Source organism: Taudactylus pleione, unplaced genomic scaffold (assembly GCF_031769625.1).
Source record: "Taudactylus pleione unplaced genomic scaffold, aTauple2 ptg000391l, whole genome shotgun sequence".
NCBI lineage: Eukaryota > Metazoa > Chordata > Amphibia > Anura > Myobatrachidae > Taudactylus > Taudactylus pleione.
The window spans coordinates 13,437,501-13,541,886 of NW_028284792.1; the positions used below are offsets into that span (position 1 = coordinate 13,437,501).

At 45.2% G+C, this 104,386-nt stretch overlaps 1 protein-coding gene and 1 non-coding gene across 4 annotated transcripts; both read right to left on the bottom strand.

Moving 5' to 3' along the window:
* Positions 1-1,111: 1,111 nt before the first annotated feature.
* LOC148507579 (18S ribosomal RNA) lies at positions 1,112-2,966 on the bottom strand. Its single transcript, XR_015869704.1, has one exon. It is a non-coding gene; the product is annotated as an 18S ribosomal RNA (ribosomal RNA).
* Positions 2,967-24,655: 21,689 nt separating this feature from the next.
* Positions 24,656-103,811, bottom strand: CCDC138 (coiled-coil domain containing 138). Of its 3 annotated transcripts, none has more exons than XM_088445967.1 (15): positions 103,730-103,811; positions 88,125-88,180; positions 85,472-85,607; positions 77,785-77,882; positions 77,510-77,697; positions 66,277-66,435; positions 58,764-58,883; positions 49,461-49,538; positions 49,278-49,379; positions 47,631-47,771; positions 33,829-33,945; positions 32,908-33,085; positions 32,085-32,261; positions 25,741-25,879; positions 24,656-25,129 (listed from the first exon to the last, which is right to left on the bottom strand). In XM_088445967.1, exons 3-15 carry the CDS (start codon positions 85,588-85,590, stop codon positions 24,958-24,960), a joined length of 1,788 nt encoding a protein of 595 aa, XP_088302093.1. In that variant the 5' UTR covers positions 85,591-85,607; positions 88,125-88,180; positions 103,730-103,811; the 3' UTR covers positions 24,656-24,957. The 3 variants fall into 3 exon arrangements, with proteins under 3 accessions (XP_088302093.1, XP_088302091.1, XP_088302092.1); XM_088445965.1 differs by lacking the exon at positions 103,730-103,811 and adding an exon at positions 103,445-103,585; XM_088445966.1 differs by lacking the exon at positions 103,730-103,811 and adding an exon at positions 103,332-103,432.
* Between the last annotated feature and the right edge of the window lie 575 nt (positions 103,812-104,386).

The following is a 104,386-nucleotide window of genomic DNA, read 5'->3' on the forward strand; positions in this document are numbered from 1 at the left end:
GGTCCAGGGGGCCAGCGCGTGGGTCGAGGGGATGGGCCGCAGAACCCGTCCCTCACCCACGTCCGGCCCCCACGGCTCCTGCCAGCGGGAAGCGTGACGTCTCGGGTCTTCTCAACCTACCACCTCCTCCCCCACTCCGGGGCGGGCGAGGAGGCGAGTGGTACCCGGATCGGCCTAGAGGGGACCTGTGCCTCTGTGAAATCGGCTCGCCCACTGGCGGGGCCGGCAGCAGGGCAGCCCCGGGCCTGGGAGGCCGGCGCGGAGGGGAGGATGGGCCCCGCGGCCATTCCCCCACCATCCGTCGTGGCCTCCATCCCGACGTCGCTGTTCCAGTGGGGGGGAAAAAAAACAACACCCTGGTGTCCGGGCACCCGGCTGCCACCTCCCTCCGGGGTCCGGGGGGCCGGCGCACGGGTTGATGGGATGGACCGCGGAACCCGTCCCTCGCCCGCGTCCGGCCCCCGCGGCTCCTGCCGGTGGGAAGCGCAACGTCTCGCATCTTCTCAACCTACCACCTCCTCCCCCCTCTCCGGGGCAAGTGGTACCCGGATCGGCCTGGAGGGGACCTGTGCTTCTGGGAAATCGGCTCGCCTGCTGGCGGGGCCGATGGCGGGGCGGCCCCCGGGCCTGGGAGGCCGGCACGGAGGGGAGGACGGGCCCCGCGGCCGTTCCCCCACCATCCACCGTGGCCTCTGTCCCGGCGCCGCTCCCGCCCGCCCGGCCCCTTGGGTCGCAGGGAGGGGCACGGAGGCCCCTGTCCATCAGGAGCGTCCAGGGAACGCGGGTGCCGGGCCTACTCCAGGGCGGCCGTCCTGGGTCCACGTCGCCCCCGGCCGCAGCTGTCCCCTCCGTGCAACGGAGGCCGTGGCGGGGGCGGCGGGCCCAGGACGGCGGCGCCCCTTCGGCCCGCTCCCGTCACTCCGCGCCACCTCGTTTTTCTGCGTCTCTGGGCCCGCCGCGGGACCGGGGTAGGGGGCGCCTGCCGGGACGCGGGCCGGAGCCCATCACCCGCCAACTGCTCCACCTCGCCCCGTCCTCGTGCCCTACCGGGCCCGTCTCTCTCTCGGTGCTGCTTCCAGCCGGTGGACCCCACGGTCCCGGGCCTGACCGTTAATGATCCTTCCGCAGGTTCACCTACGGAAACCTTGTTACGACTTTTAATTCCTCTAGATAGTCAAGTTTTATCGTCTTCTCGGCGCTCCACCAGGGCCGTTTCCGGGCCCCGGCGGGGCCCGATCCGAGGACCTCACTATACCATCCAATCGGTAGTAGCGACGGGCGGTGTGTACAAAGGGCAGGGACTTAATCAACGTGAGCTTATGACCCGCACTTACTGGGAATTCCTCGTTCATGGGGAATAATTGCAATCCCCAATCCCTATCACGAACGGTGTTCAGCGGGTTACCCGCACCTGTCGGCGAAGGGTAGACACACGCTGGTCCGTTCAGTGTAGCGCGCGTGCAGCCCCGGACATCGAATGGCATCACAGACCTGGTATTGCTCGATCTCGCATGGCTGAACGTCACTTGTCCCTCTAAGAAGCTGGACGCGGACCGCCGGGGGTCTAGTAGCTAGTTAGCGTGCGGGAGTCTCGTTCGTTATCGGAATTAACCAGACAAATCGCTCCACCAACTAAGAATGGCCATGCACCACCACCCACAGAATCGAGAAAAAGCTATCGATCTGTCAATCCTTTCCGTGTCCGGGCCGGGTGAGGTTTCCCGTGTTGAGTCAAATTAAGCCGCAGGCTCCACTCCTGGTGGTGCCCTTCCGTCAATTCCTTTAAGTTTCAGCTTTGCAACCATACTCCCCCCGGAACCCAAAGACTTTGGTTTCCCGGAAGCTGCTCGGCGGGTCATGGGTATAACGCCGCCGGATCGCCAGTCGGCATCATTTATGGTCGGAACTACGACGGTATCTGATCATCTTCGAGCCTCCGACTTTCATTCTTGATTAATGAAAACATTCTTGGCAAATGCTTTCGCTGTGGTTCGTCTTGCGCCGGTCCAAGATTTTCACCTCTAGCGGCACAATATGGATGCCCCCGGCCGTCCCTCTCAATCATGGCCCCAGTTCCGAAAACCAACAAAATAGGAAACCGGAGTCCTATTCCATTATTCCTAGCTGAAGTATCCAGGCAACCGGGCCTGCTTTGAACACTCTAATTTTTTCAAAGTAAACGCTTCAGGCCCCCGGGACACTCAGTCAAGAGCATCAGGGAGGTGCCGAGAGGCAGGGGCTGGGACAGGCGGTAGCTCACCTCGCGGCGGACCGCCAGCTCGATCTCGAGATCCAACTACGAGCTTTTTAACTGCAGCAACTTTAATATACGCTATTGGAGCTGGAATTACCGCGGCTGCTGGCACCAGACTTGCCCTCTAATGGGTCCTCGTTAAAGGATTTAAAGTGTACTCAATCCAATTACAGGGTCTCGAAAGAGTCCTGTATTGTTATTTTTTGTCACTACCTCCCCGAGTCGGGAGTGGGTAATTTGTGCGCTTGCTGCCTTCCTTGGATGTGGTAGCCATTTCTCAGGCTCCCTCTCCGGAATCGAACCCTGATTCCCCGTTACCCGTGGTCACCATGGTAGGCGCAGAAAGTACCATCGAAAGTTGATAGGGCAGACATCCGAATGCGTCGTCGCCGTCACGGGGACATGCGATCGGCCCGAGGTTATCTAGAGTCACCAGAGAGGCTGGGGCGGCGGGAGGCCGGGGCCGACCCGCCGGGAACCCCCGGATTGGTCTTGGACTGATAAATGCACGCATCCCTGGGGGTCAGCGCTCGTCGGCATGTATTAGCTCTAGAATTACCACAGTTATCCAAGTAACGGGGTCGAGCGATCAAAGGAACCATAACTGATTTAATGAGCCATTCGCAGTTTCACTGTACCGGCTGTGTGTACTTACACGTGCAAGGCTTAATCTTTGAGACAAGCATATGCTACTGGCAGGATCAACCAAGTAGCTCTCGGTCCACGCTCAGTCCTCCCACCGGGGATGGAAGGGGGGGACTGTCGGGATTGGAAAGCAGGGGCGCACAGCTCTTGGCCCGGGGAGGTGGAGGCGCTCACCGGGGCGGCCAATCTTACAAGCATCAGCAGGCAGCTGGGGCACCATGTAGCACGGTCAAGGGGAAGGCCGGATAGATGGAGGGACCTCAGAGTTAGTGACAGCCAGAGCCCGCTGAACCGACCGGGGTAACAGACAGCATCCACCACTTCTTCACCTCACCCAACAACCCATTTGCTGGGTAACCGGAATTGCAGGCCGTCACGGGAGGTGTCTTGTAAGATAGGCAGCAGTCAAAAAGTCTCCTCAGGCCTCCCGACACTGTTCCCCGCCACCAGGGCGAGGCCGGGCCGTCGGCCCCCAGGGGACCCCGCTGTCCCATCCCACCGCATCCAGTTCTACGCCTGACCGGTTTCAACTTAACCAAAAAAGATGTAGAGATGCAGAGCACAGTGACCATCCAACGTGGTGCCCGGGAAAGGGGAGACAGACGGCGCCCACCTCTTCTTCGCCTCACCCAACAACCCATTTGCTGGGTAACCGGAATTGCAGGCCGTCACGGGGGGTGTTTTGTAAGACAGGCAGCGGTCAAAAAGTCACCTCAGGCCTCCCGACACCGTTCCCAGGTGTCACCCGGGCCCACTTGGTGCGCAGCTTCCAACCGGCTCTCTCCGAAAAATGACTTCCTTCTGCTCCTGCCGTTTCCATCTCAGCCGCCCTGACTCGTCTCTGCGGCTTGGTATTGCTCGACCTCCAGCCACAGGGACTCGCCTCAGTCACTCACTCTCTGTTGCTTCAGGGGACGCCCCATCTCTCTGCCTTTCTCTCCACAGGCCAGGGCACGGCCCTCTGAATGTGGGCACCGTGCCGTCAGGGCGACGGACAGCGCACGGGCCCTTCTCTGGGAAAGGGTCTGGATCACGGGCTACGCTCAAGCGGCTCCAGGGAAATCGTGTGCTCCACCGGGGCCCAGGGGTGAGCACCTCACCCGGGAGCAAGGACACCTCCCCAGAATCCCCTGGCGGTGTCAGACACCTGAGGGTGGCTGACAGACGGAGCAGACCACAGCCGTCTAGAGTCAGAAAGTGCCCACCTGTCCCCCAGAGGGGACCAGAGCACGAGGCAGACTCCTGGTGGACCGGACACCCTCACCAAGGAGGGGTGCCGGGCGCGCCATGGGCAGAAGGAGGGTTGAATTCGCTCGTGAGATGGCTGGGGCCCCAGGGTTCCAGCTGAGCGATCTCCCCTCCCAGCCGGGACGCGGGGTGCATGATCGATCGGAAGGGTAACTCGGGTGAAACTTTGGGCCAACTGGCGCTGTGCCCCACGGATCTCTTCCTGGCTCTCTCTCGCGCGCCTCTTCGCCACCTGTGAATCCGCCCGAGGAATTCCCCCGGACGTCACAGCGTCGCTAGTGCGCGCCACCTTTTGCGGGGTGCCAGCAGATTTTACCCAGGCTCCTGGAACTGGATCCCGACATCGGGCCCTTTTTCCCAACCTCATCGGGACTTCCAGATGTTGCAGTTCCCCTGTCTGCCACCGGGTGGCAGTGCACCGCAGGGAAGGGAGAAGGGAAGGGTCGTCCTCATTCAGCCTCGCCGCGAGACCAACGGGGCTCCCGCACTGGTGGAGGGGGCTCTCACCCTCTGGTTCCCTGCTCGGTCCAGCTCAGTCACAGTAACTCCCTCACGCTCCTGGTAAAGGGAGGGAGAACATTCGCCCTGTTCAGCCCAGCCGGGAACCACACATGCAAAGGTGCTCTCTCCCCGGGCACCCTCTGGTTCCCTGCTCGGGCCAGCTCAGTCACAGTATCTCCCTATCGCTCCTGGTAACAGGGGGGAGAAGATTCACCCTGTTCAGCCCACGCGGGCTTCCATGATGGCAGAGGGGCCTCTCTGCCCTTTCCCTCCTGGAGCCCTGCCCAAGCCACCTCAGTCACAGAACCTCCCTCACACTCCTGGTTCCCTCTCCGGGCCACCTCGCTCGCAGAGTCCCCATGGGTGTCATGGAGCCCGGCCTGGGCCTCCTCGAGTGGGAAAAGACCCCGCACCGGCCTTCTCTCTTGCCCGCTCCTAACTACCTTCAGCGGCGACTTCTCCCTCTCTTCCCCGAGGCCTTAGAAGCGACTGCTGGACACGGGCACCCTGATCCGACCTCATTGGGGCCTCCGCAGAGGGCAGTCGGCCTCCTGGGACCGCCGCCCCGAGGCCTGAGGGGCCAACGGGTGGCTGGGGAGGGGGCACGGTCCCGACTGGCATGGTGGCGCCCCCCGGCGCCGGTGCAGCAGCACCCCGAGAAAATTTTTGGGAAAAAAATAAAAATAAAAAGCCCATGAAATAAAAACATGGGGAGACTGTAAGGTGGGGGAAAAAAAAACCCAGGCGCCCCCTCCCCCCCTGGTGGACACGTGGCGCCATTGCACCCCAAAATATTTTTTTGGGAAAAAAATAGACCCCCCATGAAATGAAAACATGGGGAGAGTGTAAGGTCGGGACACGCCCCGCCCAGGTGCCCCCCGGTGGACAAGTGGCACCATTGCACCCCAATTTTTATTTTTTTTTAAATAGCCACCCATGAAATGAAAACATGGGGAGAGCGTAAGGTCAGGACACGCCCCCGCCCAGGCGCCCCCCGGTTGACAAGTGGCACCATTGCACCCCAATTTTTTTTTTTTTAAATAGCCACCCATGAAATGGAAACATGGGGAGAGCGTAAGGTCAGGACACGCCCCTGTCCAAGCGCCCCCCTGTGGACAAGTGGTGCCATTGCACCCCAATTTTTTTTTATTTGTTTTTAAATAGCCACCCATGAAATGAAAACATGGGGAGAGCGTAAGGTGGGGACACGCGCCCCCCCCAGTGGACAAGTGGCGCCATTGCACCCCAATTTTTTTTTTTTTAAATAGCCACTCATGAAATTAAAACATGGGGGGAGAGCGTAAGGTGGGGACACGTGCCCCCCGATGGACAAGTGGCGCCATTGCACCCCAATTTTTTTTTTTTTTTTAAATAGCCACCCATGAAATTAAAACATGGGGAGAGCGTACGGTGGGGACACGCACCCCCCGGTGGACAAGTGACGCCATTGCACCCCAATTTTTTTTTTCTGTCAGAGATCTCTTAAACATACACCCTCAGGCACGGCATGCACACCGACACCCATAACACTCTTGGAAACGTGATTTTCAGGGACATGCTCAATTGCTATGTGGGGTAACAGGGACATGCCTCCTCTTTTGTCTCCAATGGTTTGATTCGCAGGGACTTCATTTTAGGTCCCCACTGTGCTAGATGTCCCACCAGTGTTGGTGTGCTGTCCACCCCAAGTCCCCAGAAAGATAGAATTGCAAGAGCACTAACCCTGTCAGCACTCTTACACACACACTGACACACACACACTAACACACACTAACCCTATCAGCACTCATATACACACACACTAACCCTGTCAGCACTCATACACACACACACTAACCCTGTCAGCACTCCTACACACACACACACACACTAACCCTGTCAGCACTCCTACACACACACTAACCCTGTCAGCACTCTTACACACACACACACACACACACACTAACCCTGTCAGCACTCTTACACAAACTGACACACACAGTAACCCTATCAGCACTCATACACACACACACTAACCCTGTCAGCACTCATACACACACACACTAACCCTGTCAGCACTCATACACACACACACTAACCCTGTCAGCACTATTTATATATACTCATACACACACACTAACCCCATCAGCACTCATACACACACACTAACCCTGTCAGCACTCATACACACACTCACTAACCCTGTCAGCACTCATACACACACACACACTAACCCTGTCAGCACTCATACACACACTCACAAACCCTGTCAGCACTTGTACACACACACTAACCTTGTCAGCACTCGTACACACACTAACCATGTCAGCACTCATACACACACACACACACTAACCCTATCAGCACACTCTTTTTTATTCATATAATTAATTTGACACTGTTCGAAGTTCAAGTACGCCATTCGCATGGAAAACTAATGCATTTTATTTTTAACAAGCTTGGACAAGGTCAAACAGACTCAGGCATAGGCATGCAGGAAAGTATAGCACCAAAGAAGCAGTTCCCTACCCCCAGTTCCTCCTCCCCTTTCCCAGAGGGCCTGGCCTCTGTGCAGGTAAACACTGGGTCCAGATGATACAGGTGAATTGGAAGAATCTTAAGAAAATGTTACAGTTACCAGCGTGAAAGACAAACTTGTAGAGGTGAAGTGAGTTCACTGTGTTTTTTGTGCTCCAGTGACAATAGCAGCTATGAGGATTTTAGCATCAAACCAGTGCTTCTGATGCAATTCTGAGGGAGGGTTGTTGATTCACATGGTGATGGAGAATCCAATAATAAAGTCAAGTAGAGAGAGGTGTTGACATTTATCAGAGATTAGTTAGGTCTGTCTGGACCTCTCTCACTGTCTCTGTATCTCCTTGATGTGGCCAAAATGTTGGGTCTGCGAAGTATCAATGATCACTATTTAGATTACTTTTGTTGTATTCTCAGAAAACAATATCACTTACATGAACGGATCCAAATCCCAGTATTTATCAAGATGAAAGAAAATAATAAATGATACATTAATTATTTTACAGGTTTACATTTATGATCATACAGATTACATTTATGATCCTAGCAATTTACCAAAAACCTGGCACCCTTGACTGGCAGTCCCAGATTATACAGTATAATGTGGCCTTATACTGTATATATATAACCTTTGCTGAAGTTGGCATAGGTATGAGTGTAAGCCAATGTATATGCTATAGTCACTGTGATCTAAGTTGAGAAACACAACACTTAATACACAAAGAGAGTGACACTGTTTAAAGTCACGCAATTTGAAATACATTTTTTAATTTGGAGATGTATTTTATTTTAAAGTCAATTATTTGGCAGAGAACAAAACAGTTTCCATTTCAGGTTCAATAGCAAATGTGTTTTGGTATAAAGAATGTTTTAAAATTAGACCAGATGTGTTCTTCCTATCAATAGACCAAGGAACTTCCCTGTTTTCTAATATGAGCGGCATTTCAGCAAAGAAGATAATGAAAGTAGGATATTATGCATACATCTGTTACATTTAAGTGATATTAAGTTTATATATATATATATATATATATATATATATATACATACAGCACTGGAATTTGTTTCTTTGTGATGTTTTTCTGTGGTTTTCTTTCATCTTCATGTTCAATCAGACCATCTCATGAATATAACATCAGTGAGCATAAATAAAACACTGACAGCAGTCTGAGGGTTTAGACTCATCAAGTCATGAAGAACACGTACAGGGAGCTAAAAGATCTACCATTAGGCAAGCAAAAGTCAAAGCAACAGAACATGTATTTAATGTTATAGAAGAGAAAAAGACAATAGGGGATCCATTCTATTATGTTTGTCTTTATACTATTATTGTTTTTGTATCACCTTATTTTATTGCAGGAAAAAGAATGTCTTCTTCAAGAGTTATTTGCATTTCAGATTGATCATTTTTCTCAGGTGAAGAGACAAGCATTCTCATGTGTCAGATACCTAGCTACCAGTTGCCAAGGGACCAATTTAGTGTTCATAGCACCCTATTCTCCAACTCAAACTCCCTATAAATCAAATCAAATAACTATTGCAGTGCAGAGAAGACATTCTCCATAATACAACACAAAGTTGTCTAAGTTGCCCTTCCCTTAAAAGAAAAAAATACATCAGACACAAAGGATACTTTATTGGTTTATGTGAAGTTATTTGAAGTATATAATGACATTATTGTGATATGTAGGGTGTGTATGGCTTTTGTGTTTCAGAATCAATAACACCTAGTACCAACTGGTAACTGAGAATAAAAAAGTCGTGCAGGTCTAGTTGAAGGTCATGCTTGTTTGCAAGATGCTCACTCAGGGTATGCATCTGTTATTATTAGGATGTATAAAACACTGGGAAAGGTATCCCTATGTCTAGTGACTAGTGATGTCATAGAGTAATAAATGCAGCACATTTCTATTATTATGGCAGAGTAATAAACATCTATAACAATTGTAAATGGCTGTTTCGTCTCCGTCATGTGCAGTGGATGGTGGAGTGGAAGGACATCGAGGCATAAATGGCGAGACGTGGACGGAGAACCTAGCATGACAGGAGATAGATATCATACAAGTAGGTTGCCGTGACAACAGAGAAGATGCCCAAGCATCCGGCCGGGTAAAGTGTCACACACAGGAGTGGATTACAATCCAGCCAGTGTCTATTTTGTAATTATAACTCTTTATCTAATTGTCGAAGTGCATGTGCATCACTATATTCTTTTTAATTTAGCTACTCCATCTTTGGACAGTTACACACAGCCACCACCAGACCGTCATAAGCCGATGTCAGAGATGTGTGAATAGTTCACATTACTCAGTTGAGAGCCGAATGACACAGGAGTGGGGGCCAAGCATAACCAAAGGGATGCATGCAGACAGAATTGAATTAGAGAATACATCTAACCCATGGGTAGATATATAAGATAGGGATATATTCTACCCTATGAGGGGAATTTAGCAAGTAGCATTTTGGGCAAATTGACGTTTTGTGGCACGTTTTTGGACAAATTGCAAGATTTATCAAAGGCCATGCCATATTCACACACTACTTGCTGCAAAATGCCATCTAGACTTTTTCCCTTTACTAAAGACTAAAGTCTGAATTATTAAGCTGCGCTTTCACGAGGCGCCAACAACGTACAGAAAAATAACATAAAAAAAGAGGTGGATGCAAGTATCAAGCTATTTGGCCTTTCATGACTGAATAATGAAGTAAAATACACATTATGTTGTCATTGATTATTTCTTAATTAAGGGGGCCAAAAGCAGAAAATTATTATGATTATCGGGATCAGTTATTTAGTGAATATAATATTATGGCAAAATCAATCTACTATTATATCAAGAGGACTATATTATATTCACATTATATAAAGGGGGAAATTCAACCATTTGTTGGTGGTTTTGGCTGGAACAGCGAGTTTGGAGTTTCAAGTTGAGTTCACACCCTCCAAATCACTGCATAATACATCCAGCGGTTTAGAGGGCACAATAGACAGAGATGTTTGGTTGTCTTGAAATAGCCAGAAAATCTGGCCTTTTTAAGCACCACCGTGTTTTGGTATATGATCAATGGCCATGAGGCAAGATAGCGAACAATTGAAATCGGAATACTAAATCAATGCCATGGAAAGGAAATCCCTGGTTATCGATATAATTGCATTTTGTGGACTTGGCCTTCTCCTTAAAACCAAGCAATGTAATATACAAGAATAACACTTATACATAGCTTTCATGTGATTTTTTAATTAGTGGGTTATATAATGCTAAATTTAACAATTTTCACGCTAGCATAGAAAGAAATCTGACTGCCAGAAAATTGTTAGGGGGAAATAAAAACTGGTATGAAAATGTAAATATAAAAGTATAATCACAGAAAAGGAAGAACACATTTTGTAAACAGTTTGCCCTTGAAAACCCTAAAGAACTAGAGACACGATGCAGGAAGAGCCATGACTCAAACAATAATTATGTTCTTAACTGAATGTTCATTATTAAATTAAAATGCTCTGAATAAATAAAGTTACTAAAAGGGTTAAATAAAGGCTGAATAAAGTAACTAAAATGATTAAAATGTAAATATGTAACAAGACCCCATCTATCAACCCCTGTGATGAAAGCATTTTTGTATCCTAATTTGTCCAAAGTGTTGCCCTGCCACAGTTGTTTAAAATGTGACAACCTCTTTTCAATCTGTATGCAGCAAGGAGTTAAAGACGTGTGCAAGCAAGAATATAACCCCACCATCTTATCCTTCGCATATATATGTCCCTAAATCACACTTGCCTACTCTACCGAGATCTGCGTGAGGCTCCTGATTTTTCAGGTAACCCCCTGCACCATTGGAAGAGTAGGCACTTCTCCCGCATCCTGCCCACTTTATAGTGAAGTGGGCAGGATGGGGAGAGTTTTATTGAGATTTTGCTGCCTGGCTACTAGATTTTGTGTAAAGGAGGAAGCAGATCCTCATCAGCTCTGGCGGAGATTTGTGCCTATAGTATTGCGTTGTTCATATCATGCACAGGAGTGCATGTGCTAAGTGTTGCCTGCGGTGACTGCTATTCCTGTGTCCGTCCCAGCCTGCGCTGATGACTCCTCTCCATGCTGGCTTGCTTTGATCCCTGCTGTCTGTCTCAGTCTATGCTGATCCTCCTGTACGTCCCGGCTGTCTACTGTCTCCTATCTCCGGCTGTATAGCGCTCTCCGGTAGTAGGGTCTATGCGTGGCCAGGGATTGCGGAGCAGCTTCAGAGGGATAGTGGTGTGACCACGAGGGGAGGGGGGTTTTGTTGTACTTTCTGGCACCATTATTTTATGTGAAATGTGATAATTTATTACCGGAGGGTGGGGGTGGAGCAGGGGAGCTGTGCAGCGCAGTGAGGGAGCCTCCATTTCACTGTATCCATTCAACTGTGACCATTTTGTGGACTAGTATAGTATGTATAACAGTTGCATAACACACAGAGCTGTGCTCCTCACTCACTCCTGTAAGTTTTTTGGGGGACGGTGGTCTGGCTACTACACTTTCATCCTGGCTCCTAGATTTTAGAAAAATTTGTCAAGCCCTGGATTAAATGGCCCCTACACACTAGACAATGGGCCTGATTCAGACCCACTCGCAAGCGGCTGTCCGCTCGCAAGTGGGTCGATGTTGTGCACTGCGCATGCGCACGACGGCGGAAGCTCCGTCGTGCGCATGCGCCAGACGCGACGAGCGAAGGACTTTCCTTCGCTCGTTGTGTCTGATCAAAGGGGGCGTGCTGTCGATGTTGATTGACAGCACGCCCCCTTTGGTGGGCGTGCCTCCCTGACGGGGGCGTTCCCAAGGGAACGCCTACCGTCAGAAGCCGGCCCACTGACATCACTAGTGATGTCAGTGGGAGTGATTTTGGCTCTGATAGAGCTAAAATCACTCCGGGCCTTGCGGTTGAAAAACTCAACCGCAGGCTCCGGCTCGCAGTGGCGATGGTCAAGACCATCGCTGCCATCAAACTGCACGCTTGTATAGGCCAGGAGGACGCTCCATAATTATGGAGGGCGGCCCTCATTCAGAGCGTGCGCTCTGCTCAGAGCGTACGGCTCTGAATGAGGGCCAATATCTTTAACGATTTGGCTGCATCAGAATGACAAATCGTCCAGTGTCTACACGCTATCACGATCCGGATGGCTTTGGTCGCATCTTCAGATCCATTGTATATTCAGGAAGATCTGTCAATCTCATAAACGATTCCCCTCTCATCGACAAATGACATGTCGTTCAGTCCTGCACAATGCTGCTGTCCTTTGACAGGCATTCCCATAGACACTTCCCTCCCAGACCTGCTTCAGACACAGATGCATGCGCAGATCAGGGGATCAGTGCATGCATCTGTGTAAAAAGCTTAAGTGTAAAAAAAAAAAAAAAAAAATGACATAGGGTCCCCCCCTAAAAGCAAAACCAGCCCCGAATTTTTCATAGCCAGTCCTGGTTGTCTAAATACGGGGACAAAAGACGTAGGTGTCCGCTGTATATAGCACAACCAGCACTGGGCTCAACGAGCCGGTCCTGGTTTTGGAAATACAGGGGACAAAATGAGTAGGGGTCCCCTGTATTTTCCATACCCAGCACCGGACTCTTTCTAGCGGGGCTGTTATGCCACAGCCAGGGAAACCCTTTCACCATGTCCCCGGCCAAAGCATTACACCTGATCGCAGGTCATCCTAGGCCGGGGATTAGTGGGGAGGTAGGGATCCCCCTCTCCAGGGCACCCCAGGCCTGGGCTGACAGCCCGATGCTATCCCCAGCACCCCTGGCCGGTGGGTGCCAGGTTGATTGTGAATAGTGTGGTGTAAAAAAATAGATTAACAAATATTGTCTTTTGCTGGGGAACTACAGGTCCCAACAAGCTTTCCCTGCATGCTGGTACATAGAGAACCACAAGTATCAGCATGCGGGCATTAAGGTAAGGGCCCGCTGGTACCTGTTGTTCACCCACAAAATAAATATTAAAATAACCACACCACACACACACCGTGAAAGTAGAACTTTATTAAAGCATACATGCACACTCACATATACTTCTACTCACCTAAAATCCCTGTAGCCAATCAAGTCCCCTTGTCCAATAGAATCCATGACACCTGTATAAAAAAAAAAAAAAAGAGTACATACTCCCCTATTCCTATTGTAGATCATGTCCTCTTCGGTACATGTAGCATGCCTTCTTCTACCATCTTCTACAAAAAGTCCCGACCCACGAACTTAGTACCGTCCTCTAAATATGGTACTTCCTGAATGACAGCTCAGCTGCGGCATTTCTATATAGAAATGCCTAGGCTGAGCGTTCATTGGCTGAGAGAGGTGAGCCTCCGCCTCTCTCAGCCAATGGACGGTTCCCACCATTGACTTCAATGGTGAGAACTGCTAGGTAACCTTTAGTAACCTAGCGGTTCTCACCATTGAAGTAAATTGTTGGAACCACCCATTGGCTGAGAGAGGCGGAGGCTCAACACAACCAAACAATATTGCACAGTGTGTATGCACTATATCATTAGTCCAGGAGTTCCGTGGAGTTCAGGGGAAATCGTTGACGACATTGCATTCGTTTGCAAGTTGTTTAATGTGTACCCAGCTTAAAGAGAAAGTAGGTAAGTATGCCCTAAATGCTTACATTTGGAACATGGCAAAAAAATAAAAAAATAAATTAAATAACACAATAATATTGTAATAGATTTTCTTTTTATATAGCTACGTCACAGTGATATAGAGCAAACTGTTATCTAAAAAGAATGCTAAATGCAACCATTTTGCTGAGTCTAACATGTGTAACACAAACTCATGCCAATAAGGCTGCATTCCTTTGTTTGAAGAGTCTGCAATTCACTAGTTTCATTAATCCTGAACTATTTCACATTTATTGTGCAACAACCTCATCAAACACTGATGGGGATGTAGCTCAGGAACAGTTCTCTCATTATATAAACCTTAACTGATAAAGATTGCATTCCATTTTACTAACTTGGTTTTGTCCTCCTCTAACATTTCAATTTAAGAAATATTTTCAATAAGCACAACAATCAAAGCTGTTATTCTGAATTTACTGACAGAAAACAAAACTATTCCCCTAACCTGAATCCAATCTTTAGTGCTTGCTATGACTATCAGATCCATTTAAAATGGATTTAAACCGGCAATAGAAGTAAATGCTAAATCAGACTTGCTAAGCCTAACCTTACCCTTTTGTTCTATTATACGGACTTAAAACTTATGTTTATTCTAAACTGCTACCATGAATATTTTGTATAGGGCCTGATTCAGAGATGGACGGTAATGCATACGCAGCAGCATACTCTCACGGATCGCAGTAGCTAAAATGTGCTAATGCAACAGGCGGCAGATTTTATATTGAGATGCCAAGCGGAGCCCTCGTAGCTGCCCGCAGCTGCATACACAAACGCAGCATTGTACGCAGATCTTAAAAACATCGACAGCTTGAGTACGTCTATGGTCACTCAGAATAGCTGTGGTAATTGAGATGCTGGAGGTTCTTTCTGTGCGTGATTGCAGACGCTGGCTAGTACACGTCCAGGAAACAGCCCCGGCACGCCTGCGTTTTGGCTGGAACTCCAAGTAACCACCCACATAACTGTCTCTTCCTGTCAATCAATTGCAAGCGAATTCTCACAGCGTGCGCTATCACAATTCATTCGCAGTGCGTGCACAATGCGATAATCGCTCAACTGCATGAATAGCCTTTAGCTCTGAATCAGGCCCATAGTGCCCTTAATCAGAGATGTACGCTAATGGCACCGCAGCTGCAAATTAGTACACAACTGCTGTGCAAAACTATGTAAATGTCGCAGCTGCCTGGATTTGCATTGAGATGCCTATTGGCAGCTTCACAAATCCAAGCGACTGCGTACAAAAAAGCAGCATCGGTCGCAGATTAGTCGAGACATGCCCCGAAAAAGGTTGCAACACTCCTGCGTTTGAGTCACCCCACCCACTGCTGCCCACAAATGGTCCCTGCCTGTCAATCACTTTGCGAATGAAACCCCACTGCAAGAGACAACGAAAATGAAATTTGATGCATGCGCAGTGCGAATCAGACGCATTCACAGATAATCGCTCAACTGCGTAAACATCGTCATTACGTCAATCACTGAATCAGGCCCATAGACATCAATTTCCCTATTGTGATACCTGCATATTGAAGTCACAAGGGCAACATTGAAGGTAAAAATTTAGTTCCATAGTTTTAAAAGTTTAGGGGTCTATTTACTAAGCAGTGTTAGGAGACAGAGTGAAAAGTGATAAGGTACCAGCCAATCAGCTCCTAACTGCCATCTCACAGGCTGTGTTTGAAAAATGACATTTGGGAGCTGATTGGCTGGCACCTTATCACTTTTCACTCTGTCTCCTAACACTGCTTAGTAAATAGACCTCTTAAGGTGGGTACACACTATACAGATATAGCTGCAGATGATGGTTGTTCGTACACACTGAACAACCATCATCTGTGCCTGCGCGCAGGTCCCGGCGACCAGGGGGCGTGTCCCAGTGGGCGGGGGGGCAGGTCCCGCCCCCCTCCCTGCAGCTGCCGCTGTGTGTGTATGGGAGGTCTGCAGACCGCTTGTACACACCTGCCTTTGGACACAGGCGTTCACCGACATATCGCGGGTACACACTGCCCGACGGGCAGCAGAAACATTTGCCGATCAATTGATCAGCCAGTGTATCTGTCAGTGTGTACTCAGCTTTAGTCTTTGCTAACAGATTTAAAAGTGGTTTTGAAATTAATGTACAAGTTGGAGAGATACCAACCAATCAGATATGGTCATTTTCCAAACACAGCCTGTAAGCCTTAACTTGCTCCACTCTATCTCTTCGTACATCTCTTCCTAATGTTATACTTATGTGTGAAAACAGTCAGTTGGATTCAAATATCTATAAAGCAGAACAGTGTCGTAACTAGGAGTGTGCGCCGCTCACACATGACCCCTGAATCACCTGGACGCAACAAGCAGGCATCCCGCAGCTCTAACAGCCCCCCAGGCATTCAGTCAGAGCCGTAATTACCGGGGCTGCTGGCACTGCCGCCTCCGCATGTCGTCATGCTCTTGGGGGAACGGGGCACAGGGCTCTGTTACGGCCCTGGAGCAGATGGTAGTGTATATGAGGCATACACAGGGATGGACTGGCCCAGCTGGTGCAATTCCTGTTGGGCTCCATTGACTCAGAGTACCACCTTCTAACATGGGGTGGGGATGCACTACTGTCCACAGTCTGTAATAATTACTAGAGTAACAGCAGGTGCTGTTACCATTCTTCGAATTGCCGCTGCACCGTCTTGGGTGAAAGGAGTTAGATTGTTCTATGACATCAAATAGATAAATGGGAGCATGGCAGAGGAGTCCTGTCAGACTACATCGAAGAGAAAGTCACAGTCGGACAATAAGCAATAGATGCCACTCGGGAGGAGAGAGAAGGTGGGTACACACCTAGCAGATATATCTGCAGATGATGATCGTTCATATACACTGGACAACCATCATCTTCCAGGCAGCCGCGGGTCCCGCTGGCCAGGGTGGCGAGATGTGGGCGGGTTCGCCCCCTCCCCGTGGCTGCCGCTGCATGTGTACAGATGGTCGGCAGACCACCCGTACACACTGGCCGATGGACAGGTATGTCTGCAGATATATCTGTCCATCGGCTGTGCAGCAAAGTCAATGCGATATGTCTGTGAACGACGTTGTTCACAGACATATCGCTGGTACACACTGGCAGACGGGCACCAGATATATTGGCCGATCAATTGATCGAGCAATGTATCTGTCAGTGTGCACCCAGCTAGAAAAAGGTTGAGTCTGAGGCAAGACAGGCATATCAAGGGGAATAATACAGAATGTAAGTGCAGCCAATTCACTGGCTACAGTGACTGTATACAGATTTACAGATTCACTAATACAGCACCACTGATGAAGGGATTGTGGGCCTGATTCAGTGCGGACGCTCTGAAAGAGCTCTCGATCAGAGTCAGGGTGTTTTTTGCTTTTTTTGGTGCAGCCTCTGGGCCGCTCGCATAGCTGTGGGTGACCAGGGGCAGTGGCCAAACATCGACCCGCTCGCGAGCGGGTCTGAATCAGGCCATGTCCACACTAATGGTAGGTACTCACCATAGCTGCAGTGCATTGTTCACACCAAGTTTTAATCTCTTAATTTGTGTTTAAAGCTGGGTACATACTACATGATATTGTTAATGATATGGCCGATTCCGACGCATCGGAATGACAAATGGTTAATATTGTGCAGTGTGTATGCACTACATCGAGTAGTGCGCCCTCCCGTGGGGTTGTCAGATGCATTGCCTGATCTTTTGTACATGCAGTCAAATCAGGTGATGCGGTTGACGATCCCATGCCACGCTATGCAGCGAGAGCTAGCATATCGACGGTCAGTGTATACGGACTGCCCGATATGTTGGCCTGTCGGTGGAGGGGAGGTAGTGTGTTGCATCGCTGGGTACACGTCATTTAGTTTGTACCCAGCTTCAGTATCACCACCGACTCTACTGACATTAGTTTTTCTCAGACTGGGGCCACCTGCATCTGCATCTGTCACACACCTCGTAGCTATAGAGAGTACTTCTACACAAAGGGACTCCGATTTATTCACCAAGTGTAACACATGCAGGTTATGGTTTTATAAGCCTCCTTAGGATATATGACGCAGTAAGACTTTGTTGCAATCTCATTTTTAACATGTAATCACATTAGTCCATTAACACTGCCTATTAACTTGAAACTGCCCAACGTAATCAAAATAATGATGTGAGTAGCAGAGACTACCAGAAACACAGGAAACACAAGCAGACGTGGATATGTATTAACAGACTAGGGCCCTCATTCAGAGCCACTCGCTATTTGCGGTCGTTCGTTCTAAAACAAGGGGTGGCTATTCAAATGAACCGTTCGCTGTTTGCGGTCTGTTCACGCCTCTAGGTCTGAACGAGCGAACAAAACTTGCGTTCGTTTTTTGGAAAACTACGCCCCCTGGCCGCTCGCATCCTACGTCATGTCCGCTATTTATTAGATTAATCGAGTACATCGACCAGGGTATGAGCTGCTCGCTATTCTTGTGGTTGGTTTTTGCTACCACAATTTTGCGAGCAGTTCTGGCTTTAAATTAACCCAGTGACGTGGTCAATGACGCTGCTGTTTTAAATATGCACACCCATAAAACGCCCGTTTTGACCTTTAAGCACGCCTGTGATCGGATTTCCACTCCCCGTTTTCAAGCACCTTCCCCTGTTACCACCCACATACGCCTCATTCTGTCACTCAAAATAGCAGGCATTCGCTATTTTGCGAGCACACGATTTTCGGCCGCACTGAGTGGTTCGCGCATGCGTATTTCGATCCGTACGCATGCGCAGTTGGGCAAACATCGCTCGGAGCGAACGAGCAGCCACTTGCGTCCGGCTCTGAATCAGGGCCTAGATCTCATTGTTAATAATACGGTCATAGACATTTTATAGTAATCTTTTGCAGATGTGTTTTAATTGAACCTTATTCTCTTAATAAATATTTTATAATATTGACCATCTACCCACTTTTCATATGTCTGTTGAATAACACTTTTCTATAATCACAAATTAGTGGGACGGTGACCACAATCACCTATTCAGCTGCCCCCCCACTTCCATCTGCTTGAGAGTGCAACCACAAACAGTAACTTAAGGCATACGCCAGTGACCAGACATCCACATCAAGAACCAGGTTAGCCTGAGTCTGCTATACACAAAGGGAATGCTCTCTGACCCTAGAAATGTTTCTGCATCCCACCAATACTTTTTTTTTTTGTTATTAATTCTCAATGCTTGTCCTGTACACTTCATTTAGTGTTAGAGTATACCTTAGCCGAACTTATTGTACTCCACATATTGCTTTGTTCCACGTAATCATCCTGCAACCTATGAATACATTTGATCATCGGATATGTATAGCCATACCCATTACTTCTATCACAATATTAAGGCAATTTGCCATATGCTTCATTTAAGTACCTATTGTGATTTTGTTACTTCTTGTTATTTCTCTACCACCCACTCAGCTCTGCTGCCCCTGCCATGCCACTTGGCATATCCACCCTCTTTCCCCTCATTCTTTATTTCCCACCTCATTCCGTTTCATCCATGCAATAGTCCATGCCATGCTGCCTCACATTGTGTTCCTTCACCCAGCTCATCAAACTGATACTCTGAACGCTTACATGCCACTACCTTTTTTTTTGTTCCCACTTTGACATGCATCACTATAAATATATATATATATGCCCCCCTCCTCTAAACTCACTGCCATCCTCCCAATCTCTCTTCCCTACTGCTCTATCCCTCTGTCCTCCCACCTTCCTCCCCCTACTTGTCTCTTCCCCTCTTACTCGCCTGCTACCACCCAGCTCATCCCAGTGTACCATCAACCCTTCCTACCTTATCCACATACCACCGTTCAATTCCTCCCTTTCTCTTGTGCCCTTTTAAATGCAGGGTGTGTGTGTCTGGCTGTAATTACCAGGCCCCCATCCCTGTCCACTTTATCTCCAACACCCTCAACCATCTTACTCTCACTGGCTTAACCCATTAGACACGAGATCTCTCGCTCGTCTCTCTTTCATAGGTCTCAGTTTCTCCCACATCTGCCAAGTTGGTGGTGTGGGAATCATTCACTCCTCTACGCCAATTCTAATGGCTCCTACCCCTGGGACCATTTCTCACTAACATTTTCTAATTCGAGAAACACTCTTCTGTAACTGAGCAAAAATGTTAAATTGTACCAACTGAAATGAATATAGATGTGTCCTCAGTATGCGATGCAGCGCGAGACACCTGGGGCATCTTTTTCGCCCAAAACCGCATTTTAGTTGTAATCTGATGCGACAAACCGCCTTATGAGACGGAGTCTGTATACAAAGCACAACAGAACTTCATATATAGATTCAGACTCAGTCGCCCACAGATATACAAGTGTTGCAAATCGAATTAATCAGTGCACAGAAAGAGAGAGCAAGAGAGAGAGAGAGAGTCTAGATAATCCTCTATGGCATTTGGCCAGGCCACCTCTGACTGGTCACGCCCCTTTGTGGGTCCCTTTAATTGCATTTCCCCTGTGGGCTCATCATGTCCCAGTCCAGAACTGGGTACACATCATTACTACCAATCTTATCTCTGTGTACCTCATATACGTTACCTTCTGCTGTATAGATATTTGAAGCCAACCTAGCGCTGTCCCAATTCCTCCTCTTCTATTCCCATATTGTTGGTTCAGAATTACACATGAATGCGCTAAACAGTGTAATGCTGGGTACACACTGACAGATATATTGGCCAATCAATTGATTGGCCAATATACCAGGTGCCGGCCAGTGTGTACCTGCGATATGTCTGTGAACGACATCGTTCACAGACATATCACGTTGGCTCTGCTACACAGCCAATGGCAGATATATCTGCAGACATATCTGTCCAACGGGCAGTGTGTACAGGCGGTCTACCCACTGCCCTTACACTTGCAGCAGAGGCCGCGGGGAGTAGGGGCGGGACATGCCCCCCCAGCCCTCCCGACCAGTGGGACCCACAGCCAAAGACAGATGATGGTTGTTCAATGTGTATGAACAACCATCATCTGCAGATATATCTACAGATCACTTGGTCTGCAGATATATCTGTGCAGTGTGCATCCAGCTTAAGAATCTAATAACCTATTGGAAGACGAACATGCAAATAAGGTGTATAAGGGCCCCAGGCAGGTGTAGGACAACATATGCGCAACAATTGTGATGCGTGTTTAAATACATATCTTGCTTAGTCACCCAATAAAGCTGGGTCCACACTGACAGATATATTGGCCGATCAATTGATCGGCCATTATATCTGCTGCCCGTTGGCCAGTCTGTACCAGCAATATGTCGGAACGACATCGTTCACAGACATATCGCATTGGCTGTGCTGCAGAGCCGATGGCAGATATACTGTATCTGGTCATCGACCCATGTGTACAGGCGGTTGGCATGCAGCAGAGGCCGCGGGGAGGGGGTTTTACACGCCCCCGGCCCGCCGCCCGGCCAGTCAGGACCCGTGGCCAGAAGCAGATGATGGCCATTCAGTGTGTATGAACGACCATCATCTGCAGATCACTCGATCTGCAGATACATCTTTGCAGTGTGAATCCAGCATAAGCTACTTGGAGAAAGGCATGCAACCTAATTCTAAGATACAGTTATCAATAACAATATAATTAGCAATGAGGAATCTTTTTCCTAGTAATTAAAAGAAAAAAAAATTACATTGTAATCTATAACCCAACTTCCTTAGTCCATCATGCATCTCCGTCCATCTAGAGGCTTACTACAAACTGCTAATAAAAGGGAGAACTGAAGACAGGGAAAACAACTTAAATCACTTAGGGCTTGAGTCAGCAAGGATCGCTATTCTGCTAATAGGCAAGCAACGCAGTTGCTAATATCAGCGGTGATATGTAAATGTTTGCATTCGCATTGCGATCGCAGCCTAACATAAGGACTCCCACTTCCCCTTACTCACATCCGTATACTTTAGCAACAAAGCGAAATAATCGGTAACATCAGCCCCATACGCATACTTGCACAAGCCCAGACTTTACTCAGAAATTGCTAACTTCCACGCACGCTATGAGACCTCAAACTGCGTATGGCATCGCATTGGCTAATTTGTGCACGCCCTGCAATGGCACTGGCATGCCTGCGTTTCCCCCGACCACCCCCCCCCCCCGCTACCACCCACAAACGTAACTTCCTGTCAATCACCCCTAGGGTCTGCTTAGCCGATGTGATCGCAGTCCCCATCGCAGTGGCCAGTTCACGCACGCGCACTGCGATGTGTACGCATGTGCAGTGCAAAACAAATTGCATGCGTATTCGCAGTTGCTTACGGTAGTGAATCAGGCCCTTAGTTAATAGTCGTCAATGTGACAGAGAGTTGGATATAATAGAGAGTGTTTGTTACCCCGTGTTGGGTGAATACAACATAATAGTTAATTAATTCCATTTAAGTAAAAAATAGAAAAAAAATTCATAGTGTAACCCGTTTAAATACAGTAAAGTGTAATGCTCCTGTCTTTATGCTCACCTCATGCAAAAAAAAAGAAAAGAAGAAGAATGGTGCAATGGACAGTATCTCACCGCTGTCCTCCAGTGGTTGCTTAGCAACTGGTGAAGATGCTCAGGTCGCTTGTAATTCTTTATCAGTCTACACAATATTATCCATGTTGAAATATGCAACAAAAAAGGAGGCAATAGCGTTCTCCGTATATAGGGAAAACATTTGGTTCGGCGGAAAACTCGTGGGACATTGTTTCACATGTTGAAACCACATTTGACATTTATTTCAAAAAGCAGAGATGCATAATTCCAAGTGGCAGATCAGTTGAGGCTAGCTGGTTTACTTCCCATTAGGAAGAATGAACAAATGACATATAAGCCAATGGGCTTTATTTACGGCGGTCCTGGCAAGTTGAAGGTGAAAATATAAAATGGCACTCTCAGTCAGTGTATAGCATGACGGGCTTTACACTGAATGAGAGTGCTATTTTAACACCTCCAACCTGCAAGTGGGGCTAGCTACATATTTGTTGATAGCTGCTGCCGCCAATCGCCATTGAGTCTGCTACATAGGACCGACTGATACAGCTTTCCTCACTTAGGAGCCTATTTATCATTAACATTTGTGACATATTCCACGAAAACACCCATTTAGTATCAACCCAATGTATGAAGTCTAATTTTTTCAGGCAATATATTTGTATTTATACTTTATTATACTATACCTTGTTCATTAATTGAACTACCATTGAGATAAATGTTTATACTCATAAGTTCATCTTACTTAATGGGTAGTAAATCATCTAGCTTCAACAAATCTGCCACCTGGAACTTAGCATCTCTGCCATCTGAAATACCTGATATAATAACCCTTAGGAGCTTATAGGTTGAGCTCCAATATCTTTGTGCATATCTACAGAGCCACCTTGTCTATTTCTGGTGCAGGTCAACATCTACAGTACATCCACTCTAGGAAATTGCACACAGAAGTATAGTCCACTGGTTCCAATCCAGACACACTCTGTGCCGATATAGGCAGTGCTCAGCCTTCAAGTTGGAAAGAGGAAAAGGTCTCTCAGTCCATTTTCTGCTCCACCGATGGTGGAGCTCTATGGGCTCATGCGGAGTTGGACTTTGTAGCTGCGTAAATTATACAAATTTGTAGTGTGCATACCCATTGAAAATGGGATACATCTACATGGGATATGTTCAGTATCCCGACACGGGATACCAGCACTTAGAATACGGGTGCCGGAATCCCGACACCGGCATACTGAAGGTAAGTAGCGGAGTTGGATGGAAAATTAGGGTTAGGCACTAGGAAGAAGATTAGGATACCTATCGACAGGTGTCGGTATCCTAACCCTGACAGGATGCCAGCGTCAGAATTTTGACCACCGGGATCCCAAGTGCCAGCATCCCATACCCAACCCAGTCTATATAAATATGCAGATTTGGTACTTGAGCTTCCGGATGTTTTCAGAGGATAAGAAACAAGCAATTATAGTATGTACTGTGCCAGGCAGTGGAATTTTTCCAAGTAAGCAGTCTAACATTAGATGTGAAGTATTATCCATTTTAAGCACTTTTCAATTAGTTAACATGTGTTTCAGAGATCTCTAACTTAGACTTTCAGCCTCTGCTTGGCCAGCCCCTCATGTACATTTTTAAGGTTAGTTTGACTAAGGTCTGAGCACTTTTGTTAATTTTCTTCGCTTCTGATTTATCAGACTAACCCCTGTTTTAAAGTGGGATGAATAAAACAACCTGAAGCCAATAAAACCATTAAATGGTTCACAGAGGTACTAAGTATTTCAAAATATGAAAGTACTGAACTTGTGCAAAGCAGTAACCTGTCCACTTGTGAATATGTTATGAAGACTGGGGATGCATGTGATGAGGGCATTGTCATATTAGAAGGGGAATAAGGGAGTTGTGACAGAGCTAGTTTAAGGAGCAGAGTACACAATCTGACCAGAGCAGTAACTGATACAAGAAGATCATGGTACCAAATGCAGCACTCTATAAAATGGTCATGCATCCCACTTGTTTATTTGTGTGTAGGACTTTAGGTGGACCATTTAGGTCAGAGGTTCCCAAACGCGGTCTTCAAGCCTCCCCAACAGTTCAGGTTTTAGAGATATCCTGGTTAAGCACAGGTGACTTAATTAGTACCTCAGTCAATTTGATTTAACCACCTGTGCTCAACCATGGATCTCTCTAAAACCTGAACTGTTGGGGTGTCATGAGGACCGCATTTGGGAACACTGTACATAATTATGAATGGTAATCAGTTTGACCCACTGTAAACAGTAGACCTAAAAAATATGTCTTGCAAAAGGTTTTCATTTTTAATTTATTGTTAAATATTGTTAAATAAAACATCAAATATAATTAATAACCACTTTACAATATACAGAAGAATTCAGACTGACAGGTACTGGCTATGGTCAACAATTTTCAGGTTTTGGTTCAATACAAAAATAAACATTAAAAAAAAACAAAACACACAATTCAAGCACGTACTACCAAAGTAAAAGAACTTTATAACAAATGTGACAAACTACTACAATAAAATAATTTGTAATTTAAAAAAAAATTAAATTGTAAACACTGTTACATTACTAATATGCACATCCTTACTAGAAACTGAACAAAACTAAACAGGAAAGGCTCATATAACAACATTAGTCAATGATTGATGCCGACACTGGGTGAAAGGGTTTTGGTCTTTGCAAAACCCAAATGGAAAAGAATAGAGTTCAAATTAATGACCAGAAATGCGTGATCTGGGTTTGTTGTTCTCTGCATTTCTTGGATCACTTGAGGAATGTTAAACATGTCAAAAAGCTTCTTATTGCTCCTGCAAAACATAAAACATGTAAGTTTTTTTCATATGTTCAACATGTAATTGGCAAAATTAAAAGATGGGTGCTAACTTTGGAGGCCACAGATTGATACATTAGGTCTCTGCAGATGCAGCCTTGTGGATTGTCTATCAAACATGTAATGGGTCAAGTAGTGGCCCAAATACATACCAAATGCTTGTTACACAAGATTCTCCAATAGCAACAGCAGCATTCAGAAAGAGGTAGAGGAGGGTTGAGAACAACACAGTAGTACTCTCACCTGTTACTGTAGTGCCAAGTTAGCTATAATGGCAGTTTTGATCTACATTGTAAGATGTCAATATGTGGAGAAAGTATAATTAATATGATGAAATGTGTAAAAAAAAAAAGGCGATTTAGAAAACGATTTAAAAATATTTAACATACATCATGCAGTGTCAAAGACATGTTATTCATACTCTGAGGGTGCACCTCTTTTCTAAAAACTGCAACATTATTTTAGTGGATTCTCCTGTGCTATTGTTTTCTTTCCCATTACCCACCTTTCCTCTCTTTCCCTTATATAACATACATCATGCAGTGCCAACAACTATATGTTATTAAGCATAGATTTTACAAATCTTACCGGACTTTGGAGAGCTTTTGCAGAACGATGCTTAGTTTTTCCAGTATTTGAACATCTACTTTAGGATCTTTAAGTAACGCAGCACAAGTCCTGAAAAATGATTCAGTGCTACAGTACTCCAGGAATGGCTGCAAGAATCCTGCAAAATACAAAAGTTGTGTAACAATGCAAATCCTACCAGCTTGTGTATTGCGGATAAAATTTCTCCACCAAAGGTCTCTATCAGGAGTGTATGTAAATTATCTGACTGGACTAAAAGATGCTACATTGTAAGAAGACTGTATTGCACAGTTTTCCAGTATACAGTATGAGGGATATATTTATATGTTTTCAGGGATTATTGCCAAGAGGTGTTGGGACACTGCTGCTATGTCTGTCACTGCATGCTCTTACAATATATATGTGTATATGTACAGGTAACACCTGAGCAAATGAAGGATACACAGTCTATTGTACAATACAGACCCCTCTCTGATTTCCAGCATAAGCCCATACCCTCCTTCAATCCTGATGCCCATGATAAAATCCAGGTATACGATTTTCCAATATATAAAACACGGACCTTTGTTTGATCCAGTTAAATTCCGAGTCCCCCTCTGATATCCACAATAAAATACAGCCATCCTAACTGAATTCCAATATAAAGTACAGCGCTCTCTGACGTCCAGTATACAATGCAGATATCCCTTATTTTATAAAAAGATCTAGAAATACACACACAAAAGTCTGAAACATATTTCACAGAGTTATGACCCTGGAAGTAGATAATTTTACATCCAGTCTATGGGGGAATTCAATTACACTCTGTGAATTACAGCAGGTAATAACAGGAGGTAGCCTCGGGTTTAACGCCCAGGACTATTCAATTAGCCTCCCGTATTCGCCCGACTGCCTTGTTAACATACATTAAACACATGCATTAACACGGGATCCGTGATAAGTTCACAGACCTGTGCGTTAACTGGCAGTTATAACCCGATAACTGCACAATTAACAGGCATTTAGTTTCGGGTCTCAGGAGACCTGAATAGAAATCCCCAATAAGTGGATAATTGAATACGAGTCGGCAATCAATTAGCACCTGTTCAGTTAACGGGGATAAATGAATATCGCCCTATATGTCTATTAAAAGAACCACAATGAAAGTCTGTGACTGGTAATAAATGTCAATAGGTAATACTCCCTAGCCAATAATCATTCCAATAACCATTCCAGAATTATCTATGGTATATAATAACAGCAGTGTCACAAGTACTATGTTTATAATCCAATGTGTGCCCTAATCACAGTAACCACAATGTTTCCAGTATGTGTTTAGAGAGCTAATAATCTGTTAAACTTTAGCACTACTACAGCTAATGAGAAATTATAATCATAACTAGCCTGATCTCTAAGAATATTAGTTGGGTGAACCACGGATGCAGAGATTAACCTTTGCGTTATAAACTTGATGCTGGGTATATCGCACCCTTCACATGCTGGACTTGTATGGTAGAAACGGATAGATACATCATGTATGAATGTGACATCATGTGATGACTAGTTATTAGACTCATACATTTTGGGACACATTTACAACAAAAACCTATTGATTGGAGAATATTAACCCTTTAAATAGAACACAGTATATAACACATGGATCAATACACCATGAGAAATGGGGCCAGATGTGAATTGGTTAAAGATTATCAATCCAAATAGATACATATTGTAGTGATATCCCAATATCAGTCCTATAGTAATGGGGAGAGTACACTGAAACTGTCGAGGATATCCTGAAGGATACAAGGATATCACCAAATTGGATGAATTTTGATTACATAGGAGAAGTGATAGTAATACATTCATTTGAATAACAGCATCCTGTCATAACAATTATTGGATATGAAAGTAACATTATAAAGATCCATGAGTTGGCCCAATATTTTAGATACATGTTGGTATTGTTTTATACAAATAGCACTTTAATACACTTTGCACTTTATATTTCGCTGGCTATAATATTTTAATTGATGAATTAAAAGTTAATTTTTATTGTATTTAAATTTTTTTTCTTGGATCACCACAATTGAAATTCTTTAAATAAAATGATGTGAATTAAGAATTATCCTTGAGTGCTCCGTCTTGGAACACTGCTTCTTTTTGTACATATGTATCAATCTGTTCCTGGGTGCACCCCCCTATAGTAACGATAATACTTCAAATTTAATTGGGGTAGGAAATGATACTATAAGGGGTAAATTTACTAAAGTGAGAGTTTTTAGAAGTGAGTTTTAAAAGTGATGTTGCCCAGAGCAACCAAACAGATTCTACTTAACATTTATCTAGCACCTTCTAGAAGATAATATCTGGAATCTGATTGGTTGCTATGGGCAACATCACTTTTAAAACTCACTTCTAAAAATTCTCACTTTAGTAAATTTACCCCTAAGTGTCTGTGCGGACGACTGTAAGTTCTATGTTTATAATGCGTCTTTTGAACATATTGTACATGGCACGGTTATTAGCCAGCTGAGTGAAGTACAAGCATTTGGCAGTGACTGTAGTATATATTAGCACAAACACAGATAGAGCAAACTAAAGCTGCTCAACCACTCAACAGGCCCATTTGATTGCTATGGAGTCCACCCACATAACTGGATCAGTCCACATTATGGGATCCAAATTTGAAATACACATCTTGTGTGGCAGTCGTACTAAACCACTGACATGCATAGTGTATGGGAGGCATTACTAAGATTTAATAATCTCCCTCTGCTGTAACAATGCAATACTTAGGAAAGCTAGGAAGAAGTCATAGCAGTGACCCGTATTTCAGTCATCTTTTCTTTATATCCAGAATAAGACACACAGTCACCATGAGGTAACCTTTTTATAAACTAGATTTTCTTAGTTTACATACGTTTTCTATCTATACACAATGTTGTTTAGTTTCCACTGGCAGCAGATCACACAAATGATAGGAATAATAAAGTGCAAGTTTTTGGAGAGTTTTCTCCAAAAACTAATGATCTGCAATTACAAAAGTCACACGGAGCTCTGTTTTCCTGTAATCTTCATATAACTATTCATCTCCAGATGCTGAAAGACAGCAATCAATAGAGGGAGTATGGAGCAGGATGGCAGAGTACTGTACCGGCTTATTGCCATACATATTTCAAGTGTTTCATTTTCTACCTAGTGACTATGTTTTAGACAACATTACAACTTATGAAACACAGTATTATTAGGTACATAATTTATGTCCATTCTATATTGGTATTTTAACATGCACGGGCATTGAAAGGGGATGGGTACGGGATGCTGGTGCTTGGGATCCCGGCGGTCAGAATCCCGACGCCGGCAACCCAACAGGATAAGGGTACAGACACCTGTCAGTAGGAATCCTAACCCTCCCTCCCCAGTGCCTGAACCTAACCCCCACCCTCCCCTAGTGCCTAACCCTAACGTTAACCCTCCCCCTAACCTCGCTACTTACCTTCGGGATTCTGGTGGTCGGGATGCCAGCGCCAGGATTCTGACGGGTGTCGGGATTCTGGAGCCAGCATTAATACCACCGGAATCCCTGCGGTCAGGATATTGACCACATCCCATTGAAAGTGGGCGTCTTAGGGCTTACACATTCCAATATCCGCTGCGGACCCCTGTAAGTACATCCAGGATGATACTTAAAATGTGTGTGTATCTCCCCCAAACACGGGTCATTTCGGGGGGATATCCCGCAAATGTTCCTTGATAAATAGGCCCCTCTGGGAGGAGGGAAAATTACAAGAGAGAAGAAAGTTTTGATGTCCCAAATCTACTTTAGGTAGATTTGGGACATCCATGCTGAATTAGCAGAGACAGTTGCTAGAAGACGCTATCTGTGCAATCAGGCTCCCACCCCAACATTCCACTAAGGGCCTAATTCAGACCCGCTCACTAGATGCAGCCGCTTGCTCCCAGCATATGGAAATTCAGCTAAGTGAAATCAAGGCATCCGCTCGCACAGCAAGACATAAGCATGCCCACTATGTCTTGGCGAGCGATCACTTTGTGTTTATAGACGCCCACCCGCCTGTCTTTAGTCATCTCCAGGAAGTATATACAACCATCGGAACATCGGAAACCATCGGATCTGACCGCAGCACTTGCGGAAAACTGTACTCTACCGCAAGCACTGTGAGCAGTTCAGTGTAAAAATCAACCAGGTGACGTGTACTATGATGCTGCCGGTTAATTATGCACGCCTCTGAAACGGCGTTGAAACACTCAGGCAGGCTTGCGTCCGCAACTCCACTCCCCCGTTACTACTGCCCTGCCCGTTACCACCCACAAACGGCCTCTCCTGTCACTCATTCCACTGGACAGTCATGGCAGAGTGAGCGAGCACATTCCGATCGCTTGTACTAGTTTGCGCACGCACACTGCGAACTACACGCATGTGCACATTAGCGAACATCGTCTGCAACAAGCGGCCGCTTGCCATGGCTGCCATCAGAAACTGTAGGGCCCAGGACTGACAAAATAGCCAGGGCCCCCCCGTTATTAAATCCAGTGCTCTGCCTAGCTTTTATTCCACGCTTCACTCCCCCACCCCTGATTATTAGATCCAGTGCTCTGCCATGCTCTGTTATTCCGCACTTCACTCCTCCCCCGGTTATTAAATCCAGTGCTCTGCCCAGTCTGCCCAGCTCGTTTTCCCCACTTCACTCCCCCCCCCCCCCTCCCCGGTTATTAAAACCAGTGCTCTGCCCAGCTCTTTTATTCCCCGCTTCGCTCCCCCACCCCTGATTATTAAATCCAGTGCTCTGCCCAGTCTGCCCAGCTCGTTTTCCCCACTTCACTCCCCCCCACCTCCCCGGTTATTAAAACCAGTGTTCTGCCCAGCTCTTTTTCAGTACTTTACTCCCCGCAACCCCAACCCTTATTAAATCCAGTGCTCTGCCCAACTCTTTTTCCCCACTTCACTCCGCCCCCCTTATTAGATTCAGTGCTCTGCGAGTCTGCCCAGCTTTTTTTCCTCCCTGCCCTGCCCGCTGTGCACCGCTTTTTACCACTTACCTTGTTTCCTTGAAGAAGGCGCCAAGTTGTTTCTTCTGGCATCCTCTCTCCTTCTTCCCCAGCAGACGCTGCTCCTCACGCGCCGGGGCTCCTCCGAACTCTGCCTATAGCAGTGCGGCATGACGTCACGCGCGCCAATCCCAGAACAAACTTTATTGAACATGGGGCCGGCGGCGGCGGGTGTCTTGTAGGCTGGACTGGAGGAGCAGCACAAGCGGGCCCTGGCTGCCTCCTCCAATGGGGAACTTGGTCAGAGGCGATGACGGGTGGTAGCAATGGTATCCCCTTTTCCACTGGTCAAAGGGCCAGTGCGGGCTGCAAGCTTTACTGTGGCAGATGGTAGGAGCGGGTGGGTGGCCCGGTGGGTGCCACCCCCCCTTCAGCCAGGGTCCGGGCCCGGGACTCCAGTCCTGGTAGTCCCCCATGATGGCAACACTGCCGCTAGCTAGCGAGCGGCTCTGAATCAGGCCCAGTGTCACTGACTGAGAGAAGATAAAGTGAGTCAGGCAACTAAAAGAAAAATATAATAAGAGGATGTGGACATTAGCTTGCCACGCATGGAGCCACTTTGTACCATGTGATTACAGAAGCTGACTACTAATGTAGGTGCATTCCCTATTTAACTTTTTGGTGAAAATATTACACTGGGGCTGACTGAGTCGGCCGCGTCGTGTTTATGCCGCTACAAAACCCTTCCCTGGTGCACATCTCTGCGTTCCGAATAAGCAAGGACTGAAACTCCCACCGTCAGCTCCTGTAGATGCTGAAATACAGATTGGTGTGCCTTTAGATGCCCCACTGGTCGCACCATCAAAACTTGCACCTGCCCTCACTGTTTGAGAATGGCCTCCAAAGTGAGCGGCTCAGAGTCTCTGTACGCAACCACTGTCAGCATCACACCTGCAACACTTTAATAAGATGCAGCATCTCTGTGCGTCTTCTGGCCACCCCCATTACTTCCCGGTCACCGTACAGGAATGACTCTTGCTTTTCCGACACCGTGGGGTATATTTACTAATGTTAAAGTTTCAGTTTTGTGTGATTTCACATTCGATTTGCATTTGGTTTTCATTAGATTTTGCCTTAGGAGATTTACTATTGGCAAAATCGAATGTCAAATCGAACATAAAACCGAATCCCAGTCAAAACCTCCTGGTTTTGGTCGGATTGTTCACAAAGCCGTGTAATGGATAGGCCCCTTTATGGTTCCATTATTTTGACAGATATTAGAATGTTAAAATGTATCAATTTTATAAATTTGAATTTTCGCTACAAGTATATGTTATCACTTGTGTACTTACTGGTCTCCATCGAAAGCTGCAGTAAAATGTCAAGGACACTGGAAATAAGCCCTCGGTTTGAGACATGTAAAAGATGTACAACAGTTGGCACAGCCTGATATTCCATGAAAAGGGATCTTCCTTCATCAGATTTCAGGTCCATGCAAAGGGAATCCAATGCCTGAGCAAGGTAATCCACTGAAAACACAAATCATAGAAGTGTGCCATGTTTCGATTTACATGTCAATATGGTACAGTATATGAAGTAAAAATAAATATTAGGGCCATACACACAAAAGTGTGTAAAGAACATGCACAAAGTGTTGAGCAAGCAAGTCTTAAGCTGGGTACACATTAGTACACAAAACGATATAGTGTATACACACTATATGCAATCTTCTAAACAAACGAATGATATATCTTGCATTGTTTGGTGGTTAAATCGTTAACTAAATAATGTTAGCATATTGCCTGGTCGTCCGGTAGTGCGGGAAATCGTTAACGAGATTGTCAGATTGAGATGCATGTAGGGGCGACCTGAAGATGCAATGGAGGACGCTGCGGGAGCGCGCATAGTGCGTACTCACTTGACAATTTGTCGTTCCGATCCGTCGGAATCGGCCAAGACGTTAAAAAAATAAATTGTCTAATGTGTACCCAGCTTTATACTGGTGCACAAAAGGTTTCGTTTCAGACTAGGGTGTACAATTGCAGCATTACTTCCAATCATGCATTTATTGTTTGAAAAAACTGTGGTGTCCGTTTTCATATTCTACTAATTTTTGATTCCTGAAACAATTAACAAAGTAGGTAATGTTATTTAGGCTAGAGTGATAAACCTCACCTTGCGTTACAGTTTTTAGTATGACTAAAGTTGATATGAATCTCAGTGGTAAGTTGTTGCTTTTGAAGAAGGCTACAGATCTTGGCTTATTTGATATGGCAGTTTCTTCTGTAGATTGATACACTACTCCTTTATAAGTTTCATCACCCAGACGCCGCAAGGTCGAGGTCATAGTAGCCTGTGGTTATGAAAAACATAAGGATATAAGAGAAGATGTCTTAAATAGGGAATCTGTATTATTTACCGCAAGACCCATGCCCGGCAGTTGGAATCCCAACAGCGGCATCCTGGCAGAGAAGGAAATCCTGATCGTCCAAGGTAAGTATTGTCTAACCTAATTTTACCCCCTAAACCCTAACCCTCCCTTAGGGGTGCCTAACCCTAACCTTCCCCCCCAGTGCCTAACTCTAATCCCCCCTCTAAGTGCCTAAACCTAACCCCTCCTCTGCCTAAACCTAAGTTCCCGGTGGGGCGCCTAACCCTAACCCCCCCGTCCCCTAGCCTAAACCTAACCTCCCGGGGGGTGCCTAACCCTAATTCCCAACCGGGAATCCTAAACCTAACCCTACCCTCCCATGGCTATGCGCGCTCGGTGTCCCTTCGATCGGGATGCCGGGCGCCGGTCTCCCGGCGTTGGTAAAATGACAGTTGTCTAGATTTAGACGCCTGTCATTTAACCCTCGCAGTGATAAATCAGTCGGGAAGCCGGCTGTCGGGATTAGGTCCGCCGGCTTCCCGACTGCATACCCTTAAATAATGTTGTTCCAGTATATAAAATGCTCATAACACAAAACTATTATGTGAACTTAGCAAAGCTGTTGTTGTCAGAACCTGTATTTTGTTTACTTATGGATATTTTTTCTTCAATCTCTGCTAACAATGGCTCAAAGCAATACAAATACAGAAGAGTAAAAATGTAACCTGTGTTCCACTTTCAAGTTGCCTCAATGTCCAATATGTGAACCTCATGAATGATAAATGCAGTTTACTGCTGACCAGTGACATCCATTCAAACTGCTCTACAATAATAGGCAGGACCTGGAAAGAGACAGCAAGAAATATTCAGACTTTAAAGCCAAACTCTAAGACCCAGATTAAATACGTTGTTTGGTAAAACAAAATACACTCCTATGCCCCAGCTTTTCCCAGAAATGTACAACAGTCAGAATTTCGGAAAGTTATTTTACAGATCAACAGCTCTACTTAGACAGCTAAGGGATTCTAGAAGAACTTTGTACCCCTGGCCATACTTATACATCTGATTATGTGGCCAAATGCTGAATGATAGTATCTAGTACCAATTAAACAATACATGCCTACATGGTCATGTTTCAGAAATCTATTTAAACAGGGACAAATGTTTATTGCCTCTTTATTTCCTAGTTGGCTGAGTACCCCACCTGCAGTTAAGAACATTAAAAAGTGGGAGGCACATATAGAAACCGTTGTAATTCCTACACCGTTCACCAGATTTGGATGTAATTACCCTCAAATTAAATCTGAAAGTCTGCAGTTAAAGCACATCTTGTTTGTTTCATTTCAAAGCCATTGTGGTGGTGATATATTAAAATCCTGTCAATGTCCCAATATTTATGCACCTGACTGTATACACACTAGGGTTAATTTTTGACAGAAACCAATTAATCTACTACTAGTATGTTTTTGGATTTTGGGAGGAAATCAAAGCAAGGAGAGAACATATAAACTTCACACAGTTAGGGCCTTGGTGGGAACCGAACCCAAGACCTCACTGCTGTGGGCAGGGACGGACTGGGGCTGCTGATCAGCCCGAGCAGTCCTCCTGGCATGCGCCTGCATAAGGGGTGTGGCATCGTCACAAAGGGGATGTAGTTACGTTTCATGGGGGTGTACTGCGAGTCACGGGGACCTGGACTCGTAGCACGCCCCCGTTTTTCAGTATACCTACTGAGCAGTGCGCCGGGAGGCAGAGCTGCTCGGCCAGGGTTTAACACCGGACTGGCCCATCTGGCCATCTCTACGATCTGAGGAGTCACAGAAAGGCCAAAAGGCAGAGCTTGAAATTGGTAATGTTGCTGTAGTATAGCAAACTGGAGATATTGTTGAGGAGAAGGAGCTATAGGTACATGTAGGTAAGCGTCTTGAATGTCCAGACACCTCAAAGTCCCCAGGCTTCATAGCCAGGACAATAGAGCGGAGGGTTTCCATACGAAACCTGGGTACCCTGATAAACCTGTTCAGAGACCTGAAATTGAGGCTAGGCCAATGAGAGCCATTGGGCTTCTGAACTAAGAAGAGAGTAGAATAACAGACCTTCCCTCGTTGTGAGGAGGGGACCGGAATTATTACTCCTGAGAGCAGTAAGGACTAAATGGCCTTTTGGAGCAGCAGGGCCTTGCTTATGTCCGATGGAGGTTCTGTGCAAAAGATCTACTGGGGGGCCTCAGGAAGGAGAGGGCGTATCCGTGGGAGACCACTTCTCTTACCCAGGCGTCTGATGTGGTCTGACGCCAGAACTGGGCGATTTGAAGAAGTCGGCTTCACAGGGAGAGGTCCGCCCAGTCAAGCTGAAGGCTTTTCCTCAGGTTTGGTAGGTGGACATCTAGTAGCCCAGGTCTGTTTGCTCCTAGGCTTTTCCTTGAAGACGAAAGGATGACATCTGAGGTTTCGCATTATATGCAGAGGGCAAGAACGCCATCTTGGAAGCTGCCAAGATAGTCACAATTTTGTCCAATTCTGGGCCAAACAGGATATCTCCAGAATAAGGTAGAGACTCCAGTGCCTTTTTAGCGTCCGAATCTGCCTTCCATGAGAGGAGCCACACAATACGGAGGGCTACTACGGAAGTGGCAGATGCTTTGGAAGCTAGAAGAGCAGTATCCAGAGCTGCTTCATCTAAATAGAAGTCTGCATCTTTAATGTGAGATATGTAGGACAGCTGTTCCCTCCAAGCATCAAAGGGAAATGTATCTTCTAGGGCCTCTGCCCAGCTCTAAATGGCTTTTGCCAGCCAGGCCATAGCTCTAGCAGGACGAGTAATGGCTCATGTAAGAGAGTATATAGATTTTAGACAAGCATCCATCCTTCTATACGTAGTCTCCTTCAAGGAGGTTGCAGTATTGATAGGCAAGGTAGCATTCTTAACCGGACGTATCACGTGGGAATCTGCTGGGGGAAACTTCCATTTCATGCAATCAGTAGCTGTAAGAGGGTAAAAGGAACTTAAACATTTAGGCAGCTGAAATCCTTTACTGGGCATATTCCATGCCCCACTCATATGATCAGATAGCGGATCAGATTGAGGAAACTCTGGCAAAACTACCTTTTGTCGCTTAAATAGTGTCTCTTTTGTCTTAGGAGTGGGTTCGGTCTCTTCTATTTAAAGGATAGATTTTACAGCTCTCATAAGTGCAGGTATATTCAACTTGGAGGGGGGCTCCTCCTCCCCTGATCAGAATGAGAGAGATCTGTGTCTTCGGCCTCCTCAGATGAGAAATCAGAATCTGATAACTGGGTGGACTGGGAAGATAACACAGCACGCTTAGTAGGTTTACTAGGTAAGGGTCTCTCCTTTTGCAGCTTTTGTTGAAAAGCTGTAGAGGTACTAACCAGACTCTGCACTGAGGTAGAAAAGCATCTACCCATGGGGGAGGCAAAGGATTTGCAGGAAGTACCTGTTTGTGGCCATCCCATAAGGGGGAGCTACCACAGGGGCCGCTAGGTAGTCCACAATTTTTGCCAGAACCTGTGAAAAAGTAGCCCAGGGTGGGTCCTGAGGAGAGGACACTGGGGCTGATGGACCCGATGCAGTATAACAAGATGCACAAAGACCATCCTGAATGAGGTCCTCTGAAGCTATGCCTGCTGAGCAGGACTTGCAATACACCAGAGTGGGAGCAGCAGGCTGCTTGTTATTCTTGCCTCTACCAGACATAGCTGCAAGAATAATGTAATACACAATCTGGCACAGTGCAGTGAGCAACTCAGATGTATTTGCAATATGGCATAGTGTAGTGCGCAACCGAGATACAGTATACTGTATGCCAGTGTTTCCCAACCTCGGCCCTCAAGGCACACTAACAGTCCAGGTTTTAGTAATATGCATGCCTGAGCACAGGCGGTTAAATCAAAATAACTGCAATATTAATTAATACACTTGTGCTCAAGTATGGCTATCCTTAAAAACTGGACTGTTAGTGTGCCTTGAGGACCGTGGTTGGGAACCCCTGCTGTATGCGATAGCCCTCAGAAATATAGGGAAATGTGAGCAGTGTTGTCTTAACAGCAGTGTGGGCCCTGGGCAAAGCAATGCACTGGGGCCCGTACTCACCCATTCACAGAAAAAAAATTAAATGGTCAATAAAATTAAACCACCTGCATGCCCATCAGACCTCCCACACATGCAGAGAGACTCTGTCTGACTGGTCTGAAGCTGGCGGATGAAGTGAAACTGGGATTGAGGTGAGTACTAGTCACCAGGGGGGGGATGGAGTGGGGGAGGTTAGATCAGAATATAGTGCACCAGTGGCCTCCTTATAAAAATATCACAAATTTACCAACTGGTCGCGGATGCAGGGGGGTGGGTCGGCGGGCCCCTACAAGCTTCAGGCCCTTGGGCAACTGCCCAACAAGCCCAATGGAAGAGATGGCCCTGAATGTGAGGTACAATGAACCCCCTATACCTTAGTTTTGCCAGGGTTAAGGTGGAATAAAGAAAAGGTATAAGCTGACAATAATAGGAAAAAAGAAAGACAGCAGCGCTAGCATAAATCACATACAATGCAGAATATGCAATATAACTGCAGTGGGCACTAAAATCAACTACACAGACCGCAGTGGCTGGTAGGATATAGCGCTGTATAAACCTGGCCCTTGGGAGAAGGCTACAAGGAGACCGGACCCAGAGTTCCCGGAGACCTGAATGCAGAAAATGGCTGCCGTGAGTGTCAGAGGGGGCGGAGGGTGAGGGAGGACCAGCAAGACGCTTGAATGGCGCCCTGAGCTGGGGGTGGGACAGCAGAGAGAGCGCCTTCTCCCCTATGTTGACATTAACCACCGGGTCCCCTGGCTTTAATTAAGCCCTGCGCCAGTGCTTATAATGCCCTGGTGGTCTAGTGGAGTCCCGGACGAACCGATGTCTACATCAGCGCCTCCGGTCTGTCTCCTGAGACCATAGGCAAGACTGCGCCCAGTAGAGCAGACATCCAAAGGACCGTCTTGTGCTGCTGCTCAGTAGTAAAATAAATTAAAATAAAGGTAAATCATAAAAATGGTGATCCAGCTCGTGCCGGACACCAACGAAACTGAGTTGCCCTCAGGCTGTGGGCGGGGTATAGGGGGAAGTACCGAAGCATCCTGGGATTGGAAAAGCTTTGCTGTTGGTGTCCGGTCCTCCAAGTCCCACCTACACCCCATTGTCTCCCCTATGAAGCCCTATGGACCCTGAAGAAATGTGATTTACAGCCTAAACCTGTAGCATGTGAAGCTGTGTTTTTTTCCTATATAAAGTGTGGTGCGTGCCCCATTTACAATCATATTATTGTGGATGCACATAGACTGAGATTTCTTTCCCTGTGACAAGTTCGGATGCACCGCAAATGATAAAACTTCTTTACGTGAGTGCATGCTGCATTTATGAGTATATATAGATTTCCTAGTCATAAGTGGGCTACAATAGATGTCCTAGCACTATATACCAGCAATGAACTTAGTAAGGGTATATTTTGAAGTAATGAGTCTGTATATGAAGCGCAACAGACTTTGGCGTGAAAAAAACAACGGCTGCTGCATCGTAGCAAAATAATGGCCGGAACTCACTCCCTGAAGATACAACAAATGGCCCGAGTGCCCTCTGCGATGAACAGTAGATAGAGAGATGCAAAGGACAGTGGTACTCACGGAGCGTGCAAGTAATGCGAAGATAGGCTGCGAAGCTCTAGATCACAGTCAATGTTTCAGTTTATTATAAACTTTTGTCAGGTCCTGACAAAGCTGGTCTGCACCGAAACAGCCGTCGGGCCACTGCTCTGCAAGATTGCTGATTATACACTTTATGATGAGTTCCCCCTGATACCTACATATGGATAAGTGTACCATTTTCTTGATGTATACATCATGTTATACCTGCCTATTTGATATTTTTGACTAGAAAAAAAATGTCCCCCAGCACACTGCAATAGACCACCAATAACACGGGTAGACACGCCTTGACACACTCCGGTGCTTAAACATATCTTTGCAAATACTGTAAATGCAACAAAGATCTCTGGATTTCTATTACCATGTATTATTCAGGTCTTATTGCTGGTCTATTGCAGTGTGCTGGGGCACATTTTTTCTTATTTTGTTGTCTAGATTAAACGCTTCCCTTTCATGCACCTGTGAAAGACTATTAAGTTATTATTACATTTTATTTATAGGGCGCCACAAGTGGTCCGCAGCGCCGTACATACAGTAAAGGGTACACATAACAATACATTACAATACAGTAACCAAAATATAAACAGAACACAAGTAACAATTAGCAACATAATTCTCCATACATAGTACAGCTCTGAAGGTGAAGGCTGTCATAGAAGTGCTAGAGAAGAAGGCTGTGAGACAGTGGGGAGGAGGACCCTGCTCCTAGGAGCTTACAATCTAGGGGAGAGGGGAGACAGACAGATGACATGAGTGTATAGAGGGGGACCTGAGTGCAGGAAGTAAGCAAGGTAGAGATGGCTGAGGCGGGAGGGACAGAGACCTGGTAACATGGTTATGTGGTTTAAGGGTATGGTTTGGTGAACAGGTGGGTTTTCAGCGCACGTTTGAAGCTCTGCAAGGTCGGGGAGAGCTTGATCGAGCGAGGAAGCTCATTCCAGTGAAGGGGGGCTGCACGGGCAAAATCTTGGACACGCGCATGAGATGAAGTAACCAGGGTGAAGGAGAGGTAACAGTCATTGGCAGACCGGAGTGAGCAGGAGGGAGTGTGTAAGGAGATGAGGTTGGATATGTAGGGAGCAGTAGAATTAGAGAGGGCCTTGTATGTGAATGGGAGCCAGTGCAGGTTTGGCAGAGGGGAGCAGCAGAAGTGGAACGCCAGGAGAGGAAGATAAGTCTAGCTGCAGCATTGAGAACAGACTGGAGGGGGCAAGAAGACAATGTGGGAGGCCAGTAAGGAGAAGGTTGTGGTAGTCAAGCCGAGAAATGATTAATGAATGAATAATCAGTTGATCTGAGCAACCACTATTTTAGATTACTATTTAATATTTTTATATGATACATACCAGAGATGTTTTAAATTTGACTGGTTGATATAAAGAAATTTAGCATTTATCACACTCAGTGATGTGCTGGCTTTTTTGGTAAACCTGGAAATTTTTAATGTGTCGTGCTCTCCACATTTTGTACTTGGTTTTGAATGCTGCTTGTCCAAGTTACATAAGACAGGTTGAGTCTCCCATATCTAAAATGCTTGGCCAGGGGTATTTTGCATGTCGGAATATTCCGTATTTAGGAATATTTGCATACCATAATGAAATATCTTGGCAATGGGAACCAAATCTAATCACAGAATGTATTTATGTGTTATATACACCTTATACACACAGCCTGCAGGTAACTTTATACAGTATTATCAATAATATTGTGGCTTAAACAAAGTTTGTGTACATACATGAAATTCATTTATGTTATATATACACCACATACACAAAGCCTGAAGGTATTTTTATACAATATTTTTAATAATTTTGTTCCTAAAACAAAGTTTGTGTACATGAAACCATCAAAAAGCAAAAGGTTTTCCGATCTCAGTCATGCACAAAAAATAAATCTGTATTTCGGAATATTTGGATATGGGAGACTCAACCGGCTTTGCACGGGAACAATTTAATCTCACCACAGCCCCCTGCATCTCATAACCTACGCCATGTCACCACAGTCCCCTGCATCGCACAACTCACCAGTGTCACCACAACCTGCAGGTGCTGGGGCCCGGCCACTGGGATGTGCTGCGAAGGGCAAGAGGATCATGAATAAGAGATTTGTATTGCAGCTGCCATAAGTATTATCAGCAACACGTTCCCAGGGCTGGGGCACCTGTGCATATTTCCGCAGCCTCCATGCACACCCCTCCCCAGCTGCCGAACATGGCAATGAGCAATGTTCTCTTAGTACAATATACCATCTATTTCCTAGGCTTCCTGTTGAGCGTCCTCACCGTGGTGCCCCTGTCTGAGAACAGCACTGACTTTCATGGAAGGTGCCTTCTGTTCATCATGGGCGTGTGGCTGAGCGGGAACATCATGCTGGAGAGGGAGCACTTCATGGTGGAGGAATGGTCCGCCTGCAGGTTCAATGTAGGGAAGGACATCGGAATCCCATGGTTACTAACCATTAATGTTTTTGTTCTGATGGTAGTGTTTTTACCATTTGATAGTGGCAAGCATCGCACCGCCACCATTGAATGGAAATCATTCAATGGTGTTCCAAAGGTTGTTATCTTTTTTAATTACTGATAGCTTACCTCCCCTAGCTCCTTCCTGGCTACTGTGTCTGCATCAGTACATCTTCATGGCTTCGCTGGAGGCTGTTTCACACTCTCTGTCTGCCTCAGAAGTCGCCCTGCTCATCCCTGACTCACTCTCGTCTAGGCTGCTGCTATGCAACACATTTCTATCTCAGATTGGCTCTCAATGTCTCAGAGAGCCAATCAGAGCACAGCCCTCGACACTGCCACAGCGGTCACTCACACAGCACAATAGTTTTTTCTGTAACTTGCTTCATTTCAAGACTCAGGGCCTGATTCAGACCCGCTCGCGAGCGCTGAGCGCTCGCAAGCGGGACGATGTTGCCCAAGTGCGCATGCGCACGACGGAGGCGGCTCCGTCGTGCGCACGCGTGAGACCCGAATAACGACGGCCAAGCCGTCATTATGGGTCTCGCACCAAAGGGGGCGTGCTGTCGATGGTGATTGACAGCACGCCCCCTTTGGAGGGCGTGCCGGGGGCGTGGCTGCCCAGACGGTAGGCGTTCCCATGGCAACGCCTACCGTCTGGGGCCAGCCCCACTGACATCACTAGTGATGTCAGTGGGAGTGCTTTTGGCTCTGATAGAGACCAAAGCACTCCAGGACTTGCAGCAGCGAGACCCTACCGCAAGGGTCTCGTCGCAAGCCTGATGGTCTTGACCATCGCGACCATCATTTTGGCTGCTCGCTATAGCTGTGGGTGGTCAGTAGGCCGCTCCAAAAACTAGGAGGGACGGCCCTGATTCAGAGCGAGCGCTCTGTCAGAGCGTCTGGCTCTGAATCAGGGCCTCAGTTTCAGATTATTTGCTGTTTCAGTACCCTGACCAGCTCCTATACAGCAGCTTGGTGCAAGTTTTTTTTTCTGTCACTTGATTCCCTAAAATCGTCACTGCTCAGCTCCCTTTTGTCACAGATGAATGGTCCATACACATAAACCTTCCTCAACCAATGCTGTATAGAACAGTGAAAACCCCATCAAAATCAGTCAAGTGGTTCAAGAGATTAGCCCGAACGAACAGACAGACCCCTAAACCATGGAGTTTATTTTACATATATAGAGATCTATCTATTCATCCATCCAGTCTTCTATGGCTAATTTAATTACCATTAAGACTGAAGGGAAAATTTGTGGAAGTTTTCTTCTGTGTTGCAATCAAAAAGCTTTCTGTACAGAGCTCCATATCATAACTGAAAGTATTATAGGATCTTACAAAAAACCACGCCATCCAATATCTCTAAAGCCGCATACATACTACCTGATATTTTAAACAATTGCAGGATAACGATATCATTATCATTCAAAATATCGGCTATTGTTTATGCTAAAAGCGACCAGCGATGCGCTCTCCCGCTGGTCGTTAACGATAACCCCAGTCGGCTGTACATGCAGCCCAATCTGGGGTTATCGTGAGCAATGCCATGCTGCTGAATGCAGCATGGGCTCGCTCTCTCCCCCACCGTCGTCCGTCGCTGGTCGGCATCGTTAAGTGTATATACACTGGGCGATGCTGGCACCCCCGCCGGGCCTGCAGAGTACAATATCGCCGCATACACACATCGTGTAGTGTGTATGCGGCTTTAGACAGACATACTACCAATTGCTGTTCTCAGTTCTCACAATAATATTGTTGAATTTAGTAATCTTATAACAAAGAATGAATGGAAAAAAGTGGTTTTTTGTGACTCATGTTGCTACATATCGTCACTTACAAAAAATATTTATATTAAGGTCTATTATAGTATGACTGACAGTCCTACTATAATATGCATTATCAGTATAGGTAAAAAAAAAAAAAACAAACAAAAAAAAAAAAACACTTTTTCTTTAAGAGATGTAAATTATCAGTTAACCTTCTTAGAGTTAAGCTGCATTCACACGTAAAGATTTTCTGTCCAACCATCCAACTAGTTGATTGGCTGGAATGAAAATCTGGTAAGGAATGAAAGCAAATGACAATCAGCAATTTGCTCCCAAATGCCAGAAAATGGACAAAAACTGTTGTTTGAACAAATTGTTTAGATCAAACATTTAACAAACTTGTCTGACGACCATTTTCATCTGTTTTCTGGCATTTAGGAGCAAATTGCTGATCATCAATTACTCCCATACGTTACCAGATTTTCATTCCAACCAATCAACTAGTTGGATGGCTGGACAGAAAATCTTTATTTGTGTATGCGGCTATAGGACTCACCATGTAATTTGTAAAGCATGTGATTTTACTTGACAAGATCACTTTTCATCTCTCACTTGTGAATACTTACCTTAGGAATTCCATTGGAGATATATTATCAAGGAATGCTTCGCATTTGTTTCCAAGAACTTTATTAGTTTATTATTATTGTTGCAGTTCAGATTACTATGGCCATGATTTCCTATTGACAATCCATGGTATGACCCTCTCTACTCCCCATTATTACACCACCCCCTGACATTGTACAGCACAGTCTTTTGAATTTGGCACTAGAATGCTACTTAATTTGTTTTACTTTTAAGAAAACTGGGAGTGATCACCAGCAAAACATTTGGTACTAATAATGATATACATTCAGCTCATGTTCTTTCCTCCCAATGCATGACAGCACCAGTTTTCTATGCAGCAAGCAACTCATCTGGAAACCCACAGAGGTTACAGGCTTACCTTAAAAAGCCTGAAAGCACAATATTTGTTACATTTGGGACATGACTCATAATTGTCCAGTTGAATAGTGGTGTGTGTAAAATGGACACAAATCTGTGGTCATAATGTAGTCATAATCTCGACATCACAATGTCAACAATGATGTTGTGCACAATATTGACATGTCGACAAGTTCAGAATGTCGACATTTTCAGAATGCCGACATGTGAAATGAATACATTATGCACGGACCGGAGGGGAAGAGCTAGGGTTAGGCTACGGGAGGTTCGAGTTATGCACTTGGGGGAGGATTTAGGGTTAGACTGCGGTAAGGGAGGTTAGGGTTAGGGATTAGCGATACCTATGAAAGCACCAGAAGTCATCACATGACCCGGAAGACACAACAGGATCCGTCAGACCAGTCATACCTGGTAAGCCACTGCTAGACCACCAGCGATATTTTGTTTCATGTCCACACTTTATCAGTGTCCACATGATGAATGTTAAAGTGGTCAATGTTGACATGCCAGGCATGTGGACATTACAACCATGTCAACATTCTCAATGTCGACAAAATATAGCATACCTCCAATCTGTAATATAAATAAAGTATTATTTTTTTCTCTACATATCTGTTGCTGGCAGCCTCATAATCATGTTCAAGAAATAGGGAAATCAGTATCTAATTCAATTATTTATTAAAATGTAATAACACAAATCATATGTGCAGTAACAAATTATAATAACCTAATAGGCCAGCACTGCAGAAATACATTCCAATCTATCACCCCTCCAGGGGGTATACAATCTGGAAACCGGCTGCCTTAATACTGACAGCCGGCTTCCCGACTGTCATCCCGGCGAGGGTGAAATATCTAGACGCCTGTCATTTCCCCAACGCTGGGAGACAGGCGCCCGGCATCCCGATCGAAGGGATGCCGGGTGCCGCGAGCAGACAGCCGTGGGGAGGGGGGGGGGTGTTAGGCACCCCCCCGGGAGGGTTAGAGTTAGGCTAGGGGGAGGGAGGGAGGGTTAGGCACCCCCGGGGGGGACTTAGGGTTAGGCACCCCCCCGGGGGACTTAGGTGTAGGCAGCGGGGAAGGGGGGGGGTTAGGCACTTAGAGGGGGATTAGGGTTAGGCACTTGGGGGGGAGGTTAGAGTGAGACACCCCTAAGGAGGGTTAGGGTGTTAGGTTAGTTTATACTTACCTTAGCGACGATCAGGATTTCCAGCGCTGTCGGGCTTCCACTGCCGGGAACTCTGCTTTTGTCGGCCAGGCGCTGCCGGGAATCGAACCATGCAGGCGGCGGTATTTCATACCGATTCCCTCCAGGGAGCGTGTATTTAGACAACAAAAAGATCATGGCGTGACCACCTCTGGCGGAGTGGGAGCATAGCACTCGCACGGTGCCTTTTCATGCAACAGCTCTTCTGTGATCACAGGCAGGATGGTAAGCCACATACCCATTCCACCGGGAGCACTCTAATATCGATCATATACTCTATATTGGGCACCCCTTATTCATACTGGCTCACTTTTACACTTCATAAAAGGGGCAATACCAACGCTTTTCCCTTATTTCCTGCATATTTCACAGATGATGATAATACTATTGGGACAAGTTTCCAGTGATATCACAGCATTATGTGTATTGTACACATGCCTTCAGCAATTCACGAATATATGTATGCTTATGTATTTCACTATTATTTTTATTGCAATTAAGAGTGTATAGAAATGTTTTTATAGTTTTGTGAGTTGCAGAAGACCGTATTTGTCGAATGGCTTCAGCCTAGAGAGGATGAGGCCTACCCTTTCCCTCTAAAGTAAATAAGTGCGTGTCTGATGCAGCAGCCATCTTGTTTAATATTTTAGTTAAAGGTATGTTAGCCATTTTGTTTTAGCAATAGGAATTATTGGTTTAAAGTGTGTCAGTTTTAACGTGAGCAGACTAGTGGACAGCAAGTCTCAGTAATTATAAACAAATGATCTAACTGAGATAGCCTTTGTCTGCAATAGCCAGAGGTGAAGGCTAGATGAGCAATTATGATATGGGAACAGAAAGATAAAACCGAATAGTATCAATATTATGGTTAAGAGACACATAACCAATTAAGGACTAGTATGTACGAATATTAAATAAATTAATATTCCCCATTGGATTAGCTGGAGAAATAGACAGAAGAATAGTATGAAACTCCCGAGAGAGAGAGGGAGGGGGGAGCACTCGGGAGGAAGGAGGAGAGAGCACACACCGAGGGTGCTGGTGCCGTTGCCGTACGTATGTATGAAATTGGCTGACTGATGCTGCACTGGGTGTCACAAATTTAGTATTCCCTACTGCTGATAATATAATCTATGTCTTTTGCTGTAACTCTGCACTGGCAAAATACATGTAGTATTATGCTGTCTTTAAGTAAAAGCATTGTCATTTATTTTAGAATCTGTATTTGTGTGTATTATTTCATTATCCTTTATAACAAGTAAGGTTTGTAAGTAATCTAGAACACCGCGTTATCACCAGCTACTTTTACTGATACATATGAAACAATTATATTAATTCTGCGGACAGTATAATTAAATGGACAGTGACATCCTTGGAGGGACTTAGGCCCCGTAATAGACTTTGGAACTTTTTTTTGTCTAAATACACATTCCCAATACAGGTGATTGGAATTTATTACTGCTGTGCTGCTCTATTATAGTATGCCTGCATCGCATACAAAATTTGCAGTCAAGAAGTTTTTAATCTGACTTACAAGTTGTGAACATTTTTTGAATCATGCACTCAAGTGTACTTTAAGCACTATTCCAGCCTCTACCTATATATTGGTAATTTTCCTTAAATTAGTTTTCTTTGCCAGAGGATAATAATTCCTTAAGCATTGCAAACATCAGGGGTCTAACATTTGACAATGTATGTGCAAGGATACTTATGTGAAGGACAATCTAATTAACTTTATTATGGTTTTCTTATAGGTTATTAATACAACTTTTATTAGAAAATAAATAAAACCAGCACAGTGGCGCAATGGTTAGCTTGCTGCCTCACAGCCCTGAAGTCTTGGTTTCAGTTCTGACCAAGGCTCTGTGAGCAGAGTTTGTATGTTCTCACCATGTTTGTGTGAGCTTCCACCCACAATCCAAAAACATACAATTCACTTCCAACAAAAAAGAAATAACTATAGTGTATATGTGTGTGTTTGTGTACATGTGGTTAGGAATATAGACTGTAGCTCTATTAGAGCAGGGACTAATGTCAATGACCAAATACAGTACTCTCTGTAAAGCATCTGTGCTATATAAATGTTAATAAAAAAAAATCATTCTGTATAAAATAAAATAACATAGCCAACTACTGCAAATATGAAAACAGGTCATTCAAACCACTTTATGCCCTACATTAACTTGTTTCTTTATATGTTTCTAGAATTTACTGTGGCTCATAATATATGGGACACATTGGCATACATATATAAATAACTGGATAACAGTGAAACTTCTAAATGTTCAGGGGAATTTGCAAGCTTTGGAGAGGGTATGTGACAGCTAGAGCTTTGTTGAAACCTGCAGTTCTACATAAACTCCATAAAAATGTTGTAATACACATACCTTGGCATACCTTTCCTGAACATAGTTTGTGGGCAATTTATCTACATACAATGATTGATCTTGGCTTTCATTTTCTTCCGATGCAGAGAACAAGTCCATAAGCACAGTTAAGAGTTTGTATACTTGCATATTATTAGCAACCTGCGGAAAAGCCAACACGTTATCATTTGCATATGTGTTCTTTGTACATCAAAAGAGTAAATTAGGCAAATACACAGATGTATGTAACGTTTGCACACATGGGAGAGAGAAATTTTGAGCTTGCCTGATAATACTTCTATTTTGATGTAAAATGCTGCCAAAACCTGTTTGTGCTGTTCATAATGGACATCTCCAAACTTCTCATTACACTGTCTGATTGGACATGACACCAGTAATACCAAAAAATGCTTTAGAAGGTTTCACAATTTGGATATTTAGTAAAAGCATAAGTGCCAGCTCTGTGAGTGCATACGTCCCACAATATTTGTGTTGCCACCATCTATGGCTATGCATGTCATATAGGGTAGGGAGGGGGGCAGGTTCCCAGAGGTCCAACAGACTTATAAGGAAGGCTGATGCAGAGGGTCTACAAATGTGGCCCAAATCTCTGAAGCAATTTACTTTCATAAAAAAAAAACATTTTCAAAGCAGCAACTATCTTAAGAAACATGTGAATTGGCAACAATAGATATGCACCTTGACTGCGCATATACCTTCACACTTACGTCCTACTTGCTCCCATGTTTTTCATAATGTATTTGATTTATAACAAATGTATTCAATATTAGACATCAATAAAACTTCTTTAATAAGCAGAAACAACTCCTCGTCTTGTGTACAAAAAAGGTTTTGCTTAGACTGTAACAAACAGAATATATGCCCAGGCATTAAAGAAATAATCAATCAGCAACAGTGAAGAATTCGCAAACACAAGCGATTTGCTAGTACTAGATACTCTCCTCATTATCATCCACTGTCTGCATCTGCCCTGACACACTGCCAATAATACGGCTTTCTAAGGCGCATATGCTTCTTTATCCCAGTCTGCATTGGGTTGTAATTGAGTGATAATGCCCTTACTGTACTCCTACAATACAACAGTGCCGTCTCATTTATACAGACGCAAACAGGCGTAAGTGGCAAAATGGTGCAGATCTGCTTTGGTATATGTGCAGTATTTGCACCATATTGTGTACTTGCAGATAAACGTTTTTAACAAAAAACAACAAATATCTGAAAATGCCTATTACATATATAAATGTGCCTACCTAAGCACCAGTTCTAACACTCCCCTGTGAGAGTTGTAGTCTCCACTCTGCAGACTACAACACAGATGAAATGATTACTAAAAAGTAAGGTTAATTCTACATTTGGCCCCAAAAGATCTTTAACACACATCCTTATTTCCCACCTGAATTGCCAGAGCTCCTTAATCTCAGCTGGTAAAGCCCATAAGAAAATGAGGTACCCAGAAAGGAAGATTTGGGTGTACACTCCACCAACATCATACATACACTGATGTTCCAAATCCTATCCCCAATCATTACAATGCAAGGCATACTGATATTATAACTGACAAACAAAACAAAGCTAACTATGACGCAGGATTCATTTCTGTTTAACCAACCATGACAGGACAATGGCACCGACTTCGGCTCACTTTACCTTAGGTTTGACAGATGTTTTCTCAGCTCTCTGGGGCTTTGAATAACGTACAACCTGGGAAACGTCTTTGCATTTCTGTACTGCAATGAACGCCTGCTTTCTCTGGAAGAAATATGTGGCCCTGATTAACAACATGTTGGCTCCAGCAGCAACAGTATATATAATGGACTATGTGAAACTTACTTGCAAGTTTTCTAGACGGGACTGAACTTTCTTAGCTTGCGTCTCCAATCTCTTATTTTGCTCACTTACTTCATTCAGCTACATAAAACAAGTACAAATAACAAATGCAATATTTAAACCAGAAGAGGGCACAAGTGGGTATAAAATTACTTAAACTAGCAACCTTACAATGCAATGCTAACTTACGTGTGACCTCTCTGACAACTAAAGTACTGCACATTCACACATAACAGTAAGGCTGGGCGCACACACAACTAGGTATATCATTCAATCGAACGACCAACGATATATCGGTAGTGGATTGGCCTGGTCTTTGTAGTGTGTACCTAGCGTAAGAGACATACTAAATCCAGACAGATTGAAAACAGCCAATTTGTTTGACAATTCACAAGCAACTGCTGACATCACTGAGACATAAGACATAATTATGTATAAGGGATTTAGCAGACCGACATACACACCCATTAAAGTAGTCCATAAAACTAAAAAATATACTTAGTAAAGTATGCAGACATTTTAAAGCACAATTAACAGAGTAAGCTTATGGGTGCGGACAAGAGTGGTATTTTATGTCCCCAATTTTAAAATAATAATAAAAAAATGTTTTATTTTAATATACTACTATGGAAAACTCTAAATAAAAGAGTTAATAGACTGTTAGTGGCTTTCACTGGCTGCCAGATAAAATCTGCACTAAGAGCACAGCAAATGCATATTAACAACATTCCCGCAGCAGTGTTTGGCTGTGTGCATGTTACAAAGGTTTAGTTCTGTTTTAGTGCAATATGTAGGGTTGGATTTGTTAAGTTTTCAAGGTAATGTGTTGCCCAGCTGAAACTAAAAATGTGAACAAATTGAATAATGTGTGGGGGGAAAGAAATTTATGTATGAACCCTACATACATAATTGTGTATATAAAATAAGTGATATTAAAACTACAGTTTACACACTCTTTCGGTGAAATACTCTAAAAACTTAAGTTGGCCGCACATTACCCAATTAATACCCCTTTCAGGCATCTCGAGAATCCCGGGAATTTGGCCTGCCTCAGCCAAATTCCCGGGTAGCCAAGTCTGTCTGAAAGGTACCTAACTGGGAACACGTTCCCGGGTAGCCGCCCCTTCAATCGACCAGGGTTTTTCCTGGGACTTATGTCCTGGGAAATTACCCTGCTTCTGTCTGAATGGTGCTACCCTGGAATTTACTACTCCCGGGTAGCACCAAGCAGCTTTTAGATTGGCAGCGCAGAGCGTACTATAGGACGCTCTGTGCTGCTGCTCACCATCCCCCGCGCCGGTGGCTGTGGCGCTGACAACCGAGTCAGCGACCATGGCTTGGTCCTCAGGCACAGAGAACCCCAGCCGGACGCCGGGGACACACACCGGCGCTGGAGACTGCCGGTGGGTCGCAGCCACAGCGTGCTGGACTACCAGGGCAGGGGCAATTATTTATTTTATTAACTATTTTAATAGTGGCTGCATTTGGATTGGACGGCTGCCTGCTGCATGATGATGACATCATCAGCGGCAGCCGGAGAGGGGATAGGTTAGGAAGAGCAGAGGAGAGGCAGGTAATATTTAAAACTGAAAAAACCTGGCTTATGTCTGAAAGGGGTCTACCTGGGAATTTCCCGGGTAGACACTGTAGTGTGAAAGGGGGGGGTCTCGACCAAATACCCGGGAATTTGCACAGGAGAAATTTGCGGGTCTGAGCAGGAAATTTCCCGGGTCGTATGTCTGAAAGGGGTATAAGGGAATGATAATCGTGTAATGTGTGGTAGCAAAGATAATCGTCTAGTTGCTGACAAACAGATGAAAACAGTTGTTCCAACATGTTGATTAAACCTAACTAGTTTCAGTTACCCAACACAACCAGCTGATTATCTGTCCTGTGCAGGGGGAAAGTTAGAAGCGCTCTCTTAACTAAACGATTTTCAGCTCAGACGTATGCGGACAGTACCCACCTACTGGTCTGTTAATAAAATAAATAAAACAATTAAAAGAAATAAAGATCTGTGGGGGTCTTCTGTGACATCAGGAAATTGTTCAGTGGGACAGAGAAGTTGTTCAGTTGGCTGGTCTGATGCCAAAGTTGAGTAGTGTAGGAAGAACACTGCATGATTGTTTACCTAGTAAGACATGTTAGTTGGATAGTGTATGGTCAGCTTAGATTCAGGTCCAAATCCTGCTGCAAACAAATGTTTGGCATCAAAAAAGCACAACATATATGTATTGATCCACTGCACTCACCACTCCTAGATCTGGGATGCATGTGGTATGTGACCATTTTGTTTAAGTAAAAATCACAGAGGCTCTGCACTCACATAATAAAAGCATTGGTATTTAGGGCCCGATTCATTATGCATCGCTATTGCGATCGCAGATGCGGTGACGCACGCAGTCTCACTGCGAAAATATGCTAATGATTGCAATCGCAATGCCGTTGCAGCCAAACAGAAAGAAGCCCACTTTACCTTACACACATTCATAATACTTTGCAAGTCTGCAAAACCATCGGTAACATCGAGTACAACCGGAGCATCACGCACACTTGCACGAGGCCTAACCTTACTTAGGAATTGCTAACCTCATCGCACGCAGTGAAAGCCCAAGCTGCGTATGGCATAGCAATGGCTAAGTTATGCACGCCCCTGTAACAGTGTTAAAACACACTGGCATGCCTGCGTTTGGCTGACCACCCCCAAACGGTACTTCTTGTCAATCACTCTGCGATGGGTCTGCCTAGACAGTGCGATCACAGTCCGATCGCAGTGAAGTCCTCGTGCACTGTGATGCATACGCATGCACAGAATGCAACAATCGGCCGATTGCGTGCGTAATCGCAGTTGTGATTGGTACTGAATCAGGCCCTTAGTTCATAATTTGATCAAAAACAAGAGATATGGTAAGAACTTACCTTTGTTATCTCTGTTTCTACGAAGTCCATAGGGTCCACAGGGTTGACCTTGGGGTATAGGTTGGGAACCAAATCCGGGCACCACGCAGTTAAAGCTTTTAGCTCCCAGGATGCACTTGGGTCCACTCTCCCTATAACCCCGCCCCCCAGCCAGAGGCACCTCAGATTGTAAGTAGCCAAAGGCCGGAGGAGGAGAGAAAAAGAGAGAGAAAACTGGAACACTCTAGAACCATACTCACAGAAAAGGAGACGGGAAGCCGGTGACCAGTAACACAGCCCATATGAAGCCAGGTGCGTCAGGGCGGGCGCCCTGTGGACCCTATGGACTTCGTAGAAACAGAGATAACAAAGGTAAGTTCTTACCATATCTCTTGTTTTCTACTTCAGGGTCCATAGGGGGTCCACAGGGTTGACCTTGGGGATGTCCCAAAGCAGTTCAACCAAGGGTGGGGACGCTCCTGTGCTGAGAGGAGAATCCGTCGCCAAAAAGGAAGCATCCTGAGAGGCAAAGGAAACCAATGCCTAGAACCTTAAAAAGGTATGGACAGAAGACCACGTGGACACCTAGTAAGGCAAAACAGCCGAGGTGCCACGACGAGCCGCCCACGAGGGTTACACGGCCCGAGAAAAAAACAAGCCTCAACGACAGAAATGCCCACCCATGGGTAGGCCCCTGAGGAAGACATACGAGGCCATCCAGTCAACATTTCATTATAGGCCGGCCATCGTTTCCTGTTAAAACCAGAAACCGCAGACCACCAATAAGGAGTCCGCTTACCATAAGGAACTTGAACGGATCACATAAAGCCAAAGAGGCCGGACCACAGTCCATGAGGCCACAACAGCCGAGAGGACTGGGAACTGAATGGCCATACCATAAGTTCCAGAATAATATGGAACCTAAAAACCACTTTAAGAAGAAACACAGGGCGAGAGCAACTCACACCCTGACATGATGCCCTCCAGAAGAGGGAGCCACATGAGAACGCTCCCCATTCAGACACTCTCCTGGTTGATTTAAACACCCTGAGAGAGAGAGAGAGAGAGCTTAAACAATAGACCATGTAATGGCTATCACAACCAGCGGTTCCATTGACTGTCCCCGGAGGGAACAAAGAACCACTACTAACTCCCCAGGAGTCCCTAGGGAGGACAAGTGGAGACATAATCCAGAAAACACTCCAAAGGATGAACTGGATACCAGAGCGGAGCAATTCCATATCTTAACCATACCGACAGTGTAGAGATCCGCACTGTCAGGAAGGCCAGGCCAAGGGTGAAACCCAAGCCAGCTGGAAGGAATGCCAGAATATCTGGAAATCCTGGACACCGGAGGATCGTATCGACAGGTACGATACCATAAGAATTATGTATGCCACAGTCCGTGGCAGATCCCAGCAAAGTCTGGCCTATCTGCTCTAAACATCTCAATGAAGACAGAGCCAGGGAAGCCCGAGGACCACAGTAGGGGCGCAGTTAAAGACAAGCGATCCAGATCCAGGGAAAAACAAGGACCCTGAGACAACAGGTCCAGATAGTGAAGCAGTAGGAACGGAGCATCGAGGAGGAGACTCCGAAAATCTTAGTACCAGTGATGTCTGGGACGACCTGGAGCCCCCAGAAGGAAAGCCCCTCCGTCTCGAATTAAACTTCCGAAGACCTCGAGGAAGAAGGGAGACCGGAGGACACAGGTACACAAAGTGGAAGGACCACTTCACTGACAAAGAGTCACTGAAGGTAGCTTCAGTACTCCTAGAGCTGGACTGTAACACCGGTAATGTGTGATCGAGTCAGAAGGCCATGGGGATCAATCCCCTCAGGGAGGCCCCCTCTGCTCACCAGGAGTTGAAACCTCTCTTGGAGAAGAGACTAGTCCCCGGGATGCACGCCGTGACGGCTGAGGAAGCCCGCTTCCCAATGGAGAGCTCCGGGAATAAACACCGCAGAGTTGGCCAGGAGAAGACCCTTGGACTATGTCAGCATGGGTGACATTCCTAACATTGCCACCCAACTACCAGTGTTGCCTAGATGGAAGCCACTGTTGTGACACTGTCGGACTGAACCTATTCAGGTTTACCGTGACAAATGGGTTAGGCCAGAGTGAAAGTCCAAGACAGCTTAAAGTATCAACAAGGTAAGTGGCAGGGCAGAAGCGACAGACGTCCAACTGCCCCGAAATGAATGCGGACCAGACACTGTCTTTAGCAAAGAACACCCTGGACGAGATGGCCATAGCCACCCGGACAGAGACCAACTCGCCTCCGTAGAAAGTATCATCGTTCGAACAGCGATCCGATGGAAAAAACTCGATCCATCTGGAGGGGAGTCAATTATGGCAAGGCCTGGAATGGAACTGAGCACATTCCACCCTACCAAAAGGTAGACACTCTGGTAGACCGCGCATCACAAAGAGTAATGACATATGTCGACTGCGTAGATATCCGCACACTCGAAGTTGAAGAGTGGAGATCTTGTCTTACGCCAGAAAAATTCTCAGATTCTGAGAATCCAGCAGTGCTCCCAGATGAAGAAAACCCTGTGAGGGATGCAGGGAGGACTTTTCTGTGACGAGAAGAAGCCCCGGTTATCCTGACCTGGCGGTAAAGTACCTTGGTGATCCTGCTAAAAGTAGGAGACCGTCCAGAGAAAGGAGCATTCGGATACACTGAACAGGTGAACTGTCAGAAAATCCATAAAGCTGGTAAACCCCGGTGGAGTTGAGGACAGCCCCAAAAGGCAGAGCCCGAAACTTACAAGTGTTGCTGTGGCACAGCAAACCTGAACCCATGCTGATGAGAGGGCTCTGTATGTACCCGTAGGTACGTATCCTGAATACTCGGATATACCATAAAATCCCCAGGTTCCAAACATCGGATGATGGAGCATGGACGATTCCACCTGAGTCAAGGCACCGTTGGAATCTGATTCAGGGATTTGAGACAGAGTATAGGCAAAGGAGGACCAGTCGGTCACCGCCCCAAAAAGAAAGTAGAACAACCAGTCCCTCACTGAGATAGTGAGGTTGGCCGAAATAGCTCTGCTTACCACAAAGACTGTATAGCTTTCTGGGATTGTAAGGCCCTGATCAGTTCTGAAGAAGGGCCCGTGTAACAATGCCTGTGAGGAGGCTGCATGAGCAATGAGAGGCCGTTGAGAATCAGTACCTCACTCTGGAAATTCCCCAGATGTAGACCTGTCCCGTCAGGCTGAGGGTATATCCTCAGGTGTAGAAACAGGGTCGTCCGGAAGTCCAGGACTGCTCGGTACTGGATATGGTGGCCCCCGTGGAGGCCGACAGCCTAGGAAAAAACAGGCCTTTAGGCTGACCCTGAGGACAAAAAGACTTAACAGAGTTAGTCCGAATGTAGTGGGAGTAGCTAAAGACGGTATCTCCCCATTAGTGATACTGCCAATGATGCAACGATCTTGTCAAGGTCAGGACCAAACAAGAACTTCCCCCTGGAAGGAGTGTGCACCTCTGCTTTCCCATAACGCAACCATAGGGTACTGCGGCGGATACAGACGCCGCCGAAACCCTGAAAGTTAGAAGACCGGCATCCCATGAGGTAATCCCACATATGACCACTGCATATTTTGTGAGCGGCAAAAAGATATTTGAACCTCAGACGTGTTGGAGGGGAAAAACGTCACAAAAGCATCACCATTCGATGGCCATGGTAGGACGGGCAACAGGCCCTGAAAACGAGTACATTGATTTCAGGCAAAGTTACCACCTACGGATCCGTAAAATTCGTCCAGGCCGGGATGGGAGGCGTATTAATGCCTGTAACCCGATGATTAACATACAAATCCATCCCAGAAGGGGATTTCCATTACTTGTGAGGACCCTCAGGGAATGGGAAACAGGAGGCCTTTGTGACTCCTCGTATCTGGGGACAGCCAGACTCCCGCTATGAGATCCACCCGCTGGGCAGAAAACGGGAGATGTATGATACTGGTGCAGGATCGACATTCTCTATATCCAGAATGAGCCTGGCTACCAGCCCCAAAGCAGGGATAATAATACTTGAGATCGGCTCCCCCCCATGTGAGAGGGAAAGAGCCGAATATACCATCCAGTTCACGGCAGAGCCACTGGTCAGTAACCACAGGGCGTATATCACGCCAATTAGTATTTCGTATAAAACGACATCCACCAGGGTGGCCGTTGTGGTAATCCCTGCAAGGGGAATGACAGACCGATGTGGTATCGGAGGTAATTCATGTACTGTGAAAAACCCCGGCAGGGAGCGATAGTCTGTGACACAGGGGTAAATTGCAAGAAATTGCGAGATACCCCGAGTTCAAAAGGGCAGTATGGTGAAGTAACTCCAAGCGAGTGACGACAATGGGGCCCGCCCGGCGATCCTCAAAGGAGAGGATCCTGAGAAACAACGCCCTTTAAGGGGGTCGTGCAAGGGGCCCGGCACCAGATGGTGCCGCATACGTAAACCTTTCTGAGTTAAAATCCTCCGCACTAATTCCTGCAGGCTATGACTTGCAGGATAGCAATAATGGGTGCAGTATCGTGTGCAATCTCCTGGTCAGATATATCTGACTATCTTGACGGAAATATTAAGCAGCGCCATACCGGTCCTGACTGACGCTAAGATTAGCTGCAGGAACCCATTATCAGCGTACGCAACTCACAGTTCCATCTAAAATATGGCAACGTGCAGCACGCAACAGTATGTGACAAACCTCACAGATATTAACAAATATATATATGTGAGGTCTCAGAACCACCCCAGGTACACCTGTATTAGGGCAGATAAAGAAAAGGGATAGATATACACTGACAGGTGAGAGAAAAAGCAGACAGTCAGCACTAGCATAAGTCACATACAATGCAGAAAAATATATATACATACATAAGCATGACATATAATATACTGCACAATGTCGCTACATTCAACTGCCCAGATTCAGTGTCTGGGAAGGCTATAGCGCTGTGTACACTCACCCAAAATGGCCAGGTACGCAGGGGGACTGGGCTCACTGACATCCTAGGAGTTCTGCAGCACCACAGAGAGAAAATGGCCGCTGGAGACCTCAGAAGAAGCGTGGCCCGCGGAGGAAGCAGCTCAGCGACGCCAGACTGTATTATTGAAAGGCGCGCTGAGCTGAGGGGAGGAGCCGCTAGACAGGGAAGGCTTCCTCCCCTGGCTAGCAATTAACCCCCCGGGATGCCGGCTCCCGCTGCCGCTATAATCCCTGGTGGGCTGTGGACACGCGGGGTATGCCTCCATGGAGGGGGAGCCCGCCGCCACCGCTAGCGCCTCCGGTCTGTCCCCAGAGACCGGAGGCATAAGGCTGCATGTACACGCGGGTCACCGCAAGCGGTGACCACGCGACTTACCTGTCCCCGTCGATCCGGCAGCAGCCCAGGGATTCCTCCAGAGCCCGGCTAGTACAGACTCTGGGGTCCCGCTGCGATCCCCAGATCTGTACTGGCGTCGCAGCGCCAGCGGGGTGTAGGGGCGGCAGCTCAGACGTCCATTGGACAGTCTGATGCTGCCGCTCTGAAGAGTAGTAAAAAAAAAAATAATAAAATAAAACTCTTTTAAGCTTAGGGGCTGCTAAGCAGCCCCCCTGCAGTAACGGTGACCCGACTCCGGCCGGGCACCAACTTAAACTGAGGTGCCTCTGGCTGGGGGGCGGGGTTATAGGGAGAGTGGACCCAAGTGCATCCTGGGAGCTAAAAGCTTTAACTGCGTGGTGCCCGGATTTGGTTCCCAACCTATACCCCAAGGTCAACCCTGTGGACCCCCTATGGACCCTGAAGTAGAAACATTTTTTTAAATTAATCTTTTTGTGATCACATCTTCTCATGCACACCAGTGTTAGCTCATTTCAACCAACTTGTATCAGGTGTCCTCCTAGGTGTTTAATAACTGATATGCTTGGTGGACATCTCACCTTTAAAAGGCATGTGTGCAGGTGAACTTTAAACCAGGAACCATATCTTTAGTTTAATTCTGATGTGATAGAATTATAAACATGCCAATTGCTGAGTGATACATTAGGACTTTGGGGTCTTAGAAAATTGGGGTCCCTTTATGGCGGGCTGCAAGCTTAAATATTTTCATCAAAATAGCAATCTCCAGACTTTATTATGGCGAGTGCAGAGCCTCTGTCAGTAAATATATTATACACACACACACACACACACACACACACACACAATCTGCCCACTCTTTGGGAGGTCCGGGGGACTACCAGAAAAATCGTGAGTCTCCCGCACCTTCTGGGAGAGTAGCCAAGTACGAAATTTGTTAAGATTAGGTTTTCATTTTATCAACATGTATTTTTATTCTGAACTACCCATGAAACCGTTCACATACTGTATAAAACACAAAGTATTTACGGCAGATGGTTGTGTCTTGCCTGTTTTTTTAAGGTGTCATTCAAATCCTTTAGGGTATCAAATGAGGACTTCATCCTCTTGTTTTCTTTAATCTTCTCTTTGAGGGTGTCTGATACCTGTTTTACCTCTGCATCATGCTGCTGCAAAGAAAAAAATAATATATCCTGTGAAAAAGACCACTGATTGTCTGTTATCTAAAATGGCCATATCCAGTTAACTGCAATTAGCCATGGTTGTGTGAAAAGTTTACACTTGTGCAAACTATTTGCCAAATATGCGTTGCGAGATATGCTAATAGGCGTGCCTTTTCGCATGTGCGAATTCTTCATAGTCAAAAGCGGCAAAAAGATTTCACCATCTCAGAGCAGGTAAAAAGTTGTGCAAAACCCCTATTTATGGCAAAAAAATGTTGGGACTTGGTTCAGAACCCCTTGGACACCCCCCTAAGGACTAATTAGGCAAAAATTATTTTTTAATTAGCTTAATTAGGCCAATAACGAGAAGTCATTTTTGGGGTTAAAAAGTAAAGTTTTGGGAAATGGGTTTAAAGTAGTGGGATTGGTATTTTGGGGGGCTGTATAGATGGGGCAGGCATTTTTAGGATTGCAGGTGCATGTAACAGGTGTATTTTTAAAAAATTGTAACAAAAAATGCACTTTTAGAACACGAAAACCACTTACACCCATTTTAATGTACCCCCAATTTAACTACAGCATTTATTTTTTCCAAATAAATATTACTAACATTTTTTCACTCTTAGACAAAAATGCATATAACAGCTATTTGACACAATTTGAGAACCCCAAACCCTTTGATTATGGCCCCTAACAGACTTCTATAATGTTACCCCATCTAAGTTTACCTTTTTTGGGGGTACAGGCAAATTATCCCATTTTCAGCTGTACTTATCACCGCTAACGCCAAGGTATTTTTTCAGGCAAATGCCACATCACGTCTTTTACAGTAGGATTGCGCTAACAGCAGACGCAATAGACGCGAAAAGTGACACTTTCACATGAACAGTGCGCAAAGTTTTTGCATGTGACATTTTTTGCGTCTACTTGGATTAGGCCCTTAATGTTTATTAAACAAAACTTTGCCTAGAGTCCATTGTATTATAAAACCTGTATTTCTTCTTGACCAACAATTATGGAGAAAAAGGAAATTAAATAAATAATAGAGTAAGTTCAGAAGAAGCAAACAAAACAATAACATGAGGACACAGATGAAACCTGAAAAGGGAGGTGATCACCTTGCAAAAACAGTAATACTGCTTTTACCCCCAAATCCTGGGTCTGACCCGAGATTTGGAACATAGGGCCTGATTCAGAGCCACTCGTAAGCGGCAGTTCGTTCGCTCCGAGCGATGTTTGCCCAACTGCGCATGCGTACGGAACGTTATACGCATGCGCGAACCAGACAGTGCGGCCAAAATTCATGTGCTTGCAAAATAGTGAATGCCTGATAATTTGAGTGACAGAATGAGGCGTATGTGGGTGGTAACAGGGGAAGGTGCTTGAAAACGGGGAGTGGAAATCAGAACGCAGGCGTGCTTAAAGGTCAAAACGGGCGTTTTATGGGTGTGCATAATTAAAACAGCAGCGTCATTGACCACGTCACTGGGTCATTTTATAGCCAGAACTGCTCGCAAAATTGTGGTAGCAAAAACCGACCACAAGAATAGTGAGCAGTTCATACCCTGTTCGATGTACTCGATTAATCTAATAAATAGCGGACATGACGTAGGATGCGAGCGGCCAGGGGGCGTAGTTTCCCAAAAAACGACCGCAAGTTTTGTTCGCTCGTTCAGACCTAGAGGCGTCAACAGACCGCAAACAGCGAACGGTTCATTTGAATAGCCACCCCTATTTTCTGGACGAGCGAGCGCTAATTGCGTCCGGCTCTGAATCAGGCCCATAGCTCCAAAACGGGTCAATCCCAGGACAGACCTTATTTCTACTGCGGCGCCGATCAGGATTATTCCCTGATTGGTGCCGTTCATACTGCACATGGGTGGAGTGGCACACTTGTCCCTGCGCTGGGAGATAACATCATCTCCAAGCACTGAGAAACCCAGATTTCCCCATGCTGGAGCCGGGTCGAATGACCGGGGGGTACCAGTTTACACTGCAGGGTTTCACGGGTTGCTCCCATGTAAAACCCTGCAAGTTACCTGGGTTGGATCGCCGGGAATCCAACCCTGTCCCCTTTTACACCAGGGAGCCACCAGGGTTAACCCTGCAATAACCCAGGTTTTAGCTCTGTTGTAAAAGGGGTATAAGTGGCATACATTACATACACAATTTAGGGGAAATGCAAGGAACATTGATATGTCAAAAATGCTGATTTTCTGCCACAGGATTTAAATTCTGGATTTGCCTTTATATGAAATATAAATATATATATATATATATATATATATATATATATGACCTTTAGATGACAATGTATTATACAAATATTCCACTAGTTTTATATTTAAAAAAAAAAAAAAAGGAGACACACATTCACATTCAAAATAAATATATGTAGTATAAATAACACGTGAATTCCATTACAAAAGTATTGATAAATCAATGTTTTTTCTGCTTAGAACCTTGCACCAATTAAATTGGCTATAGGTCATAATCAAAGGCTCAATCTCAATATCTTTCAGATTAGTCCATACATGTACATATGTATGGTATGTAGTGCAGTTAAAATAACTGGACCAGATTTGAAGGGAGACGATAAATGTAGGGCGGATGATGAACGTGTTGTCCTACTGCGTTTACCATCAATCTTGCATGATAATTGATGGATTGGCATGCTTTTTGGGTCCATACAATACAATTAAGTCAAAAACAACCTACTAGAATGTCAAATGGCAAGGAGTCTATGTTTTGTTTCATATTGCTCGGTTTTGTTTCATATTGCTCATAAAAAGTGGGTGACTTTACATCAGAAATGTCAACACCCTTAAGATAAAGCCACAGAGAAAAAGGAGGAGTCCATGTAATCTTAGCAGCATTGTGATGGCCTGAGGGTCTAGTGCAGTGGTTCTCAAACTCGGTCCTCAGGACCCCACACAGTTCACGTTTTCCAGGTCTCCCAGCAACACAGGTAGAGCTAATTATTTAACTTGTGATTCTGTGAGGAGACCTGGAAAACATGCACCATTTAGGGTTTTGAGGACAGAGTTTGAGAACATGTGGTCTAGTGCAATATACATTCTAAAACCTATCCCCTTGTAATATTTTAAAACAATTGATTATCCTCCTGGAGGGACTATCCATCTTAAATCCATAGTAATCAGACTCTGTGCCTTCAAATTGTTCCTCTAGGTGCATAGAAAAGTTTTCTCCTACATTTATAATAGCATTCACCCTGTAAATTGTTACTTTATAATGTTTTGCCATTTTTGATACTTTATGTCACTTTTTTCTTTTGTTTATCTGCTGAGGAGTGTGTACAAGTCTGAAGAAAGTGATTCTTTTTCATAGCAATTTTTTTTGGCCAACTGGAATGTTATCCAGGTATCCTTGTTAAAATGCAGTCATTATAATCCAACACATACAAAGCACTGTTATTCTAGAAGATGCCGTGTATTGCACAAAATAACCAGCTAATAATACACGTCCTGTGCCTGGTAAATCAATGTGGAACTGTTTATAAATCACTGTACCACTTAATGTATTTTCTAGATTGTTTCAATATGTCCATACTGGAAAATGACATACATTTTATTTTGGGACATAGGGTTCTGGAATTCTGTTTGATGTGTTCTATAAGTGTTATTCCAGTTGTTAGTAATTTCATAGGGAAAGGAGGGAGATTTTTGGTTAGAGATTTTGAGCGGTCCTGCAGTTGTTTGGCAAGTTAATATATTATTAGATTGCTGAATGGCCTATGTGCATTGGGAGGTAAAGGAGGCCTCAAAGTGGGACATCCATGGAGCCAAGCAGTCATAAGTATTCTAGTCATATACTCCAATTTATACACTAACCATACCTTACTGATGATTGACAGGCAGGATTGCTCCGTTTCCAATGCTTCACCATTGCGTAAAATTCATATACGCAAGATAATTTTTTGTGTATGCTTTAGCACACGTGGAATAGGATAGTGAAGCAAAGAGCATTACAAAGAGTCAGGTAGTCGCATGTTCCCTATATCCAAGATGGGCTGATGTATATTCCTCCACGGGTAAGCTACATTACGGCAGCTTCACCAGATGTGGATTAGGGTATTTTCTGTGCCACCATGATCTCCAGCATTAATAAGAGGAGCTTGGAAAAATCTCACTTATCCATTTGGGAACCATGTACCATCTACAGAATACTTTATGTGCATTTTATTTGCTGATGCTTGTACATATGAAGCTTTTAGCTGAATAAATCCTAATCTTTCAGATCTAGGATCTCCCTCAGATCCTCCTCCCATATTACCTCATTGGGCTCTTTCGGTGGTTGGTTGTTTGCGATAAGAAGTTGATCTAGGAACGGAGATGAGATACTATGCTATAGCACAGTGATTCCAGAAGGGAGGTCTGGGTCTGAGTGTTCCCACTCTGTGTACTGTGGTATAGAGTTGCCTAATTGGCAGAAGCTGGAGTTAGGGAAAGTTCAAAGAATTCATTGAAAAAACATAATGGGAGCAATTTCTCTCAGGAATTGGATACTGCGGTAGGTCCAATGTTGAATTGTTCAGGATGAAGACGTAGGGCCTGATCCAGAGATGTACGCTAACCAGATGGTTAGTGCACATCTCTGAGGTTTAAGGGTCTGTGCAGGCACAGGATTCATTCTGCACATGTGCAGAACGGGTCCTGCAATCTCGCTCACAGTCCCCCCTAGCTGCAACATGCTACGGCGTTTAAGGGACAGAGTGGGGGCGTGGCTGACCACCGTTACCGGAAACGGGGGAGGTCCACCCCCATATTCTGGGAGGGATAAGACCAGGGTCTGCATCAGTGGACGCAGATTTCCTGGCCTCAAGTGACCAGGCACCAGCCAGGCTGAGAAAAGACAAATGACACAAGTGTGCCCCACAAAGAGTCTTCTGTCTCTTTCTTAAACTTAACTGGCCAGGCTGAGGTAAGCTTCAGTTTATGCAGCCTGGCCAATGGCGCAACATTGGGATGCAATGGTGATCCAAGGCAGCATCTACGAACGCTGCACTTGGATCGCAACTGCAGCAAAGCTGTGTCTATTTCATATAGACACCTCCTGCTGCATTTACATTTTGTTGGACGGTATTGCACAGCCGCTTCTGTTCGTCTGTGCAATACCATCCATCTATGAATCGGGACCCTAGTGTGAAGATTGGGTTGTTACATATTAAGGGCATTCATCAATGTTTGAAGAACAAGGGGTCTATGCACTAATAATCGCAGAACTACAAAGATTATTATTAAGTATCCATTTTGCAGTGGATATTTTAATTTTTAATGACAATATCCCCACTATGTATAAAGAGGAACTTGCAGGGACAGTGGTTGCAGTAACCGCCATACCCAAGAGTTATATCCCCGACAAATTGTAGAAGTCTTCACATGCGCACAGTGTAAGCTTCTGCTGCCGGCCATAGGCATAATTTTATGTAAAAAAACATCTCAATACATAGGCTCCTATATGATTAAGGAGGGCACAATAGTCCCATCTTGTGAACTCAACGGTATTCTTGGGTATCTACATAGCAATCGCAAGAAGTTCTTGGGAATTGATCCATTTTTACTTTTGATACGTTGAAGACCACAAGGCACAGAAATTATGGCAATATTGTCATTTTAAACAGCGGTTCAACGGTGCTCAGTAGTATTGGCAAATTGGCTGAAAAAAGAAACTATTTAACTGGATAATATCCTTTGTTTATACTTTAATGTTGGGACAGGGGACGGTATGGACTAGAGTGACTGTGTTGGCAAATGGGACCAGGAGGGAGCATGGGCTAACAGAAAGTGAGGACCAGAATATTTTGTGTAAAGAGCTGACAACAGAGATTCAATCTGGTGTTAGACAATGGAGGCTGTGAGCAGAGAACAATGATGAGAAAGTACAGTGTGTTATAGTTAGAATATGTACTGCACATTTCACATGCTGACCAAAAGTAGCAGAAGCCATATGATCTGCAAAACATCACTGACCACATTCAAGATGTATTCTTTACTAAGCAAATGAAACCTCCAGATGTGTCCTTTCTCTTCTAGCCTCAATACACCATGCAGTACAATATGCCTGGCGTGAGTGAGCCACCAGGTTCTGTGTAACTCTAATAGCGTCGGGCATCTTTTTTTTTTTGCAGAAAATGCATCTAAGTTGCAATGCGAGATGTTACTAGGATGCATCAGGAGACGGTGCTGATTAATTTGATATGTTACACTTGTATATCTGTGTGCGACTGAGACTGAAAACAGAACTTGGTGTTGGAAAAAGCTGTGGCCGCTGCACCACAGTACTTTGCATGCGGATTTAAAGATTACAGCACACAGATATACAGGTGTTACATATCAAATTAGTCAGCACAGTCTCCTGGTGTGTCCTAGTTGCATTGCGACTCAGAAGCATTTTTGGCAAAAAAAACGCCTGGCGCTAGGCAGTGGCGTATCTAGACTTTACTTTTAGGGGGCGGTTTAAGAATGAATACCGACTCCTCCCCACTCTACTCATTACTCTTCCCACTGCAGTCCTGCCCTCTCCCATTTTCAGTCCCAACTCTTTTGGGCCCTGCACCACCCATCTGTTTTAAGGTAGTTTTAAACTGGCGCTTTTCACTCCCTGCTTAAAGCACAGTATGCAGATGCTCCTTACTCAAACAAATTATTGCAGTATAATATTGAGGACGTCACACTGGCAGTTTAATGCCAGCGGGTGAGCAGTAAATTACAGGGAGATGTGTGGGGACAGTATTATTATTACCTGTAGCATGGTGACTTCTCAGGGATTCCCATGCTGGCTTGGTTAAGCTCATTTCCCCTTCGCACTAGTGGTGGCCATCTTTGTAAAGGGTGCAATGCCTCATGGGATTTGTAGTTGATCTTTTACTGCTCAGATTCTAAGCAGTAAAAGATAAACTTCAAATCCCATGCTACTTCTCTTCCTTCTCTGGCCGGCTGAGTGCCTGGGCTGACAGCTGACTTGTCTCAGCTGCCCTGACAGTAAGTGGCCAGGCCCTGGCTGGCGCCCGCAGTGTGGCGCAGCTCATCCTGGCCTCTGCTGCCTGTGGCTGAAGGATAAGTAGGTGGGCGGGATAGAGCTATGTATTACGGGGGGCGATCGCCCTGATCCAGCCCCCCCTCCCCCCTGGATCCACCACTGGCGCTAGGGACCAGGAGCACAAAGAGGGGCGTTTGGCGTTTTGGAGCAACTGCAGCAAAGACGAGTGAGGACATATGTAAACAGCAAAAAAAAACAAAAGCTGTATTTCTAAACACATAATGAAGGATAACAATCTTTATATATGTTATGTTTAAGGACAACTATACAGTTTAACAGATCAACTGTATGTTAAACACCAAAAAGCTGTGTTCATTTTAATTCAAGAATATTTAATTACCTCTTTCATTATTCGAAATTTTTCATGCACAATCTCTTCTACGCCCTTTATCTTGCTCAGGGTAGTTTGATGTTTTAACAGCATCTCCTCCCTTTCCAGTAAACGCTGTTCTCGCTTTTTCAGCTGAAGGGAATACTCTTGTTGTGAGATCCTTTCTTGCTACAGAATAATACACACATTGAGATTATTTATGTAGCACAACTGGTTAATTCTGCTGAGAAAGTGAATTAAATAGCATATAAAGTTACATTGGAACATTACTGCATACTCTTTTATACAATATACCCAAGACAAATGCTGTGATTATACAGTGGTGCGTAAAAGTTTGTGAACCCTTCAGAATTTTTTATTCTGCTGAAATTTGGCCTAAAACCAATGCTGCATACACACGTAAAGATTTTCTGTCCAACCATACAACTAGTTGATTGGTTGGACTGAAAATCTGGTAACGTATGGGAGTAACTGATGATCAGCAATTTGCTCCTAAATGCCAGAAAACAGATGAAAATGGGTGTCAAACAAGTTTGTTAAATGTTTGATCTAAACAATTTGTTCAAACAACAGTTTTTGTCCATTTTCCGGCGTTTGGAAGCAAATTGCTGTCATTTGCTTTCATACATTACCAGATTTTCATTCAAACCAATCAACTAGTTGGATGGTTGGACAGAAAACCTTTACGTGTGTTTGCAACGTTACTCAGATTTTCAAACAAGTCCTAAAAGTAGATAAAGATAACCAAATCAAACAAATGAGACAAAAAAAAAATTAGACATGCTAATTTTTTTTATTGAGAAAAATTATTCAATATCACATATCCTTAAGTGGCAATAGCATGTGAACCTTTAGGCTTAGCAGATATTTTGAAGGTGAAATTAGAGTCAGGTATTTTCATTCAATGAGAAGACAGTCAGGTGTGAATGGACAACCTGTCATTTTTAAAATAACAGGTATCTATCAAAGTCTGATGTTCACAACACGTTTGTTTCCACGATAAAAGGAGATTTCTGAGGACCTCAGAAGAAGAGTTGTTGATGCCCATCAGGCTGGAAAAGGTTACAAAACCATCTCTAAAGAGTTTGGACTCCACTAATCAACAGTCAGATAGATTGTGTACAAATGGAGGAAATTGCAGACCATTACTGCCCTCCCCAGGAGTGGTCGATCAAGAAAGACCACACCAAGAGCAAGGCATCTAATAATTCTCAAGGTCACAAAGAAACCCAAGGTAACTTCTAAGCCAGTGGTTCCCAAACTGTGCGCCGCAGGGTGCCTCAGGCTGCTGGTCCAGCACCAAATCAAATTGTTTATGGTCAAAGTAAAGTAAATATGTGGACAAACAGAAGCGCAAACCTGTCCACCACTACATATCTGAACCTAAGGATGACAGGTACTGTAATTAACTTTACAACTTCACTATATTTTTTTCTGAATTTCTCATTAAGAAACTGATGCACTAGGGCGCCGTGATTCAAAGAAGTTTGGGAACCACTGCTCTAAGCAAGTGAAGGCCTTTCTCACATTAGCTAATTTTAATGTTCATGAGTCAACCATCAGGAGGACACTGAACAACAATGGTGTGCATGGCAGGATTGCAAGGAGAAAGCCACTGCAGTTTGCTAAAGATCACATGGACAAGCCAGAAGACTTGTGGATAGATAAGTCCAAAATAGAGCTTTTTGGTTTAAATGACAATCGTTATGTTTGGAGAAAGGAGAACACTGCATTCCAGCATAAAAAACTCATTCTATCAGCAGAAATCTAGAAAATTCTGAAGGATTTACACATTTTGAAGCAAAACTGTACAAATTAAGGGGCATATCCAATTGGCCGCAAGGTTTTGGCTACAAAAAATAATGTGGACCTCGCAACCAATCTTGGGGGGTATGCACGCTCCCAATACCTGCCGTATCCACTTAGGAAAAATTGGTTGCAGGGTTTTTTTATGGGCAAAATCCCACGGGGGAGAAGAAAAAAAAAAACTCACCTGCTTTGGCAGCTCCGATCTCTGCTGTGCCAGACTGCTGCTTCTCCACACTCCCCCGACTGGCTGCTACATGAGGTAAGTGACTGCACACCCACACACTCAACAGGGTCACAAACAACTGACAGGGGAAGGGGGTCACTGACAGGTGGTCAAACACACACACTGACAGGAGTCACACACACACACACACACACACACACTTTGCAGACATCAGAGGGAAGACTTCAGCATGTCGGAGAAATGGAGGGAGTCATTATTGGACTAATTAAGCTAATTGGAAGCTTACAATTGCTTAATTAGTCATAAGAGGGAGGTGCCACAGGGGTCCAGAAGCAAGTCCCGACAATTTTAAGATTTAAGGAAAAAAAAAATAAAACCTGCTAAAAAATAAATAAAATAAAAACCCCATTAAATACCAAATATCTTGCACCTGCAGGAAATCCCTTTTGCACATACAGATGTGTCCACATACATCTATCCTCCATGCGCTACAAGTCGTGCGTCTTTTTACCTTCAAATGCGTATTATTGATACAGTGATGCAAATAGATAACACAAACAGCTTTCTGCTGATTAAAATGATATGCAGCATGCCTATGTTCTGTGAGCGAGTGCAGGTGTATCTGCATGTGAACTGCTATGTTACAGTGTCAGCGGCTGTAACACTGTAACGTAGCGTGTAGCATGCAGATACACCCGCAGACACACATAGAACATAGGCATGCCACAAATCATTTTAATCAGCAGACGCTGCTAGTGCTAACTATTCGCATCACTTTGTGAAAAAGTCGCATTTGAAGGTAAAAAGTCGCACAGAGACGCTCGGCACTACAGAGTCACGCCACTGCATGGCGTGATTAGAAGGGCTGTTTAACGCGCAAGGTGTATGAGGACATCTGTAATTGGATATGCCCCTAAGTCTATCGAGCATGCAGTATACTACATACATTGCAGAATGTAGATATTATTTGGTGGGGTGGTGCTTCTCTGTTTTGCATCAACCTAGGGCAGTGCAAATTAAGAACTTTTTGCATGTCTTCTATGTAACAGAAATTGCTGTATACAGATCATAAATTGGTGGATTCATTAAAAGGGGTAACACAGCAATAATAAATACTGGGGCTATTCTGAGCTGGGAGCAAAGTAAAAAAAATAAAACAAAAAAACAAGTAACTATGCCCCTTTGCAATACCATGCTGCACTGCAGGTGGGGCAGATGCAAAATGTTTAGAGAGTTGGATGTTTAGGGTCGTGTCCAAATGCAAATCCAATTTACAGTGTAAAAATAATGCTGTCCAGCATAAAGTTACATGCAAAAGCAGTCAGTATTTACCCGGCATGCAAAAAAAAAAAGGGTGATTTTCGTCCTTACCTGTTAAATCCTTTTCTCACTGGGCACCCACCCTGATGCCCCTGGCTGGGGAGGATGTTTTTCTACTGGTCTTTTCCAGCTCTCTTCTCTCTAGCTGTGTGTTTGAAGTATGTGTTCTGGTCCTACTCCTCCCTCACCTTGGGCTTGTTAACTAAACTGGCTCAGGGTATAAGGGAGAGGGAGCCTGTGCTGCTTGGTAAAAAAAGATGAACTAGTTGGTACCTAGGCTCCCCTGCTCCACTCTATACCCATGGTTATTAGTGACCAATAGAATTGGTGAAAGTGTGGGGGCGGAAGGCCACGTGGCTGCGAAGTAAAGCCACTGAGAGGAATGCGCCACACTCAGCCGCCCACTAACCTGGTGGAATGAGCACACACAGAGGTCGGGCTGATTTGTCCGCCAAAAGATAGGCATGGCGGATAGTGAAGCAAAGCCAGCGAGCCAAAGTCTGGAGTGTTTGGAGACTGGCCAGCCCCGTTTGTTGAAGTCGTAAAGAACAAATAGGGAATCAGATTTTCGAATATCATGCATCCTATTTACATAAACACAGAGAGCCCGAACAACATCCAGGGAGACCAACTACGTAGAAGAGTCAGGAATGGAAAAGGAGGCACAATTTCATGATTAATATAGAAAAACACGACCTTCGGAAGATAGCCAAGGCACGTCCTGAGAAGTGCCCGATCTGGGTGAAAGATAAGGAAGGGAGATCGATAGGATAATGCACTCAAGTTAGAGACTCGCCGGGCCAAGGCAATGGCGAGCAAGAAGACCATTTTCAGGGTAAGTCAAGGGAGGTCCACCATTTCAAAAGGCTCAAAGGGGCAAGCCTTAAGGACTGTCAACACCAAAGCCAAATCCCATGGGGCCACCGGAGAAACGAATGGTGGTTGAAGGTGAAGCACACCTTGTAGAAAAGTCTGAACATCCAGAAGAGTCAATTTTCTTTTGAAAAAGAATGGAGAGTGTCGAGACCCGAATCTTGAGGGAGGCAAGCCAAAAGGCCCAAATCCAAGCCTGTCTGCAAAAAGGACAGGATCCGAGACAAACAGAAAACCTGAGGGTTAAGACAGCAGACAGCTCACCAATCATGTTGTGATGAGGGAGGGGACAGAGGAATGCACAAACACCATTGTAGCACCCAGCACAGCAGAACAATAAGCAGAACAATAGACGCAGAACAGTTCTGATAAGATACTGGGCCTGATTCAGAGCCGCTCGCTCATGCTGTGCGCTCGCAAGCGGCCCGATGTTCTGCGTACGCGCATGCTTAATTCTGCACGTGTGCGAACTACACACTGCGTTCGCAAACCCTCTCGCTCCCTCAGCAAAGGCATCCCAGGGTAATGAGTGACAGGAGAGGCCGTTTGTGGGTGGTAACAGGGGCAGGACACTAATAACAGGGGGTTGGAGATGCGAATGCAGGCGTGCCTGAGTGTTTCAACGCCATTTTCAGAGGCGTGCATAATTAACAGGCAGCATCATAGTGCATGTCACTTGCCATTTTTTTTACCCTGATTTCCTCGCAATGCTTGCAGGGTAAAGCTCCCGCAAGCACTGCGTTAGTCGATGTACCAATGTTTTAATACAATTCCAGGAGATGACAAGAGCTGGTGGGCGGCTCTGCTCTTGCGATTGGGCGTACGCTCACACAAAGTGACCGCTCGCAAAGACATGGTGGGCGTGCTTATGCCTTGGCGAGCGATCGCTTCCCGTGGTGTCACTTTGAAAAATTTGAACACGCATCTAGCGAGCGTACGCAGATATCGACTGGGTCTGATTCGGCCCATTGTGCGCAACACCGCAGTGCTCCCCTACCTGGGGACTTTTGCTGCCTGACCTCTGGAAGACATAATGTGTACCAGGAAGTACCTCCACACACTTTGGTAAAATAATAACAAAAGTGGGTGTACTGGGGAATAAAGGCACTGAATGTTGAAAGGACCACTTAAGAGAATAAAGTGGTACCAAACAGTATATAACCATTAAGCAGATAAACACTGATTTAACAAAAGCACCTTATAAACAAATGTGTCCCCAATTTAACTAACCACTAACAGATGTTAAGTACTAACAGAGGTTAAGTAAAAATGTAATCACCACGCTTCCCTGGTGGTCTAGTGGGGGTGCAAAGAAGACCAGGCCCCAGTACCTCCCTGACCAGCAGCGAACAACCACTTAGACGTGCCTCTCTGCAGGCAGAGTCGCTTTACCTGTCCCCAATGTTTCGGCTGTGGCTGGGCTCCGGTCTGTGTGAGCAGGAACCGGCTGTGGTTACTAACTCAGTCGCCAGTGATCCAGCCAATGGAACAGGGGTGGTGGAGTGGTAGCAGGGTATCAATGACACTGAGAAGTAAAGAAAACAAACTAATCAGAGGCTGCAGTAGTAGCCCCTAAAACGTGCCCACTCCTGAAGCACCAAACTAAAACTGGCTGAGGGGGGTGGGATATAGGGGAGAGAGACTGTGCTGCTAGATAAAAATTATTACTAGTTGGTGCCCAGGCTCCCATGTTCCACCCTATACCCATGGTTACCAGTGTCCCCCATGGACTTTTAATAGGCAAGGACAAAAACACCCTTTTTTTGCATGCAGTGTCCCCCATGGCTGTAAGAGAAATAACAGGATTTTGGTACTTACCGATAAATCCCTTTCTCCGATTCCACAGGGGACACTGGAGTTCAAGACAGTGGGGTATAGACGGTGGTAGAGCAGAGCTTGGCACTTTAAATAATTTAAAAGTGTGACTGGCTCCTCCCCCTCTATGCCCCATCAGCCCCAGTTTAAGACCTGAGCCCGAGAGGAGACGGAGGACAAGAGAACAGAAAACGAGGAGAAGGAGAAGACCACAGAACGGAACAAGACCGACTGAATGAGAACAGTGGAACCCATAACAGGGAACCATGCAGTCACACAACCATAGAATGAACCCAACAAAACGTCAGGTACGTAGCGCTGGGCGGGCGTCCAGTGTCCCCTGTGGAATCGGAGAAAGGGATTTATCGGTAAGTACCAAAATCCTGTTTTCTCCTTCATCCACTAGGGGACACTGGAGTTCAAGACAGTGGGGACGTCCCAAAGCCAACCTCCTGGGTGGGAAGCGCGGAGAACTTGCTGACCCCTCGGCCAAACCGAAATAGGGACTGCCAAGAACAATAGGCCCAGCAGAGGAAGAGGATCAAGTGTCGTAGAGCACAGTAGACAAACACTACTCCTCAGGAGACAGTCACAGAAGAACTTCCACAACGTACGCACAGCGGAAGCCAAAATGAACAGAACGGCTGGCGAGAAAACAATCACAGTTGAGAAGCGGCTGAAAATAGACCAAACCAGACAGCTGGTAGCAGAGAGCCCCAACAAGAATCCATAGGAGAAGGGCAGAAAACGAGAAAAACTCGTGAATCGTACTAGAGTCTGCACAGGAAACTGCAACAGCTGCAGACAGCAGAATCCCAGCACCGCTGGTCATAATCATATAGATAGAAGTATGACAATACCAATCAACAGATACAAAGTTGATCCTGTCCACAGACTCCCAATAAAGAGTATGCTGGGAGGTCAAAGACAAGACCGAACAATCGCTTGGAACGATCCTTGAGGTCCCACTACAACAAAGTTGTGAACCAGCGGAAAGGTTATACCATAGAAGTCTCCAACGTGTGGAGATCCCACGGGACATGAGGCAGAGGCGAATACGAGAGGATGGAGACTACAATTCCTTTCAGAGGGTCAGACAGCAGTATAACCCATACTGAAAACAGGGATAAAAAGACAACTTCCAACCTGATGGAAGTGCGTAGTCAGTACCAACTGCCGGCCCGAACATAGTGTGAAAACAACCAGGAACTTAGCAGTAAAGGAGCACGAATGTAGCCCCACCCAGGGAGAGCTACCAATATAGGGAAGCATCCCACACAGCAAGGCCAGGGCAGCAGGACAACCATGCAAGTACCCGTCAGGTACCTATTAGTGTGATAAAATATCAACATATACTGAACAGGAAAACCCAACCAGGCCCCCTGCGTGGAACATAGTGACTGTCACACTTATGTAAAGATGTGCACTAGCCCAGAGATGCGCTTTGGTCCATAACCCCAACAGATTCTAGTAGAATAGTGTCGCTAATCTCAATGTACAAACTATGCACCCACACACCAGGGAAACTCTAAAGTGTAGAGCCAACTGATTAAAAGAGCAGAGGGCTGCTAGGACAGCCGCTAGGCTCCGTATGGGAGATTAACGTTATGTATGTCAGGTTGCATGAAATAGGAGCATCTTCCTAGGCATTAGTGAGGTAAGCTCTTACCTGTGAGCGACCAGTAGCAATATCCACATATGCATACGTGTACCTACATACAAGTTTAGTAGGCGACGATAATATTTAAAATAGAACCTGAGCATAATTAGCGCCATGGATGGACAATTCACTCCAGCATGTATATATTCTAAAGCAGGGCTGGTATAAAATACTATATATATATATATATATATACACATACACACATATATATATATATATATATATATACATACATACATACATACACACACATACATACATACACACATATATATATACCGTGGCTTACCTCCACGCCGGGAGGCTGCTCATGTGGCCGTCATTCTGTTATGGCGTAGAGGCAAGATGTGTTAGCAGCGTGCTGTCCCAGACTGGTGTCGTTCCTGGGACTTCTGTTACTGGTGTACTCGCCTTATATATTATGAGCGTGCGTGCGTGCTTCAGGTGAGCTATTTTAGCTCCAGATTAACCCGTTTTTTGAAGAGGGAATCAAAAAGACGATCTCAGTTTAGGCAGAGTAGCTAGTACACCATGGAGTAACCTTCATCAGGCCATTAGATTAAGCTAGGCACCCTTTGTTATAAAGCCAAGGGGAAGCCTGACAGTGGGTAATACCCTGCGCTGCAATGGCGGCACTGTGTCCCGTCAGCCCAGCGCCTCTAGCCGGGAATGTGCACCGGCTGAGTAACTGGCCCCTCTCAGAACCGCATAACGCGGTGTTATAGTGCAAACAGGGGTTTAGGCTAGTTCCCATTCTGCTAACAACTAGCTATGCACAGTAGCTAGCACTATACAGAACTGGAAGGTTTTAAAACCAGCCTATAATGTAGTATATGTGCTGGCACCTATTTAAGCCTACAGCACCTGGTATTCCCAGGTGGTCTCCCATCGAAGTACTAACCAGGCCTGACCCTGCTTAGCTTCCAAAATCAGACGAGATAGAGCGTGTTCAGGGTTATGAGGCATAAGCCTGGGGATGGGACACAATAATGTGCTAACCCTGGTTACGGGTAAGCTATAACCATAAGTTTTGGCCCCAGCAACCAGAACAATGACTAGTACAAGTACTATACATACTATATATCTTTAATTAGGTTAAGCCAAGTGCCCTTTATAGAACCAAAGGGAAGCCATGACAGGGGGTAACATCCGTTGCTTGCAAACTCCACACAGCTAGGACCACGGTGGGAAGAGAACCCACGACCTCACTGCTGCGAGGCAGCAACGCTAACCACTACACTGTCTGGCAAAATGGCGGGACCGTGTCCCGTCAGCACAGCGTATTTAGCTGGGAATACTCCTGTCATACAGTGACGGACATCCTATTATTTATTGAAGCACTCCCAAAAAGGGAGGGGTCTCGTAGGAAACCAGTGCTAAAGCACTCCCTGCTGCAGGTAGTGCACTGAGCTATACTGCTTGTGTGCAGGTAGATACTGCTGCCCATAATAGGGAAGCAGGGGCACTGTTGCAGTCGCTGGACTGTATGCATTCCTGAATTACCACGCTGTGTGAGCCACTGATATACTCCAGTCAACACAGCGCTACTTGCCCCCGCAGTAGAACCGCATAAAAGCGGAGTAGTTGAAGGTCCAGCCGGTGCCGATAACACGGGAGGAGCGTTCATGGCTCCTACACAAGCGAGGGGGGCTTAATCATCATTTGGAGGAGCGGGCATGTAAAGTTGCTCAGCACAGCCAGGAACTGCGTAACGCAGCGTCTCCTCCTGTTAATAGATGAGAGCTGATAATCGCTAAGGCAGTGCTGTATTATGCCTAGCCCGAATACTGAAATGGAGGGCCCAGGTCTGTAGCGCGTGGAGTGCGCGCCACCGGAAAGCCTCCTCCCTGTACAAGCACTGCAACAGCGCCCGCACCTCCCTGCAAGTGACAACGCAGCATACAGGGCGGGAGGGTGCGCGGTGCAATGCAGACCTCACCGCTGTCAGCCTACTAACAGCCATGCTGGGGAAGGGGCACGAGACCCGGACTCTGCCGATTTCAGCTATGGCGGGTCCTGTCTTCCAGCCTCTCTCCTGAGCAGAGGGGGCGGGGGGGGAGTCAGCGCTTGCCCACCTGTGTTGGACCTGACTGCTGGCATTGCTCAGGCAGGATGTTCCAGAGCGTTGTACAGGGAAGCGGCATTATTACAGTGAGCCGCTTACTAACCTCAGGGATGCTGCTGCAGTGCAGACTACATGAGGGGGGATCCCGTACAAAGGCGCAGCTGTGCTCATTAGCTCTAACCGCAGCGTGGCACGCGCTGTCCTTGAGACCACCGTTTTGGCCTTGGCCGGGTCGCCGCTAAGCCCCGCCCCCAACGCCACATTAATGGCGGTAAATCAACCCCGTCTCGCTAACGGGGACTCTGCACTACAAGCGCTGTTATTTTCCAGCCTCTCTCTCTAGGCAGGCATAGCGCTGTGAGAGCCAGCGTCGGTGCTTCTTCAAATAAGCACCGGCACAGCAACCAACCGCTAAGAGCGCTGTACCGCGCTCTACAGCGGCTAATGAGCATAAGCCAGCGCCGGTGCTTTCATACAAGCACCAGCGCGGCAACTTAGAGCCGCGTTGAGCGGCTCCTTAAGCCCCGCCCCAGCCCCGTTATGCAGGGCTATAATAGCGGGGCTGCAGACTCCCGTTATGGTAGCAGTGGGACGCAGCAGTCTCCCTCCTTGCATATAGGAGTGAGGAGCAGGCGTCTTCAAAGGGGCCTCTTGCTTTATCCATCCCCTCATTTAAATAGGAGAGGGGGAACAGTGGCTAGGCTAAGCCAGAGACCCGGACGCTGACTGCCGAGTGCAGCAGCGGGTCTCATCAGCAGCTCCGACACTGCCTGTTTACTGGCAGGGGAAGGAGGCTGTGTAACAGCCGCGCAGCGCGCGCTGTCTTGAGCCCAGCATTTTCGCCCACCACTCCAGCTAGTCAGGAGTGGTGGGATATACTTACGGGCTGTTGCGGCCGGGATGCTGGGCTGAGGGGGCGGCGAGGAACCCGGACACATGCCGGTGTCAGCAGTGGCGGGTCCTCGCAGGGTCCGATGACTCCATCTGCTGGTGCCCCCTCCTCAGGGTCACCGGACACAGGCTGCAGTAGCCGTGTGGTGCCCTCCCGGCGGCTCCCCCGTAGCAGGCAGACTGTCACAGCAAGCAGTCTGCCTGTCCTCAATGCTTGAAAAATAAAAAATATGAAAAAGGCTGGAGACAGCCAGATGTGCGATCGGCTCTCTCGGGCACATTCTAAAAACTGGGGCTGATGGGGCATAGAGGGGGAGGAGCCAGTCACACTTTTAAATTATTTAAAGTGCCAAGCTCTGCTCTACCACCGTCTATACCCCACTGTCTTGAACTCCAGTGTCCCCTAGTGGATGAAGGAGAAAAATGTATTTGCACCCTTTGCATTGCAACATGATTTGTACAGCTGCACAGTTACTTGCTTTTCTTTTTTTTGCTTTGCTCCCCACACAGACTTAGCCCCACTACTTTGAGATATCTATTGGTTATCAGGACTATTTTATACAAGTAGAACAATGCATGATTCAATAATGAAAATGATCATTTTTCTCAAGACGTATTTTACCTGCAGTTTTTGGTAGATTTGTAACAGTTCATCATATATATCATGGACTTCACAAGGCAGAACATTAGAGCCTTTTAAAAAGCTGTTGTGTGGTCTCCCCATATTTTGTTTAATAGCAGCCGCACCACTTGTATCCAGAGATTGGTCCGTGAAAGTGTTTGCAGCCAAATGAGATGGCAACGTAACATCTGTAATACAAAGATACACAGCCTCTCTAGTAACAAATCGTTTCCGAATGCGTATTATTGCTTTTTAAGAACCAATCCTGCTTTTACCTATTTCTGTGTACAAGTGAGTGTTGGAATCCAGAATTGGGCATATTTCTCCATTAATAATGTTGTCACCTGGTATCTCCAGTTGTGAATTATCAATCCTATTAACAGAAGAGAGAAATACAACTTTTGTAATGATGTTTTCACCTATCTAGATAATTTTGTGTTCTGTAAGGGTGGGCCAGGGGTTGACTTTAACAGCAATAAGTGCACAAGTGTCTGTAGAGTGAAAAATGTCAACATAATGACATAAATGTAATATATATCTGCAGATGTGTCCTCATACATCTATCCTTTTTCCGCAGTGTACTAGTTACTTAAGATAACTTTTTCCTCAATGTTGCTACTTTTTTTATATTTTGCATCTTAATTTGCTCATAGGCTAGGTACACATTAAACTGTGCAAACAAGGCGATGAACGTCCTGATCTCTTCATCCCCAGAACAACTGATATAGTGCGTATACAGGGCCTGATTCAGCAAGGATCACTATTCTACTAATACGCATGCAACGTACTTGCTAATATCAGTGGTGATATGCAAATGATTGCATTCGCATTGCGATCGCAGCCTAACATAAGGACGTCCACTTTCCCTTACTCACATCCGTATACTTTGGAAACATAGCGAAATAATCTGTAACATCGGACCCATGCGCACAGTTGAGGCAGGTCAGACCTCACTCAGGAACTGCTAACTTCCACATACGCTATGAGGCCTCAGGATGTGTATGGTATCACAGTGGCTAATTTATGCACGCCCCTGCAAAGCTGTTGAAATCCACCCCCCGTCACCACCTACATACGGCACTTCCTGGCAATCACTCTGCGATGGGTCTGCGTCGCCACTGCGATGGCAGTTCCAATCGCAGTGGCTGGTTTGCGCAGTGTAAAAAAAATTGTCCGATTGAGTGCGTATGAGCAACTGCAATCCTTGCTGAATCAGGCCCACACTGCAAAATTCTCCAAAAGAATGAACAATATATATCTTGCATCTTTTGGTCATTAGATCATTAAGATATGTTAACATTATATCGCCTTTGATCCACTGCTCCTTTATATCATCCCACTGAGAATGCACTCTTGGACTGAGGGGAGAGCTCTCTGTAACACCTCGAGCGTATACAGGCTCCTGTATTTCATTTTGTTGCAGCTGTGGCCAATCAATTACCTAAAATACTTCCTTAAAGACCTGTTGAGCACTACTATTATTTTAACACCATTGGCAAATGCGGGATGAAGATTGTTTGTTGGCACTACAAAACGGTGCGGAGCTGCCTGCTATTCTAAACCACCGGTGACACATCGCTGCACCAGCGGCCCATTCAATTCATCTGGGGCTGAGATGTACAGAGACTGGAGACCTAATATAAGGAAAATTCTCATCTCTATTGGGCTCCAGAATATTCAGATCACAGCCACCATTGCTGGACAAAAACAGGAAGGAGCATTACTTTTTTATACATTTTTTAATTTGATGATCTACAGTATGTAGACTTTGCTTATGCAGCACACAAATCAATTATCATTGGATATAAAACTGTTCATTGCCAAGCTGCTATTAATTGGATTCAGTTTTAAATAAGCTTCTGCAAGTGTGATGTGTAGTATAATAAACCAGTCTATGATTGTTCAATTTGGCAGGGTCTGAATATAGACAGCCATAAAATACATTGTTACATACTGTGTGGTTTTATTTGTATACAATCTCTGTTTTCTTTATCTGGAACCATCTGTCTTTTAATTAGACCTCTAAGCGCTGCTTATTTGTTTTATTTTATATAATCTGTGGCATTCACATGTGCCCCCCTTCCCCCCTCCACATGCGCTTCTAAGGCCAAATTCATTACAATTAAGACCAAAGTACCTGCATTCATGTAAAAAGGTTCAGTGGCGGGGTGCTCCTCTATAGGTACTGACGTTGTTGCTGTCACGATAAACAGCCCTTCTAATCACACCTAGTCCTGTACGAATTGGTTTATGCCGAGCTTCTTTTCGTGCATCTTATCCGCCGCTAGCGAGTATTAGTCGCAATGCGATGCGAATAAGACGTACAAGCAGACTTTGATGATTAAAATTACACGTGGCATGTTAATGTTCTGTGTGCGACTGTAGCTGTATCTGTAACAAAATGCTACATTACAGAGTAAACAGCTGTTTTCCACACCACGGTCTGTTCTGGTGCCCTCCATTATAATATACATACAGTGCCTTGCAAAAGTATTCCCCCCCTTGGCTTTTTACCTTTTTTGTTAGATTACAACCTGTAATTTATTTTTTTTATCTGAATTTTATGTGATGGATCTGCACAAAATAGTCTAATTTGGTGAAGTGAAATAAGAAAAATATATATAAAAAAGAATCTTTATAAATAAAATTCTGAAAATTGGCATGTGCATATGAAATCACCCCCTTAGCTATGAAGCCCCTCAAAAGTTCTGGTGCAACCAATTACCTTCAGAAGTCACATACTTAGTGAAATGAAGTCCACCTGTGTGAAATCTAAGTGTCACATGATCTGTCAGTATAAACACACCTTTTCTGAAAGGCCCCAGAGGCTGCAACACCACTAAGCAAGAGGCATCACACCATGAAGACCTAGGAGCTGTCCAAACAAGTCAGGGACAAAGTTGTTGAGAACTACAATTCTGGGTTGGGTTATAAAAAAATATCCAAATCTTTGATGATCCCCCGGGGCACCATCAAATCAATCATCATCAAATGGAAAGAACATGGTACCACAACAAACCTGCCAAAAGAGGGCCGCCCACCAAAACTAACAGACCGGGCAAGGAGGGCATTAATCAGAGAGGCAGCACAGAGACCAAATGTAACCCTGAAGGAGCTGCAGAGTTCCACAGCAGAGACTGGTGTATCTGTGCATGTGACCACAATAAGCCGTACACTCCATAGAGCTGGGCTTTATGGAAGAGTGGCCAGAAAAAAGCCATTACTTAGTGATAAAAATAAGAAGACACGATTTGAGTTTGCCAAAAGGCATGTGGGAGACTCCCAAAATGTATGGAGGAAGGTGCTCTGCTCAGATGAGACTAAAATTTAATGGTGATAGACCTGCAGAGAAGCAGGCAGAGACTTTGTGACTCAGACAAGCTGCCAAAGGTAGTCAGGGGCGAAGATGTGAGTCAGTGCCCCGAATGGGGGCTAGGCGTTTGTTAATTTCTTTCTACAGTATGCTGACAGCAATGCACATTTCTTTTATTTATACGCGAAAAGATGTGTGGACCCTGACTGAGCACCTTAGAAAATGCACCACTGACACCCATCTACCAGCTAATTACCCCAAGTTATTTATATATATATATATATATATATATACACACACACACACACACACACACACACACAGTATAATATATATATATATACAGTCAGGTGCATAAATATTGGGTCATTGACAGAATTTTCAGATTTTGGCCTCTATTCACCACCACAATGGCTTTGAAATGAAACAAACAAGATGTGCTTTAACTGCAGACTTTCAGATTTAATTTGAGGGTAATTACATCCAAATCAGGTGAACGGTGTAGGAATTATCCAAAATCCAAAGAGCTGTCACTATCAGTGAAGCAAGCCATCATTAGGCTGAAAAATCAAAACAAACCCATCAGAGAGATAGCAAAAACATTAGGTGTGGCCAAATCAACTGTTTGGAACATTCTTAAAAAGAAAGAACGCACCGGAGAGCTCAGCAACACCAAAAGACCCGGAAGACCACGGAAAACAACTGTGGTGGATGACAGAAGAATTATTTCTCTGGTGAAGAAAAACCCCTTCACAACAGTTGGCCAAATCAAGAACACTCTCCAGGAGGTAGGTGTATATGTGTCAAAGTCAACAATCAAGAGAAGACTTCACAAGAGTGAATATAGAGGGTTCACCACAAGATGTAAACCATTGGTGAGCCACAAAAACAGGAAGACCAGCTTAGAGTTTGCCAAACAACATCTAAAAAAGCCATTACAGTTCTGGAACAACATCCTATGGACAGATGAGACAAAGATCAACTTGTACCAGAGTGATGGGAAGAGAAGAGTATGGAGAAGGAAAGGAACTGCTAATGAACCAAAACATACCACCTCATCAGTGAAGCATGGTGGTGGTAGTGTCATGGCGTGGGCATGTATGGCTGCCAAAGGAACTGGTTCCCTTGTATTTATAGATGATGTGACTGCTGACAAAAGCAGCAGAATGAATTCTGAAGTGTTTCGGGCAATATTATATGCTCATATTCAGTCAAATGCTTCAGAACTCATTGGACGGCGCTTCACAGTACAGATGGACAATGACCCGAAGCATACTGCAAAAGCAACCAAAGAGATTTTTAAGGCTAAAAAGTGGAATGTTATGCAATGGCCAAGTCAATCCCCTGACCTGAATCCGATTAAGCATGCATTTCACTTAATGAAGACAAAACCGAAGGGAAAATGCCCCAAGAACAAGCAGGAACTGAAGACATTTGCAGTAGAGGCCTGGCAGAGCATAACCAGGGATGAAACCCAGCGTCTATGCGTTCCAGACTTCAGGCTGTAATTGCCTGCAAAGGATTTGCAACAAAGTATTAAAAAGTGAAAGTTAGATTTAGGATTGTTTAGTTTGTCCCATTACTTTTGGCCCCTTAAAAAGTGGGAGGCACATATAGAAACCATTGTAATTCCTACACCGTTCACCTGATTTGGATGTAATTACCCTCAAATTAAATCTGAAAGTCTGCAGTTAAAGCACATCTTGTTTGTTTCATTTCAAAGCCATTGTGGTGGTGAATAGAGGCCAAAATATGAAAATTCTGTCAATGTACCAATATTTATGCACCTGACTGTGATTGAGATATAGTTAGATATATATATTATATACACATAAACACATACACACACACACACACGTTGAGTCTCCCATATCCATATATTCCAAAATACAGAATATTCCGAAATACGGAGTATTTTTAAACATCTGCAATCGGGCTGGACCAATATGCAATATGTAGCACCTATCCTTGTGTATCAACACCTATTTCCCTATAGATTGTAAGCTTGCGAGCAGGGCCCTCTTACCCTTATGTATGTCTTTTATGTATGTATGTATGTATGTATGTCTTTTACAACCCAGTATAATGTTAATTCAAATTGTAAAGCAAGGAATTTGTTTCGCTATATAAGAAACTGTTAATAAATAATAATAATAAATAAATAACTGAGATAGTGAAATCATTGATTTTTGATGGTTCAATGTACACAGTCTTTGTTTAAGGCACAAATTATTAAAATGAAAGTATAAAATGACTTATAGGCTGTATGTATAATGTGTATATGAAACATAAATGAATTTCATGTATGTACACAAACTTTGTTTGATGCACAAAATTATTGAAAGTATTGTATAAAATTACCTTCAGGCTGTGTGTATATGAACCATAAATTAATTCTGTGTTTAGATTTGGGCCCTATTCCTAAGACATTACAATATGGTATGCAATTATTCCAAAATACGGAAAATTCTGACATCCAAAATGCCCCTGGTCCCAAGCATTTTGGAAATGGGAGACAAATACATTATATATATATATATATATATATATATATATATATATATATATATATATATATACACATAATTAATATATATATATATATATATATATATATATATATATATATATTATCATACAAGCTCGGCACTCAAACTGCAACTCCTTTGAACAGAGGGAATGTTGGTTCCAAAATATTGCAATAATTACTTATTATTGCAATATTTTGGAACCAACATTCCCTATGTTCAAAAGGAATTGCAGTTTAAAAATCATGTGAGTGCCGAGTTTGCATGATATTTTTTATGTAGATGGTGTGGTCACATACCAAGGGCACCCCAGATGGTTGAGTGCCGTGGATTGAGCCTGTCGTATATATATATTATATAGAAAAAAAGAAGAGAGAGAGACAGACAGAGAGAGACAGACAGAGAGTGAAAAGCAGGCAGCTTTGCAATTCCGTCCTTGCAAATATGGAAATGCAGCAGGAGGTGTATGACACCCCCTTTTGCATTTGCAATCCCAGCACTGCAACCGAGGTTGCAGGCTGGAAACAACATCGCGACCATCCGTGGTCAATGGTAGAGATGGTGGACAGCGCTGCGCTGTAGGTCAGCTGAGTAAGCCTAAGCTTACACAGGCTGGCCGGCTTGCGAGGCCAGGAAACTGCGTCCGTCGATGCAGTCCCCGGCCTTGCCACTCCCAGAAAACGGGGCGGACATGCCCTGTGCCCAGGAATACCGTCCGCCCCTTACATGCCTCCATTTGTCAATCAGGCAGAGGAATTGAAGGGGCTGCGTGCGAATGGGTCCGGCGCACGTGCAGGTTCCCGATAATTGGGAATCTGTGTTCAGCATTGCACTTGCATGCACTGCTGAATCAGACCCTAAGGGGTATATTTACTAAAGTGAGTTTTTAGAAGTGGAGATGTTGCCCATAGCAACCAATCAGGATTCTACATAACATTTAACTAGCACCTTCTAGAAGATAATAGCTAGAATCTGATCGGTTGCTATGGGCAAAATCTCCACTTCTAAAAACTCTCATTTTAGTAAATATACCCCTAAGTGTGCACAAGATTATTTAGTGTGAGCTTCGTTTAGTTTAAAGGGAAAAGAAGATTACAATAACTAGAAATTTTCACTAGTCATTCATTTTGCAAAAGTGTTAATTTTATAAAAAATATGTATAACGTCTGTCTGATTTTTCAGTAACATTATTGAGAAAAACAAAAACACATTTTATTTTTAAGAGGTTAGAGAAAATTAAGAACACAAAACCTGACATAGGAGTATGTCTGAGTCTATAAAACCTCTGAAATAAAAGACTGCCATCAATAAAACAGTGGTATCACATGAGTAAAATGATTATGGAAGACTACCACGTAAGCCAAGTAGAACAGTATAGTACAGCAGAATTCACCATGCAGCCCAAATCCCGACAGCGGCAGCCCGACAAGGATGAAAATCCCAATTGTCCCCAGGTAAGTATTCACTAACCTATTCTACCCCCTAACCCTCCCTTAGGGGTGCCTAACCCTTCCCCCCCAGTGCCTAACCCTAACCCCCCTCTAAGTGCCTAAACCTAACCCCCCCTTCCCCACCGCCTAAATCTAAGTCCCCCGGGGAGGTGCCTACCCCTAAGTCTCCCCAGTGGTGCCTAACCCTAACCCTCCCTTCCCCTAGCCTAACCCTAACCTCCTGGGGGGGTGCCTAACCCTAAATCCCCCCCCCCCAGGAACCCTAAGCCTAACCCTCCGCGCCCCCCTAGCTATCTGCGCTCGGCGTCCCTTCGATCGGGATGCCGGGCGCTGGTTTCCCGGCGTCGGTAAAATGACAGGCGTCTAGATTTAGACGCCTGTCATTTAATCCTTGCCGGGATTAAGCAGTCGGGAAGCCGGCTGTCGGGATTAGGTCCACCAGCTTCCCGACTGCATACCTGCAGCCCTCCAATGCTGTGAAACTACACATCCCAGCATGTCCTGACGCAGTTTTCGTATGTCCCAATATAAATACTGTGGCAAGGTATGCTGGGATGTGTAGTTCAAAAGCAGCTGGAGGGCCGCATGACAGCATCCTTTTGAAGTCAGCAGAAGAGCCATACAAAATATATTTAAAAATAAAAATGCAGTACAAAAGGTTTTTTTTTACCAATTAGTGTTTTGTATCATCCTCAACAACTCCTTGAGTGCTTTATTGTAATATTTTCTTTCACTTAGAGTTACAGCTGAAGGAGAGTCTGGTGACACTGGCATCCTGGAGTCTGCCATCTGACTATCCAGTTATCCTATGAAAACAAATTAATCATGACATTATTAGAAGTATGTCCTTTGAACAACGAAACAGCACATCACATCTTTAGCTGACCATAGACTGCACAATGGTGTAGGCGACAAACAAGGGGTGGAGCGTCTCCATACAGTGTACAAGATATTGAAGCAATTTCCGTTCACAGCATGAAGTTAGCCAATGACAGCCGGGTGGATCGGACAAGTCTAAGAACCGAACAATCCAGACTTTTTTTCAGCTATTTACAGGCTCCATATAGTGAATAATAATCATTCAAACGCATCTTTTGGTCGGCTGGTTTCCATGATTTTCGTGCAGTGTATGGCCAGCTTAACATGGGTACACACTATCAGATAGTGTTCGCCAATGTGATGGAGCGATTATCAGATTAATGTACATCTGCACACACTGAGCAGTTTCTTGCTCAGTCAATGGTAGACAGAAAAAGATGTCAACATAAACTTGTGTGCTGTTTCAAACATATATCACATAACCAATACTTATCGGCATTAGCTGTGATGTGTGGTTCTGTTTTCCCTCTATATTCACTGAGGACTATTGATGCATTTTTAAGACTTTATTACACTATTGTGTGCTTTTAAGTTTTTTACATGTATAGGAGAAACATGGACAAACAGACCACACATCACAGCTAATGCCAATAAGTATTGGTTATATATTTGTTTGAACATCACGTATTTGAGTGCAAGTTCATCTTTTTGTATTTACCATTGTATGAGTAAGGAGACTCATCCTCTTCGACATTTGTTCAGCTCCTATTGTTTGTGCCCAAGGGATTTGTCAGTCATTTCTGATTAGTTTCTTGCTCAGTGTATACTTCTTTTGACCTCTTAAATGGGATCGGGAAAGAGATAGCATGTGCAGCACATGCTATCTTGACCGCCCGATCTGAGCGTTTGAAGCAGTTTATCGGCTAACACTCTTGCGTACACACTATACAGTTACCGAGCCGATCAGCCATATATCGGCTGAATGGCCCGATAAATGGATAGTGTGTACCCAGCTTTAGGCTAGAGTAATTTCCATCAGATTCTGTAGTACATTATAACAATACAATTTATAGGCTAGAAGAATAAGATGTGGGGTAAAAACAAATAAAAAAATAACATATTGTGCAATGAAACAAACAAATAGGATTCCATTAGGGTTGGGTACGGGATGCCGGCGCTTGGGATCCCGGGGGTCAGAATGCGGACGCCGGCATCCGGACCAGGTTAGAATGCCGACGCCCCCATGTAAGAACCAAACCCCTAACCCTCCCTCCCCGGTGCCTAAATCTAACCTCCCCCCCAAGTGCCTAAACCTAATCCTCCCTCCCCGCAGCCTAAACCTAACCCTCCCCCTAGTGCCTAACCCTAACCCCAGTACTTACCTTCAGGATTCCAGCGGTCGGGATGTCAGCGACGGTATTCTGACTTCCGCATTCTGACCGCCGGAACCCTAGCGGTTAGCATTCTAACCTCATCCCTTCCATTATAGATAAGGAGGGAAGAAGGAGAAGTACATTAGACAGCAGTTGCTACATTATTTCTTAATGCATTGCTAGGAGAGATTGAATTTACATTTCAGGATAGGGATTTGTCTTACTATGAACAGCCATCTGCAACAGTGGCAGCTAGCCTTCCATTAAATGTTAAGCACCATCTTGGAGAGCACAGATAAATACAGCAACTTGGAAATGACTGCTGAGCTTAAAATATAATATTTACCGCTTTGGACATAAGTATCAACCAAGACTTTCTAAAAGTCACATGAGACAACAGAAGGGGTAGATTTACTAAAGTGAGAGTTTAGAGAAGTGGAGATGTTGCCCATAGCAAACAATCAGATTCTACTTAACATTTAACTAGCACCTTCTAGAAGATAATGGCTATAAGCTGATTAGTTGCTATGGGCAACATCTCCACTTTTCAAAACTCTCACTTTAGTAAATATACCCCTAGGACTTTACCTATTGCCCATTATATTACTTAGGAGTATTTCTAAATCAAATACCTCTTAACATATTTATGTAAATGATCCACACAAGACACCTTTGTTTGATTAGTGTGTATTACATATACAGACATACCTCATTTAACAACCTACTCGTTTAACAACAGTTCGGACTTAAGACCAGCACTCTGACCAGCTGGAACCTATAGTACAATGACTAAAATATTATTCTGAATGTCTTTTTATACCTTTAATTGTACTGTACAGTATGTAGAGTTAAGCAAAGTAAAACAGTTACAGTATCAAGTTTGAGTTTCCTTTAGACATTTTCTTTATTCAGAATAAATAAAAATTATTACCTGTATTAAGTATATATGGCTCCTCGTTTAGTGACCAATTCATTTAAGGACCTAGTCGTAGGAACGGAACTCGGTCGTTAAGTGAGGAATGTCTGTAAATATATTCACTTTTTCCAAGATATATCAGCAAGAGTTGTGAAAATGTAATGCATTTGTTGAATAACAGCCATTAAATCCACAAACCAATGAATGAAGCTTACCTATGTGTTCAGGGGAATGTCCCACTTTTCTGACTACCACTTAAGGGGTCTTGGTTCTAAGAAAAGGAAAACAATAATACACATATCTATGAGTCAATATATTAGACAAAATGAAACAGTATTTATGAGTGTATAAGTTGTTACCCAGTAGGCGGACGCTGGATCAGTCTAGTAATAGAACAGAGCTATATTAACATACAATGAGTCTCTTGCATGCAATTTCTTTTTTATTTACTTCAATCATATTTAAAGATTCATAAGCATTGTGCAATAACATTTAGAGTACATGAAAACATAATAACTAAACAAATGGAAAACTTATTCCATAGATGCTACAAGCATTCAGGACACACAGGACTTGTATTTGAAGAAGGTAGCTGTATATCTTAAAAGTCTGAACCACCTATGGACTGAGTTTACTATTAAAATATAAAATTTTTATATAGAACTTTGTTGTTTTCTGCCACAAAATTGATCCCACGTGTAAGTAAGCTTACCTCCCCAATGTCCTGCTTTTGGGGCATTGGGGAGGACATAAGCTGACACTGAGTAGCTGAGCTGACATAAGTAGATATGAATTGTACAGTGTGTCCACATGTGCTGGCATTGGACCAATGACTCCCATACCACAATGCAACCAGTAAAAGAATGTAAGCTGAACTCAGGTAAACTTAGGGGTTCTGTATATTATACCACAATGATAAAGGGACTAGAATTCTGGCGCTAATCCTGCCAAAAGCATAATGTACTGTATAACACAGATAAAAAAAGGAGCGTTATGGTAAAACTTACCTTGTTAACTCTTTTTCTTCGAAGTCCATAAGGTCCACAGGGGAGACAATGGGGTGTAGGTGGGACCAGGAGAACCGGACACCAACTGCAAAACTTTTCAATCCCAGGAAGCTCTGGTCCTTCCCCCTATACCCCGCCCACAGCCTGAGGGCAACTCAGTTTTGTTAACAAGCCGAAGGCAGGAGCAGGATAGGAGAGAAGGAAGTCTTCTGGTACACTGAAGAATCACACTCTAACACAGAGAAGGAAACAAGTGACCAAGAAAAGAAACCCATAGAAGCCAGGTGCTTCAGGGCGGGTGCCCTGTGGACCCTATGGACTTCGAAAAAAGAATTAACAAGGGTAAGCAGTGTTCTCCCCAGGCTGTTTTCTGCGGGCGCATCGCCCAGCAGAAACAGCTACCGGCTGGTACTTTCCCGCGCCGACCCCTGCTGTGGAACGCTGGCCTCTGAAGTGACAGGAGGCTAAAGAAGTTTCCGACTGCTTCAGAGGCAAGCGTTCCCAGCGATGCAGTGCGCGGGTGATGTCATCTGTGACGTGAGGAGCCTGCCCCGCGCGCCTGCTGGATCTAGTTAGATCCAGTCAGAGCGAGGCACCGGGAGTGGGAGCGAGATCGGCGAACAAGTTAATGTAAGTTCTGGGCTGGGGCTAGGACCAGACCAGGACCAGTCTGGGGGCACTGCCTAAGGGGCACTATTTAAGCCTGGGGGCACTGCATAACAGACCAACCTGGGGGCACTGCATAAGTGACACTATTTAAGCCTGGGGGCACTGCATAAGGGACTAGCCTGGGGGCACTGCATAAGGTACACTATTTAAGCCTGGGGCACTGCATAAGGGACCAGCCTGGGGGACACTTTATAAACCTGGGGGCACTGCATAAGGGGCCAGTCTGGGGGCACTACTTAAGCCTGGGGGCACTACTTAAGCCTGGGGGCACTGCATAAGGGCAAAGCAAAACTACAGGAGGCAATACATAAAGGGGAAAACTACAGGGGGCAATGTATAAAAGGGGAAAACTACAGGGGGCACTGTATAAAAGGGCACAAATACAGGGGATAACTACAAGGGGTACTGCATAATGGGCACCTTTGACTGAGAGCCAGTATGTGAGCACCCTGAGACCTGTCGGGCTGGAATGGTAAGGGAGATACCCCTTTTCCTGGCGCACGCATAATTGCGATGGCCCCCACCCAGCTACTTCTTGATGCCACCCGGCTAGAAAAAATTTCTGGGGAAAACAGGTAAGGTTTACCATAACTCTCCTTTTCTTCTTCAGAGTCCATAGGGCTCAACAGGGGAGACAATGAGGATGTCCCAAAGCAGTTGTTCAAGGACTGGAACGCTCCTGAGCTTTTGGGAGAACCCTACGCCCAAAGGCAGCATCCTGAGAGGCAAATGTATCAAAGGCATAAAACCTAAGAAAGGTGTGGACAGAAGACCACGTGGCCGCCTGGCATAACTGTTCAGCAGAAGCACCACACCAATGTGGCTATGAAGGCTTCCATAAACTGGAAGTTTGTTGTTGCATCTTGAGGTCATGAGATCCACTTCAGGTAGACCCCATCTGTCCATTAGAAGCTGAAAGACTTCTGACGTAGAGACCATCTCCTGCATGCACGTCGTGACGGCTGAGGAAAGCCGCTTCCCAATTGAGAATCCCCAGGGTGAACACTGCGGAGATGGCTCTGAGATTGCGTTCGGCCCATGTGGGTATGAGGGACACTTCTGTCATTGCTCCTTGGTGATTGAGGTAGGCCTTGTCGGACTGTACTTGTACTGGCTTGCCCTGAAGAATATCCTGAGCCAGAGTGAGAGCTCTGTAGATGGCTTGGAGTTCCAGAACATTGATGATAGGCAAGATCGCCTCGGCTGGAGTCCAGTGTCCTTCGAAGGAGTGCTGGCCGGCCACTGCGCAGCACCCGCGAAGGCTTGCGTCCGTGGTTAGGAGTGCCCAATTCGGGATCCAAAAGGAGCGCCCCTTGTTTAAGTGGGACGTCTTTAGCCACCAGGCTATGGACAGGTGAACCTCTGGGGAGAGGCCCATCATCTGGGATCTGAGCAGATGAGGCAGCCCATTCCACCTGAAGAGGATCAGGTGTTGTAGGGGCCTGGAGTGAAACTGTGCGAACTCCACCATGTCGAAGGTGGACACCATTGACCCCAAGGCCTGCATTGCAAAATTGACACTCGGCGATTGCGGAGCAGTCTGCACACCCTGTGCTGTATTGCTGAAATCTTATCTACCGTTAGGAGGATTCTCTGAATCAGAGAGTCCAGGAGGGCTCCCAAATAGACCATCCTTTGAGAAGGTGTCAGGGAAGAATTTTTCCAGTTGATCAGCCAAGCGTACATTTGTAGAAAGGCAAAGGTTACCTGCAAATGGCGGTGAAGAATCTTTGGGGAGTTAGCCAACAGCAAGAGATCGCCCAAGTATGGGAGTAGTCTGATCCCTTGAAAACAAAGAGAGGCCACCATAGCTGTCATGATCTTGGTAAAGACCCAAGGGGCCGTTGAAAGGCCGAACAACAGAGCCTGAAATTGGTAATGTTGCTGTAGTATAGCAAACCGGAGACATTGTTGATGAGAAGGCGCTATAGGTACATCTAGGTAAGCGTCTTGAATGTCCAGAGACTCCATAGCTAAGATAATAAAGTGGAGTGTTTCCATACGAAACCTGGGCACCCTGATAAACTTGTTCAGAGATTTGAGGTTGAGGATAGGCCAATGAAACCCATTGAGATTCTGGATAAAATAATGAAAGAAATGCTGGGGGGGGGGGGTCGCCTCAGGAATGGAAGGGCGTATCCGTGGGAGACCACATCCCTTACCCAGACATCTGATGTGGTTTGATGCCAAAACTGGGCGAATTCAAGAAGTCTGTCTCCCACTCTGGGAGCCCCCAGGGAGAGGCCCGCCCCGTCAGGCTGAAGGCTTGTCCTCAGGTTTGGCAGGTGGACGTCTAGTAGCCCAGGTCTGTCAACTAAGGCTTGGAGGCCTTAGTTGATGCCTGATGTCTTGCAAAGGACTGACCTTTGGTTCTTACTTGAGGACGAAAGGACCGAAAGGATGATGTCCGAGGCTTTGCATTATATGCGGAGGCCAGGAACGCCGTCTTGGAAGCTGCTAAGGTAGTCACAATTTTATCCAATTCCGGGCCAAACAGGATAACTCCAGAATAAAGCAGAGATTCCAGAGCCTTCTCAGAATCCGAATCTGCTTTCTAGAAACGGAGCCAGACAATACGGCGGGCTACTACCAAAGTGGCAGATACCCTGGAGGCTAGAAGAGCCGTACCCATAGCTGCTTCACCTAAGTAGGAGGCTGCATCTCTAATGTGAGATATGTAGGACAGCTGTTCCCTCGAAGCATCAGGGGGAAATGTCTCTTCTAGGGCCTCTGCACAACTCTCAATGGCTTTTGCCAACCAGGCCGTAGCCCTAGCAAGACGAGTAATAGCTCCTGTAAGAGAGTATATTGATTTATGACAAGCATCTATCCTTCTAACTGTAGTTTCCTTCAAGGACGTTGCAGTATGTATGGGTAAGGTAGCATTCTTGACCAGACAAGTTGCATGAGAATCCACTGCTGGGGGAACTTCCCATTTGGGGGAACTTCCCATTTAGTGCAATCAGTAGCGCATGAGAGGGAAAAAGGAACTTAAAAGTTTTGGTACCTGAAACCTTTTACTGGGCATATTTCATGCCTCGCTGATGTGATCAGATAGCTGGTCAGAGTGAGAAAACTCTGGTAAAACTACCTTTTGTCATTTAAACAGTGGCTGTTTTGTCTTAGGAGCGGGTTCCGCCTCTTCTATTTGTAGAATAGACTTTACAGCTCTAACCAATGCAGATATATTTAATTTAGAGGGTGGCTCTTCGTCTCCTGATAAGGAGTCAGAGTGAGAGAGGTCTGCGTCTTCTGCCTCCCCAGAGGATACATCAGAATCAGATAACTGGGTAGCCTAGGAAGAGAACACAGCACGCTTAGTAGGCTTCTCTTTTTGCAGCATTTGCTGAAGAACTGTAAAACTCTGTACTGATGTAGAAAGTACATCTACCCATGGGGGAGGCAAAGGATTTGCAGGGAGCACAGATTGTGGCCATCCCATAGGGGGAGCTACCACAGGGACTGCTAGGTGGTTCGCAATTTTTGCCAGCACCTGTGGAAAGGTAGTCCAAGGTGGGTCCTGAGGAGAAGACACCGGGGCGGTATAGCAGTTAGTACAAAGACCATACTGAATGAGGTCCTCTGGAGCGAAGCCCGCTACAAGACACCAGAGTAGGAACATCAGCATCAGCCTGCTTGTTATTCTTTCCTCTGCCAGCCATAGCCACTGGGATAATAAAATATACAAACTGACACAGTGCAGTGAGGAACTCAGATGTATGTGAAATATGGCACAGTGTGGTGAGCAACTGCACTTTATAGTATGTGCTAGCCCTCCCAAATTTATGGCAGATGTGAGATACAATGAACCCCCTATACCTTAGTATGCCAGGGTATAGCAGAATAAAGGGAAAGGTATAAGCTTGACAGTATAGAAAGTAGAGATCAGTGCTAGCACATCACATACAAACGCAGAAAAACACTGTATATATCTGCAATGGGCACTAAAACAACTACACAGACCGCAGTGGCTGGTAGGATATAGCGCTGTATAACCTCGTCCTTGGGAGATGTATACAGGGAGACTGGACCCAGCGTTCCCGAAGATCTGCTGCTGAAAATGGCTGCCGTGCATCCTGAGGGGGCGGAGGGTGAGAGAGGAGCAGCTTAGGGCACAGCAAGACCGCAATGGAATGGCGCCCTGAGCTGGGGAGAGGCTGCAGGGAAGTACCATATTCCCCTTGCTGACGTTAACCGCCGGGTCCCCTGGCCTGTAAAATATGCCTCTGCACCAGTAAGTATTATATATGCCCCGGCGGTCTAGTGGAGTCGTGGGTGCACCGGTGTCCACATCAGCGCCTCTGGTCTGTCTCCTGAGACCGGAGGCAAGACTGTACAAAGATGCAGGTCCCCGCAACCGGGAATCCGCCTTACCTGTCCCCTGAATTCCGGGCTGCAGTCTGGGATCCGGTGAGCCTGCTAGCTAGTCTCCCTCAGAGCTCCGCCGGGAGTACCTAGCCGAGGGCTGGTGTCACGGTGCCGCAGAGGGGTGATGGAGCAGCAGTGCAGACGTCCAAGGCACTGTCTCGTGCTGCTGCTCAATAGTAAAAAAAAATAACTACAGATAAAATTCAGATGCTAAAAAGCATATAAAAATAAGCAACAATAATTGAAATTTAAGGTAGTTAATTCAATTGGTTGCTGCTCCTACTGAGTACATCTGGAGTACTCTAGATCCAATATACAAATAAATTGTTTCAAACAACAAAGAGCGCAATAAATTTTAAAATTAATTTTGATTTTAATTATATGCACTCTATTAATTTAGTTTAAAAACAGATAATACATACAAAGAGAAAAAAAAACAATACAAAACATACTATTGGTGCATACACATGGTCAGATTTGTCAGATCATCAATTTTCGATGAACGATTTTATGAACAATTTCTGACAGTATTAAAATGAATTAAATCGTCCAAATCTTACTGCAAACACAGTCGATGTCAGATATCGTTATCTGACATGCGGGCACGCGCATCGTTGGTCGATGGATGCCCAACATGTCAACTATATGAACGATTTTTACAATTGTTATCGTTCATATCTGACAACAAATCTGACCGTGTGTATGCATGTATGAAAGGTCATAAATTCAGTTTAAAAGTTTCTTGCAGTGTTTCTTCAGAAGGACAAGATGTATACATGTATACATCTTGTCCTTCCGAAGAAACCGCTAAAACCCAACAGTGGAGAAACGCGTCAAGGATCGGGGGACTATGCCTGCTTGCTGTGCACTTACTTAATTTTTTGAATGAACAATAACAGACTTTCATAACAGCGCACTCCTTTCCTCACTGGATTGTTTGACCAGCCCGATCAGCGGAAAACTGGGAGCGGTAAGATCCTGGGGTGAGAAGCACATTCCCCCTATTAATTAATCACAATACCGCTTCACCCAGTAGGGGCTGTTAGTCAATGATACAAAGAGTTTAATAAAGGGAGGTTGGAGTGATATCGCTGCAACAATTTAACCTGCCATTATATAAAGGATTTTTATCTGCACGTATCTCCAATAGTGGTTTTATGCAAGGGGGAATAATACAGTGTTTTATAAAACACTGCAAAGAAACTTTTATAGGTAAAAGATATAAAGTGTAATAACGCTACATAGTATAATAAAATACAATTTAATAATACAACAATAAAATCCACAGTATATTGAACAATCACAATCTGATATAGTTCCTGATGTGTTAAAACTAGAGATGAGCGCCGACTCCCGTGCTTTGGTTTTGGATCTGGATTGGTTTTGCCAAAACCTCACCTCTGTGTTTTGTTTCCGTGTTTTGGTTTTGGATCTGGATTTTTTCTTAAAAAAAACAAACAGCTAAAATCACATAAAATGGGCCTTTTTTATTCCTACAGTATTAATAGTATTAATAACCTCAATAACATTTATTTGCACTCGTTTCCAGTCAATTTTGACCACCTTACAATATTGTTTTTTTCATCTAGTTATAGGGCCAAAAGGTTGCATCCAGTTTGCTGGCTCAAAACTGATTGATATCATTATTAATAGAGTTGAGGACTGTGCAAAGATGATGATTAGGATACCATAGAGGATTGAAGAATTGATAGTTGAAAGTTGGTGCAGCCCCTGGCTGTAAAATTGATAATAAATTAAAAAACAATTCATTGGTGCAGCCCTGGGCTGAATAATTAATAATAATTTAATGAAAAAAGTAAAAAACAATTAATTGGGTGCAGTCCCTGGCTGAATAATTAATAAAAAGCAATTCATTGGTACAGCCCCTGGCTGTTAAATTGATAATAAAATAATTAAAAATAAAATAATTGGTTCCTAAACCAACATTAACTTAAAATGTCAGGCAGCAATGCCCCAATCAGCACATAATGGAACGGAAAAAGGTGCAAGATGGAATAGTCCTTGGGCCGTCCCACCCACCCTTATGTTGTATACGAAACAGGACAATTTAACAAACCAAACATTTCAGCGACTAGGACTGCCAATTGTGACTGAAATGATTGGTTTGTTTGGACCCCCATAAAACAAGCTGCCAATGTGCATTGGACATGGAAATGAAAATGATCACATACACAAACTGGCTTTACATTACAAGTTGTCATCATCCTCATCCTCGTCATCCCCATCAGTGTATACATCCTCTTCTTCACACAATATTAATTCGTCCCCGCTGGAATCCACCATAGGCGCCTCTGTAATTTTTTTATGTAATTGTTGGTAGAGGTCTTCATTGTGGAATTTTTAATTCATTTCAAATGAACATCATCTTTTCCACATTTTGAGGAAGTAACCTCCTACGACGATCACTGACAAGGTTGCCAGCTGTACTGAAAACTCTTTCGGAGTACACACTTGAGGGTGGGCAACTTAAGTAATGCAAAGCCAGTTTGTGTATGGGCCTCCAAATTGCCTCTTTTTCTTGCCAGTACTGAAAGGGACTGTTTGACATGCCTATTAGGATGTTATCTCTGAAATAGTCCTCCACCATTCTCTGAATGGAGACCGTACCACATATAGTCACGGTAGAAGACATGTCACTAGTAGGCAGTTCTCTCAGGCCCGACCAGATGTAATCTTTTGGTGAACGATCTGCATGACCAGCAGGCATTCTGTAAGGAAAATTGAGTCTTTTCCTGGCAGCTGCAGAAACTGGAGGAGATGATGGCGTTTCACGTGCGGCTGCAGCTGACAATTTTTTTTACCAACAGCTCTTTGCACAGTTTTAGATTTTTGTCTGTTGGAAAAACTCACAAGGTACGACTTAAACCTAGGATCCAGAATGGTCGTCAAAATATATTTTTCAGACTTCAATAGATTGACGACTCTTGGATCCTGGTGAAGTGAATCAAGGGCTTGATCCACCAGTCCGACATACTTTGCGCAATCGCTCCGTTTCAACTCCTCCTCCAGTTTCTCCAGCTGTTTTTGCAAAAGTCTGATGAGGGGAATGACCTGACTCAAGCTGGCAGTGTCTGAACTAACTTCACGTGTGGCAAGTTCAAAGGGTTTGAGAACCTTGCACAACACAGAAATTAATCTCCACTGCGCTTGAGTAAGGTGCATTCCCACTCCATGGCCTATGTCATAGTCCGTTGTATAGGCCTGGATGGCCTTTTGCTGTTCCTCCATTCCATGAAGCATAAAGAAGGTAGAATTCCACCGAGTTACTACCTCTTGCTTCAGCTGATGGAAGGGCAAATTTAACAGTACCTGCTGGTCATGCAATCTTCGACAAGCGGTCGCCGAATGTCTGAAATGTCCGGATATTTTGCGGGCCACCGAGAGCATCTCCTGCACGACAGTGTCACTTTTTAAAAAACATTGCACCACCAAACTAATTGTGTGAGCAAAACATGGGACGTGCTGGAATTCGCCCACATGTAATGCTCTCACAATATTAGTGGCATTGTCCGAAATCACAAATCCCGAGGAGAGTCCAAGTGGGGCAAGCCATTTAGCAATGATTTCCCTGAATTTTTCTAAGAGGTTCTCAGCGGTATGCCGCTTAGTGAAACCAGTTATACAAAGAGTAGCCTGCCTCTGTATCAGCTGTCTTTTGGTAGATGTTGCTGCTGCTGTTGTAGGCAATACACCTACCCAGTGGGCTGTCACAGTCATGTAATCCTTAAAGTTTGCCCTGTCCCACTTGTCCACATATCAGTGGTCAAGTGGACAGAGAGTACAAAGGCATTTCTGAGGACATTAATAAGGTTTTTTTTAATGTCCTTGTATAGACTTGGAATTGCTGATCTAGCGAAGTGGACTCTAGAAGGGATCTGGTAACAAGGACACAGGACCTTAATTAACTGTTGAAAACCCACTGCAGTAATGGGGGATACTGGCCGCACATCTAATACCAGCATAGCTGTTGTGGTGTCAGTAATCCGCTGTGCAATGTGTGATTGCTACCATACTTGCTTGCCCTTGCAAACAATTGTTTAACAGTTAATTGTTTTTTGGAGGATACGCTACAAGTAATCTTCCTCCTGGTCCCCTTCTGGGAAGATCCACTGACAGCAACAGGATCCTTCTGAGGAATACGAATACCAACATTGGATGCAGAAGGACTACTCCCGATGATGAATGAGGAGGTTGATGATGCAGGTGTTGGTGTTGGTGATCGAAGGCACTTGGATCTCACAGAGAGGGAGCAGGTAGGTGACACTGGACTTGTTACATTTTGAGTTTTGGAACTTGGCGTCGTACACTTTGATATTTGATGAATGCGCTCCAAGTTCCGTAACAAGGAGGAGGTTCCTAGGTGGTTTAGGTCCCTCCCTCTACTCACTCTTGCATTGCAACGGGCACATATGGCTTGACAACTGTTGTCCGGATCAGGGTGGAAATAATTCCACACGTGAGAAGTAGATTTTTTTGTCTTTTGTCCGGGCACGACAACAATGGGCTTTGGCTTTTTCAATCCATGGGCAACAGCTGTTGCCTTACTTACACAAAGGACATCCTCGGCATCAATATCCTCATCACCAACATCTTCATCATCAACATCCTTAGCGCCTTCAACTACCAAAATATCATCCTCCTCCATGTGCAATTCTACAGAAACATCCTCAAATGACTAAGGCCCTGATTCAGAGCCGGACGCTCTGACCAGAGCGCTCGCTCTGAATCAGGGCCCGCCTCCATTAATATGGAGCGTCCTCCTGGACGCTCGTATAGCTGTGGGTCACCACCCAAAGCATATACGAGCGTGCAAAATGATGGTCGCGATGATCTTGACCATCGCGACCATCGGAACTGCGAGTAAAAGCCTGCGGTTGGGTTTCTCAACCGCAAGGCCAGGAGTGATTTTGGCTCTATCAGAGCCAAAATCACTCCCACTGACATCACTAGTGATGTCAGTGGGGCCGGCTTCAGACGGTAGGCGTTCCCTTGGGAACGCCTCCGTCTGGCAGGCACGCCCCCGGCACGCCCAACAATGGGGGCGTGCTGTCAGTCACCATCGACAGCACGCCCCCTTTGATGAGACACTCCGAGCGAAGGAAAGTCCTTCGCTCGTCGGGTCTCACGCATGCGCACGACGGAGCTCCCTCCGTCGTGCGCATGCGCAGTGGGGAACATCGACCCACTTGCGAGCGTACTGCCGCTCGCGAGTGGGTCTGAATGACCCCCTAAGTCTGCAAGATGTTGACTGCCCTTCCCCACATTTACAGAGGGCACACAAATGTTAGAACTTGGAGGATCCTCCAGTACGATCCTCCAGTACACTAGTATTTAGGTCTGGCTCACACATGGCAACCGCGGACACACTTGCACTCTCCTCGGGGTTTTGTGATTTCTCAGGGCACACAGTTGTTTATTCTGAAGGGCTATCAGAATCAGCAGTCTTCCTAAAGAAAGGCCAATGCCTTATCCTTTCCTTGCCACTTTGTGTAGTGAAGGGCATATTGCCAATTTTTTGTTTATCTAAAGGCAATTTTCTTTCAATTTTTTTTTCTTAACTTCAGTACAAGTAGCTTTACCATATCGATGGCGTGACTTGAGCCCTGGGGCATGGGCCTTCACAGAGGACGAGGAAGTTGACGGCCTTGCACTGCTGGCGGCAGCCACAACATGTTGTTCTTGGCCTTGCTCTCCTGTCATGTGACAGCCCTCCATATTTTCTGCGGTCTTGAAGCAGTGTCACAAGCACCAATAGTGTAGCCAAGGTGCAGTTACAAAATTCACACACGTGCAGTCGTGCACACAGACAAAAATTTTAGACAAAAAAAGACAATTGATTTTAACTTTTTTTATACTCCAGAACTTGGGCCCAGAGCACAGATTGATCCCGACTGGAGTCGGTCAACACTAGATTGCAACTTACGTTGCTGGCTGGATCTTGTGCGGTACTGCAGTTAAGCCTAACACGCACACACAGACAAAGATAAAAGACACTTTGATTTTTTTTTTTGTTTTTTGTTTGAGTCCAGAACTTGGGCCCAGATGGACACAGCACCAGCCAAGATCTGTATCTGCAGTTCTGAACCAGCCCAGAGGGACACAGCAAAGCACCAGCCCAGAATGGATCAGCACCACCAGCCCAGGACACAACAGACAGCCTAGATGGATCAGCAACAGCCCAGATGGACACAGCAGACAGCACAGTCTCCCAGCCCTACACTACTCACCCTCCCTGTTCAGTCTCCACAGCCAAAGCGAAATGGCGTCTGTCGCGTGGAACCCTTATATACTACATTGATCATAGAGACGAAAGCTTGCGAACAGCGAGATTTCAGACTATAGTTTTGCCTCGGTTTGAGATCATAGTCAGTTGGGAAAAATCGAGTCTGCTTGGATCCGACTCGGATCTGCTAAATTTGGGTGGATTCATATCTCAGAGATCCGAACCCGCTCATCTCTAGTTAAACTAAAAAACACACTAACACAGGTAATGAGTGGAGGTTTTACCAGAGAGTCGTGATAATGGCGTATATAGATGGTTTAGAGTTGAAGGCTCCGGAACCTTAAGGCGCACATCCAGTAGCAGATATTAATTGTATTTTATTATACTATGTTGCGTTATTACGCTTTACATCTTTCATATATGGGATACAATTACCTATAATTTGACACTTCTCATAGGGTCAAGAAATAGATCACCACATTAAGGGAAGTTTTTATTATTATTATTATTATTATTATTATTATTAATGCTTTATTCATTCATTTTTATGTGTGTTATACAGTAAATTATGCTTTTGACAGGATTAGCGCCAGAATACTAGTCACTTTATCATTGTGGTTTAATTTGTTTGGGTTAAAGGGTGTTAACCCTGACTTGAAATAAGCAGCTTGAAATCCTTAGTGACAAGATTTGTTGTTCTGTTACTTGATGTTCTGTATATTAGGTTGGCATTTACCATGTCGACATTGACAAAATGTCAACATGGTTAGAATGTCAACACTGTCTACTTAAGGTAAACTAATCCTACAGCTAACCCTGATGTTGACACTTTCAGTGTCGAAATTTCATGTTGTCCTTTTCAACATTTTCTAGCTGTCGACATTTATGATGTCGACTTAGTAACTGCATACCAAACGTAGATATAATGAAGAGCATGAATCCAAGCAATGATTTTAGATAAGTAGATGCAGTGATGTGAAAAAAAATTAAATAAATGTCCATATAAAAGGCCATATAGGTTGAGTCTCCCATATCCAAATTTTCCGAAATCCGAAATAATTTTGGCATGACTGAGATAATGAAACCTTTGATTTTTGATGTACACAAACTTTGTCTAAGGCACAAATTATTAAAAATATTGTATAAAATTACCTTCAGGCTGTGTGTATAAGGTATATGAAACATAAATGAATTTCATTTCTGTACACAAACTTTGCTTGAGCCACAAAATTATTGAAAATATTGTATACAATTACCTGCAGGCTGTGTGTATAAGGTTATATATCACATAAATGCAGTCTGTGTGTATATTTGGGTCCTATTCCCAAGATATCTCATTATGGTATGCAAATATTCCGTTATCCAAAATACCCCTGGTCCCAAGCATTTTGGATATGGGAGACTCAAACTGTATCTGCAAAGTGTAGTTTTTGACAGCGCCCTGGGAAGCTTTATCTAATGTTATTAATTGGCCAAAAACTGATAGGCACTTCATTGTCACACTGCTGCTCTAATATTGAGCACAAAGTGTCACCTTACACCTACTAAATGTTAAACCTAAATGATAATATACAAATAAGTACATTGTGTATGAATATACTAGTTTTCAATTCCAGAAATGTAAAATGACTGAATATGTGTCACCATGTAAGTGGGGTACAGAAATGCTCATTTCATTATTACACCACCCACTCACTAGGTGTTCACATAATTTGCAACATCATAGCACAACCCCATCAACCTTACAGGCAGGTAAGTGCCCTTGCAAGAAAAACTACCCGTTTCTCAGTAGTACAGGTGTCCTTTCCCTAATCCAGGAATTTTACGGACATTATAAAATTGTTGGCAACTATGTGAATGAAATCCATAAATATATATTGATAAAAATAACAGTTCATATCAGGTACTGGAAAATGTGTTTATGTACCCACAATGTACACTGCAATACAAGTTCATAAACATGCAGAGTGTGTGCATAACAGTTAAGCTGGGTATATACCAGACGATGACATCCGATCCCGCAGACCAGGCCGACATATCAGGCACATCATTTATTGTGTACCCACCCGCCAACTGTTCTTCGGGGTCATTCTATCGGCCTTCATTTACGGCAGATGGAGCGACCCAGCTGACGATTCTGGCAATGTCAATAGTGCCGGTGAACGATATATCAGGTGGTCGTTATCCAGATTGTGCAGTGTGTACCATCGGTCGTTGCATTGGCTATTCACGAAGTGTATACCCAGCTTTAGGAGCTGATTGGCTGGTACTTTATCTTGACTCCAAGGATTAATACATCTCTCCCTAAGCACCTAAAACCAGCATACACATCTACATGGTAATGGGGCAGATGTATGAATCTCTGGAAAGTGATAAAGTGGAAAGTGATAAACGACCAGCCAATAAGCTCCTGACTGTCATGTTACAGGCTGTTTCAAGAATGACAATTGGGAGCTGATTGGCTGGTCGTTTATCACTCTGCACTTTATTGGTGGGTACACACTGGGCGATAAAGTGGACGACGCTCGTTCGTCATCATCGTTCATCGGGCTGACATGCAGGCCAACCTGACGATCTCGTCAGGTTGCTGCATGTCAGGGAATGGGGGAGAGAGCCCGGCGCTGAACGATATCGTTAATGATATTGTTCAGCGGCTGTGCTCAATGTCATGAACGGCATTGAGCACAGCCTGCCGGGGACACACTACACGGTATCGCTCAGGGAGCATATCGTGTAGTGTGTACCCACCATATCACTTTCCAGAGATTCATACATCTGCCCCAATATGTCCTATAATCCATACCATGTCAATGAATAACGCCTCAGACAATGTATTTGCCTTTTTCAGTTTCTTTTTAAGGGTGATTATATTACATACAGTACTGGTATCGTCTGTACTGCAATAAGATTGGATCATTACTAGATTTACCCCTTTCGCATATAAGGAACATGCAGACATAATCACACCAGCAAGTATATGTTACTGGCTGAGCACAGGGCGGCTGTGTGCGCCTCTCAGTGGAGACAGCACGATCAGATGCACACAGCAGGCATCGGGTGAGCTGCAGCACCGGGGAAATAATGCCACACACAGCCTAATGCCGCCCACCCAGCTGCCCCGGCCCAATGCTCACCCGCTATGTTACCAGGCCAAATAGCGCCGCCGCCGGGTCTGGGTCACACCAGCAGCCTGCACCGTTCACATGACGTCACTCAGGTAACCGACAGCGGCAGAAAAATTACTTACAGCTCCACCCTGACGCCCGGGTCTCCCTAGGTAACAAACATTCCCGGTCTGCTCTGCTGCGTACAGTCCCCGTGCCCTCACTACGTGCGCGCCCCCGAGGTTAGCCGGGCGTGCTCCCGCGGGCACAGACACACTAGACTAGACCATCATCCTTCTCAGAGTCCGTATTAATTTCGTAGTGACGGCTACAACCTCTCTGTGAATGTCAGTACAGTATGGACACACTGTAATGTTTATCCTGCCTGTAGTTAAATACAACATTGGACCACCCGATGGTTTACGTACATATTCGATTGTCGTGGGACTGCGCATGTGTAAAACAGGTCCTGCATGATCGCTCGCAGTACCCCCTTAGCCACAGCATCCGTTTGGGGGGCAGTGACCAGGACTGTTGTACAAAACAGTGGCTTGTTGCCCCCATTTTGTAGGCATGCCCAAGCCCAGTGTCTGCGTCATCGGAGACTTCCAGGACCTGGAAGAGGGGCTCCAAGGAACCGGGCTGAGTAAACTTCAGCTTACGCTGACTGGCTGATGGTCATAATGGTGATAGGAAATAGCGTCTACGGCTGCTGCACTCGGATCGCAAATGACAGCAGGAGGCGTCTATTTCCTATAGACACCTCCTGCTGCATTTTAGTTGGACGGCAGGGGTGTATCTAGGGATCCAAGTGCCCCTGGCAATGTATTGGACTGGCGCGCCCCCTATGCAGTGCCCCCAGTAGTAACCCTCCAGTAGCAATCCCCCTATGCTGCATTGCCCCCCCTATACATAGCCCCAGTAGTAGTCCCCCCTAAATTGTCCCCAGTAGTGGCCACCCATATACAGAGCCCCCAGTAGCAGGCACCCCCCCCCCATAAAGTGCACCAGTAGCGGCCACCCCCTATTTCAGTGCCCCCAGGAGTGGCCAACCCTATAGATTACCCCCAGTAGTGGCCACCCCC

Bases quoted from the DNA above. Each gene is read 5' to 3' on its own strand.
- CCDC138 (XM_088445967.1), bottom strand. From the start codon at position 85,590: ATGGCAGACTCCAGGATGCCAGTGTCACCAGACTCTCCTTCAGCTGTA. The intron at 49,539-58,763 runs GCAAGACACAAC...TGTTTTATGTAG, and splicing joins ATGACACCTTAAAAAAACAG to CTGAATGAAGTAAGTGAGCA. The intron at 49,380-49,460 runs GTAAGTTTCACA...TATTTCTTCCAG, and splicing joins CCCGTCTAGAAAACTTGCAA to AGAAAGCAGGCGTTCATTGC.